Source organism: Aphis gossypii, chromosome 2, assembly GCF_020184175.1.
Source record: "Aphis gossypii isolate Hap1 chromosome 2, ASM2018417v2, whole genome shotgun sequence".
In the NCBI taxonomy this organism is placed as follows: Eukaryota; Metazoa; Arthropoda; class Insecta; order Hemiptera; family Aphididae; genus Aphis; species Aphis gossypii.
Window position 1 is genome coordinate 37,751,184 of NC_065531.1, and position 144,179 is coordinate 37,895,362.

The 144,179-nt window shown below is 25.3% G+C and overlaps 1 protein-coding gene and 1 long non-coding RNA gene across 2 annotated transcripts; one reads left to right on the forward strand and one right to left on the reverse strand.

Annotated features, from left to right (window-relative positions):
- The first annotated feature begins 16,427 nt into the window (after positions 1-16,427).
- LOC114122418 (uncharacterized) lies at positions 16,428-118,769 on the forward strand. The gene is made up of 7 exons (XM_027985074.2): positions 16,428-16,754; positions 61,002-61,109; positions 88,606-88,693; positions 96,696-96,781; positions 108,208-108,315; positions 108,490-108,549; positions 118,485-118,769. Exons 2-7 carry the CDS (start codon positions 61,002-61,004, stop codon positions 118,569-118,571), a joined length of 537 nt encoding a protein of 178 aa, XP_027840875.1. The 5' UTR covers positions 16,428-16,754; the 3' UTR covers positions 118,572-118,769.
- LOC126550195 (uncharacterized) lies at positions 93,640-94,300 on the reverse strand. Its single transcript, XR_007604234.1, has 2 exons — positions 93,946-94,300; positions 93,640-93,839 (listed from the first exon to the last, which is right to left on the reverse strand). It is a non-coding gene; the product is annotated as an uncharacterized LOC126550195 (long non-coding RNA).
- Positions 118,770-144,179: the final 25,410 nt, after the last annotated feature.

The following is a 144,179-nucleotide window of genomic DNA, read 5'->3' on the forward strand; positions in this document are numbered from 1 at the left end:
ATTTATTTTACATATTATTTCAGTAAAGAATATTAATTTATAATAACATATTAATATTATTAATTATTAATCATTGAAAAATTCTACAGATTTTTTAAATTTTAGTTTGAACCATACATAAAATATATTAACTTTCATGATATTCTTAATAATAAAGTTTAAATTATATCCAGTTAAAATAGTACTTTTTAGAATAATCAAACGTAAAGAAGATGATACAACTATTAAATAAACCATAATTAATTATTCGTTAAACTAAAACGCAGCAGAGTGTTTTAAAAATATGGAATAAACGCTATTACTTCCTTTATATTATAACTTGAGCTAAAATTTCAATTATTATTGCTATAACCACGAGTCTTTGTTACTTGAGTGATTGTATGTCATGATGTGAAATCTAGTAAATGGATACCTTTGGTCCTTATATACTATGAATTTTCTGATGTCTCAAGGGGTGAATTGTATCAGACATCAATAAATCAACCTAATTAATCTTAAAACATTATTTATTTATTTAAACGACATTGAGCAAAAAGTATTAATTCAAATAAAGCGTAATAATTGTATAATTTATAATACAATACACACATATACACACACACACACACACATATAAACAGAAGTTTTTTTTTTTAACAACTAAAATTATTTTGTTATTATAACTATTGAATTTTATTTTATTTGTCTATTAATACACATTTTATACTTATGCGTATCGTTAGCAATTTATGATCCACCACAGCATATTGATAAACCACCAATTCCTTTTCTTGAAATTCAATTGGCTGTTATGTATTGTAAATATAACTTACGAATTTGATACGCCGTTAAAATTTGATTTGCATTTTTTTATCACTCGTCCCTTTATTAAGGTTAGGATATCAGGTTATACAAAAATATAACAACGAATTGAATATTTACTAATTTAATATGGAGTAATGGTTTGTGTTTCAAATCGATGGTAAAATTCCAATAGGATTAACGGTAATGTTATGATACAGTGCATTTATTCATGTATTTATTTATCCATGCGTTATTTATTAAAAAATAACACAAACAGATATAATTATTATAATTATTTGTGTAATTAAAATTAAGTAATTTTTATTATTTTATACTAATAATAACTATAATATACATTTGTATACTTTAATATAAAAAAATCTTTGTGTATACGCAGTTTTACCAGATTCAACTTAAGAACTACTGAATAGATTTTCAACATTTTTATATTTTTTTTATTACGATTGTAGATATAACATAGGCTATTAAATAAATAATATTAACTGTATATTACCTTGCGCAATGATTTTTCTCCGTATTTACTAAATAAATGAACAAAACATGCACATGATTTATATATTTTGTTTTTTTTCAATGAAAAAATAATGTAGACAAATATGAATTACTTTCTATGGAAATCGATTTGTTTTCAAGGTTGTAGAAATTTGTGTCCAACACGTTACAAAAACTTTTGATCATTTCAATCTTGTATTTCATTTCCACGCACTTTATAATAATTGCCATCGACATTTTTATAAAATACGTTTTATGTTCTTTATCTTGTCAAAGTTTGCCGTTACATTTTAAAAATACTAGGATACAGAGTCTTGCACTGATAGTTGAAAAAATTTTGTATAATTTGTGTCACATAATTTCTCTGCAAGTATACTTTCATAGAAATACAAGACTAATAACTCAACTACCCAGCTTATCCGGCGCAACATATAGGCTATTTTGCTACATTTCTGCGTTAATTAACAAAATAATAATAATAATATATAATGCTTAATTGACTAGTGTTATAACTTAATTTCTAAATTTGGTGTAAAAGAGTATTTTCGATACTTGAGTTTTTTTTTTAAATTAAAATTATGATTTATAATATTGGTACTAATGATTTAATGGTCTAATATACTTTTTTCGATGTAAAAAAAAATTCTGAAAGCTGAGTTTGAACGTTTATCGGTCATCACTAATAAGCATTGAAGCTGGATGTGGTTGGTACTTTATCCCCTGTGCTTTTTATTAATCAAATAGAACCGGCTTTAATTGTTATTAATTATTATTATAAATATATAGGCACGTAACGTATGATAATATTAATAATATTATTACTATTAAATTCAATCGAACAAAGGTTTAATAAGTATAATTAAGTAGGTACTTAGAAAACAAATTGTGCATTGGTGTTATTTTATGAACTAGTTATATTTAAATACAAACGCATTTATTATAGTTTTTAACTTAAAATGAAATAATGTTTAAATCATTAAATAACGAGATATTTTTGGTAATAGAGTTAAAATATAAAGTGGCTAAAAAATAAAAATAAATTTTCCAAACACACATTTTAATATAAATAATACATACACCCTGTGTGTTTTCTGGTACCTATATACATTAATTATATAATTGGATTTATGTATATATAATATATATATATTCATAAAAATATTATCTGAAATAATTTTATTGCTAATATTATACAAACAAAGACAAATAACTAATTATGTAAAGTACATGGCTAGTCAAATCAAATTTAACTTTCAAGATATTCTGGATTAGAATATGTACTACGACAAAGTTAGAACCTGTTGAAAATTTTCTAGAATATAATGAAAATCTACATATGTCAATGTTTTTAATAAAAAGCTATGCCAAGCTTTCATTAATTAAAGATTGAAATACATTATCATATACTTAAATTGTTCAGTGTTTACATATTAATAAGTTTCGTAAAATATTTTTTATAAAAACAACCTATATAACAAAATATTCATCTAAAAACTAATCAAAAATAATATTATACATATTATATTATTATAATTAAAAAATTGGTTCATTACTTTATCCTAAAATAGTAAATATAAGTAGGTACCTATACGAATATAAAATAATATACTCATGCCTAAACAATGAATTTCAATCTGAAAATATTACTATGAAGGTAGTATAATATTTCGTTATTTTTTTCAACAATTTAATTATAAAGTTATCGTTACACAATTTCAAAAAAAAAGTTTTTTTTAGAGATATTTAAGTATTTTACTTGTGTAATTTAATCTATCACTCGATTGAATATTTGTTTTTAAAACTATTCCTTACTTAGTTTTTTATGACACTCGGTTTGTGATGGTCGTAAAGAGTTAGTGAAGTCTACGGAGTACAATTTCATGCTTTTGATGTTAATCATCTAGTTTTCCTAAGGGATCTATCTACCTCTTTTGATGGATATGGTTTTCATTATTATTATTAAAAGTATCTGCCATTATCACATACCAATATTAAATTATAACCTTAAACTATTCATAAAAATGACTACTGTCGTGCATTTTTAATTATTAAAATATTCTCACAATACAGTTTTCTAGTACACCGGTATGGTAGTTTATAGTAAAAATATTTTACTCAAATTTATTAAACGAGTTGTCTGTAAAATGTGAAATTATATCTTTAAAAGTTAAATTTGATATTATGCGATATGTGTAATATGTGAAATTAAATACTCATGTGTGTCATTAGTGACTAGGGGGTTTTATATATGTTGCAACGTCCTACAATTATTTTGTGTTTATATATAAAATAAATTTACCATAATATTCTTTTAGATTTCTAAGACATAAATTTCATATTTAATATTATAAATAGTATAAAAAATTGGTAACTACAACAAAAAGTATAAAACTCTCAACAAGTTTTATTTAAATATACAATCAAAACATCACTCTTAAGAAAATAGTGTATGCGAATCTGATGCTGATAGGTACACCTATACAAGTGAAATGTTAACCTTTGTTCTAGGTATCTAGGATATACTATATAGCTGTTTATACTAATAGGTACTACTAAATATTCCACTTGAATTACCTTGTATTAAAATGAGGGTTTCAAAAAATAAAAGAGAATGCTGAAATACAAATCTTTAATCATTTCGGTACACGCATACAACTTACTTTATACTTTATATTTCATACTTTATATGGCATCACACTAGTTCTATAAAATCAGATAAAGTATTTATTTTAAGAAATTTTTTGAAAAAAGTTTGTTTTACTAATTTCAAAATTGAAAAATTAAATTTGAAGTGAAAATTATTTACAAATAGTCGGTTTTTGACGAAATTTTAACTATGTTTAACTTAAACTCGAAGTGAAAAAAATAATCAATAATATAATACTGATTATATATTTTAATGCTGTTAATTATGTTGTTATAATTATTCAAGAACGGTATTTGAGAGAATTTAAAATTTAAACGTATATTATGAATTTTACAATGCGAAATTATATTTTTAAAATAATATGTTGATTAATTTTCAGATATTATAAATAAGTAGTTATATCTGTTGATCTTGTTTTACAGTTATGTCGGAAGAATGATAAAATATGGTATAAATATATGTTAACATTGTAATTATATTTTAATAATATAAAAAATTCAATGTTTTTTGCATTAAATCAATGTATCATAACACTAATTATAAAATAAATTACTATAATAGTTAAATCATAAAATAAACTTGGAAATATAAGCTGACACTTTGACAGACCGTCTCCACTGAGAATCGATTTTCGTATACAATGAAATATCATTGAAATAAGCTCAACATATCCATTACAGTGACCCACTCGACACTTACCGTACAGCAGAGTGGTACAAACTTGTATGCTTTATTTTATTACAAATTATAACATTATTCTGTCGTAATTTTACTGGTGAATTCTCATTATTTATCAATATGCTACTTGCCCGTACTTTATTAAATCGTTGTTTCTTGAAGTGGAGATTTTATTGCATTTTTATCATATCATTACTTTTATTGTAGTCCCAAGATAAAATTAAGAATGTTTTTAAATTAAAAATATATCACATATTTTTTTTCTACAAACCCATTTTTATATCACAATTTAAATCTAGAATCCTTTATATTATTATTATGTTTATAAATAAATGTTATAAAAATATGAAAAAATTCAAACAACACGCTTGTTAAACTGCTAAATAATTTTAGTATTTTTTTTCGATAATACTACAAGAAATGTAATGGTGTCACATTATGTACAATTTACATCAAGATATATATTATTATGTTTTCCGAAATGTATTGTATACATCAACAAATAATAATATAGTTTACATAACATTATATAATACGTTTTATACTTTATCCAAAAATTGGTATTAAAAACATATTATGTATTTATTTGTAAAATGTGTGTAAAAATAGTATGTAACAGGAATTGAAATAATATCTATAAATCACATCAGAAGAATATATTTTGAAAAAAAAATTATTTTACAAATACATAATATTTATAAGTATCAAATATTTACATACTGTTTTAAATATAAAGTTTTCTATCTACTATGAAAACAATGTATAATAATTATGCTGTACTACGTACAGTTGAAGTGTTTCGTAAAGCCGTAAATAGGAAATCTGCTCATAGCTTCTCTCAAGTCTTAATTGCTGTGCAAGTTAATCATCTGCTAATATTAGCTTGTTACGTATGTACATAGTAAACAATCATATCATACAACACCTGTCCTAAAGGAAAAATTACAGAGAAATCTCAGACTTTAGAATGACTGAGTTTAAAAGTTTAAAGTTCAAAACTTATGAATGAAAATTAATTAAGTTCGTTTTTTTATTAAACTTGAACTTTATTTTAGATATAAATTTTGATTCATAATTCATAATTTTCTCCTAATAGGAATTTAAAATTAGATAAACAAATATTAACTATTGAATATTAACAATTTTAATATTAGCAATGATGATAGTTTTATATTTTAATTAATTTTTGAATTATAAGTTGTTTTAAGTTATTAGTTGTTATTATTTTCCTATGTCAGCGATCATATACACAATAATTATCATAAATTCAAGTACAATTGCATTACATATTTATTATTATAGTAGGTACATGCTGAAAATAAAAAAATATCAATAAAATAATTGTTAGGGGATATTAAAGTCATTGCTTGTTTAACATACTTTTGTTTTTTTGTTTTTAGTTACATTGTTTACGTCTTGTACTTTAGTATGTATAGTATATTTGAAGTTATTAAGGCTTACTACTTTATAGATATAATAAAATAAAATAAATTCAATAAATAAATAATTTAATAAAATAAAAATAAAAATTGTTTTATACTAACAATTATTGTATTCATAATATTTCAATGATTTCATATTCTAACAAAGTTCTTATTTCCTTAATTATTTTTAAGTAATGATTATCGTTTTTACTATACATTACAGTAAGTTATTAACATACTAATAAGATATTATTTTATTATATAAAATAGTGAATTCTTGATGAAAATCTAGTTAATATAATCTATAAAAATAAACTTATTAGTTAATTATTTTAAACAAACTTTCCATGGATTTAAATTCCAATTAAGAAGGCTGCTCTAATCGTAATAATATTTATATTTTTAAGCAATTAGAATTTGAAATTAGAAGCTACAAAAAAGTGAGTAGTAATAATTATAATAATAATAAAAGATCATTTAACAAGTATAATAATATATTTTAAAAATTATTATTAATAAATATAATTGTTAATAAGTCATATTATCATTAAAATATAAATTATAATTTAATCAGTGTACTATCTCGGATTTTGCTTTCGACTCACCTTAGTATTCAAACACACTATAGAATAATGTTTTCGTTTGCCGTCGTTGAATTGAGTTTTCGGTATTATAAATTGTAATGCAATCTCACTTGAATAGTTTCTCTAATATCCACTTATCTTGTATTAGTGGTACTACACAGATATACAATATAGTACTAATGTCAGGTAGTGTTTATTATAAAAAAAGGTATTAATATTTTACCATCTTGTTTAAATAAAGATGTGAATACTTGTTTGTGCTTACCACAAAAGAGTATTGATGGAACGCCAATGGTTTGGTCCAAGTACTCATATTTTTATTAATAAAAAATAACTAGTTTGATATATAAGTATTTTCTCTAAAATAAATACGAGAAATTGTATTTAACAAATTATCAGGAAAAAATACAAAGTCTTCAGAAATTATTTGTCGAAAATTAGTAATAATAAAATCTATTATGTTAAATACAGCAATGCTCAGTGCCAAATAAATTATAACTTACTAATTTTATTTTCATTAACGCTGATGGAAATTAATGAAAATGTTGAATTTGTAAGATTGAAAAATCAACTAAATAGGTTTATTAATATTTTATTACATAATCATTAGATTTACTTACAAAAAAATACTAGTATCTAATCAAAAAAAAAAAAAATTAATGTATTTCAATTTTTCAAATTTCTTGAAAATAAAATGTAAGTATAGTATTAATCCGAAGAACTCAAGAAAAACAATAACCATTATAACGTCTTACAAAGTACTAAATACTAAATGGACCACTTAAAATGTGGCTGCAATAACTATTAACATTTCTCGTAGGAGTAATAACAAATTATACATAATTTTAAATATTTCATGACTCACGCATTCAAAGCGGTAAAATGATTGTTGATCGTAAAACACAGCTGAACAAATTACGACATCGCTAGCGACACTAAACATTGACAGCATCTGTAGGTTTAAGGTCCTATGACCACATTACAGAAGGAGATCAAATTTTATGTTTTGAATGCATTAATTGGTTATAAAGAATTTTTAATATATGTTATAGTTTCAACAATGTACAAACATAACAAATTATGTTAATTTATTATTCTTATCAGTATAGTTAAGATTTGTTTTGGGCAAAATACCAACAGCAAATACATTCATAATAATTTAGATCTACACACGTTATAATTGCTTTTGCAAAGTTTTGTTGTATTAACATTAGCCAATTAAAGAAATATAAACATAAATATAGAAGTGTTTCTCAAAGTAAATAAAAAATCTTGGCCTTATAAGAAATTTGATAAAGTTTATTAAGAATTGAACCCACAAGAGTTACCCATGGATTACTGGTGGAAAAATTAAAACTCCTTTATGTGTAATATAATATAATAATATTATGTTCAAAATGATACATATACTAACGGAATATCGACAATATTAGCAAGATCGACTTATTTCAGCATGACCAAAATATCTTAAGAATTGGACGAACTATTATCTAAAATAATACAATTTCTATTTTATTTTTTAAATTAATCCAACTAATATATTACATTTTAATAAATAATTGTCATATAATGTCTAAACTATAACAATCTAAGTTTGTCGAGTTTTTTTTAAAAACCAAAAATACTAAATATATAATATATTTCGACTACATTTATATTAGAATCTATGAATAATTTTCTGTATAGAGTCTATACAATTTTTTAAATGATTTGTCACAAAATACAAGTTAAAACTAAATGGTATAAGATAATATATTTTTTTTGGAATTTTAATATTCAATATTTAATTTTTATAATTGAAATTGTATAATAATAAAATATATTTATCAAATATTTGTACAGTTGAATTAAAAAAAAATAATAATAATAAACTAAGGTTATATATTTTCAAAAGGGATATTTTATCATTTTTAAAAGTGAATCTCTATTTACTAACTACCCTAATTACAATTATTTTAATTTCCATTGAGTAATAATACTGTAATTGTATTTGCTATATTATATCAAAGTATATTCAAATACAAAAATACATAATATATTTAAATTACGTTGTATTAAAATATTGACTTTTAGTTGAGCTCTAATCAAAATAAATAAAAATTTTATCAATTAGCATGTTTAATTACTCGTATATGTTATATCGTATAATAATAAAATTAAAACTGTAAAAGAAAATATTATATGAATACATGTTAAATAAAATAAAATAAAAACTAAATTAATTGATAAAGCTTTTAAAAACCAATTTAATATATATTTTATCCATTTCCGTTAGTCATTTAATTCATTATATTTATAATATTTTAGTATGTTATATTTGTCATTTCTTAATGATTAATTTCCTTAAATTTTTATTTCTATTTGCAACAGTTTCCTTTCATATACAAACATTGTGGCATATACAGAGTGTAACAAAAAGACCAGAAAAAAATTTTTTATTCAAATCAATATTTTTTTGTTGCTTTTTTTTAATACGAAAAATAAAAAAAAATTAAGTTTTATTACATTTTTTGAGATAAAAAATCAAAACAACCAAATTTTTTATTTCATTTTTATAAAAATGTTAATGGTTAGAACTTATTTAAGCCACGTAATTTCATTTTTACATTTTTTTTAAATGTTTATATCTTTTTGAAGTAAATTAATTTGCAACATAAACATTTTTTTCATACGTTTGACTTTTATTAATTTTTCAATTTTATTTATCAGGTCTTTCTGTTATACTCTATGTATTAAAAATTAAATTAAAAATGATAAATTAGTATTGAAAACAATTTTTTGATTAGAAACTTTTGCTTATCATTTACTATAAATACTTTCTAAAATAAGTTTTAATTTTAAGCTTATTTTGAATCAACATTTAAAAATTGCACCCTAAAAACATTCATATAAAACTAAAAAATAAACTTGTAATTTTTTTTGGATATATTATATTTATCCTTTATAAATAAACTAAATATAATAACATACTCGGTACGTATAACAATAACAGTAATTTAACTATGTGATTATATCACCGTGATTATACTTTCTATTTTATCAACAATATTTTCCAAATGTTGAGTCATAGTCTTCTTATTAGTTTAGCAAACCAATTATTACTTTAATTTTTAGTTGAAAATATTATGCTGTAACTGATGGGATCCTCTCAACCAGATTTTAATTATTTAGTTTTAGAGATTAAAGCTTCTGTGTCTAAATTGTAGTGAACGCTACTTGGAAATCAGCAGTATCCACTCAATAACATTTAAGTGTCAAAGAATCACTACGGAATTCGTATACTCCATTTTATGAATAAGCTTATCGACCCGCACTTGTGATTTGGAATCCGGCATTCATTTTTGTAATTTCTCTGTTTCCCGTATTTATATTGGAAAAGTTTGTCGCAAAGCACTAAAAATTCCGGGGTTTGTCAAAAGAGTAGCAACCAAGTTTAAACTTTCATGATCGTTAAAGTCCCTATTTATTGTTCTCTTGCGGATCATGTTTTACAGTAGGGTACCGCAATATGTGGTCTAATACTGTTGACTATTGTCAGTTGTAGTGTGCCTGAAGTAAGTTCTTTAAACTTTGTTACCAACATTTTGAAAATAAATATTCTACATCCTGATTGCGTCTCTGTACTTATACACTAGCAGGACTAGATAAGTTGGTGGAACTTGAACGTCACAAGATATTTGTATTTTTGTTAACCTAACCTATTATACTTTCATGGCATCATCATACTCTATAATTTTGTCCAAGATTTTATATGTTTTCTATTCTACGTCAACATCACCTAAAAACTATATGCGAATGCCGAATAACTCGTTAACATGGTGTGTAGGTTTGACAAAAGGGGTATTGTTTCGTTCATTCTATACGAACACTAATTAATTATAAAACTTTTAATTTAAATAATTGTACTCAAGGTTTTAAATATAAACGAGCTTCATCGTTTATTATGATTATTTCCATTATTGTTGTTATATGGAAAAATATGAAATATTTTTATATAATCATTTAAAGATGAAATTTTGACAAAATTCGTATAATATAAAACATTTTCAAATAATTTCGTATTTCATAACAAATTTTCTTTTTATATTCAAGATTTTTAAAGTGAAATACAATATTTATTTTATTATTTTTTCTACCTTTAATAAAAAGTTTATAGGGTAATCGCATTCATTTTTATGAGCGTTTGACACTCGATATTCAATAATAAAATAACTAGTCATTTCTCTTTTTACAATTTTTGATGTTATTTTATAGTAATAATTCAAAAACGAACAACTGTAGCAATTTTAGATACTTGAAATATTCAATAAATGTCTAAATAATCATTTTCATACAACTCGATAATATTTGATAATATTTTGAGTTATTATAGACAGTTGAAATTCATATTTTTATTATTATAAGGTATTTCTCTAAATTTCAATAAAATATATTAAGTTAGGTTAACGTAATACAATATTGCCACATAAGTTACTATTTTAGGTATATAAAAATATTTAAAATACATTGACACAATTTATATTTATAAACCAATTTAAACTCTTTGAAATCATAATTTTGAAAATCGGGTGACGAGGTGATACTTAGGAAGGTATTTAAAACTATTCCGTGAAAAAAATTTGAAAAAATTAAACAGCGTCGTCACAATATGGGTACATAAAAAGGACCTGTTCTTTTATACAAATATAAGAATATATAGATAAATAATAATGTATTGAATATTATAATATAATATATATATATTTTTTTTTATATTTATTCAAGTATTATGTTTATTTTTTGAAATTGTTAGTTATTTCTCGTGAAATAAATTTCACACACTATGAATCGAAACCACTAGCCACCATATTTCATCTATTCTGAATATATGACTATAAATGTACGGTTTTTTAACCATGTGGTTGTATTAAAAACTGTGTTTAATTTTTGTTTTTAGTAAGTATTAAATAATAAATTTTCCAAAAAGTAAAATGAATACCTTTATTTTATTTTAGTTTATATTTATTTTTATTTTTATATTTCATTAGTAATATAATATGTATACACTATACATGAACAAATTTGCTTTAATTGTTATCAATAATTTGATTTAATATAATATAATTTTTTTATATAAAGAATAAAATCAAGGTTTGAGTTAGGTGAAACGTTCTACTTAGATAATGTTTGGCTTTTTTTATTCACTAAACTTAATGTTAAGTTGTATTTAATACAATAACAAATTTGTATACTTTATACATAGGTTGAGTTAAGCTTTATTTCATGATTTTTGTTTACTATTGATATTTATATTTGTTAAAGTGAATGTCTATTTCTGCTTAAGTATGGACATTCAGTGGTAAATTTTGACATGCACTATCTGTTTTTGGTGAATGTTGACATTTTGTAAAAAAATAAGATGAGTAAACTTAAAACATAATTTTTATATGGTACTTATCTGATATAAACTCAAAAGATTAATTATTATAAATTTATATTTTAATATATTATTCATTAATAACTATTAATATAATATATTACTCATAATATATTATAAATTATTTGTTGCATCAACGAACAAAATATCAAAAAAACTATCATGACATTTTGGTTTACATTTAAGTCCTAATGATAAACAACTACACTTTTTCGATACATACTTTGTCTTACAATTGCATTTCAAGTACCCTTGTCTACCTGTTTTTGAAATTGTATTGAAAGCTTACCTTAAGGACACGGATTGGCAATTTCTTTAGAAGATAATAGCTGTTCTTTGCTTACAGCAAATTGAATACGGGTGTATAATTGATTTATTACACCCTCCTTTGTGCCTAGTGTATACAATTCACTATCGACTGCTACGACAACTGCCAACATGTTCTGTGGATCCATACGTCTTCGGTCAACATCTGAGACCGGATACGAACAGGTATATATCACCAGGTTTGGCCGAAGTAAGCTTTTATTTTGGTGAACGTAGCATTCTTTCAGCTTGTAACCCAAGTACCATTCGTCTACACCAACTTGCATGTGACCGCTTATAATTATTATAATACAAATTTCTAACATTCACCGGTGACTGTTGGTATATTTTTAATGACCATTCAAAATGTTGACATTCGTCAAAAACAGCAGTGAATGTCAACATTCATCATTATATTGCATACATATTATTATCATATTTAGGAATATATTTAATATAAAATATGATTTTTTAATGTATATTTAAACATATAATTCAATATAGAACTAATTATTAAGTTTGATTTCTAAACATAAATACAAACAATTTATATATTTAATATGAATAAACCAGAAAGTTGACATTTCTGTACAATATGGCAATGTAATAATCATAAAAGCTTTTTTTTCAAACAAACATATAATATAATTTTATGAAAATTGTTCATATATTTTAATTCATTTACGTAACTTAGGGTATAAAAAATAATTGAATTCCTCAAGAAATACAAAATCTTTACTAACTGTATAAATTAATAAATAAATCATTAAAGTTATTATCTTTCAAAATGTATTGCTAAAATACGTATCCGACAAAGTATATATTCATTATTATACATACCTGATATATATGTATAGTATACGTATTATATATATTCGATAATTAAATTTGTATGTAATTGTGAAAACGAAAAGTAAGATTTATTACACGATTAAAAAAATAAATAAATTGTACTAATTAGATAAATATTGGCTGAACAAAATGACTAAATAAATGTTTAGAAATTTGATTTAAATAAATATTTACATTATAATATCGTATTACATACACACACAAAAAAAAAATAAAATACTTTTTTGTGTGAAAGTAACTAACTTATAGCTATAACATTTTGATACTCAGTTTTTTATACGAATAAAAATATATTATATTTAGTTCAAGAATCGTAACACAAAGATTAAGTAATGAGAATTTTAATCAATTGACCAAAATTAGATATGGTATGAATTATGATAATACTTGGAATCGTACATTATGTGAAATATATTTTTTTAAACCTATCTTCTAACCGTAGCTATTACGGTATTTGATCAAACTAAAAAAAATGTCTTGTACTACACTACATTACAAGTTATATTCACATACTATGTTCACATGTCCACATGTTCACATTTGTATAATGGTGTTCAAAATTGTTCAAAATCAAATAAAGATTATTATTCTTAGTACACACTATTTTAAAACTAGAAAAGGTTTTATACTATGTAGAAAAGAAGTAAACAAAGTATGAAAAATTATATTTTTGTAAGAAAAAAATATAAAAATATTTATTATAATTAAATTTCGTTTATTGTATACTTTATTTTATTAAAAAAAAAAAAAATAACTCTTAAAAACACAATCGTATGTGTATCTTTATTATTTTTATTATTATTATTTTTTTTCATTTTTATTATACTTATTATTTAAATGTTAAAACAATTAATTCCAAGAAATTGTTTTCTTTTTACTCTTTAATACATTAGATATTGCTTAAAGGCGAACTGTAACTCGCACATAAAATAAATTTACAAACAACGTCCTGGTTACTAAGAATTAAAATTGTATTTAATCTACTATTATAACTGTATTCAAGTAAACGTTATCGGTTAAGAATTATCGAATAAAATAAAGTATAGATAGTTTTAAAGAGTATATTATACTTCTGCGGTAATAAAACATAATTGTATTTTAATCAATTTTGTTCTTTCGATCATTAAACTCATATAAAAACGCACCTAGGATGTATTATAGCCTAAATAAAACCATACGTTAATGAACATAACTGATTTTTACACGAAAATAAACAAATAGGTGTTAATTTTTCACTCGCGGTTTTATTGTTTTGAAATACAATAATCCGACTCGCAAATAAAATATTATGTCAATATACAATTTAAAACCATCTGCGAATGATTGGAATTTACGTTTAACACGCATCCGCTTATTGTCATCGAAAACCTGCGATCGTTTGGAAATAATTGCGATAGGGTAAGCGAATGTTTGCTGTAGTGCCGTAGTTCGACGCCAATTCAACTGCGTCATCGAAACTGTGTTTACGCAATACTCTGTGGCGCAAATATTCAGGATATTGTCACTTGTCACATATTATAGTCCTCCAATCCTCGATCTGCCACTAAGGCAATCTATCGTTAAGTCTGTGTTCAATCACTGGTAATGAATCGGTGCCGAACAACTAAGTGACGCAAACACGGCTAATAAATTCGAATTACGCTCGGAACTCTGTAGTGAACGGTATGCATTACAATAATATGCGTGTAGAATTTATACGCACACATTATTACGTGTACGATCAGTTCAAACAACCAGCGCGTACCCTTTTCGATTTAAGTGGTATTGTACACCCAACTTAATTGTATCCCTCATCAAATCAGCCTCTTGAATATGCTTCAAAGAATAAAAATTACTACGGTAAAAATAAAATAAAAAATTACCTTGTGCCTCTAAAGCCTAGTGATTTATAATATGGAAAAACATTGGGTACTTCTTTGCAAAAGTAGGTATACTTTTTACCCCATAAAAATCATAAGCTCGTATACAATTGAGTGTCATTGAGCTTAATACTTACAGATTTATTAATTTTATTAGATTATCATTATCAATTAATAAAATATAACACGTATGTCAGATGGTTGAGTATGAAACCATAATATTATTAATACGACGAGCCCTAAACTGGCAAACTATTACCAAGCCCTTGATGGTTCCAAACAAGTTAAACGTATCATATTATACCTAACCATCCGAATTACGGTGCTTTTGACGAACAAAAGACGATCTGAACAATAAGAAAGTTTTCTTTTTCACCGTTGGTATAATATTTCGTGAACATAAATTTCGTATGTTTTACTTACTCCGAGCTTAAAAGTTCCTATTCTGTTTTTTTTTTTTTTTACACAATATGGTAATAGGATGTGGTTTATAAATGGTTTGCTTCATTTACCACGTTTTTCCATATTTATCATTGCCAAAAAAAAAAAAAAAATAAAAAAGAATCGCCCTTCGTTCGACGACACTTGGCCGTTTAAATTTAATCATGAACCTTTTGACTATAATTCAACCACGATGCGCGGTATAAATTATATATATTTTTTTTAATCCCAAAACGTCTAAGTGAAAACAGCGTGAAAAAAAAACGGCTTCTGCCGTCATCTCCAGCGACCTGCAAGCTGTGTCATCGTCGTCGCAACTGGCGGACGGTGATCACAGCATAATATTATAGAACAGAAAGGGAAGCCTCGCGAATGTATAAGACATCCGCTTCAAGGCTAATTTGTCCGTCTCGATACCCAAACTGTCCCTCGTCGTTTCTACAGCGCGCCGCCCTTCAACGGGTCCTTTTCACAAATTCCTGTGTAGGACGTGTCACGTGGTTAACACAATGTGGGTGACGACGAGACTGGTAATACATCACGGGGTTTTAAAGAGGTTGTTTTAATTTGCCACGAGAGGGGCGTGGAGTAACACACTTTAAAAGACCTAAGGCATATGTATTACGTCACATAACTACCCCTAACTCGACCCATGAAATATACCCATTTGCTTACACCACCGCTGATCTAGAAATATATGCCTAGGTTCGAAATGTGTTCACTGAGGATGTGGTAGTGAGGCAAGAGGTTTTTACGTGTACTGGAGCAGGCGGTTGTAGACTAAAGGTGTTGTATAATGTATATACAGTATAACACACACACATATATATATATATCCATACCAAATATACGACGAGAATTGCCGCTGGCGCGTCCGCGAGTGCGCGTCGGTTTTTGCGCTCCCTACACTTCTAAACGCACACGCCCGAACAACCGTTCAGTTTGACTTAGACCCTACACAACCCACGACACGCCGCCCGTCTCCGATCGGTCCGCAATCACGTGCTCGTCGAAGTTTTATCGGATAGGAGCAAAACAATATAAAATAAAAAATTTTAATTCTTTTTTCTAAGCCCCTAAATTTTCGTTACACACAACAGACGTTATGAACGTGTCATTACGTCAATTATAACCGTATCGCAAGTCCTGGAACAAATAAATAAAAAACGTATGTTTTTCGATACTCGGCGATTTTATTTAATCGCTAAACGAAGGAGTGATTAAAGATTGTCATTGTGTGCTGGTTGAAAGGTATATTATATTGTATTTTATTATGCTTGTATTAAAAGAGAAACATATTGACGTAATAGTAAAACGATTTTCAAAAAAATGCATGGCATAGATTTCATATTTTCATCACTGTTGATATAACGGTGTAATTAAACTAAAACGCCCAATAGTCGTATAGGATCGAATATTGTATTTGAGATTTCTCAATAAAACATTTGTAATTTTTAAGAAATATCGTTTTAGAAGTCAAATTAGGTGCAATGACATTTGTATGTCACTTACTGTACACTACTATGGTATTCAGTCACCAAGTTTATTTAAGATTATAATAAATGTAAGACCATTTATATTTTTAATGCTTACAGGAGAAAAAAAGTTTTTTTGATAACATTACTTTCAAAGTATATATTTTATAGTATAACATGCAATTTACATTAATTTATTGTACATTAATCTCAATCCTTCAAAAACCTTTTATTTTCTTAAAAAAATTAACATTTACAATTATGTTTAAAGATTACACAATATTTAGACTTCTTCAAAATAAATAGTAGTCATTTTGTCGTCGTTATACGTACGTTGTATACGTGATTTTTCAATAGCTTTGGCAATATCACTAATAAATTAATTTAAAATTTATAAAATAAAAAGGTAATTATTAAATTTATAATTCACTGTTATTGTATAAACATAATAGTATAATATTATATTATAATGATAACTATTTAAATATCATTGAGATACAGAAATTAATGAAATAAATATTATTAACGCTCTATAAAAAAGGTAAAGTACAAAATATTTTATTTTTTTCCAGTACTTTCGAAAATATTATAAAAAACGTTGTTTTTAATTTTTTTTAAATGTTTTATGTTTTTAAAATATTACTACTTATTGAAAACAATATTACATTCACAAATAATTTAAATTTTTTTACATTATAGTACTCTATACTCCTTAAGTGATGACTTTTTTATGAATTATATTTTATTTTTTTTTAATATTTTTTGATTGTTTATTCAAAAAAAATATAATTAAGTAATTGAAAATTAATTTTTTGAATATTGAATAATAATAATTAAAACATTAATACTATAATATGATAATATCAATTTTGTGTTGTGTCCGTTTGAATGTTTCTAATATTTGACTGGATGATGTGGTAAAATTACGTCATAATATCATTGTACATACTTGTCGAAAAAACTATCATTTTTGATATTCTTCATATGCATTCTATTATAATGTTACTCAGAATCCACCTAAAAGCAATCAAGTTTTTGGATTTATAACCAAATTTTGCAGTTGAACATCCGTGTCTATTATAATATAGTCTGTTGACGTTTACAATATTGTTCTCAAACGTTGTAGGCATAGTACCCGCTAGACCACGGATTGAATAGTCTAACAATGAAATGGTTCGTATCACGATCACTGCTGTATGAACAACAAAACATCGATATTCTAGAACGCCACATCTTCTCCAATAACACAGTCTGAAAACCCACAAACCTTTGTTTGGTCGACCATAATTGCGTTTGGTTTTTGCCGACCACCCGGATCACTATTTTCTTCGTACGAATCGGAACTGTCCGAGTCGAGTAATAATAATTACTCTGCACATCTATTACCAAGTAATTTTCTCGCTATGTATTTTCTTTCGCCTCTGAACCTCATCTGTTTTTACTCAACAATTAGGTATGCCCACCAATTTATTTTTGCGCGTCAAAATAAAAAAAATAAAAAAACCAAGTAAAAATTAGATAAAATCTCTAAATACTTTATTTTTACAAATTAAAATTTTTTTACCCGAAGTAAAACAATTTTTTTATAAAAACATTTTTGACAAATAATAGTTTTTAATAGGTTAACAATTATTACAAAATTATAGTAGATATTATCGTGATATATTACAGATGCTAAATTTCATAAGCACAATAAAAAATTGTGTTCTTATTGATTCATCAAAATATATTTTCATATTTCCATTACAATGTAATACAATAGTCATTTTATCATCACAAATCCATAAATGAAATGTGGTTTTGTAAAATATATTAACTACACATACGTCTTCCAACAAAAAATATAATAGAAAATTTGAAGGTCGAACCTTTAATTTATATATTACTATATAATATCATTATTATACTGGTACAAACATATTATATGCACTCAAAATTATCACATTAACACAATTTTATTATAAACCAATACAATTAATATTACGCGTCTGGCTATCCTTTGTTCAACATAATTTACTAAAAATAAATATGCATTATATTTTAATACCTATAATATTTTGATTAAGCATTATAATTAATTACTCCATGCCGATAATAATAATTTAAATCTGTCAGTCATTCTATTCATTTGGTCAACACATCCATTTAGTTTAGTATCTAACCTTTTCTTGAATTTGATACATTTTACAATTTTTTTATACCAATTTATATAGTATAAATAATTAATAATAATTCATAATAAAACAAATAATCTTAAAAAACAACAATTTATTGGAAAACGATATAAAAAGAAAAAATATGAAATAATGACTTATAATATTACTGTATAAAAATCATCTGGGCAATGAACCTTTGATGATGAAAAATTAAATTAAACTCATCTGAAAATCGCGCTCCGAGTTTTTTACGAATTCATCATATCTAAGCACACGTATAATAATTCAATGATAATCCCAAAATGTTTCAGAATTTCGAGAATGTTCGATATCGACGCAATATGTAGAGTTATTGGTATCGGAATTTCTTCGATAACATTTCCTCGGGAGACGCTTTCGCTTTACAATATGTATACAAAACTATACATAATATATTGTTCAGTGATCAAATTAAAGTATTCAACTTTATTAATATGGTTGTTTTCTTATTCTTCCTTATCTAACGATGTTCAACTACTCAGTCTTCCTACTTTTATATTCGTTTTCTTCTTCTTTTTTCATTATCCATCCATATGTCCACGATTTATTTATAAATTCATTTTTAAAACCACCACACCACTACTTTGGTTTTTCACACGTTGGATCAAAGTACTAATTGTGTCACTTAATATTTTTCTCCCTTTTCAGTATGTAAAAATCACATAAATCTCTACTAATTCATTTTTTATTTTTATTTAGAATTGAATCTTTAATTTTTTTATTAACTTTAAGTTTAGACTTAATTCCGGTTATATTTCTAAAATATAAAATTTTTATGAAGTATTATTTTTGAATGATTATATTCAGCAGAAATTATTTAATTATTAATTATTATATTAACTTTATAATTTATTTTAAAATTTTTTTTTCAATGTGTTGTTTTAAACGTTGTAAATAATATGTACGTTTTAAAAATGCCTGTTTATTTTTCACACAGCAAACATATTACTTTTTAAATAGGTTTAAAGAATTATAATATCGATTATTATAAAATAAGAAATTTATTTATATGACTTTTTTATTTATTTAAATTTTATCAAATAATAAAACAGAGTTTACAATATTTTTAAGATATTTTATATTATTCAAATAATTAATATTTACTCTTTAATATAGGTGAATAAAAATGTTTTTAATGTTTATGCATAATATTTATATTATATAGTTACATATTATATTCATTTTCTGAATATCATAAGAGGTAAATAAAATGTATTTTACTTATGAAATGTATTGTTTTTATTAACATAAAAATAAATATAAAACCATCAAATAGCATTTAGTATACAAAACCCATTTCTATATTGAATATAAGAAATTTATAATTTCTGAAAAGTAACTCTGTTGTATAGGCACTAGGGTATTCGTATAAAATAATAATCCATAATGGTGAACGAACAAGTTTAATACACTTTCAAAAAATATAAACCGTGAGCTAAAGATGAAACATTCTCGTTTTGAAAGTGTCAATTTTTAGTACATGACAACTTTTCGATTTCTCTCCAGTAATGAAACTAAATAAAAAATGTACTTTTTTCAATACAATATTTAAACACATTGGTGTGTATAATTGATTCCGGAATTTGATACACATAAAAGAAGACATAAGCAATGTTAATCAATATTTTATTGGTAATATCATTAGTATACAAACAATTTTGAGTATGCATTGTACATATATGATTATATGATAAAATATCAGAAAATGTTATTCGTATTGTTTAAAATAAAATAAATATCAATTTTTCATAAATAACACATGTTTGGAAAAATAATAGTTATGTTCACTTGGTAAATAGAATATGAATATTGAGTGGTTATATATGTATTTATGCATACACACACACATACCTATATATCACATAGTACTTATACATACCTACTCAATACGTTCACTTCATATTGGTTCACAGTACAGTGTGTATGGAGTACTTGCGTCTTTACACGATAAATAATATTTGCAAAGCTCCATTTGAATGTTCAATCAATTTGATTTGATTAAATTACAATTTTTATTAAATCAATTTATGCATCACACGTAATATACAAAAAAAAAATCATAATAGAAAGTTCCATTTATTAGCATATTATTATACAGCACAAACAAAATATATAGTGTAATTTTAAAGTAATTTGTAGTTGTGAAATATTGATCACACGGCGTCATAGTTAGGCAATTAAGCACCATGCACGTGTATAATAACTTTATACGTTTACCCACCAGGATGTTCGATATTATAGTATAATAACAATACTTATATTATAAATAGCATTATGACAAGTTGGATTGAATAAACATTAATTAATAATTTAATGATTTTAGTATAATTAGAACTTGACGAAATCAATCAATTATTTCTAAAGATTATCTGTGAAATTATGTTAATTAATATATTTATTAATTACTAAAAAGAAAAAAATTATAGGATATACTAGTAACTTATTTGTATTTTTCTTTTATTATTATTATTATTATTATTATTATTATTATCATTAAATTTTATTTAAACTTAATTCAACTATAATTTTTTAAATTTCAATATAAATCGTATATCGTGCTATTTATTTTTCTCGGTTAGAATGATTGGTACCGTTTCTCAGCTTTTGCGTTGAAAGTAAACAACATTATAAAATATTTATATTTTCTGAAACAGCTATAACAATATTTTATTTCAAGATTATATAAGAAGCTATGTTTTTCTAAAAGCATAAATAATCATGGTTTATAATATTACATACTATTATGACATGGGACAATTATTTAATAAAAAGGTTAATAATAATACATACTAGACGTAAAAATTATTTTTTCTGCCCAGTGGCGTTATCCCAGACTATTAATTCTAAATAAATTTATTTGTTCATGATATTAATCGGATATGCATTCAAATATCAAACCAATATAATAATATCACAATGACCTATTAAGATTAATATTTTAAAATAAATACATGAAGAGTTTATTGTATACAATATTTATATATATTATATATTAAAAAAAAATATACTTCACTTCAGTGCGTTCAAAAAGTATTAATGTTAGAACTGTATCTAAAGATAAAACTACTTACTGTATACGAGATACCCAAAAGAATATGTATTTTACAGAACGATTGTTCTGTATTAAAAAAGGCCATCATAATTTGTATTTATGAACATGGACATATTAAACATTTTTTTTTTTTTTTTGCAACAATGCTGTCAACAAATTAAGCAATATCTCATTTATTTGCATATAACTGAGTGTCATTTCATTAATACAATCGAGTTACTATGTAAATAATGTATTCGAAAAATATAATATTTTAATATCGAGAAATGGGTGATAAAAATTGAGTAATACCGTCGGAATATTAAATATATCTTTCAGTGTATTAAAAAAAAAAATAATAATAACAATAATAATTAAAATCTCATTAGTAGGTTTGCAAAAAAGGGATAACTGATACAATTTTTATACAGCCAAAGAATTCATGATTTATTACTTTTTTATATAGGGGATTGCAACCTTACTCAAAGCAATCCACCAGGTATTGCATTGTTTTTTACTATTTACGGAAATCATTTTTTTTTTCGTAAAACTTATATTTTTTTAATAATATTAATTCAATTGAGAAAACTTATATTTTGTATTAAAATTAAAATATTGTATTGAATTTGTATAAAATACATAATAAACCAACGTCTTTTCCGATATTTCTATATCATATATTATAGCTAACCTGCGAATAATAATTGTGGCCCACTGTATTAATTATTCCTAAATGTATTATTTAATTATATTATCAACGATTTGTGAAATAAGTATTCAAAATAATACAAGGCTTGTATATTAGTTGTTCATAAATATATAAAACCTTTTTTCTTATACCACTAAAATTTTAATTTTAATATTAGACCAATAGATTCATTCCTAAAATTATTTTTTAACTGCATATCAATTTCATTATATTGAGTTTATATGATAAATTGTAGACGTATCTTTATTATAATATATAGTATACACTTAAGTAATGAAAATCATTTCACTATTGTACAAGTTTTAAATTTTAAAATACTGAATGTGTTTTTTTACTGTTTTTAAAAATATATATAAACAAATCATCATACTTAATAAAAAAAATAAATAAATATATAATAATTAATCTTACATTATAAGAAAATAACTTAATAAAAACGATTGAACATAACAATATTGTTAATACTTAATATAATAGTTTTTAAGTACCAAGGTGAAATACCTTTATTTCATCATATTTTTTTTAATTTGAAATTTATGTTGATTTTTATGAATGAAAATGGAACTTATGTTTCAAATAATTTTTAACCTTCCAAATAGAATATTATATCTATAAACGTATTAAAAACATTTCATTACATTCAATGTCTTAGATTTTGTACATAAAATTATTTTAAAAACATGATAAAAACATAACATGATTAAATTTCAAAAACAGGTAATGAATAATATTCAGTAAATTATTATAAAAAAAATATAATATATTTTAATCAGAAGCTCTAAAAAAAAAAAAAAATACAGTTCATTTTTTTAAAAAAAAAACCACATTCTTTGTAATATTCAACAGACTTTTTTTTTTTTTTTGGTTTAAAATAAGAGTAAATAAAAAGAACATTTTCCTCTGGATGCATGTTATTATTATATCCACCTGTAATTATAAAGGTACCTATTTCACAAGGGAAATATAGTAATATAGCATGTAGATAATGTGTTTCTATAACAGTAATTAAATATGACCAACCGTACAATGTGAAATACCAAACATGTCGGGAAATTTGAACTATAATGCACACATACACGATATGGAATATACAATTACGTGGAATGAGAGTGCATTATATCATAATGATAAGTAAAATGGGCTGTGAGTACAATAAGGTTAGGACTAATCTTTTTTAGCTAAAAATATATTTCGATAAAGTTTTATTACATATACCAAATTCTAAATTTTTATTTTAGATGTTCTGGTTTTTAAATATAAATTTATTTTTTTTTAATTATTTTAAGAAATTTTACCCAATTATCATTAATTTAAAAAGAAAAATTAATAATTTATTTTTTTTATTAATTATATCAAATTAATATTAAAATTAATTTTAGTAATTTTAAAACAATAATTGACAAATCTGTATTTTTAAAATATAAAAAATAAATATTAATACAACTTTCTTAAAAATTAAATTATACACTTCATTTTTTTAAACTTTATTGTTTAATATAAATATTTGATTTAAAAAAATGACTAGAAAAATATAATTATTCTAGGTATTTTTATGACTTTCAAATTTTTTTGAGTGCTTTTTTTAACATTATTAGGTCATATTAAATTTGCATATTTTTTTCTAAGGTCATCAACTTCCAATCTTTAATAATAATCCGACAAATACAGTTGATATACAACATATTTATTCATTAGTAAATTTAATTATATGATTAAGATATAAAAAAAAACCTTATTTAGTTTGATTTTAACTTAATAGTTTTTACAAAAATATTATAAACCAAAAATAGTCTTAAAAGGCATGTAAGTAAATACTGCTCTGCTGTACATTAATTTAAATTCAATGAAATATCATTGTATTCGAAAAACGATCCTGAGGGAAATCTGTTACCTTATATCATTGAGTACATTTAAATATTTAATGACATATATTTTTTATTAAATAGATATTAAAGTAACTTTTTTTCAGTATTATATATTAAGTTAGTGCAATTTTTTCAAATTATTCCATTTATCATATTTAATTTAAATATTATAATAATATTAAATCACATTAAACCACATTAAATCAACCTCCGTATATAGCTCAAAATTTAATAATATCTTTCTGTAATTACGTAAAAGTGGAAAAATATGTCCATAAAATAAATAAATATGAAAAAATAATCAAAATTGGCATTGCGTGTATTAAATTTCGTAATTGTATAATATAAGTAAACGTTATAACCTCTCATGAATAATATTTCTAAATTATAAAAAAAATTTAATTTTATCATTTATCATTTCATTATCTTGAAATAAGCAATTTCGTTCAAATTTGAACTTAAAATCTATAAAAAATAATTGTCTTTATATATATATATTTTTTTTTGGTCATATGACTCCAGTATAAAATTTTTATGAATAACAAGAACACTGACATAAAATTTTAAATCTTAGTTATAAAAACAAACATTTCCATGAATTTCAAAATAATTTATTGATTTTCAATATTTTAACAAATTTTGTAAAATTTCTAAATTTAAATGCTTATAAATAAATATTGTGACTATAAATCTCAATATTGTTTTATTGGAAAAAATACCACTTATTAAGAAGCAGAATTACATTTTAAAGTGTTTTTACCCATTCAACATTTTTATTTAAATCTAAGTACATTTATTTCATTTGAAACATATTTACATAATATTATTAAAGTGATTTTAATTTTACGATTCAAACTTCATTTAATTACCTTTATGTGTTACAGAATAAATTATTCACAAGTTTTATAATAACAGGTGGTTGTAAATGGTTAGAAATGGTTAGAAATGATACTTACACAGACAGTTAACATCAGAATTCGTTGGTAAAGTAAAATTTCTAGCCATCATATAGATATCTGTATCAAAGCCCCAAAGCAATTTCATTTACATGAATTTAAAGTTTCAAAACTCAAGTATAACTTTATTATAATCACACTTGGAGGGCAAATAAAAATAGGTTATTGCCTTATGTGTATATTAAGCACAGTTAATAATTTACACATTTAATTATAATTGTAAATTATATAATGTGCATAAAGCAATAATACATTGTATTCTTAAAATAAATTTAAACTGTGAAGGTAAATTAATAAAATTTAGTAACTTAGATAATACATAATATTATGATGTGAATATTGAACCCAAAAATAAAGTTCTATATTTGTATTAATGTAAATGAATGTATGTAAGCACCTAACGACCATCACTATTTTTAGTTACATAAAAGTTTAACGTATATATTAACATCAACTTAACTGTATTAACTACGATATTCAAAAAGTCTTGATTAAATAAATCAAAATTATATTAAAATATGTTTTCTATAAAATAAATTATTATTTGTAACAATGTTAATATGTATAATAAAAACAATGATGAAATTTCAACATTTTTCTTAGAAAAAACATATTATACGTCATAAAATATTATTACTTTTCATTAGTTATAATAGTATGCTTATAGTATTGTAATATATTATTTTGAATCCAGGATATAGCATTACATAGTTTTATATTAAATTTTAGTATAAAATATAAACAATAACTTTGTGATGTACATTTAATTGTACTTATGTGTAATGTTGTGCATTATGATTTTGTGTGTAAATAGATTAATTCACTTTTCTACTATTGTTTTTTTTTTCTGAAATAGTGTGAGCAATAATAATGATTTAAAAAATTGACAACTGATAAAAATAGTTGAACTCAAAATAATATATTCACATCTATTGTAAGTAGTGTAGGTTTAAGTTTCAAATCAAAGTTTTTAGGTGCCCCCTATAGCGAACAGAAAGGCTTATAAAGTTTTAAGCTCAAACTCCTAATGTATATTGGACAAAATTCACGGGAGTGAAAATCTCATTATAGTATACGTCTTCACAGATTTTAAAATATTTTATTATAAAACGTATTGTATTATATATTATATTATTGTATATTTCGTTTAGAGCAAATGAAATTTTATCTTTCAAAGCAATTTTTTATTATCGTATAAAGTCAAAAAAGAGAATAACTTTTTATTGAAATGAATAGTATAATTCGTTGGTACTTATTGTTGTAAAACAAGAAGATGCATAAAATCAATAGTTAATTATATAACTTAATTTAGTATTAATAACAAGTTTTTTCTATAAAATAAATTTAAATGTAAATAGAATATACTATCATAAAAATATTAAATATTCATAAATAAACATGCGTGTTTTCTATTATTAAATGATACATTATATTCATCGCGTACATGTTGTATATAGTTTTCAATTAAAAAAAAATAAAAAAATAAGTAAGAATCCACATTTAATTTCAATAAAATTTTTCAAAAATGTTGTTTACATTTGAGTTGGGTCAATGTGAAAGATAACATATATGTGAAATAAGCTTACCCTGACATCTCCCGCCAAAAAAAGGTTTAATACTTGTTATTGAAACACAGCTTATATGTAGTTTGTACCTGCTTCTAACCCCCAAGGTTGTTGAATTCGCATGTCTATTGCTTATCAATGTATCTTTTTACATTGTGATCTAGAGATCGATATTAGGTATGTAACATCTTTCCGTAAAAAAATATACTAACAAGAATAGATAATTGTATCATTTGATTATTATTTTTTTTTCTATTTCTAATAAATTTTTTTCAAATTTTAAGTAATATTAATAAGAATACAATTAAAAATATCTCCTTTAAGATCAGTTTGTGGTGGATCATAATGATAATATGATTAATGTATTATTATCTAAATAAATTTTATATTTTATTACAATTAGTAGTACAACGTGAATAATTTGAGTACGAGCACACATTCAAGTTTGACCAATGCGACATATTGTTCAACTATTTTACTTTCTGTACTTTTACAATCCAGTAATCATGTGATTGAAATATTTCTATTTCGATCTCATCCACTCCTTTTATCAAAATCATCTTTAATGTTTAAGCATAAACTAGTACCACTAGTACCAGTACATTTTATTTAATAAACCATTTGATTATGATTTTTTTTTCTCCCCACTCGTCTTTATTTTATTCCGCAACGAATGTAACTTCATAACTTAATACCCATGTTGTCCAGTATTCGCCAAAACCTGTACCTCATTGGTATAATACAACTTTTTTATCCATGGAACCCTTTTTTGTATCCACTTTTATTGGGGAACCCCTACGTTTTTTTTAAATTTTAGCTATTTTTATTTAGTTTTCAACTAAATATATATAAAGTTATTGCAGTTTGATAATTAGAACCCCTACAATAGTTTTAATGCGTAAAACATTTGTCTGTGCTAGTCGCTTCTTATATTTGTAGTTTGATTTTTTAAAGTAATTTTCTAGAACATTTTTAAAAAAGCGCTCATGTTTCGTGGAACCCTTAAGTGGTCTGCACAGAATTCCAAGGTTCCACGGAACAAAGTTAAAAAACGCTGATATAAAACACAATAATAATCTACCATAAAAAACAGTGAAAATACTTTACTTTTTAACTTTAAAGATGATTGCTGGAATAAAACCGGATCTAGTTAATAATTTGAGAGATCGCAAATTCTTAGTAAGTACTTTTAAAAATAATCAGGAAATACTAGAATTATATTTGAAAATTATTATTTCAAACGTTCGTATTATTAAATGCATTTTAAATATAATATAATAAACCAGCATTTCTCACACTGTGGGTTGCGTGAAGTTTTTTCAATTATACAGATTGGTCCTAAAAAGATTGAGAACCGCAGTAATAAACTATCCTAAGATATATTATTATAGTATAATAGATCGTCTCCGTTAAAAATAATTTTTGTATATAATGATTAATGGCAATCAATGAATTCAAATTTAACACATCGATGATGACTTAACAAATGACGAAGTATACTCAATAACCATAAATACATAGCAAATCAACTATCCTAACCTTTGAAATCGTTTTTTAAAGACCACTTTAGATAATTTAATTTAGATTTAATCATATGTGAAAGTAATTCAATGGACCAAATTTATAACAAACGATACTTAACCATAATATTTGATGAGTTAACAGCTGATTAATTTGATTATAAAAAAAAAAAAATAAGAGTTTCAATTTCATCTGAAAGAAGAAATAAAACGTCTATTATTTTACGTTAAAACCAAATTAAAATAAATCGAATTTCAAACGCATGACTTCCTTGGTACTTATTCTTTGCAACTCAAATGACAGAGTTTTGGCGGGATTGTTTGAGACCATTTATACTGACATTGATAAATTCTACTAAAATTAAATCACTATATTAAATTGTGTTACGGTTGGCCATAATGCTCAATTAGTTTATTTCAACTAGCTTCATATTTTAATATTATAATTTTATTACCTACCTTAGTAATCCACTAAGTGCCGAAAATTAATTTTCTCAATGCATTATTGTAATTTAAGAAATATATACTTTCTTATCCATATTTTTATTAAAACGGTCAGAATGTATAGTACATCTAAGTTATAATTATTGTTCAATTTTAATTTTTGTAAACATTTTTTCAATCAAAGAAAAAAAAAGGTAAGTTAAATATACAAGTATTTAAAATTTTGATGAATGTAAAATCGTATGGATTAATATATATTGATATTTTACTGGGACAATGATGTCCCATTCATTATTCTTTCCAAATATGAAGCGTGCTTATAAATATAGATTTTAATTAAATACTCGATAGTAATTATACATTAAAGTGGTATAAAATGTAAAAATCTAGTGTTATTTTATAAACAAGCATTAATTTATTTTGCAGTATGTAGTGTTATAAATACTTAGAAAGTTTAAAAAATGTAAAAATTAAAACCATATGTATATTTTTTTAATTTGAATTATTTTTGATAAATTTAACTGTATAATATTCTATTTATTTATCATACTTTAGGTGATATATTGTACGATTGTATCAATTTTTTTTAAGTATTGATATACTTATTTTTATTTTTATAGCCCTACGTTTGTAATTATTATTATCTTTATAATATTATTATTAATTAATTATATACCATTGACGTTGAGAACTTCTTCATCATATCAAATTACTAATATTTCCTTGCCAAATGACTATATATTTTTCAATTATCACTAATTGAAGTAGATATTTATTATTAATGAGTATTTTATATTATGTTATTACATATAGGACGTAAATAGAAAGTCTGTTTACCGTTATCAAACGCCGTCAGCATGAAAGTGTACACAAAACGTCAAATGATTAGTGTAGTATTAAAAATGGTTTTAAAACCTTAATATTCTAACTCAAAAATAAAAATACACTTAATATAAAGGTTTTTATTTTATTTATTATTATAAAACTTTAAAACTGAATCGCTGAATCACCTATAAATAGTACATAATATGTCAAGTTATGGTACGTGTAAGATTGAAAAGTTTGATTAAATTATGACTTCCTAGCACTTATTTTAGACTTAAAGATAATCGTTTAAAATAATCGAAAATAAAAGTTTACTGAATTTCCTTAAAACTTCATACAGCGAGAATGCAAATAATTAATTTGAAATGAAGACTGTAGTATCATACAGTTGGTTCGAAGGTTAAACCAAAATGTATACATAATAATATTGCAACTTCAAATGCATCACAATGAGATGTATTTTATCTTAGATAAAATAATGACGACAAGACTATAATATCATAATTTAAAACTCATAAATCATATATATTATGTTTTATGCCACGTTTGAAAGACATTTGTGACAATTCTGTACTTTTATTTCAAAGGATACTGTGTTAAAAATTTTTGTTTGAAAACTTTGAAGAAAAGAAGGTAAAGTAGGTTATCAGTCTTCTGTACAATAGGTGTCGAGTGTACCTCGTCATTGAGTAAGTCACAGTAATATGTGTGTCAAATTTGAATTCAATGATAAAGCATTACATACAAAAACGATTCTGAGAGAAAATGGTCCGTCAACTTTCAGCTTATATTACTAAGTATATTTTATGATATTGCTTTAAATGTGATTTATTTTGCTATTATAATTATAATACGTAGATTTAATTACATATTTTTCTAATAATTAATATTGCTATTCAAATATCATAATAGAATGTATTTATATAATTTTTTATTGTTATTAACTTTTGAGTCAATACTTCTAAATAATGGTATAAATTATCCCATATTAATCTAAATGTTTTGTAAATATCATTGTGTACATAATATAATAGTACAGGCCAAAGTTTCAAGTCCCGAAAATTTTTTTTTTTTGAATTTCAACAAAATATTTAAAATAGTTGTTTATTGCTTAAATTTCTAATTTCGACAACAATTCAACTTTAAAAAGCTATTACAATAAATGTTGCTTATATTTTTTGGATTTAAAATAAATTACTCAAAAAACACTGTTTTAAAAAGGATTTTTTTCAGAGCAAAAATTATTTTATACAGAATAAAAACATAAATTTCAGAAGTATAAAGTATCTATAAATACCTCGTAAAAAGTAAAAATATTTTTATTTGTTTAAATTTATTTCTCAATTATTAATAAATGTGGAATAAAAAGTACCCACTTCCCTAACAGAATTATATCTACATATTAATTAATTTATGTATTTTTTTAAATTGACAAAAAAAGTGGAACTATTAAATTGATAAAGTAACAATAAAATAAAAAACTATAACAATCTTGTGAAACCTATTTACTGAATGTATGTATGTATTATATTAAGAGTTACATAAATAATTAATAAAAAAATAAAGGTAGATAAGTGGGTAACGCGTTACTGTATATTAGGTGTCAAGTGGGTTATTATTATGGGTGTATTTAATTTGAATTCAATGATATACAATATCTATATGTATATATAGATATATATATATATATATATAATGTGTATATATAGTTGTATATGAAAAACGATTCTAACCGGAAATGGTCTATCAGTCTAGTATATCATCAAGTAATATGTTATTTTTTGTTATTATTATTTATTGAATATTTACAATCTATACAATATGTTTTACACAATAAATAAGATGAACGTTTTTTTTTTTTTCATTGAGTGACATGAAACAAGAGACTATCTAATTATAGAACTCAATTTTTTTTTTATATAGCTATCAGAGTCCTTTATTTTACTTTAAACATTACAGAATAACGTTATTATTGAAATACATATTTTAAAGTTAATTGTTACAACTTCTCTATTAAATTAAAAAATATAGAATATTATTTTGGTAACAAAAACAGCGTTTTAAAAATCTAGTTTATTAAATGTGTAGAAAATATATCAAAAAAAAAAAAAAATTATTCATTTAATTCGTCTAAACCTAATGATAACACATAAACCTTTATAATATATACCTGTTATGTTATTGGTTATATGTTGTACATTCTCTGGGGGGGGGGGGATGGTTTTTGATAATCCTTACTTTTATGTTTTTTTTCTCTAATTCAAATTGGTCATAATGAAATTTACATACACATAAATAAAATACTATTATTGTTGTTTACATTGGTGCGTTTATTAATATGTACATTATTGAATACAACTGAAAAAATAAATAAATAAAAAAAACCATTAATCTTTATAATTCGATTTCAAATTTGGTTGGATGGATAAAGTTTTATAATATAACGTTGTATTATATATTTATGTTAAAATAAATATTTCATTGAAAAAACTTCAAAGTTAAAAAAAAAATTACTGCGATGTGTTATCAAATAAAATACAAGATCAAACCACAGAATTTAAAAAAAAAAAAAACATTAATATATTATATATCATAAAATAAAAATCAATTTTTAAATAATAAGAATTACAAAGTATACGACGATTAATCGAAAATTTAGAACAAAATACAAATACAAAGAATACACCAAAAAAACATTGTTAGTAACCATATTTTATTAAATACTTAAATATATTTGAGAATATTTTGAGTGACTTTGAAGTTTTACTATCGATAAAATTTAAATATTTAATTATACAATTTTCATTTTTTTTTTTTTTTTTTTTTTAATATTATTTGAAATCATACGCTGAAAATATGTTTAAAATATTTATTTTTCTTATAGACAACCCAAATGCTGATTATTGGTTAAAAATAAAGATGAACAACTATAATATTAATAACACCTTTTTACGCGAACATGAATGGTTATGCTTAAATGTATATAATCTAGTAAAACCCTTGATATATTATGTTCTCATCAAAGAATTTTTCAACATTGATTCAAAGTTTATATAATACACATTTCTATATTATGTACACTATTTTCTTAAAATGTTTAACAAAGGAGACTGCTATTTTGTGCATCAAGGCGTGTACTGAATGTAGAATGTATGCACACATATTTACCTTTAACATTTTAGTTTTATAATTTAACAAAAGAACTAGTTAAGTGTAAAATAAATGATAACTAACTAGTTAATCATTGTGCTGTTCAGTTTTGTATTGCTTAGTTTTAAAAGTATCTATAGTCGTCGGATATAACTGAGTGAAGTTTTTTAGATTGTTTTGTATTACATTGCGTATTACAATAATATAAATTATAGAATAAAATGTAATATGATATACTATGGTAGCTATAATAGTTATATTTTCAAAGCCAAACATTTTATATTTATATTTGTGAAAATTAACCTATCTTAGGGGGAAAAACAGTAAAAAATCATAAGTTTTTATAATTTAAATATTGTTACAATGATACTAATAATATTGTATCTCACAGTTATGGATTTTATAGAAACCTACATTTTAAATAGTTTTATGATACCAAAAAATAATAATATAAATTAATCACAATTTTATTTGTAAGTTAAAATAACTAATGTTTTTAAAACACCAAATTTAGGTTTTTGTTTATAAAACTTCATGCATTAAAATTAAAGCAACTACTATTACTACTTCTAAACTTATGTCTTTATAAAATGGTTAGAAAAATATTTAAACAAATCTCATATTTTAAAATTGAAAGTTAAATAATACGGTTTAGTACTAAAATTGCATGGTATTAAAATATTTAAAATATTTAAAAATAAACAAATATTTGTACAAAAATATATTGTTTTTGACTAATATCTCCCAAAACATAAATGTGACAATTAAATTTATAAATTATAATAACATGAAAAAAATGTATTCTTCTATAAAATATTGAAAATATGCCTACTTGCTTATAAACATAATATAGAATATAGATTATGCTCAAAATAAAATATAAGTCAAAACGAAATAATTCATAATTAATAGTATACTCGTATATATCAACTGTAGGGTTTTGATTGAAATTATCATAAATTATAAATATAATTAAAATATAGTGTTTATTTAACTTCAATATTAAATTTAGATAAGTGAATAATATTATAATAAAATATATTTGATTTGAAATATAATAAGAGGAAATCATTTTTTTTTTTTTTGATTATCGATAATTTTAATATTAAATAAATATAGAGAAAATATGGAATTGTGTTCACATTATTTGATTGACTACTCACACTACTTACAGTTTTTTTTAACTCAAAATAAACATTTCAATTTTTTAATCATATCTTAAAGCTAAAACTTTGCTTTACGTATTTTATTAAAGGAGTTCATACGTCAAGTGTATTTCTAATTTCCAGAAACAGATTCTAAATTCTAAAATTTATATTATTATTTAAGGTTATTCTAAAATTGTATCTAAAATTAATATTTTATGAGTATCTATTATAAAAAGGTATTTAGATAAATATATTGTTTTTTTTTTATTTTTAATACTTTAGATATCTAACTTTTTTAAGAAATTATTAAAATATTTAAAATATTAACGATTTTCTAAAATTGTTCCAATGTCTAAATGAGAAAAGTTAACGTAGTTTTGAAACAGGAAATTTAAATCTGTTTCTCTCAAACTATTGAATAAAAATTTAGATACTTTATGAAACACTTGGTTGATAATAATAAATAAAAATAATATAACCAGTGAAATATTTTTTGTTTATTTTGAAATCTTAACATTTAAGTTTTCACAAGTTACTTTTAAATTCTCTTTGATTTCCCTTCTACATAAAACTTCTAATATGAATAAATTTAATTTAAATTCAAGAAAGTAATATATTATAAAAGCAGGTTGCTTATTAAGTTGAACCGTGTTTTTTTTTTTTTTTTTTTTGTTAAGAAGTAATAGAAAAAATACGGCTACTATAAGAAAGCTAAACTATATTATACAACATACCTACATATAAACATAAAAAATCAGTATAATTTCCAAACTGTTTTAATGCTACAACAATTTACAAAAACTTCTGATACTGAAAAACTATTCTCAATCAATCTTTATCATTATCAAATTCGCTGCTTCTGTGCAAAACCAAATTTTAAATTGTTAAAATAATATTAATATGTTAAAACAATTATATTAGCATGTTATTCAATGGCCACGGAGGGTTTAAAAATGTATATATAATATATATTATATATATATATTAAAAATTCCATAAAAATGTCTATACATTACAAGATATATGAAAAAAGTTAATATTTTAGTCTATTATTAAAATCAAAAAAAAACTTTAGATTTTAGATCAATGAATATCGAATTACTTAGTTTTGACCTAGCCTAGGTATAATAATATAAGTATTAAGTATATTACAATGGTTAATATCAAAAAATGAACTATTCCCAGCTACAAAATACACTAAAATAATATACTTAATAGAGTTCACGTTCATAACTTAATATAATCGATTTATAAATACTTTCAACTTATTTCATTTGTTGTATTGTTGAAAATAATGTTTTCATTGCATAATTTTAATTGAACTTCAATATTATTATTTTAACTATATACTTCATAAAATTCTATATCTCATCCACAAAATGTCAGACTAACATACCAATTCCCACAACAAAATATAACATTATACAAAATCTTTAGTAGGTACAAGGATTTATTTTTTTTTTTTTTGACTTATAAATAGAAACTATAATAAAACTCACCAAATCATTCCACTTGTCTTAATCCTGTACTTATTATTTTCCTCCAATTATATGTTACAAGTTTTTTTTTTTACACTAAACATATTTAATATCACGAATTTGATACGAATAACATTTGAATTAGCCTTTCACAGTTGGTATTGAATACAAAATAGAAGTGGATTAAGTGCAAAATATGTCGTGTATTTTATTTACAATGGGAATATGAATACGTATGAAACCTTAGAAAAGGTGTAAGTATTTCTTATTTTATAAAGAATATTTTTATGAAATTTAAATAAAAAAATAACATAAAAAGCTGTAAATCTAAAATATTATTGCGAGAGGAATAATATTAAGCGATAAGTTGGTCATATTAACTAACTCTATCTCCCATTAATATTATTCGTATATGACATTAGTGTTTCTTTTACGTTTATTACATTTCTTGCACTAAGATGATGAGATTATATTTTAATAATATCGAGTGTAAATGTAAGTTTAATAGCATCATAAAAAAAACCATATGATTGGAATCTTTTTGTAGGTAACAGTTAATAATCTTGATAAAAAAGGAAAGCTATAAATAAATACAACGTATCACCGGTTATGGTTTATTCACAATTTATTTATATAGTTAATATAACAAAAAATAACAAACATAACGAAATTTGTCTTCTTAAATCTTACAAATAAAATATATTATTCTTTTAATGTATCCCGGACATTCAATGTCCGTACAAATAATATTAAAATGGATTTATAATTATTATTATTTCTAATGAGAGATCCAAAAGAATAAATGTAATTTTCACCGACGCCATACACTCGTGTATTAATATGTTCAGCCATATTAGGCATATGATTCATTTTGAACCTTAGGTTATATCATAAATCCAGATCGGAAAAATTAATCAAAAAAACAACGCTCCTATTTTAATCGAAGCTCATAAGTATGATTAAGTACATTATCAAAATACTGAATACAACACAGCTTAACTTACTTTGATTCAGTGTGCCAGTATATTATTATTAGGGTCAGAATTTATATTATATAATATAACACGTATAATAATATACAATGACAGGTGCGTAAGTATACACAACTGTTGAACAAATCGCTTATCATAAAATCATGTATGGACATTTTTATATTAATTAATAGGTAATTATTGTCACTAAATATTCACTTATAGAATCAAATCTCAATTAAAAAAAAAATAACAATTATTAGTATGTTTTTGGGTAAAATTATTTGAATAAAATAGCATACAAAATAAAATCGGTATGTAATATTTTGTAGATAAGAATGACTTCATATAATATATTATAATAATTAATAAAAATATACTGTGTAAAAACTAATAATATATATGAAGAAATTGTAGATAGCATCTTAGAATTATAACACAATTGGTGTAAGATTTTAAAATATTTGAAATTATTATGCATGTTCTCAGAAATATACAAAGACATGAAAGTACACATATTAGCATTAAAAACACATTATGAAACATTATGAAACATTAAGATTTTATAGATGTCTCAAGTCAAATATTATAATATATAAAAATATTGATTTCCATTTAAACCCATGCTCTAATTATTATTACACTAGAGTCACGATAACTTGAACCTCAATAACTCGATAACTCGATTTTTTTTTATTGTTTCCTTAGGAAATTCCTATACACTTAATGCAATATTTGTAATTCGAAAAATACATAAGTCGAATTAATTTTTACCTCCCTTGAAATTTGAGTTATCAATACTCGACTGTATTTAAAATAAATTGAAAAAATCATTTATTAACAAATATATCTTAATGATACTTTATCTACTGCTTTCAAATTAAAAGTGATAATAAAAAATAAATTGTTTAACCTAATTTCAAAAATATTTTATTTATAGCTAATAAATTTCACAGCAAAAATTAATTTTTCCGAGTCCTTATATTTTAGATATATTATGATTAAATACAATAATTAAAATATGAATTTTGTCATAATTTTCTTTTTTTTAATTCTCATTAACTTTTATTTGGTAACAATTTATTCTTTTTTCTTTTGATCAGTGTCTAAAAACACAAAGTATATTTTTTTCATTTTTTATAAAAATCATAAATTTTCAGTTCAATCTTTCATTTGAAATGCATATTATCTCATTAACTGGTACAACAGTAAGATTAATAATTATAATTATAAATATACATAATCAAGGTATTTAGACAAAAACACAAAAGAATGCACATTAATTATTGTGAGCTGTAACAATGTGGTGACATGGCGAGTTATATCATATAAATTTAACCATTCATTAATAAAAACTTGCAATATAAGTTGTAATTTGGCTCTATAAATTAACACAAACAGACAATTACTAGATGTTTGCGAACTCATGAATATATTCAATATAATATAATTTGTAACAATAATAATATATGTGACATAATAGTGTTTATTCAAATTGTCTATCGTATTATAATTTCAAACGTGTAATATTTTAACTCTATCACAATTATAATTAATTTTTAGTGTATTCAAGCTATTAGAAACAAAAGTTTCTGATACGTTATGTATATATGGTGCAATATTGTGTATAGAGAAAGAGAAGTGTGGACGAAAGAAATTATTTAACTTAAAAGCTTTTCGCTGTTTAGAAAATTGCCCTAGTAACTTTCGTCCGTGTTATGTAACATCAACTTAATTATGGGGTTGGTTCGCATAAATAAGCGAGAAGAGCGAGGTTGGAAAATAAAACAAAAAATAAAATCGTCAATCTTGGGAAATAGCCTTTGCCATGTAAGTGAATTTATTAAATTATTCGTCGGCAACATATTATTGTGTGATTTTTGCGTGGAAAATACAAATACAACTCTACAAACACCGTTTGATTCATTAAATTGTAACAATTTAAAACAAAATATCATAAAAGCTAGTAACTAATGAATCGGTTAATTAAGAAGTTTCGTAGGCACTGATTTGATATTATAAGCTAATTAGGCTAGATTAGGTTAAGTTACCTATATGAAAATCAAAGAAATTAAATTTATTGTTAGGAGTATATTAAAAAAAAAAAATGAATATTTGAAACACCACAAACTATAGCCATATTATTGTAACGATTTTTCAATAAAATACAATTATACCTATACACGAATATGACTATTATAAAATGCACAATGTACAATCAATAATTAGTTTTAAATATTAATTAGACATTTTCATTGCTATAGTGACAACGATTTTATAATTTGTATCAGTATAAATAATGCTCTAACCAATAAATTACAATTGTAATTTACCTACACCAATTACTACGTATCTATATGAGTTAATATATACAATTAAATAGGTACAAATACACCGATTTAACGATTCCTGAGACATATTGTAATTTCATATTTAATGCAATTTATCAAAAAGGTGCTGACTTCCTAATTTAAATCGTTGATTGTTTATCATTATTAATATTTTGCTTATCTAGTTTTTAGTCTTTATAGTTTATAATATGTGAAATTATTGCGTAATATTATATATTATATATATAAATATTAAAAAAGCGAATAAAATAATAAAAATGAATAATATGTACATTGTATATCTGATTACTATGGTGTGTCTGTCTATGCCCTATAGAATATCAATATTTTATTTCATATGCACTCCAACATTTCACCATTATTAAATAAGATGAAATCATCAGTAGTTTAAGTATATTTCAAATGCACTCACTAACAATACCTAATCTATAAAATAATTTAATGATGTATTATGATGTATGAACATATTTTCAACCAGGAGACTACCTATCTGATCATTTTATGTATTGTAAATTTTGAGTAACAATTTGTATTTATTCTATATTGTAGTAATATTTATTAGCGAGCGCTAAATTATAACACATTACCGTGCACTTATCATTATCATTATAATTACTTTTATTTTTATACCATCATTACTATTATTTTTTTATCCTAGTTTTAGTTCTATGTGCATAGCCGACGTGACTACATTGAGTATGCCGCTTCGTTGCATTAAGTCGCATATTGTTTCTTATTAATATTGTTTTGTCAATTTTTATATAATATTAATTCATTTATTGTTTTGTTAATCGTTCATTCGTTCATTTAACATTGTTTTGTTGATTAATTAAGTAAATACTTTAATTCAGTAAATTATATAACATTGTTATTTTTATATTTAATCCTGACACCCTAATGTATTTATGAGCCCCTACGGCCTACAATATAAATACTCTAAAGAAATCGGTTTTTCAATTTTTTTTTTCGGATATTTAAACCTGTGAAGATGTTTAAGAAAAACTATTAATACAATTCTGAACATGAGAATGGAAGTTTGCCTAATCATTCGGTTATTATATTCTATTTTTCAAAAAATAAATAAAATCATAAAATTCCAAAATATATAACTTACATGGGAATTAATGCAATATTGGCATTAATAGAATTTGCATTATTTATTCAAATTTTCATTTGATTCATTTGATTCACACATACGTACTAAATTATATTTATATCTAATTTTGATCTTCTTGTTTAAATATTTATTGTTAAATATACTGATTATATGGCTATAACATAAATAGTTATGTATATTATATTATACACAGTAGCTTCAACAAAATTGTTATACTGAATCCTATTCTTCCATTACTGTGAACTTAATCAATTATCACGTACACTCGAAACCTTAATACTAAACAGCAATTTGCATACCCCGGATAATTTCAAATACTTTTTTTAATATAAATAAAACAAAGTTGCTCCAGAAAACATGAAAAAATGTATAACATTAAACGTTTCTGCGAATAATAATTCCTTTATTTTTAATTTTTCAACTACTTTTATAACATCAAATTCAACATTTTTATTTGTGAAATTATATATTTATAAATGGAAATTGTATTAATACTAATTTAGGTTGCAGCTATTATAGTATCAATAGTTCATAGTTTGTAATTTCATTTTAACTAAAAATATTAACAAAATACATAAACATTTAGTTTTTATATTATATATTTTTTTTGATTTCTACTTCTAGGAAGCTTCCTGGTTACAAATAAGATATAATTTGTACTTTGAGAGACCAAAAATAGTAATATTGTTTCAATTTTTTTCTAGCTTAACCTTGTGTATGATACAAAGTAATTAAATTGGAAAAAAATAAATTAATATAAATTGAAATTAATAAATTTTAATACTTTTTGATATTTTTATTTAAAGGAATAGTGTAATATATTATTATATACCTATATTCATATAAACACTATAAAATTATATCTTTAAAGTTAAATCAATGATAAGAATTACAAATTTTACTTATAAAATGTATTTATACATTTCAAGTTAAATAAAATTCTTTACATTTGTTATCTATAATAAAAATTATGAGAAATGCTGCTGATATGGTTATTACTTGTTACGATATGTACATACAATTTTCAAGGAAAAGATCTTTGATAACACTGAGATGTGTTAGATCCTATCGACGACTCATATATGCACTCATTTCAAATTAATAGGGAAGTAAGGTCATAAATTGTGTACGGGCATCAAATGTAAAATGAATAGTATTATCGTACAACGAAGTAGAAGAAGAATAAACGTTTTCTCACATAATTTTGGATAAGGTATGCAGATAAAAATCAATCCTCCAGGACATTTTCTTATCATTTTGGTTTTTATTTATTATGCATTTATTTTTTTTTAAGCTATCCAACAAATAAATTAGATCCAATGACATTTAGCTATGTAAATATTATATTTAGTTCTGATATGACTTAAAGTAAATAATCAGATATAAAATACAAAGTTTTCGTAAATTAAACTTAAAAAAAACTAATATTGGAATACACGATCGGCGTGAATTAAAGATTATTTTATAAATAGACAAAATATAAATAATAAATGATAAAAAATTACGTTGCACCAATCAATAGTTGATGCAATGTATTATGTATGTATTATGAATAATTTTAATATATAAAATTTAAGTAAGTACCTATTTAATAAATTGGATAAAAATTAAACATAAATTTATGATCAAGAAATAACACATTATTATAATTAAATATCAATGTCAAAAAAAGTATACATAAGTAATAAATACTTTATTGTTCATTATAGTTCGTGTAAAAAATGAGTATGTACTTTTTTACACTAATTATAACTATTTTCACCATTTTAATTTTTAAATTTTCCAACATGACACAACTTAATAGGTTATAATAAAAATAATTGATATATTATATATATAAATATATTGTTTTTTATTAAAAAAATCTCACATTTTTGATAATAGAGTTTTGAATATAATTTTTTATAATAGGGCTTCCTATTCGAATTTATAACCAAAAATGTCAGGGTAAATTCCATTAATTTTTTTTGTGTATATGTATAATTGTATAGTGTACACATATAGGTTCTGACTTTGAAAGAAAGTGAGCTATATTGGTTTGAAAATGACTTGTGTATGTATTTATTTATAAGAATTGTAGCATAGTTTTAAAATTGAATACAATAATACACCTCTAATATAGGTCATTAAATTAGAACTTTATATTATAACAAAAAATAAATAAATAAACCTGTGTTTAATAATTACACCATATTTTTGTAAATAAAATATTATTGATTACAATTGTTATTCTCTACTGTTTTCTATAACTGTTATTTTCATTCTAACCACTTATTTAAAATCAAAAATCAACACAAAATATCAATAAACATAACCAACACTTTTTTTTACAATTTTTTTTATTTCAAATTAATACATTGACGAAATTGCGAATGTATGCAAATTACTTTTAATGGATAGAACGTCACATGCATTGTCTCCATCGTATACATACATATAACATAGCAAATATTTAGTGCTGTAGTATTAAATGTTGTTAATATTTTAATTTTAAAGGAAGACATGAGTACTTAGTATTTGTTATTTGTTATATTTTACATGTACGTATCTTGTTTAAAAATTAAAATATTAATAAGATCTAATCATGCATCACTGATAATGTTCTAACTTTTAACTTTGATAATTAGTAAATTCACTTTAATATTAAAGCTAATAACATATAATGGGTTATGATAAACGCATATTTACTAAGTTGTATGTATGTAAGATAGAGTTAACACACTTGTGGGATAAACATTTACATAATACAAGGTTCCTTATAAGTATTTCTTACAAAAATCTAAACGCCAATAATATATTTTACAAAAAAATGTAATATTTGAACAAAAAATACCATTCTTTTCTTTAACATTTTTATTTTTTTTTATTATGATTAAATAAAGATTAATCGTAGGGACGTGAAACATTTTTTCATAGCATATACGTATATTATTTATTATTTTATATTATTACTATTTTTATCTTTTATTTTTCTATACGCAGTAAATAAGCTTACAAAATATTGAAACTGATTTTACACTTCTCATACAAAGAATATATTTACACGTATTATACTGTAGGTACGTCAGTATTGACTTATAAGTTAATAATAATAATACATGATAAAATATTATGTACAATGGGTACATTTTTTGAAAAAAACGATTCAATTGACTGGATTACTAATATAATAATAAATAAATTATAAAATCACCTTAGAAATAGTTGTTGGTATACCTTTTCTGTCCATAATAATTTATAATACGCAGTAATTTTTTATTGAAATAAAATTTAACACATTTATTAAAATGATCTTTACCAATGACAAGATGCGTTCTAGGTTGTCTACAAAAAAAAAAATTGCAATGTCCTTAAAATGCCTAAATATTAACATTCATATATTACAATTTACAATAATTATTTATTTAATTGATAATATAATATATGTATATATATATTATTTTTATAGTCATTTATACATACTATTTTACAGTCATAGGTTTTCTTAAATTTAACATTTGATTATAAAATAACCACATTTCGTAAATCTATGTAATTGAAGCCTTTATATTAATAATAAAAAAAAAAAAAAAATGCATAAATATTTTTGTTTAACCAGTATATCCTTTAGATCTTGATTTTTCAATTTTATTTCAAAAATTTCAAATATTTAAGTTATGCAGTATTTAATAATAAGCTGAAATTATAATTTCGGGAAATATTTATTATTTTGATGTTGTTAAAACAGTGATTTTATGAAATACAAAGGCGTTATATTATTATAGCCTCGTAACATAGTGATATCTTGTTACACAATATTATAAAAATTAAATATTATTTTAATTATTATTGATAGTTATTATTATAATAAGTTGTATAATATATTTAATTGTCTTTTACTGTATAGATTAATATTTATTTAATTAAAAAACATTGTAAAAATATGTCGATTTAGTTCCCACTAACTTACTTTTGTGATTACATACATATCATAGGTACATATAGTGCTAGGGTATAATAATGAATTACGATTAAGAAATAATACAAAAATAAATTTTATATATACAGTTCGCAACTGACAAGAGTATTATAATGTCGAGAAAAACAAACTCCTACGTCAATGGTCTAAAACAATCTACCTTACAGTTTAATAACATATGAGAGAATGATATATTGTTTACTTCGCCTATAACTTTATGAGGAAGTTTTTGAAATTCAAAACATAAACACTTACCCTTCGCTTTCTGAGCGAACGAATCAACTTTATTGGTTAACTTTTAACTACATCAAAACATAATAAAGAAAATCGATTCTAACAATATATTGATTTTATCCAATGAATATGTTCCAAGAAAAGTGAAAGCATTTGCGTGTACAAATAATAAAACTATTATATTTATGAAGACTAAAAATATGTGAATAATATTCTACAATTAACTATAATTTAGTATAGCATTACTCAACGTATTGCAAATAAATTATACTTTAAGCTCAATTAATCATTTATCATACATATAACTAAGTGTATGAGTAAAAAGTGAAATAGTTAGTGTTGCTAAATATCCAATCATAATGATTAGCATTATTTAAAGTATTCATTGTTAGATTAAAATATAAATTTACCTATGCATATTTTTTTTTTTATAAAGCTCCTAGAATTCATTAGAAATTGTATGTGTTTTTTAACACTAAATCATTTAGATAGGTAAAATAAAAATAATTTATATAATCATATAGTTGAGTGTTAAATAAAATAATGTTATATTTTTAATCACTATACAAATTGTTTAGAATATCTCCTTTGTGCTGTATTAAAATTACTTTGAACATGGAACAATTTAAAAGTAATCCATTTTTTTTTTTTTTTTGCTTGTCAAATGAACCACAAATTATTATATTTTGAGTAAACAATGGGCTCTACATAATGATTATTCAATTTCATCAAAAGATATACCAGTATAACATCAGTTCCAATGAATAATTTTTAAAAATAATGTAAATACTTTACCTTAAAATCTTAAAATTAAATAAATAATATGGTAAAAAAATTGTTATCCCACTATTATCTTAAAACTAATCGCCAGCAGATCATATCATTTATAAAAATTAATAATTACAAATTTATTCATATTTATAGTTTAAAATATGCTCATCATGTGACCTATGTTATCTAGTTAGTAAGTAAATGTAAAGCGATAAAAAAAAAAAAAATGAATAAGTATAAAAATGTAAGTGCTTGAATAATGAGATACTCTATAACTACTTGAAAGCAATAAATTACGATTGTTTTCATACATATAGTTTTGTAACTTTAATTATAATTGTTATTTGTTTGAAAATATTATTTGATTGAATAATAAAAATTGTCAAAGCATTTTAGTGACTTATAACTGTAAATATAGGATTACAATATGGTAAGTATATCAAAAAATACGAAAGCCAAGTAGTTGGCGATATATTTTTTTTTTTTTTGACAGAATATCACAATACATCCAATTAAACGTCATCATTTTTCGGAGAAAAAATAATAAAAGATAAAATGTTTAGGTACATATATATTTTATTACTTTGAAAATAATATCAAATTTAACGGTGTGTTGCTTTTTTATTCCATTACTATTATTATTTTTATGTTTACGTCTGTTCTTAAAGAAATAAAAAAAAAAATTATTATATATAATATATATATACAATTTATCTATGACATATTATGTCGCGTTTGAGGAATTAAATTGGTATACTCGTATAATATAGACGAATTACGTGGGAAGTTTTGTGAATACAGGTTAAGCGTATAGTAGTTTTTTGATTCTTGTCTAAAAATATAGTTTTAATAGTATTGTATTTTTAAATACAATTTATGTATAATGATTATTTCCAGAAAATGTAAATAATTTTTTCTAATACGTTTAATTGTATAAGTACAATTATAACAACAATCTAATTGAGTAATTGTTCAATTTTCCAGATATCCACATCCTCATATATTGTATCGGTATATACAGACTACAGATAAATCAGCAATATAAATTCGTAATAAGTTTCAAAAGAATTTTTAATTTCATGTTTTGTTATAATGGATTAATTTATTAATTAATTAAAATGGAAAAAATCTATTTCTAACCACTATGTAATCACATAATCATCTCGTATACAATATAATTTATACCATACCTATAATAATAATGTAGTATAATAATTTTATTCTGAATTATATGACATTAAATTCTTCTAAAAACCTTTAAGTATAATATACAATCTTAAGACTTGTTGAGTAGACATAAAAATCAATAATATAAAAGTTGAATTTATATTTAATATAATATATATATATATTATTTTATTATTATTTTACAGTACTGGATGCAAAAGAATTTTTTTTTTGTGAAAAGTAAATTGTAGAAAAAATATTAACCGCCGATTTAATTGGTTAAAAGTTCTATTATTAGCAGTATAAACTGTATCGTTTTTAAACTACAATAAGAGTTTAAGAAATAGCAATAATTATCGTTAGGTCCTATTAGAGATAAACTGGACATATCAAAACGATTGGAACAAATTGCATTTTTCCAACTATACATCCATTAATTGAACATCAATTACGCTTGGTCGAAGAAAACAAGATATCGTATTTTGTCTGTACATTTTTTGAGAGTTTTGTCCATGTTGTACAAGCGAATATTGGTCCCAATGGATTTTATTGTTCGACAAATAATATGATACGATACGGTCATTATCGTCTAATGATGGTTGTCGATGGTAGATGTATTTTTTGATCGGAAACTTTTTTTTTTTTTTGTCTCACTTTTCCGTTTATTGTCCCTTCAAAGAAAACGAAACGTTCGTATAACAATTATAAACAATAAACGAATTTCTTGTGATACACAACATAAAGTCCAATCAAACGATAAAAACGCATTTAAGAATATTGTAAAAAAAATGTTTCGTTAAAATCACAAATAACATTTTAACAGTTTTACTACATGTAATACATAATAAACGAAATAAACAAAATTATATTGTTAACTGAATTAATAACTTTTGACGGGTCTAACAAAAGAATTATTTGATATCGACATCATCTTATTAAATGAACATTAATTATTCTCCTATTTCCATACCATAAAATTCAATTCTAACCCAAAAAATAAACTCATTAAAATTATTATTTTATATTCAGCAACATATAATATTATTATATTTATGATTCGAAAATAATAAGTCTTAGATGTTACTAACTAAAACCCATTTTATATTATGTTCTACGTAAAACATTGCAAATTTCTGGAAGTCGATGTGAAAATTAGTAGCTTACATGGATGTACCTAATAATCGAATCGTTGTTGTTTTTGATGTTAAATATTCAAGACTCTGCTCAAAGTTTATCTACTAACTTAGCTATTTTATCATAAATCGATATTACCCCGCCAAAATAAGTTTTTGTCAACTAACTGATGAATTTTATATCTTTAAACTATGAATTCTAATAAAATAATATCCGTGCTATTAAAAAAAAAAACCATTATAATACCGATTTATATTTGTGTATTTTTTCTGTTACGATAAATTCTTTTTAGTAGGTATGTTTTATGAACAAATTAATCAGTTGATTTTATGTAATGGTTGGGTTACCTAAACTTTACCGACTTAATTGAAAATTAATTATAGTAAATGTATACATTATTTAAAAATCAATTTGTCATTATTTGCTAATTATTTAATATATTTTTTTTTTTTAATCTATTCCAGATAAAGTAGATGAGACAAAATGGCGAGTAAATATCACACTTGAAACATTTTTATCGCATAATTTAATAGTTTTAAAATCTGAGAAAAACACTTTTATAAAAAAATGTATAATGCCATCATGTGAATATTGCATTTTTAGTTTAGTTTATGAAAAATTATTATAAAAATCAATATACAGTAGTAAAATTTCAAATTACACAACATCCCACTGCTACTGTTGTGACTTGCAATGACAAGATGCATTGAAAAAAAAAAACATTTTATATTCCTCGTATATTATACTATATTTATATTTAGTTATATTATAAATGTAGATTTTGTTAAAGCATTTTTTCATCTCCACATACAATACACACTAGAAAGTAAAAAATCACTGGAATAGTCTTATGCATAGTAACGATACGAAATATGATGTTTGTTAACAGTTTAGACGGTATTTCCACCGATGAGAAATATTTTATCATTATCTTTGAAGTAAAATTAGTAAATCGCTTAGATCTTAGACTAAGTATAAGATCCATATTAGATCAGAAAATGAAAAAGGGCATCACTGATAAGATAATTATTAATTATCTAGTTGATATACTATTATCCTATCAATAAGCTCATTAAAAAGGTAATATATTGTGTGCTTGTCATCTCATCTTCTTTGTTTATGGATCGCTTATAGGGACTTCAAAATCTCATCTGCAGTTTTTTAAATATAGGTCTAAGTCCAGAATAAATAATTGTGGTTATAAGTAATTAGAAACCAATTATGTTTTTTATTAACTTATTTGAAAATTTATCATTAGATACCACCAAATGATATACCTAGTCATAACTTGTACAGCTAAAACTTAATTTTTTACTTGCATTTTAATAAATAATAATATTCAATGATTGGTAAACATTTTCTATACGTATCTACGTTACAATTATTCCATTCGTATCAATGATAGTTGTCGGCTTGTCTATATTAATAGACATGATACGAGAAATAAATACTTAGATTTTAGTTAAGGTAAACCCAGACGTTTCGTGGGAAATTTATGAACGCAAAATGATTGAGTTATAATTTTTGGACAAAACATGGATTTTCTGGTTATAAAATAACTAAAGGGACTTTAATTATATCAACTTAACGAACCAAACTTTTGCTTACCCAAGTGCCTTTATAGAAAGTGTCGTAGTTAATCCTCGTCATTCATAGTGAGTAAAGTTTCATACGTCAATTGACCAACACTCGGTCAGGTGTGTAAATAAATACGTATCCTGAAACAAAATATGGAATGTATGTATGTGTAACTTACTTACTACAGCAATAATATAAAAAATATAATATAATAATGATAAGTTACTAAAGTATCAATATCAAAAATACTAATGAATTTTGAAAAACTGAAAGAAAATATTAATTTGTATTCGCATTAAAGATAATATATAGCTATATATTTATGAATATATTGTGCATATTTAAAATAAAAAATGATAATGTATTTGGTTAAAAGGGATTGTAAAACTATTATTTTTTTTTTTTTTTAATAAAATGTATGAAAAAAAAAACCATAAATAAAAACAAAATGCGTAGAAAAGTTTTAGATTTTACTTTAAAACGATAAAATCTTATGAATACATTAAAGTGAGCTATTATACGTTTTTGCCGTCTCTTAGAGTAATAAAAACTCGTCACTCTCATAATGGTATTATAACCATCCAAAATTCTATTTATATTTCACTTCAATAAATAAATATGTTGTATCTTTCGGATATTCTATTCAAATACAAAATTAAGAATTATTAAGCGTACTTAAATATTAAACGTAATTATTTTCAATCTTTAAATTAATTCAGAGTCAACATTTATTTTTAATTATTTTAAGAAACAAAATCGTAAAACTCTATGTCATCCAAGTATTTCTGAGAATGATTAAAATAATTCTTTTAAGTAATTGTTTAGAAATAAAACATTACATGGCTTAAGAATTAAATTCCCTACTATATTGTTTTTAAACATGCTCAAAAACGAAAAAAGAAACTTAATTTTTTTTTAATTTTCATGACTAGATTCTACAACTAAAGTTCACAATTTATAATTTTTATGAAAAAAATCATATTTTACATATTAATTATTTTTATTATCATTCTTAAGAATTTTACTTTTTTAAATGATTGTATAAAATATGTATTGTTTTTAAAATCAGTGTTTATCTTCAATATAATCCTTTTTATAGTACTTATTTATATACAATGTATTCAAAACAGTTATCAAATTACATTTTCTTTAATATATTTTATAAGATTATAACACTTTAAGACAATAACAGATAAAGTTTTCCGTAAACTGTTATATCTTATAAGATAATTAAACCTTTTATTTCAAATTAAGAATAGAATACTTTAATTAATTTTATATATACAAAATTTTAATTAATTCTTGAGTTTGGATTACAATAATAATTATACACAAGACACGAGGTTAAATTATGTGTTATTAACACTTTAATCCAGAAAGTTAAGAAATATTCTTATAATGAACTCCGATTTTTTTATTATTATTCAGAAAATTTGCAATCTGTATTTGTTAACACAAAAAGTAAAAAAGATGACTAATATAAACATTTATATAATGATATAAAATAATAATATAAAATCAAATATATTATCTCACTATATATGAAATATCTACATTTATAATTAACTTAATTTAAATTTTTTTTCTTTTAGTTAGGTATCTTCTTAAAAAAATTAAAGACGACAATCTGATTTATAAATTTAAAAGTTTTTTTTTAATTTTAAACCTCATAAATATCAAAATACAATTATCTTTCTATATTATTTGTTTTGTTTATATCTGAAATTTTTATCTTTCACTATTTTTATTGAATTAAGGTTATTAAGTAGTAACTTAAGATTGTATTTTTTTTCCTTATGTTTTAAAATACTTAAGGCTGTTTATATGCAATGTAATTGTTTAAAATGGATCTTCAACACTTGATTTCTAATTTCTTTGTTAAGATACTTTAGATTGGGGAGTAAACCACTACGGTAGTCAATTTTTTGCGCACCAGACTTTCAAATATGTGTACTTCCGTGTACTTCCAAGTACTTCCCATGTACTTCCAAGAACTTCCATATATTTCCTATTATTTGTTTACCCACCACTTTAAACGTTCTAAATCCTATACGACATTCAGTAAATAATCGTGTTTCAGTGTTCGATAACAAAAAACCACTATTTGATACTTCAATAATTATTGGTTCATCCTACAAACGTTGTTATTTCAATAAAATTTATGTTTGACTTAATTAAATACAAAGTAAATGGTTATTTTATCTATGCTATGGGGGAGGATTTAATGTAGTTTTTGCCATGTACTTTTAACTTCAATCACCCAAACATTTTTATTATAAGGCAATATTCGAACTATTACTATACGATACATATTAGTATTGATTTAGTTTTATCGTCACTAATTTTATAATTTCAAGTTTGAAATTGTATGCTGTATTATCTTTGTATAAAATCTATAATTATTAAACCGCTATTATTTAACTTCTAACTGAGAAATTATCGTGATGAATATGCCAATGACGTTAGTTTTAACTATATATAAGTATATACAGACTCATATATTATATAGTATTTCAAAAATCTTATGTATTTAAATTTATTCATAATTCATATTAAACATAAGGATTCCAGCTCGTTAAATAATTATTATCAAAGTATATTACAAAGATAAAGTGTATTCTTATAACATAGAATAAATAAACAAAATTATGTTTTGTTTTTCGGTCAATTCTAAATTGAATATTCTTAAAAAAAAAAAAAGAATAAAATCGCAGAAAAAATATACATACCTACTCAAATATTTTTATTTATAAACTATAAAAACAATTTACCAAAATAATTCATTATTCAAATTAAAAACCTTTATTATTATTAACCTTTTTAAAAAGAAACATTTTTTATTACAAAATTAATTTTTTTCTTCAATTTTATAATTATAATTCAACCCTTTTTATAAATTTCATCCAATACAAATGTATAAGAAAAATAAATATTATACTATTCCGGTATCAATCAATTCAAGTGACATTGAATCGAAGCGTATTCCATATTGCTTGTTTAATCTCGTGGGACTATCTGTCAAGAAATTGGACCTATAGAACTTTTGGAAAACCATAATGCGATTTCAAATGCCTGTAGGCAGAAGTTTTAATTTAATTTATGTCATACACCTATTTATCTGCTTCTAAATTATTCAACAGTTATTATTCTCATCACGCCATTATAAAAAATTATAAAGGTTCATAAAATAAATTAAAACTTAATACCAGAACTATAACTATAAAAAATAAAATTAGGAATACATAATATATTACAATTATTTAATAATATGTAACATAACAACAATATAAGAAATAATTTAGCTTTAAATTTTTTTTCAAAATTGTTATGAAATCAAATTGTAACTAAAGACATTTACTACTGTTATTTTTATAATATCAATAAAAAATATATATAAAATATATTATTTTCCTTTTTTTATTTCTTATTTTTATAATTAAAAAATTGTTTTACTATTAGTTTTTTCATTTTTTTTTTTTTTCATAATATAATACACAATAATGAAGCACATTAAAAATTGAATTAGAGTTCATAATATAATATTTATATTATTTCACGCATTGCTTGCGTAGATTAGCGTATTTTTATATTTTTTCAATTTTTATTATGTATTATTCTAAATCCTAAGTATAATCTGTACACTGTTATCCAACTGTAACTCATAAACATCTAATCCAAAATCTATTATAAAAAAAAAAACTTCCTTCATGATTATATTTTAAGATATTTTATATCAAATATTATTTACACTCAAGTTTCTTCGATGATTATTTATACTATAATCAAAATGAAAAAAATATTTATGAATTTTAAATTTATTGTTAATAATTCTATTTTTATCTTTTATTATTAAAAATCAACTGCTTGGCCATTGGTTGATATTTCTTTTATATTTTATTAACTGCATGTAGGGTTACAAAAATTATTATTTAAATGCTACTAAAAATTGGTTTACAAGATGTTATTTGTATTAATTTCAAAGTATGTTTTTGATCATGTTACTGGATGCTTTTGTTTATCTGCATTTCACGAGTAAATGTTTCACTGTAAGCGGAACTCCATAGATTGTAATTCCTATTCTTTCTTATTCATATTCTATTTTTCTTTTTCTATGAATGAGTTGGAAGTATTTCTATTTTCTAGTGATACGTTTATTGACCGGTAGTCACTATTGTATAGTTCCAATTCTATATTTCCGATTTTAAATTGTTTGATAGTATTATTAAAGCTGTAGTTAAATCAATAGCTGATTTTTCGTGCTGAAATGTGTTGGACTGTGGTCATTATAAAAGAATATATTATCTATTAATAACAATTTTTCAGTTTTTCTATTTTTTTTTTTTTTTTTTTTTACTCTCTCGTCTATATGTTCACATCCTCATAATATATAATCGTCAACGACAATAAATGGGTATGAGAGTTGCTTGATTATATTTACTAATTGTTGTTGGTTTGGTGTATATAATATATTATATTGTAAATATTTCTTTTGAATTTATTGTTATTGAAGTTACTTCTAAAGTGGACGTAATGTTTAATATATTGGTTGAGTAAGAATTATATATACTTTTTCCTCTCCTCTGGCTCTTTCTCTTATTGTTTAGATTTTTGTGTGACCTTTGTAGTTTTTTAGGACTCCCATATGGTCAACAGCAAAATCTCTTTCTTGTAGGCATAGGAATAAGTCTTTTCAAGTCATCAATTTTTTTATAAAAGCCATTTATGTTCCATTGTATTATACTGTGTTCAGTGTTAATGGTATTTTATGTAAAATTTTTCATTTTAATTGATTTGCCGTGTAGGTTGTTGTTATATATATTATATAATATGTATATGGGTATGAGTAGGGTATTTGTGCAAGTGAGTGTGCGAGCGAATGAGTGTGTGTGATTATTTAGGTTTAATATATTGCAGTACCAGTGTTGATACTTTCGTTTACCTGCTTATTCATTAATTAGAATAATGAGTTAGATAATCGAGTTAATCGATTTTTCATGCTTTGTGATTAAATGGAAGGTCTTATCTATTCAATAACAACAGATATAACAAGAATTTCTGAGCATTGATATATCCGATGGGTCCGTATTTCCTTGTGTTATATTCCTTTTTTATTGTTATATATATATTTTAATATTGTTTTCGAAAAAGTGTTTGCATGGTTCTAAATATTCACCTATATTTTCTATGAATTTATTAATTTTTGTACAGGATTTAGATTTGAGTTAGGTTAAACGGCACACGCGATCTTAATAACTAAATTCTACGTGTAATTATATAATTTTATTTATTGATTATTTGTTTTTAATAAACTTCATTTTGAAATAATTTTATGAAATAAATTTTTAACTGTATGTCTGTATTTGGTGCATTGTATACCCATTAAATAATAGAAACCTATTTTATATGTGTTTTTGCAATAAATAATTAATTGTAATCATTCGTATTGTTCGTCTGTATGTTTCTAATTTATTTGATGATATTTATCTTCTCTGTAATACAAAGCTATGTAATACAGATTAATAGCGATATGAGATATTATAGGTATTTTAATTTTAACATGAACTAATATATTGCATGCTAATACGTAATTAGTGTATAGTTATTATTTTTTGAAAATATAAGGTCATGTAAAGTACGAAGGTCGTTCAAAATAATTTACATAATATTTTATTGTAAATTGCAATATAAGTAAAATGAAGGTGTAGTATGCTGTCCAAGAGTTATATAAATTGTATAACTTACAAAAACTTTCTGATACTAAATTAAAATATAAATAACAGAAATAAAAAATGTTCATTTTATTGATTTTGTATAGTTAAAATTGTAAAATTCATAAAATACGGTAGCAAAAATGTATTCTAAAATAAATATAAACATCAATAATTCATATTTTTGTTTATATTATGGAAAATTTTATTAATACTAATGTAATTAAACTTATTTTTATAGGTATTGAAATTTCTAAAAAATAAATAATTGCTTATAAACTGTTCTACGGACTAAATATTTCTAGGAAATTAATATGAGAATTGCAATAAAATATAATTAATAAAAATAAACTATAAGTGTACATTAATTTTTTACAGAAAATCAATCATTGTTATTAAAATAAATATAATGTTCCTTTCACAATAATATAAACATCGATATTTTCATATAAATAATTTGTTATTTTTGTTGAGAAAGATAAATTTTATTTTAATAATTGATTATAAAACCAATTTTAATATTATTTAGATGCAAATTCACTTTAACAATAGTTTAATAAACTATGTCGGTTTTAATAACCGCACTTTGATGGCTTCATTGCTTTTTCTGGATGTTTATTAAACTAAATTTTTTATATTATACAAAATATAGTATTATCTTTATATTTTTTTTTTCTTAATAGTTTTCGAAGGATTAGAATCAACATTTTTTTGATAATTATTTAACAACCATCGTGTAATATTATTCTAACACTGTTAACAGACTAATAATATTATTATACTACTGTGTATACACTTTTAATCACAATCCCGTTATAAACAAGTTAATGAGTACACATACATGTCTTTAAATGTTCATCGAAGTTAATCATAAAAAAAATTTAAATCGCACATATCACGTTTTTCAGAAAGTAATAATTTAATGTTTATATTAAATTTGTTGGTACTAATATGGACCAACACTCCGATGTACCGAAATTGCATACACAATGCTCCGCTTAATGGGAATACAATTTAATAGTATTATTGATGTATTATAATATTATACATTACACATAAGGCACAATAATTATTGTTATTGTGAAATTAAAAAGTAATTCGTTTTCATGTCTACATTCAATATCTAATGGTTAGTGTATATTAGATATTTTTATGACTAAAATCTTAATCAAAACGAATGCGATTTATGTTTGTTTTAACAGACCCCCATGATATATTAATATCGTGTTAGGTATTGAATAAAGTTTTTAATATTTAATAATATTTACGAGTTAAAATATGCTTACATAAAATAGAAATAAATTAAATTAAATTATATCATCACTTATTTATTTCCTTTACATATAATTGTATTACATTTAAATTTAGCGAGTATCAACATTTGTTGGTTTTTATTTTTTAATAAAATACTTAATATTAACTGTTATTTTAACGCACGCTTCTCGTATGATAATATAACACATTTATGAAAATAATGTTTTTTCATTCATTAAAAAAAAAAATAATACTAATACATTTTACACAAACATTTTTTTTCACATAGTAGACCAAACATATAAACCAAAATACACTGCACATTCTGAAAATAAATCATCATAATATTACAATATGAAAAAAAAATAATTTTAAAATTAGTTAAAACAATATAATTGGTAGTTTTTTTTTATTTTACAATGATATTTGCTTTTTTTCAAATTATGAATTAAGAAATTTAAGAAAAAAGACTTTATATATAAAATATTGAGCACGTGCTATTCGTTTATAACACTGAGCAAGTAGCTTAATATTTTCTAGTTTCAATAAATTAAAACATTAAGTAGATAGACTTTTAAAATGTATTATTTAAATGAATGGAGAAAAAATATATTGTTTTATATTATCAAAATTTAAAAATAAATGTATGACTGAGATAAAGACGAAAATGTGCATATTCAAAAATTTGAATTATTTATTCATAATAGTTAAAAAAAAAAAATGAAATCTCCTTATTTTGGTAGCAAATTGTTTTAATAAGATATTATGTTTGTATCTCTCTCTTTCTATCTAAACATTCTAAACACATATAAACAACTACAAGTGTAACCTTTTAACTTGATATAAAATCTAAACTAACTATGGAAAAAAGGTAAATTATAGTTAAAACAATTTAGTAATTACTAATTATCAATAACAATCAAATATTTAAATGTGGTTTTCAATTTATATGAAATTTTGCCTTTGAATGAATTAGTTTTAAAATTATCATTTGTGACCATGGATGTATGAATTAAGGACAACTTAACATATTCATTATGACTTTTCGATTGTTTGCAAATGTTTATAAAGTTATTAAAACTAATAAAATTTTTTTTTCAAATGTTAGTATCTATACTTCTTAACTTTTTGAAAATATTTTTTTTACATAATTTTTTATTATTTAAAAACAATGTTTTTCAATATTATAATTTTTTTAATTCTTTACGTTTTTGATTACAAGTGTTTTTTTTATTTTTTATTCCGAAGCAAAATACTTTTTGGAATATTTCCATGAATAATAATTTAATTTCAAAGAGTAATTAATTAATTATAAGTATTCAAAGTTTTTATAAGTGTTGTAGTTGGACAGGAGTATTATGCAAGATATTCGTCCATTACCCCGTTCATTTAAACTTTAAACTCTTATTACTTAATAATCAATTAACTACTCTTTGAAATTTAATTTTTATTCGAAGAAATATTCCAAAAACAATTTTTTTCTTTTCAATATAAAATTAAAATGTATGGTGTCATTCCAAAAAAGGTAAAATATAAAAAATAATAATGATAAAAAATATTATGAAATATAAATTTATGTAAACAAAATATTATAAAATAAACTAAATATTTTCAAAATAATAAATTTAGACACTTAAATGAATACTTATTTGCTTATCAAATTTGTAATGTGTATAATTTAGCTATTCAGACGTTCAACTTAAAATGTATTGAGCTTTTTTATTTACTACAACTCGTAAAATATGATTATCTGAACAAAAAACTATACACACGTCAATGGTAAAATAATTGAAAATACATTTATGGGTGGGGGGGGCATAAATTTTAACTCTATTTAATTTTTTTAATCAATCAATTTTGTCCATTTTTATAATTCAAAAACAATTAAACTAGAAATATAATATCATAGTAGTATTATATCACTATAGTACTTAATACTTATACTATAACAAAGTACAATATTTCGTTATTTTAAGCATAATAAATTGATTAAAGAAAATAAAATCTTATATTATTTTTGGGTTTTAATAAAATTTTAAGTAATGCATGTATTATCATACAAAATAAATTATTATTACTGCTGGTTGAAAATAAAGGACAAAATTAATTGATAATTAAAACAAAATTTCATAACACATATTATATTTATATATACATGTCATATTATGAATTCATTGGACGCATGCAGATTATCAGATTATGTAGATTTTACGATTTACATGTTAATTGCCATATTCTTGAACTCATTTTCGCTACATAAATAAAATCGAACACAATTAAGCTTTTTATTAATTTCTCCATTTCTTCGATTTATCTGTAAATTTATTTATCAGTACAAATTTCATAAAAATTCCGCGTAACAAAACTCAAGTTATAAAAAATGGTATACACTAAAAACCTCATAGTATATCTTAATTTAAATTTAAACATGCAAACGAACGTAATTTGAAATTATATTATTATTTATTATTCTGTATTTTTATGATATAGTACCTATTTTTATTAAATGATATTTGATTAAGTTTAATTATAATTTAGTTATGTAAAATCGTCCAATATGATCAAAAAAATGAAATACATTTGATCATATTATGTATTGTATATTTTTAAGATTCTAAAAACATTACCTTGAAATATATTTCAATCCATGGTAGAAAATAAAAATTTTAAATATCTAATTTTTATTATAAATGAATACGATACTAAACAAGTATTGGATTAATTATTAACAAAAACAAACAGTGATTTATCTAAACTAAAATACTCCCTTTGTAACATTTTTTTTATTTAAAATATCTTCAATTAAGACATCGTTTTAACTTAAATATTACAATATATTATTGCAAAAGTACAATAATAATATTTTATTTTTTAACAGATAATAAGAGTATAAAAAAATTTTAAATCTTAAAAGTCAAGAATAAATAATATGTATAAATAATTGGAAACATTATGACCACTAACAAATAAATCAACCAATCACATCATAATACATTCCTAAGTAATTAAAATATTTTTGTAGTTATTAAAATTATAAGACACAATATTTAATGATTATTATCTAATCAAATCCACAATATGCATATAATATTATGTTTATAATAATTTAATTTAAAAAATTATTTAACATTTAACTCTATAAAAACTATATATTACATACAATATACATTATACAAATAGATATTCAAATAACTTTAACCTCTAATTTATACAATTATTAACACAAAAACATAAAATCCTGAATTCATACTGAATTATTCTTAATGTGAAACACATTTTAATGAAGTTAAATGTGAAAATATAATTAAATATCAGTAAATTATATTAATATAAAATAATCAATAATATATAAATAAGCAAGTACCTACTGATTATTTATCTAATGAATACTCTAGTAAGGTCAAGAGAACCAATTGTTTTGGTATTCTAGGTTCTCAATTCTATAAATTCAACGGTGATTACCGTTTACGTCAGTAAATTTGTTTTACTTCGGCAGCAAGATATTGAGCATTATTCTTGACTTTTGTAATTTTATTTTTTAATTCATTATATCTAATACATTGATTAAACAAATTCAAATTCAAATGAAACATTACAAACATTATAATTGTTATAAATCTTGAACATGAAATTTAATTATAAAGGTTCAGTACTATTATTTAAGAAAAACATAATATACCTGCTTGATAATACGTATAAAATATTCACTATCAACAATGTTATTCGAGTAGTATATTATTTATAACTACAAACTCATCCTTCATTCCACAAGTTCGACAAAAGTTAACAATATACATATATACATAATGTATACATTATATACTATATAGAGTAATTTATCAAGCACGTTTAGTCCTTTTTTAAGTTGTAATAATGAATTTATTCGAATCCTGATTTTTTGGAGTTTTCAAGTATACATAAATATTAAAATTATTCATACCAATTCAGAACTTTTCTTTGGTGACTGGTAACACAAACTTCAAAGCAATTTTTACTTATTAAAATTTGTATGGTGTAAACAAATGTATATAATATAGTTTTTACATAGCTAAATGCAAAATCATTATTTTAATTCTGCAATTATAAATATACAATTTTAATTAAGAATGGTTAATATTAAATCCTGTAAAAATCATTTCATATTGTGTCTTATATTATGTAATAATCAAAAAAAATATTTAGACATTTCTTAAGTGATGTGTCAATTTATATGTTATACTATAGAAGAGACTCGTGAGCCACCAAATATTATAAATATAATAATGATGATATAATTATAAATATGGAAGAGCCAAAATAAATGTAAAAAAAAAAAAAATCATATTATTATATAATACATATATTCATATTAAAAAAAAATTGTTTATAAAAATGTTAGGTATGATAAGATGCGAGCCGCAAAAGTATATGTGGCAAGCCGCATGCGGCTCGCGAGACGCGGTTTGGCCACCCCTGTTTTATAGTGTCCATATTTAATACTAATGGATAATAATTAGTAAAATAAAAAGTATATGTAATATTTAATCTAATATTTATTATATCAAGTCAATTTTTACGAATTGTACATCGAATTCAAATAATTATAGCCTCCTTAAATTGATAAATTTGAATTAATATTTCTTTAAAAAAATACTATTTTACTTTTATGTCATATGTTTTTCAGTAAATTTAATTATATGGTCAAATTATAATATATTCTATGTCTTACATATCATTATGCATCATTACTTCAAATTATCTTTTTCCACCATGCTCAATTGCTCATGCAACTGGGTTTTAAAATATGTTTTTATTCAAATATTAATGCACACAAATATTTTCCTTGTGCCATAAAAACTATTTGAGAATATTATTATATCCTTTCTTATTTTTGTTTGTTTTTTTTTTTTTACAGATGAAATCGACAACCGTGCTCTACAGATACAATGATATCAGTCGTAAAAACGGTTTTTACAGTCTCAACATAAGACATGCGGCGATTACAGGAGCTATTTACACGTTGGTGAGTATGAATATACACTTAGTTATGGGGTTTTATAGGAAGAAAGATCTATATCAAAATGTGTTGTAGGTACCTTTTTTATGGCAAAGGTTAGGTGTACACCGATTTAAGAAAAAAATTCACCACAATATCTTTTTTTCACTACATAACTCACGTTTTTAGATATAACCAATAACTTGCTTGTATTTTATAAATCCACATCGAGACACTATCACATAATTTACTTTAAGCTTTGATAATCAAAGAAATTATTTAATAGAAAAATACTCTAGTTTTAACGTATTGTCACTTGTTAGTAATTATGTATGTTTATTTTAATGAGTTATATACCCTTAAACCAATCAGTTTAAGGTTAAGTGCAGCTGAATTAAATGATATAATACAAAAAGATAAATAAGCAGTTTATCTATATAAGTATTATGTATCCCACGATGCCATTTATATTATAATATTATGATATATTATAAAACACATTCACGTTTCACCAAACATTTTATCTTAGGTCAACCTTAATACCTTAAGTACCTACAATCAAAATTATATATAAAACTCTGAACTGATGTGTAACGTAATCTCCAGGCGGTTTTCTTTGGATATAAATCTACATAATATTATGTAAACATAGAAACACGTAGTCCTGCAATATACATTTCTTTATAATAATAAATCATATATGTACTATGTAAAACGCAACTGCTTATAATATTTTTTTAATACTCTGGCATTTTACCAACATAGAAGAAAATCTAATGTCATTATGTACTATGAGCAATGTAAAACATTTTAATCCAATTACGTTCTTTCAGAAAAACCATAATAATATTCGCAATAATAAAATTGTCTATACTGTGGTTTTAGGCAGACCACTGATAAATGGTTGTAACATATTATGACATTTTTGTATAGGTACTACAATTAAAATCAATAATATATTAATTGCACAAACTACTTTTTTATTTGTTATCAAATTTTTAACGTTAATTTTTTTTTTGCCATTAATATAACCTATTAAACAATGATCTTTTAAATATACTAAATAGACTCAAGTTTCAATAAGTTCCAAATGAAAAATCTTGTTTGATTCTGAAACTCTAGCGCTAAAATTTGTATAAGTGCCTATAAGAAAATATATTTATTATTTCTTTAAATCGTCGTTATAATACTAGCGAATTGCATATATTACAGATTACTCCGGAATACACAGTATTACATCATAAAATAATAATATTGAAACGGTAACATTAAAACAATATAATTATAACATGAATAAGTAATACAAAATAATTTAACAAAATTATAATTTTGAATTTAAATCGAAATTTATCATACAAAATAATATGAGCATTACTTAAAATGGGATTTTTGTAATGTATAGAGTGAATTAGTATATGTATTGTCACCATACTACATCATATCATTGAGCAATAAAAAATTAAATTAAGTTGTGGGTTGATAACAACTAGATTTAAATTTTAATACGTACCACTGTGGATGTATATTTTTATTAATGTGTTTTGATATACTTCTCTGTTTATAATAAGTAGATGGCAACTGTCTTTTGTTCTTAGTTGATTTTTAACATAAACAATATCTTCATATATTTGACATTATTTATAATTATGGTCGCGATTGTTATTATCTAATATAGTACATATTAATTGAGTGATTCCTTCTGGATTCTGCACCTGCAAAGACAGATTACCCATACTCTATTTTATACAGTCGAGTAAATATCCACATTTTTGGGTATAATATATTATAAACTATGTCAAACATGTATACACGTGTATTTATTATTATCTAAATTGTTAATGTCAAAAACAAAAAAGAGCAACTTTGAGCAACATTTTTAGAGTTCAGTGGGGACTATTTACGATTTTTTATGTATTAAAACCAATTTCCCAATTTCTTCAACTTACTTTAATCAAGTGATATAATGCTCTTCCATCTCCCTTAAGACTATTATCACCGATATGCTTACTTGAAGTTAAACGGTATGATACTTAATATTAATCTATAATTTTAAAAACGTTGTAACTGAATAATATACATGGAGAATTTTTGTTTTAAACTATTTTGAAAGAATCTCTAGAAAAAAATATCCAGCCCAATTACTCATTTAAGCTTATAATGACTGTTACACATCGTAAATACAAAATAAGACGAGTAATTGTTTTGTTTTTGTTTTATTCAGTTGATTATCGACATTTTTAGAAGGTTGAAATTTTATATTTTAATAGGATAAATGGTGAGTTTTCACTTTAATTTCATTCCAGTAATTATACGCGTAGCTTGTAGGATTGGTGGTATTATACTGTCTTAGAAATATACCTTTATGCATATAACTATTACCAGAATGTAATGAACATAATGATGAAAACACTGTTGACCGAATGATTTATGATTCAAATGTAATTATCTTCATTAATAAACTTAAAATCAACTAAAATATTTAATCCTTTGAACGGCAAATAGCCAAATGACCATTTATATTGCTTCCCCATAAAATATGAGTATCTATATTTATACCCATGTTACGTATGGTCTATCCTACCCATTATTGAAAAAATATAACAATCAATTCAAATATACAGTCGATACAAGATTACAGTAAGATGTTCACAGTATAAATTCTACTCTCCTGATATACCATATGTTGGAATCTTTTTTTGCTATACATATCTCAACTCAAAATAATGTTGTATTATTAACATATATATATATTAAAATTTTGAACATAAAAGCAGTTACGTAAATAACATTATTTGAACAACAATATATTCTGAGTGGAATTCACTATACTTCACACTACTTAAGTGTTTGTATAGTAGGTATTTACAATTTTAAATACTTACAAAAATGAAATGTACTTGCTGAATATTCAGATGTTTGAAATTCTATGGATGTGTTAGAATGTAAAAATCTTTAAAACTGAAGTTATAAAAATGGTAAAATCAATTATAGCTATAACGTTATTGAGACTTTGTATGTTATTTATGATATTGGTCTTTAATTGTCACTTCTTAATAATACAAATGTTGTGTTAAAATGTCAGTTAATTAATAATTAAAATAAAAGACTCCATAAGCTTATAAAATTCCAATTGTAATTCCTTATAGATTTTTTTGATCAAAAAAAATAAAATTATTTCTCCATACTTTTCGACGTATTTAGATCATAGACTTTTATACCTAACAGTTTATTTTTCTTCAATTTGATTTAAAAATAATTTCACGTTAAAAAAAATACTGTACATAATAATAATATGATATGAAAAAACAATACTCCATAATTGTATTTATAAATATATTTATAACATCATATTATCTGTAGTTGAGAAATGTATTTTCATTTCATTCAGTTGAAGTGATCACAAAATGATATATATATATATATATGACGTATCTATAAGAAAAGAGTAGACAAAATTCGTAAGGCTATACATATAACGAAAAAACCATTTGCCAAAGTGTAATAGGTTTCCGTTGAGATTGGGAATCAAATAAATTCTATGAACGCTTATCATCAATACAGGCAGACCCTCTTTTATACATATTTCCTGTGGATCTGACCACGCAATACAAAGACTTTATAATTGGATCCCCTCTACACCCCACATTATTTTATACATCAACCACCTCATCATAATTTTCCATCATCGATTTATAAAACATAAAAAGGTATTTACTATTAAAAAAAAAAAAAAAAATTAAAAATACACAATATTCACATAACTATTTATAACATAGGTACTTCACATTCATTATGTTGTACAATATACAAATAAATGTAAGCATATAATATTTTAAACATTGAATAATAATTATACATATGTGTTATAGTTATACATTAAACAGTGTGATTTTTTTAACTGTCAATAATCATCATTATCTCAAAAACTATTAACGTTTTTGAAAAAAAACATTCTTACATAATATTAAAACCAGAGAATTTAAATTGAGACATAAAAGTTGTTTTTTATAACTTTTTAGAACTTAGGGAAACATAATTAAAATAATGGAAAGCCAATCTCAAGTATACTTTACAACAAATTCAAATCTATTTTCAGAATTATTAACCCTTCACTAGATCAATCGATATATTATCAATTTATTGCATATACCACATCTAAACGCATACATGTTGCTAATGTTTTAGATAATTAACAGAATACCATCACTTACAATTCCCTGAACCATTTGCCAAATTTTAATAATACCCGATTTACTTAATTTATTTATTTATTTAAATTATAAAATCGTTAGAAACAGACATAGGTTGTACCATTTCATCTCAAATATAAAATATATAAAATTAATAGTGAGTAATAATATAGGAAAATTATATCCAAAAAGTTATTCTTAAACATATAATTTATTAAATTATTATATTGTTATGGATATTATTTTCTAAAATATTAAAAATTTAATTAGTTTTAAAATATGTCAACCAAAGAAAGATTTCTTTTCAATAATAATCTATTGTTCCTTTGTTTCATTAAAGTCATTGAGAATTCCTTTATAAGCAAGTCACAAAATAGAATATATTAAAAATAAGTAAAATAAAATAGTATTATCAAAGTAAAAAAAAAAAAAATAAAAATAAATGCTAATTGTATAATCAAGAAAATATCAAAATGAACAAAGGTTGTCTATTAGTTATTGATTCAAGTATAAGTAAATTTACAGTTTGAATTCAGAAAAACAGAGTTCTTCTAATATTTTTTGTTAAATTTAAAAGCATTGTCAATTATTAAAGTTTTCATTAAACTCATAATCATATATACATTATTTTTATAATAATTATTTTGAAGAAGTCTGTTGAGTAATATATTTAGTACCTACCATTAATATGATACTATTTAGCATTTTTTGAATATAACTTTTTAATTTTAATTTAAAAAAATATCTAAATGCATATACATAAAAAAAAAACGTTATTGAGTAAATAAATGACAATTGATCAAAAATATTGTTTTAATCATTTATAAATAATTTTAAAAGGAAAACTTAATTTCCAAAAAATAATAACTACCAAATAATTACAATTTTAAAACAGATTATGGATCGTATTAAAGTAGTACTTTGAATTGTTATCTATAAACTTTATACCAAGCAGCTACACACTTTCCGATCGGTCTTTCAGTTATGCCGGAACAGACCACCGAAGTCTTACCAGCAGAACTGTATCAGCCTCAACGGGTTAATATTTCAGTCTTTTTTCATTGTCTTAGCCAATTTAACCTTACAACATATTTTATTTATATTTTATATTCCATCGTTGCCATCGGATTGATAGGTTGGTGAATATAATATTAAATGTAGATTAAATTTTATCGCATTTTTGTTGAAGGGCGCATAGCCAATATTACATATTATAATATACGCTGAATATACATGAGAGAGCATGTCTCGGCATAATATTCATAATTTCATTTAAACCAAGGCTAATTTAAAATTTGTAATAATTAACCATCGGAACAAAATATATGAATTATCTATAAGTAAATTTACAATTTACTATTTTTACTATATATTATGCAAATGTAAACTAAATAAAAATATTATAGTACACAGCATAGGGCGCGTTACTTCGTTCTTTTAAAAAATCATAACGCAAAAAAGAATCGGCAGTATCGAATTAATTTTTTTTTCTGTATAAAAAAGTAAATTTAAAGTTTTATTTCATTGGGTGTTAAAAACAATATCCTTAAGTAGTAAGTAGCCATCGCAACCGTCCTCGTCAATTCACTTAGATAGGCGAATTTTTTAATTTCTGTCCACTTTTTCAGCAATATCTTTGAATGTGTTGAGAAAAGTACCACGAAAATTGCCCTTTAGCTGATAATGGGCCTTTGAATGATTCGAGTAACCCAAAATTTTAAGGTTAGAAATAGTTGCAGGGGGCTAAACTGGCGATCGTACTCACCATAGGGAAATGAGTCGTTCTAGAAAATTTTCTTGCTAGAGATTCATGGAAATTCGTACCGTGTAAGCCGTCATACCATTCAGTTGGAACTACACATCAATTTCTTCGAGTTTGAGTAGAAAAAACTCTTCAATCATACTTATACAACGTTCATAATTCACTGTGTAACTGTCATTTCATCCTCTTCAAAAATATTAGTACCAATAATGCCGATTCTGTACTACAGTATTGATTTTTATTAATATCAATGTCTACAAACAATATGCATTATAAATGAATATATATACATATATTATTTTTATTTTTGAATAAAATAAGTTTGTTGACTAAAATATTATAATAGTGTGTAATAATCATGAGAATCGATATCGGTGAAAATACATTGGTTATTTATAGTGTCATGTCGAATAGTGATCGTGATCTAATGGAAAATTCAATTAAAAAAAATAAATGTATTTTTTAAAACCGTTTATTTCTAATTTCATTTCATTCGTATTATTACAAAAATCTTAATACGCAATATTCTAATAAACTAATAGAGAAAGTGCGTATTTATTTCTTACTTGAAAGATGAATTTTCATTTTTAAGAGATACTAACATAATCAAAAATTATTTTAGTCAAGAGAAAATATATTTATAGAATACAATAAAAAAATTGAATGCTTTGATAAACTATAAAAATTCATAAATCATGTATTATAACACATAATATATTAAGTATACATAATAGATGTAAAGTATATTTAATATATTTCTACAAGAATTTGTTTGTATCTACATTACCTTAGAATTATAATTAATCTTAAATAAACTTAGTGATCCAATACTTTTAACTTTAAATTTTCTATTTTAAATGTTTGGATTCGCATAAAAATCCAAGTATTATTACATCTCATTGAAGATACCATAGCATTAGCAAACCAAATAACAAGAAAAAATTATTTGTGTATGTCTATTTTATACAACATCGGTTTTAAATGATATATTATAAAATTGATTATCGGTCATTCGCTTATTATTGAATTAAAATAATATGTATTACAATGCCATATTTCAGCTTCTTTATTTTTCAAAAACTGTAAACTTATAACTGACAACTGTTATAACAGAATATAAGCATTTAAACTGGGCATTAATTATTGACCAGTTTAAATCGAATGGTGCCGATGTTTACATACCTATTTCTTAAACTAATATCCTTGTGTGTTTTAAAATTATTCTATCGAACCATTGAGTGTAAACAATAAATCCACTAATCTAATATACATGATTGGCTCGTAATCCTCGGTAAACAGGCATATCGTCGAACCGGAAGTAATACTGGTCACAAACATACATGTATACTATTGCGAAAAACCCATTTCGTCGTTATAGAACTCGTCAACTGTGACGCGGAAACCATTCACCATACAAGTATGAAGTGAATAAAACGGTCGGCTTCCACTGTTTTTCCATCAAGATTAAACAACGGAATATATTGCGTAAACTATATTATGGACGGTGATCGTGGTATAACGTCAGGTAACTACCTCGACCACGGTTTTAATTCAGTAACCGAGATCCGCATTGTACACGGTATACTCGGGAGTGCTGGTGATAACTACGATATTTTCCATCATCGGCCATTATTAATAGAAGAAGGTTCTGTTCTACCGATCGTTCTCTTTCCGACACGCCGTCCAATTTTAAACGATTCTTGATTAAACCATGCCCGTGAGTGTTTATTATTAATGGTGATATTGTACATTACTTGGAGTAACCAAATCCCGATGGAACAAGTCTTGTATCATACTTACTAAGGTATTTATAATCAACGGTATATTATTTGCAATATCAGTGGTGCGCCCGCAATGGAGGACTTTGGAGATAAAGCATTTTTAGTGTATTGGTTTATTAGAAATATATATTATATTACATTGATTTTTTTATTTAGTTAATTATTATGATTTGTATTAGATAGCAATCAATACAATAATACCTAATAATTAAATAAGAGGATACAAGTTAGCAGATCAAGGTAAAGACATACATAATTCCACTTATATTATTCGCGTGTTTTTTGTAGTGATAACAGTTATTTATACGCTTTTAAAACCGTTATTGGTATATTAATAACAATGTATTATTAGATACATTTGAAGATTCCAAGTCAAAACTTGGTAAAATAACCATGTAACGTGCTAAATCACGATTTTAAGAACCATACCATATTTCATATGGTATATTATATAAATACAAAATATAATTGTGGATTATCGTCGTTTTGCTTATTGTATTGACGTATTTATTATAATAATGTAACGTTATATCCATACTTTATATACTACATAATATAAGTTTAAAAACCTAAGTTAAACTAAAGATGGATAGTCCCGTTATATTATGTCCATTGGTGTTCAATAGATATATAATCTTATATTATAATGTACAATTGAATAAAATATATATGGTTTAAAAATTGAAAAGAAAAAATTTTAAAAAAGTTTGATCATGAAATCTTGTAAATATGTACCTTTTTTATACCTTGTATAAAAAATATCTGCAGTAACTACAGTTATATATATTATAAAAAATACTTTTATAAATATTATATTATTAATAGGTACTATAAACAAGTTTAATAACGAAAATAAAACAGTGACTTACTTATTTTAGATAATTAATTAACACCTAATAGTTAATACATAAGAATTAAGCTAAGATCATAATTAAGGTTAAACAATGATTATATTATGTTTGTATTTAAAAATAAAATGAAAAATATTTTCATATAAAATAGTACCACTTGGTTACTTTTGGGACCTAAATTAATGTATGTTCTTGAAAAACAGTCAATAATCGTTATCAAATAATATTATTTCTAAACATCAGAATATAATACAAACTATGATGTTTTAAATTTCAGTATGAACTTTTAAAGTTAGTGAATAACTATACTTAATAATAAATTAACTATGGTAAAATGTAACTTTATCTTATTCTAAGATATGATTAAATTTAACTCGATTTAAATAAAAATAAGAAAAATAGTTAAACATTTTTTAATCCATAATAATTTAACATTTCAATTGATTATTCTGTTTATAGGAAATCGAGAATGGGGTAAGTACAGGTTTTCCCTTATAGTGTATAATCTACATCATCGTAGTTGTTAAGTCGATACACGAAATACAGACCGGACATAATCCGGAGTATGGTCATTATCTCCAATTCGAAAATAACCCATGGCCAGTAATAGCAGTTACTACCTTCCTAGTCATATCCTTTTAATCGCCTTTTGCAATAATCAGGAGTTGCGAGTATATCGGCTGTGGGCTAGTACGCCAGTTTATTTGGCACACAAGGTGAAGTTGTTAGTTTTTATAGGTATCAAAATTAATTTGTAACAACAAATGTATGGAATTGAAATGACAATTAAATAAAATACTTAGAATATTTTTTATTATGCAACATTTAGAAGATTAAGCCATTAAAAATATTATTGAATAATAAGTATAACATAGGGTAAGACTTTTCTACCATTTAATATAATAATAAAACTTGAAATATCTCAAAATAGTATAGGTATTATATAAGTACAGAACATAATATTATATTAGAATTTAATTTGATTTGGTTTAAAATGTTTAAATAACTACCCCCTGCAATAGTGTACAATTAATAATAATTAATATTCAATATAAATATCAGAATAAAGAAACGGAATATTTTATCATAGTGACTACCATGATTCCCATAATACACTTTGGCTAATACGTATCTGTATCATTTGTTGTATTGTATAAAACAATATACATTAAATATATACTATATATTACACATCATATAATGATTGCTACACCATAAATACATTTTTATCATTCAAATGTATATTCATTCCACACTTTATTAACCACAAGAAAAACACTCTGTGCTTTGAGTGTATATGCATTCGATCAACAGTTGTCGTATTTAAATCTCAATATTGTATTCCTTTGTGAAATAAACTACTATATGATGACAATTAAATTTCAATGATAAACATAAATCATAGTTAACAAAATTAGTTCAACTAGTTGACTCGGTTAAATTAGATCTAAATGTGACTACTCTTGTGTCCAAAACTTAATGTATTGTATGCATCTCATAACTCTCTCTAAAAGTTAATTTAAACAGTCAACATAAGACTTAATTTTCTAAATAAAACATATTCCCGAACCATCGCATACGAGTATATCAAAATATATAATCATCTTGATTATTGAACTTCACTCTTTATAATAGACGTATCCTGATTCAAGAATAATTTATTTTTTTTTAAAAAAAGGAAACTATCTATATTAACATTAAATTAGTAAAAACAATTATGTACACGTACACCTTCTTACATAAATGTGCACAATATTACATATACCATTAATCTACACGTGTAATAAAATATACAACAAACAGTAGAAAATTAGTAAGAACGTATTAACCAGACAAATAATACCACCATAAAAGTGGACCATATAAGAGACCATCACACTACGGATCATTTAATACGAACATGGCGTCAGACACGACCATCGACATTTCCGTATTGCACATCATAAAAACCAAAAAGTATATTATTCTGTCGTTCATGCTCAAATATAATAAACATATTGTATAATATATTTTAACTGCTCACACATTTTTTTAAAATTACGATTAATACCCCGGGACCAATATTATATTTTGTTCAAATACAATGCTTATATTGTTTTATCAAGGTTAGGTTACCATTAACAAGTGTATAATTTATGTGTCGTTATTTATCCGAGTAGATATTTCAATTCTACCTAATAGCGTACATGAGAAATTATAATATGGCCGTGTAATTTAGTAATCCAATAATAAAATCCAAAGTAAAAATATTTATCGCTAATATCATTGAATCCCTATCTATTCTGTGTAGCTTTTGATGAAATCATACTGCACTATAATTATACACAAAACGATTGTCCATGGCTAAGCCTAGTTAGTTGAACTATTGAATGTTAATGTATTATAATATATAACGCGCATTATACGATAATATAGTATTATGTTGTCATATTATACATGTTTACATGAGTAGTTCAAGAGTCTAATCGTTGTCCATCGAATAATCTTCAAAGCTTAAATAATACCAAAATAGCTTATTATTATAGTATCCCATATAAACTCATCATTTGAATTTCGAGGCTACTGAATTTCCGCAGAGCTTACATGTATTTAGGTACTTGATTTGGTTTATTTTTTTTTGATAAAATAAAATAAATTATAAATAGTAAAACTAAAAAATATATTTATTTAAAGTAACATGATTTTTATATTATGTTTTATGTTTAATTATTAATTTTGAATGTATACTGATTATGGACAATGTCCAAAACTGTAAGTTAATCATTTTTATTTTTACTTTATAATATTCAAGGCTGTAATCCTGAATAAAAAATGTGTAATTTTACTGTCTACAAATACATATACCAAATACAAGTATTAATAACTTTAATATATTTATTACTAAAATGAAATTAATTTTAATTTTATAATCTTATCTCAGATAGAGTACTAAAAACATATTATACTTATGTATCATATATATATTATTAATCAATCTAAATCGTTACTATTATTTATGAAACTCATAACAAAGTAACAATATTACTGTTCAGTGTTCACTAACAATTTTGTGATATAAATAAATAATAATTTGAACGATAGTAATATTTTATATTTTTACTGGTTACATAATATATTTTAGGAACTGATATTAAGTATAATTTATAATAGAACTTTTTTTCTTAATTTAAACTTTCTTTTGCTAATCTTATCTATAATAGATCATTTTCTAAACATAGTTGTATTACGTGTTTACAATTTGTATATTTATACCCATAAATTCAACTTAATAAAACAAGTTTGATTAAAATATTTTCTGATTTTCCAAGTTATAAGTAACATTAGCTTATTAATAAATCTTCTAGATATATATTGATACATAAAGAAGATATGGAATTAACGAACAATTTGGCAATAATTTGTCACATATTAAATAATTATCACTCATTGGGTATTATTACTTAAGCATGTAAAACGCCATTCACGGTTTTTAAATTTACATTTATGTAGGTACTATTAATTATTAAAATTAATGTATTATAAATTATAATATATACATATATTTATACATTATTTATACGGAAACATTATACATTGAATTTTAATTTTAAAAGTTATAAAAGTAATTCAATTATAATCAGTTTTATAAGTAGAAAAATAAATCACAATTTTAATTTATATCATTATAAATAAAGTAGGTAATAATAATATGTTTATCAATTATGTAAACATTTATAATATTTTTAATCAATAAAATCTTAATAATTTATAATAATTTATTAATTACTCATTCACTCAAAGTTTATAACAGCCCATAAAGATATAATATAATGTGCTATGTAATTATTTTAATTTGATGACTAATTAAACTTATCCTTTTTTGGTACACTCTCATCACATCCTATATTTAATTTGTGTTCCCATTTCTATAGCGTAATACACTAATACGTATACCGTACGTTGTGTAATTATAATAACTGTTTTAATTGATAGTATTATAATTTTTTATAATCATAAATTAACTTAAAATGTTAAAATATATCAAAAAACTTATAATTAAAATATGTTATAAATACAAAGATCCAAATAAAATTGTGTGAATTTATAATAAAAAAATAATGATTCGAAATAAATTTAATAAATAATTGGTGGATAGTCTTCATATAATTTTTATTGCTCTGTTTAAATTCACTTTTTTTAGTTGAATATAGTATTTATAATAAAATAGAGAAATATTCAGCTAACTCTCGACTATTCGAATATTTCGTCCAAAATCGAATAGACGCTCTAAATTCATCAGTTCATCACTAAAACTTCAATATTTATTCAAAAAATAAAACACAAAATAATATACAAAGTGATTTATATGACTTAGTTTTTGGTGTCGTTGACCTTGATGTCTCAATACAACAAGCCACGAAAAACAACTATAAACGTAGGTAATCTTACGTCTTTCAACTTTCAATTAATATGGTCTAAACTTTTATTTACGTAATCCAATTTATTCTTTACAAAATATAACAAAAATCCATCAAATTATAATGAACAAAATCATAACACTTATAAATCCATTTCTGAAGAAACCATACAAACTTAAGATTGTCAAATATATAGAGAACCTAAATAGATCCATGACTACATTTATTAAAAGTGTTTTAAATTTCGCTTAAGTAAGAACACCAATTTTCAATTCGTAAAATTCTAAATTTCAAATTGATTGTTCTTTAACCAATTTAAAAATCCAAGAGAATCCCCTGGTGTTTGCAGAAAAGTTACCTACTTCTTAAATGAATAAAAAGCTAAATATCATTTATAATAATATTTTTAAATACATTTCAAACTCTATAACTGAAAACACGAACAAAAATATTAAATCAAAATCAACATTTTAGTATTTGAAACAAATTGAGTTTTGCTAGTTAATATTGTGTGAATATATCCCCGTAAGTTTTTAGATGTAATATAAACTAACATAAAATATCATATTTTAAAATGTTATTGATAGTTATGTTACAAGCCCCGTTACTTATATTTTAAAACAAAAAAATTGGATACTTTTTTGAATTAGGATAGTCAACTATAATTTAAATAATAAATTAATATTCAGACATCTTTTTTATAAATATTTTTAAATTTTGATTTTCAAACATTGCTTGTAGATTTAATTTATTCGCATTAATGCGCTTATATAAATTTAAAAGGTAAAAGATTCCTGACTATGTCATTTCATTATGGAACTTCAAAGTACTTTAACATTAAGTTCAACGAAGATTAGCTCAGTGGGAGTCCATGTTAAATCATGCAATATCACATCGAGTGAAAAAAGTTAAATAGCTATTAAGAAAAAAGTAGAACCAAGAAAAAAATAAAATATAAAAATTATCAACAAAATCTCTAAGATTCCTTTAATATATAGTCTTTTTCAATAAAAATAAAGGCTTTTTTTAAATAGCAACAATGATAAAAAAAAAAGTTGTTTCAAAATAATAAAATAAGACTGATAAACCAACACCAAACAGTAGTACGTAATATTATAAAATTGTTTTAAATTTAAATATAACTTTTATCACATTAAAAAAACTACTCCGAGTGGTGTCCACTGTCCAACGTCCGTTATAATCAAAAATAGTCAATATCTTATAAAAATTTATGATTTGTTTCCATTTCATCAGTACTATGTTCCCGATCTGAAAAACCCACAAATAAATTTAAACTAAATATTCATAAAATATAATATATATTCTGTATAATATCTTTAAAAGTTTAGCACTAACTTAACTTTTAGAGATTTTCCTTACCTAAATCTATAAGTTACAATGGGAACGAAATGGTAATATAAATGTTCGATGAGAATTTTAAGTATCTACAGTTAATAGTTATTGAATTGCAAAACAAATTAAGAAAATCGTTTTTAGGAGTAAATATAAAAATTTCGTAAAAATTTAAACTTCAAATGCACATAAAAAGTATTTATGTAAGTACGGTCAACATTTTTAAAATCATAAAAAAATTACTAAAAAGAAAAAATACCAATTATCTATATTTAGCTCAATATCTGATATAATATAACGAAAACGTTATAATAAATATTTTGTAAAAATCTACAAAGTATTTTTAAGTATAAATTTTTATATTTCATGTACTTTTTTTCCTAAGTAATTTTGAAATATATTAGGAAATTTTACTTTTGAAGAAAAAATTTTGAAATATAAATTTGATGATTTATTATTGCTCTTATTAAAAATACATAGTATAATATTTAAATGACTAACACAACTGATAATAAGTCCTGAAGTGTATGTATTTCAGTCTCTTCAGCTTGCTGAATTATTTAATTCTTTAACAAACAATTTAATTTTTTTTAAATAAGTAATGTTTTAGTTTTACATTTTATTTATGTTTAATAACATTATCTAAACTTACTTTAATATTATAATTTAATTCTTGAATAAAATTATATCATTTTTTTTTCAAATATTACATAACTACAATAATACATCAAATTTGTATGTGCTGTGTACATAAAACATATTTCTATTAACATTTCTATTAGCATATTTAATAATCGGCTAACATTACCAGAAAATAAATGTGTACTTTTTATTTAATTAATTAACGTATATTATAATATATTAAACCATTTGGATGAATATATTTGACGTTTTAATAAAACGTTTAACAATGAAATTTATAATAATGTGTTACGTGTAGAATATTGGCCATTCAAAGACATATAATGTGTCCATTAAAAACAGACATTTAAATGACATTTCATTTGGTTATTGATTTTGGTCGTTTTTTCTTCATGTTATTAAAATGTATATTTTCCACTCTGTCATAACCATAGTTCGGTATGAATGGGTGGCGTATTATATGAAAAATAAAATAATGCGCTATAAAAAAAATTATAATGCCAAGGTGAAAAAAATCCAATACATTCGTCACTTCGTTTAGAATCTAAAAAAATCGTGATGTATGAATATTGCATTACATTTGTTAACTTATATAATATTATGCTCAATTTTACATTAAATTATTCACCAACTGTAAATATGTGACTTATTTATACAAATGTTTATATTTCTAGTTGTTATGATACTTAATGAGTATCTTAATGTATTAAAACTATACAAAAAAATTTTAAAAAATACTTAGATTTAACTAGAAGATATTTTTTAATTTTACATCTAATTCAAATGCAAATAAAAATACAATTTTTCTCACAGTTAAAACTGTACTTGTTAGCTAAGAAGAAGAAATTCAATAAGTGCTCATAAATCAAAATCTCTTAGTTGACATATATTGAAGGTGTTAGACGTAACATAGTGTCGTGTAAGATATATACAGTGACATTGAGATCGATTCAAGTAATATATTTAATGTTATCAATCACCTTCGACAAGATTCAATACTATGAAATCTTTAGAATTTACTCAGAACCGATTTCAAATCTCTCATGAGTAAACCTGTCAATTTTATTAGATAGTCTTGATTTTTATTATATAGTAGTTGTAACAAAAAAATTCATATTATTACACTATGACTTAGTTATAGAAAAAAACAAATTGACATAATGAAATATTTTTTTTTTTTTTTTTTGAAATGTCATAAAATCTATCAAAATTATTTTATTTCATATAGTATTAATGGTATATTTATACATATTGTGTAACAGAAAAACTATTATCATATCATTCATATTATCGTACTATAAAAGTGATTAATACAATATTATATTAACCTATTAAAAAAATATATTTTAGTTTGTTACCAAGGGTTTTATGACAATTGCTTATTGTTATTTGAAAAACATTTTTAAAGACAGACAACATTATTCAAATATCAGTAAGTTCTTTTTTTTTTCCAATGAAATTTAGAGTTCAAGTTGTATATATTAGAGTAGTATTTTCAATTGTGAGGCTTAACACATTAAAATCAAAAAACCGCTATTTGACCAAATAATATTCGAATTTTATTTTATTTTATGAAAATTACAAATAAATAATAATTTATATTTTGAAAATATAATTATCATGATCGAGTTTAATAAAAAGTATGTATTCAATATTTTTATTTTTTTATTGGTTGAGCTTTAACATTTTTATAACTTACTAACTAGCTGTGTGCAGAATAAAAAAAAAATTATAAGAAAACACCATGTTGGATACATTGTTTTTATAATTAGATACTTCGTGGTTTTTAAAAAATGTTTAAAAGATAAAACAAAGATAAAAAAACATGAAAAAACATGAAAAAAAGATGAACTTGTTAGTTGTTTTAATTAATGCTTTACAATACTCAGAATTAGTTCACAAATACAATGACTTAACATTGATTTCAAATTATAAGCATCGACAAATGTGACTCACCCTATTTCTGTAATCACTTATTGTTGATAAAATACAATTTAATCAGATTAAAAGCGTCCATCTCTGTTTAACTATATTAAATGCAATTCAAATCGCATGTTTCAAAATAAGAGATTGTAAAATATATTCTATAATTTGAATTAATTCAAAAACCATATTACATATTTAAATAAATAGTATATTAAAATTCAAATAAGATATTTTCTTGTTACTTATACGTATCGCTTATAATTTTATAAGACTTTGATAACACACATACCAAAAAGAGTGTATAAAAATGTATTTTCATTTTTATTCACGCCGAGAAGAACGTTATTTTGGCAAAAATATCGTATAATAATATTTTAATGCTATTTAAACAATTTTGCTTTTGCGAGCTTATGAAAATCTCATGAGCCCGATGTCTTTCGTGTAACTCATTTAAATGCGTGAGTCATGTACATGCAAATTTCCTTGAGCTGGATTTTCTTAAATCACTAAATTATTCACGTAGTGAGAAAATAAAACGTAGTAGTCCTATTGATATGGCAGTACATACCTACCATATAATAATACGTGGACGAGGCCAGAAATGCATACGTACGCATTCAAGCACTTAGTAAGTACTTCACCACTTCATCGACCAATATTCTTTAATCCGCGATTATGCATAATTAAAAGCACCCTGCAAAGTACGTCAGTGTACACAAATAATTGACTACCCAACGCGCTATCTGTATTACCATCATTGGTACGTTCGCCGAGTAATTATTGTCACCATTATAATAATAATATCATGTCCCGCACAATTTATCACGTGTTGTATACCAATCGCACTCGTGAACACAATATCCTACATATTATAATATAATAAACATTGAACTATGATAGTTTGACATAAGTATCCTGGTCATATTTTTGACTGCATATTTCATCGATTGCATATTGATCGGATAAAACTGCATATAGTTAACAGGGTATATGCAATGTACACCGTTTAAATAATTTCATTCGTATTTACCATAAATATTTGTTTTTGAAGCACATTAAAGTCTACCATGGATTAGGGTATTCATATATTTCTGGTTTTACTTAAGAATTTAAAATATAATGCGTTACTGGCATTGAATTTGCCAATAATTGTTCGCATAACTACTGTAATTTAGTTAATTTTATTCTCAATGTGTCTTAAAATATTGGTATAAAATACAATTATCTTGTTTATGCACAGATACTTACATTATGTCATATACTCATATCAATGTGTGCATAATCCGATAACATTTTTTTTATTATTATTATTCTACTTATAAGTAAATACTTAATGACAACTTAAATATTGTCAGAAGGTACTTTTTAACTAAAATCAATTAATAATATTTCTGAATATGACTTTCATGGTAACGTTAATAATCATTAACCATAATGGCTACATAAATATAGAGGTATTTATCAAAATTGTGCTCTTATTCAATGCAGTAAATTCCAAATTATTAAAAATTCAAACATAATAAAACGAAAATAAAGGTATAATAATGAATTATGATTTATAAAATTATTCAAAACTAGTATCAAAAATTATTAATCTATTTCTGTTATTTTCACAAATATTATAGAAAAAATAATAATATGAGACTATAAAACAAATAAGCTCCCCTCATATTTTAAAGTAAAAGTAATTTATTAAATTATTTTTAAATTATCCATACATTCTTATTTCTATTCCATAATAAAAAATGAATTTCATCAAAACATAACCAATTTTATAAATTTATAAATAACAACAAAAGTAAAATAAAAACTATTTGAAAACTGAATTTTTTTTATACAATAACAAGACAGTAAGTATAGTATATAACAATAAAAAACAAATAATTTTTAAGCTACGATCAGAATCTAACATTAAAGTTACCAAGAAAATAAGTTATTTCATTTCAAAATATTGATATTAATAATACATTAAATGAAATAAGAGTTTCGAAGAGAGTAAATATTTTTTTGAATTGTTGAAAATTTGAAGTTATTGGAAATATTGATAATGTATTTCGTATAATATTATATATAAGAATACCACATAGTTTATATACCTAGAACGGTATAAAAACGAAATACAACTATCAGATGTCATAATACTTCAAATAAAATTAATAAATATTGAAACCCTAAAAATAATAATAATTGAAAACATTTTTCTTTAAAATTCTATATAAAAATACTTAATTATATAAAATCATAAAATGTGTATAATAATATTATACTGATGTGATACATGTATTTAATATTAAATATTCATTGCAAAACTATTTTATTTTTTTTATTAGATGATAAATGGTAATAAAACCAGAAATTCTAGTACTGTTTTAGAAGGATTGTTAAAATTAATTTAACACATCATTTATAAAATGACAATGAATAATAATAATAATTATAAAAATAGATACACATATTTAAACAATTTTTAAATAAAACAATGGGAATCTTATTTCATTAACTATTACATAATATAAACAAAAATAGAGTATTATAACTAAACTGATTATTTTTACTATAGATAGGTAGTTAAAAATCAAATTTTAATCAAACTTGAAATGATTTTTAATTAAATTATGATACTTCAATGTAGATTAATTTTTTCATGACGCCGAATACTAATTTTTGTATAATGCGATAATATGTCTTTGTAAATTATTGTCTAATTAAGCCACACAATGAACACTATTCCACTATTTGGTATAAATGTAAATCCATGTAAAATTAAAAAAATCATATACTAACATTCAATTATTATAAATCCTGTGAAAAAAAATATACAATAACCGAGAATCCTAAAAATATATTTATACTCGAATTAATAAAATAAAGTATAGCAAAATTAAATTTCCAACTTGTGAGAAAAATTCATTACACTCAATCACTCAATAGTACTTATGCAATGTTGTGATGTAAGACAAATAGACAAATGAAAAAGTTATACTTCTAACGTTCAAACATTTTTTAAAATTATATTTTCAAATAATCATCGTGTTGAAACAAAATAATCTCCAAAAATATCACCTATCGGCTAACTATACTTGTATAGTTAATGAAAAATAAGAAATGAAACTTCTTATGTTACCTACAAAAAATTGTTCATAAAATACCTATGCGATAAAACATATTTTATAATATGACACCAACTATCATTAAAAAAAAAACCTCCTGTAATATTATTTACCTCATAATAATATGTAAGATTTGATATATAGTTTTAAAATTTATTTCAGTAATTTTCTTTTCGTGTTATTTGTGTGATCTAATTTGGATTTTAGCATACGAAAGGTGTTTTTGTTTCAACCACGTAATATTAAATTATAGATATTTTAACTAACAAACCACTACTATGACATATTTAAAACAAACAAACCAATATTATGCTATATATTTATAATCTATAAGGTCCGTGTCGACAAACTTTACAATTAGGTCACAACGATGTAATCTAAAATTATCTAAAATAAGTAAGACTGTAGTTTATCATTCTTGTGTTCAAATAGATGTATTATACATCAAAGTTAAAATTATGACATGTTTCACAGTATGTTTGTGACAATGAATATAATATAATAGGTACGATTTTTATCATTATAATGTCCTATATTCTAGTAACTTAGTTTAAGCATTAAAAATACAAAGAACTAGGTATGTATGTTGCAATAGTTAAATTTAGACTATATAATTAATAATAATTATATAGTCTTTTAAAACACATATTATACTTACCATAAATTCCTCTAGTTATTCCACAGCTAATAAATTATAATACTAATAATTAATAATTATATTTATTGACAAAAAAAAAAAAATAAATAAGAACAATATCAAATCTATTTAGTCTATTTTTTGACTGATAAATAATAATAATGATCCTTCTTATATTACTATATTATACAATATATAAATCTGTAAATGATAGAAGATTAATAAGTCAATTGTATTTTTACCTTGCAAATTGCATTAGTCCGTAGTGTACCGGAGGGGGTCCGCGAACGTAAATTAAAATTACTAAATACTATAATATAGTACCTATATATAAAACCGCGAAAATTGTATTTTTATTAAGAGGGTCCGGCAGAGAAATAGCTTATGATACACTGGTCTATAATATCATTAAGTGTACCTAATGATATCATGTTTTTTGATAAAAATAGCTAAATAATTTTACCGCCATCGATGCAGTGTGTGGTTAAGTATGAATGCATATTATTGCAGTAGATTTATATACCTTTTATCGAAAATATTACCTACATTTATTATAATATTTGTATTGAATTATTATAATAACATATATTTATACCATATTATATCAACTTATTTCACTCAAACTCTATGTTTATTTATTTTTTATAAGTAATTTCATAATTGACTACTAGTATAATTATTTTTAGATTTTTTGGTTCCAGTATAATGAATAAATTTTTCAAAGTTAGATGTTAAAAGAACAGTTTTATAGATTTCTATTTATAAAAAAGTTTATCTTTTTTTTTATTGCAATTTCGATTTAATTTCATCAAAATTCTAATTAACAATGTATAAAATTGTGCTTTTGTATTTTTAATTTTTTTTCATACAGATATAAGAACAATTTATATGGGATCTTGGATGAAAATTTTAGCATTTTAAATTTTCATTAATATCAAAAAAAAAAAAAATCAAAAATGCCTATAATAGTAGCTTCAAAATGATCGAAACATTTTGAAAACTATACAATGATGATCATTTTGTGAAAATTTCAAGTATCTTTAGTTTTTCTTTTTTAAATATTATAACATAAAATATTAACAGTTTGAGAAGTAATAGTTATTATACGGGTGAATGTATAATTACAATTTAGTATTTTATAACACTAAATAGTAGGTAAATTACAAATGTTTTTCCAATAAAATATGATTAAATTATAAAAACTGTAGTATTTTATTTAAGAGTTTAAATACATATATTGGCTGTTCAGTGTTCATAGTATCGTATTTTGATATGTCATTTTTAATTGTTGTCAGGGCGATATTCTAAGAAGTGTATCGTAGAGACAATTTTTAATTCACTTACTGTTCATACTCGCTAGGAATCAGATCAATTTTTTGCAAAAAAGTTTTCTTGTACCTGCATTCGATAATTTTCTATAGAAATAGAAATTTATATTTATATTTCTAGTAGAAATATAAATATCTAGTTATGGATCCAACCAGAAGTTTAAATGATATTGAATGCGATGTACATCGTCCAGATGTGGAGCCAATATTGACGGAGGTCGAAACATCAACTTGTGATACTGAAACTTCCGGTCCTGGTATTAAAAACGTCGAGATGGCGGTTCCGGTGGCGTGCCCAGATGAGGAGCCAATATTGACGCCGGCGCATTCCACGGAGCTGATGACGACGGAAGCCATCAGTTTCGTGGAAATGGACACCAATGCGCCGGTCGAAACATTAACATACGACATTGAAACTCCAGGTCCCGAGATGGAAAATATTGAGGTGATACCCCCGGTGGTGAGCCCCGCGGAGGAGCAGACGTTGTCGCCGGGCGAGGAAAGTGACAAACAAACGACTACCTATTATTAACACGGACGAGACGGTTCCATTACGAAAGAAAAAAAGTCAATTCTTGTCGGCCCTCCGGAGAGGTCTCCGCAGGGTTTTCAGAACCATCTGCGGTTGTGGTTGTGTGACATCATCGATCCACCGAGATGAGGACTGTGTGACGTCATCGAACCACAGAGATGAGAATTGTGTGACGTCATCGAACCACAGAGATGAGAATTGTGTGACGTCATCGAACCACAGAGATGAGGAAGACTACTGGGACGAATTCGTCCACGAGATCGAAAAATTTAATGACAGATGGTCAGTATAAGCGGAAGAAGCCCCTTATTCATCGAGACCGTTAGACCAGTCAAGTTAGATTATGTGACGCAGATTCAGCTAAGTATGGCGGTGGAACGGATGTCCGTTACACCGTGCAGCGCGGTCTACGCTGCGACCGGTTGCGAGACGTGCTTGCAACCGGCCGCAGCGTTTCCGGGCTAATCGGTGTGCGACATCGGCGGCCGGCAGTTCGAACTCGACCGGCTGGGCACTTGGGCGAAAACGACATCGGACCCGAACCACCGCACTGGTTCCCCGAGTTTTCGCCTCGGAATCCCGTCGGCCGAGCACGGGCGGCCGGCCGCCACCGTCCCTGCCATTCCACACTTTTGCAACCGCACTTGCAATTGTATAGTTTTTTCATATAAGTTTTTCAAATAGTTTGATTAATTTATTAAAAACTAAAAATTATCTTTGATGTACCGTGTAATAGTATAAATAAAAATGTTTGTGTACACAAAATAAGCTTTGTTTTTTTGTATTTTAATCGTTTATTATTATTCTAAGACTCACAAATATATAATTTATATTTAGAACCCACATTGTTAGTCAATTCATCACTCTGAGAAAAAGTTGTACAATGCATCTGTGCAAAAAATACTGACAAAAACATTTTTTTTTTTTTTGAAAATTAATTACTAAATGTTGGTATGTTAATTGAAAAATAACTGACATCACTGTAATATTGTTAAAAATTAATTTTTTTTTTCTCTGTAAATTACTTAAGTTTTCTGCAAATACCATACCTACAGTTAAATTAGATTTATTTTTTTTTCTACTAAATTATAATACATTAATAAGTCATTTCTTAGTTTGAAATTGTGTAATATTGTTTTTGATATTTTTTGAAATTGTTCAAAAACGTTTCCGGTTTCATCTGTAATATTTTATGTTTAGGTACCAACGAAGTTTTGATGAGCGAAGTCACGGCGTAATAATAATAATAGAGAACAGATATCTTTCATTTTACCTACGTAAAAACCTATAACTTATACAGTATAATACATTAAAGTCTAATTTAGGTTTTTTAGTGGGCTATTGCTATTCCACTATATGGTTATAATTGGTATTAATGAAAAAAATCCAATTATTACGATAATAAAATGAAACAAAAATATATCCTGAATTACAAAATAAACTCTAAATTTACTAAATTTTTTAATAGCAATAGTATATACTATATACTATTCGATATCAATGATTTATTTTTATTATTATTTACTTATTTAACTTAACAATTGACTATTGACTTGTAATATACTTATAATACTTAAACTAATATTTGAAATTTAAAGTAAAATGCACTTGTCATTTTTTTTTTAGAATCATTATTATTTATTAATATACATAAATATTTAAAAGTTAACTTCAAACATATATTTTATAAATGTTTAGAGCTAAAATAGTCTTCTCTCCTATATTATAACATTTTCATAAATAATACAAGTATACATGTAATAATTATAATATTTAAATACATATTACCTATACCTGGTTTTAGGCTAAAAAAGTAATTTACATATTTATGTTAATTAAAGTTATTATGATAACTAATATCTATGATATAAAACATAAAATCTCCAAATAATATTATTTTCCCTGATAAGTACACAATAATAATTATAAAATAATGCACAATGTATCCAAATAAACTATGGTACTTGATTCAGTAATATATGTATAAAATACATCATTAACAGTAGCATGCAATTTTGATTACTGAAAGAGTTATCTTTTGACAGTACAGTTATATAAAAAAAAAATGTCTTTTGAAATTCGTATTTATTTTACTCACACTACAAAGATTAATCGAGAACAATAATGTGCCACACAAAATAAATTATGAAATATTATATATATTAAAATTCATAATGAAACATAATTATCGTTCGTATAATATTTCTGTTTGTAGAGATATAAAATATGTGCGTAGTTAGATGGACATAAATAACACCACAGTATGCGGAAACCGTGACTTGAGGAAAATTTAATCGGTGGAATATATCACCCTAATGATAAACCGTCAAATTAAAAACATAACTTAATTTAGGTTCACATTTCAATTATTTTAAAACCAGGAGATAAATTATATTTTACTTATTTTTTTTTGTAATTATCAACATAAATTTTCTTTCGATTAACAAAGACAACAATCGGTTGTACGATCAAGGGACTTGCAAACTATATTACGTGTGGGTGTAAGTTAAACGAACCTCTGTTCCGTGCGGACAGATCCGCAAACAGACCACACCGCAGTTTACCCGGTCGTGACAAAAAAAAAAAATTAGATAATAATAATAATGTTATGTCAATGTTAGACAAAAGTTTGTGTACAACAAATAACTTCCAAGACTTTGGAAACTCCATTTCCTAACAGTAATATTTGGAAAATGTTCCCTCTAGAACTCCGAGTATCGTGCATATGTGGTTACGCTCACTACATCTTAACATCATCTACACAAATTGTAAACCGTCAAAACGCGTACTCGTATCTCCTAAATTTGTGTATAGTATTATATTTAAATACCTGTCTGGTTATTAATGTATTATCCATAAGAGAAAAAGTTAATTGCACATTGTGACAAAATCGAGTAACGTAGAGTATCGCACCATGAAATACTGCACAACATAAATATTATTATATGAGAAATGTAGTGCCTCCCAAACCTATAAAACCCAACAATGACTTAAACTAACTCTAATAACGACAAAAAAAAATTAAGTTAAAAATACAAAACGTATTATTTGATTTGATAAAGTTGGTATATATATTATCATTTATATTCTTTTTTAAATAGTTAGAATTGTATAAATCCATACTTCAAATACTTCAATGAATAAAATCATATAAATATCAAATTAATTTGTGATTACCTATGCCATATAATATGCTATGTCATTTTATTGTTATGTTGTACTAGACATTAAAAACAATACATAAACATGTACTTAGGTAATCGTAAAATTGTTTTGTAAATTTAAAAATACCATGTCAAAACAGACTAAGATGAACATATTTATGAAATTATTATCATTTTAATATTAGGCAGAGGTTTGTATTATTTACAACTTATTATCTTACTTCTTATGTGATCTAAATACAATATTCTGTAATATTTTTAATATTTATTTGCAACATTTATCCACAATATAATTCACAATTATTTTATAAATATTTCCTAAATCCTAAAATTAATTTTTATGTTTATAGAAAATAATAACTAATGGCTGCATATAAAACACATTATTATGTATTTGAAAACTGATTTTTTTTATGGGTCTGAACATAAAAAAATATCTTTTTTTAATTTTAACAAGAAAAATATCTTAAGGGTACTTGAATTTTCCAACTATCGATAAAAGTAAAGTGACTGTAACTGCGAAATAACCAAATTAATGCTTTCGTTAGAACAGAGATTTATGCATTCTTTTTTTTTTACTTTATAAGTTAAAAAACGTATCGAATAAATACATCCCTTTTTTTTTATTTAATATAAGTTATATTGACTTCAAATACCATGAGTTTTAAACAGATTTTTTTTAAAATATCTAGATAGAGTTTAAGTAATTGTTGAACTGTTGTTATAATTATACATTTTAACATAGTTATACTTTATTGTTTAAATCTGCTTTTTTTAAAATTATAATTAGATTATAATGAGAATGAGTTTGGTCATAGTGTTGCGTTCATGTTTCCCGGTATATTTAAAATGGTGAGAGGCCATTAACGACATTCTGTTATTATGTATTTGACTAAAGTATCATCCAACAAGTTGATTCAGTAATAATTGGTCTGTATTCATTAGGTATCCATGAGATAATATTGTATATATTTTATATGGTTAATAAGAAGTCTGCTAATTATTATTTGTTCTTGATAGTTACATAGTTATATTCTAGATGTTTGATACTTATTGAGTTTTAATAAACTCCACAAAAATAAAATAAATTTTATTTAGTAATGTACTTTTCTAATATTTTATTTTATATATTGTAGTCATAATACCTATGTAGCTAATACATATAGTTAAAATTTAAATACCTTTTCTCATAGTTGGAATAAAAGTAATTTTATGTTATTTGGATCAAAATATAAGAAGATATATTTAATACTAAGATTATTGATGATTGTAATGATTTCCTTTACAAAGGAACTTATAATGCGATTACTCCTTTTTCCCAAATTCAAAACTCTGCTTATAAATGTTAATGTTATATAGGCTTATAAAGGTTTCCACTTCTGAAAAGACGATCAAAACATAGTAACTCTTTCAAAAATACTATTAGAAATTATTGGAAAACTAATTAATTTATTTTAGATATAACTATATATTACGTTTCAACAAATCCAATGAAACTTTATAAGTTATATTTATAACATCAATCATAATTTTTTTCCGTACATATTAGGTAGGTATAAATAAAAATATATAAAAACAATAATACATTATTTATATAATCTAAATACCTATCTAATAATATAATAGTAATGCATACTACAATCATACAATTTTTAAATATTATTTAAATTAGAATTCAAAACTAATGATAAAAAAATTATAAATTCTAAACGTATATTTTTATGTATAACTCAAGTGACTATTAAGAAGGACATAATACATTATCGAATAATATTAATATATTATCTTTATGTGTGCAATTATATTTATATAAACATTTATTTTATGCTTATATAATTGGTATGTTTCAGAATATTTCTGTATTAGTTGTACTAATATACAGTTGGATGATAAGTTCAAACATGAAAAATGCACTTCTTCTTCAAGACGTATTTTATGGTGAGTAAACGTAGTAACATAGTAAATAATATATACAGTATACACATATATATTATACATACCTACATTTTAAATATGACTTACAACAAAATTAATATATCTTCATTCATAACATGTTATATCATATATATAGTTCATAGTAAAGTCTGATGCTAAGATTATGAATTTGCAAAAATTAGTCACTAATTATAATTCTTTTATTTATAAAATAATACCTACTTTTTATCATATAATTATTTTATAAAATAAAACTATAAATTAGGCATCATCAATTACTAAAAGCAAACAGCATAATATAATGTAATGAAGTTATATCATACTTTAATTTTAAATTTATTTGTTTATAATTTAGCTTAAGCCTTTATCAGACATCGTTATTTATTTCCAACGGTTTATTTTTCGTCTCGTAACTAAACTCAATCAAATAATAATTTTTAAAAAATGTGTGTTGGCGTTACATTACTATACATTTTCTGGATCATTTATATTTTATAAACATTATTTATAACGAAAACAGAGAGCATCTTTTTCCTCTAATTTTCAATCAACTAAAATACCTCGTCGTCTGCTATATCAGTATCATAAAAACGACTCGGTGGTACCTACTGTATTTAATACTGTATCAGGCAGAAATGAATTAAATTATTCAGATTGTAATATAGTGAAGCCGCGTGATAAACTGAGGGTGAACTCTTAATGCGAAGTGAATTAAATGGCATGATAAAATATTTAAAACCTAAAATTGCTTGAGAACTTTTAGCACCGGAGCGAAAACTTGTTAGTCGCGGAAGCATTGCTCCGCCTTTGCCGGGAAATCTAGAAAAAGATTAAACTCAATGTAGTTTCATTGGAAACTGTTTATTAGCTTGTTGTAGTTCTTAATGATATTACAAATTATACATATACATAGGTATATAATATTCAGTATGTATCTACTTTACTCCACGAACTCCCAGTTTATTAACCGACTTCTAAATAGTAAACGCTACGCAAATATACAACAATTAAACGAATAAAACCACGTCAATTTCTCATAAACAGATTTTACTACTGATAATAATAATAATTTTATCATAAAAGACGTCATTCAGCTGTGCGCTTTAGCGATCATAATCGTAAAACCGTCGATCCCAAAACACGGAAATACGTATCTTTAGTAATTTTTGTCTAATCTTCTTTGGTTCGTGATACACGAATATTAAAGTAGATCATTATGAAGCTTTTTTTTTTTATTATAATTTATATATATCAACTATAGCTTTCTTAAAATATATTGTGTCAAGTGTAAAATATAGTGTAATCAAATAACGATTAGGTCATTCAAATTAAGATATTACCTAGAAAAAATACACACTAAATTATCCCACATATATTTGTTATTTCATGATTATGAACAACGTGTGAAGTATCCACTAATATTTGAGGTCAAAGGTGAAAAAAATATTATGATGAATATCTCGTTTTCTAATGGTCTTACGATAAAAACAAAAAACGTAACAAAAAAAAAATATCTACAAAAAAAATCTATGTTTTCATCTATTATTTTTAATAATCAATTCAACAACCAGCTATTCGAAAAATTGGTTTTTTTACTAAAAATAAATTACTGTAAAAAACTTAGTTTACCTTAATTTATACTACAATAAAAAAAGTTTAAGAAAATACTCTACAAAATTAACGCATTTTGTAGTATGTACCAGTAACTCCTATTACAGTATAACATAAATTATAATGTAAGCCCATGAAAAATACTGAAAAATACGAGAATATCAAAATAATACGAATGCATTAATTTTATGTGAAATGCATGTTTTATATTACCATACAGTTTCTTCGTCGCTAAATCTAAATAATACACGTATTCACAGGATTTTTTAACTAAACCTTGGCAAAAGAAAAGTTGAATTGAAAATATATTCATCCGCAAGTCTGGAACATTAAAATTATTATAGTAAAGAAAAAAATTTGTTTTTTCACGCTGTTATTACACGTGATACAACTTCTACATTTTTCAATGCAAGGTTTTAAAGTTATTTGAAAAAATGTCCTATATTTTCAAAATTTAACGACGACACAAAAAAAAAACAGAAAATTGCACCGCAAAAGAAATGGTTACTCATGAAGTCGTAGAAAATGAATAAAATTTATTTTGGCGGTGTATGCTAAACTAAAACAAAAGATCTTTGTCGTTGATTACATGTATCTATCCCAAGATATTATTATTTTCATTAACAGCTAGTGCTACACAACAGCGTCTACTATTACAACTTAGTACAAACTTGGTTAGGCAATAAATTTAATTCATAACATTAGAAACGATGATTAATAATAGTATTTAGAAGCTTATAATGAAATTTTAGATTATCCAAAAGGATTTCGATAATCTAGATTAGTAATTTATACTGGTAGTTTCTAGACGTTATATAATGTTTTAAGTAAAGCAGAATTTTCTATTTTACAATTTTTGTGCAATAAATTTTATTATGTGTTCAACCGATACAACAAAAATATTTATGATTATATCATATCATAAATTTCAAATAGTTGACACTTTATCATGAAAAAATAACTGATGCATAAAAAACATTGGTGCAACCTTTTTTGAAAGTTATTTTTTCTTATACAATTTTTAAAGTGATTTATTAAAAAAAAACCAAAAGAAATCAAAATTTTTTGAAAATGATATTTTTGTCACTTTTGCGTGATCTTTAAACTCAAATTATTTTTAAAGCTCACATAATATATTATATAATAATATACATAATATAATAGGAACATTTCTTGTATATTTTTTAATGGTGTAGTAAAGGTTTTATGTAAAAATTTGGATTTCAAATATCTTTTTCTAGCTGAAGTATTCACTTCAGCTAAAAAAGTACACGAAATATTAATTTTGTCTAATTTTACTGTATACATTTCAGTATTACAGAAGTAATCGATAAAACTAAGTTACTAGATCAGTACAAATTTAGAATTACAACTCTCGTACAACTATTATTTTAAGTACACTATTGTGTACTCATCTGTAAATCTTTCAATAATTGTCCGAATTCTTTCGAACGTGGATTAAATTACTCGTAGATACATATACTTATAAATAATATACTTATACATATGAAAAAATAATTACGAGACATGAAATAGCGGGGTCTGAGAGGGTTAAACATTTTATCACATCATAGTTTATTATTCGGTCAAACAATATATACCTTACGTCTTTTATTATATTAAGTTGAAAAATGTGCTGTATAGGTATATACTAGGTAAGTGCATTATACAACGGTTCGGTACGGAGTAGCTGAGCAGGGACCTCATTCATCCGTACCCCGTGACCACAAGCTTGATAATACAGTGTTTAATACTTACTTATCATGGATGAAACGGGCAATGCTCGCCATTAGTGCGACGTATATCAATTACGGGATATGTAAGGCGCGCGAAATATTTGCCGGTTTGTCTTTAATGAATGAATTGCTCAGACCGTGTAATGTACGGTGCAGTTTATCCTGCTGACGTATCGGCGGAAGCAACGAAACTAATTGATTAAATTCACCGGACTCGTATAATATTATATATGTACAGTGTATATACTGTATACACATAATATATGTATTATACTCGTGACGCGTTTAGTACACACTATACAATCACTTCCAGTGTCCCACTACCACCCACCCCAGCCAGCCAGTCGCTTCCATGTATGTTATAAGATCGTACCGCAGTCTCCTCGTTCTTTCTTCCCCTTCCCCCACCACGAACGCCACGACATTTCTGTCTATATCGTACACCAAATATATACATACACCACATATACTTCTACGACACCATCACATCCACCTCTATATGGTTCTCTCTCACTATTTTTTTTTTTTTTTTTTTGGGACACGATCAACATCGCAGTTGCTGTAAGTTGTTCGATAAACTTTTTTACGCTCCAGTGATAAGTAGTCACCGCAGGCGCGGCTAAATGCGTATTTTCGTTTCATTTTTTTTCTTGTCATGTACGTGTTCTTTTGCACAGCAATTAAATCGAATACTATTAGAAGTTATCCGTCACCACTTTTCAAGTCATCGCCCGAAACCTTGGTCCAGAGAATAACTTTCTAGAAAATTCACAATAAGGCATAAAAGTTCAAGCTTTCGACACAATTTAATATAACCGTCGAGACAAACTATATAAACTTATAAAAATGTGTTAAGTATTTTTTTTTATTACTTGTACTTCATAAAAAAAAATCACTTAGGATAAAATGTTTAAAAAATCTAACATTGATTTATATTATTTCTCGGTTGGTTCTTTATTTTCAAATCAATCAAATGATTGCCAACTGTCAGCACTATAATTTTATTTTTAAAATGTACAAAAGTTTCAAATACCTTATGGCTATTAAATATTTTTTTATTATTGTAAAATGTTCATTTGTTGATCATTAAAAAAATAATACAATTTTATTTAAAATTGATCACCATTTATTAATCTTACCCATCCATACATAGTCTATACCTAATTTAATATATATTTAACTTAATCGAATTAGATGAATTGCTATATATTACATAATTATGTTAAGACACTTATCCATAATGTATGCTGATTATAATTAATATCTTGTTTCCATTTTATCTGCTAAGTAATCTGCATAATTATTAATGAATTTCTGTAACCAATACCCAGCAGATTTGAATAATTTACCATTCAACCGCTGTTTAGGACTTGAATCTCCGATTGTTATTTAAGTGATACCCACTGCGTAATTTTTTATTATTATTTTATCGCTTAAACTTCAATTTAAAAATAATATGATTCAAATTCACTGAGCGATTTATTAAAATAAGCTCAACAATATTTTATTATTTTGAATTTTGTAATATTTTAAAATCCGGACTGTTTTAAAAGAATAGAACTTTCATTATTAAATATTTTGTAACTTAGAAATGCTTAGGCAGTATTGGAACGACTTTTATTTGAAAATAAATAAATAAATATTGTATAATGTAATTTTAACTTAGTATTGATCTCTTGTCACCATAGTATTTCCGTTGGAGTATACTATTATAGTTAATGGAACTGAATCTTTGCATTACATCATGATCAACTTCTACCGTCTGACCCTTTAGATAACTAACCCGTCTTATGTGCTGAAACCTACAGTAAAATTATTTAGATTGTTATTTGATAAGCGCTTACTCTGATGTATATGGAAAGTTCACATTCGTATGACTGTTGATTATCCTTGCAGACTATTACTTACTATTACTTTTACTTACTATCCTTTTAAACCACCAACTTAAAATTTACAATAATATATTTAGAATTTTGCAATGATAATTTCTTGACATTTTATTATAAAAATTAAAAATCTTTTAGAATATACATAATACATATTCTATCTATCGAAACCACGGCATTCAATCATTTAAAAATAAACAAATATTCGTTTAAATTCCCTTGTCATTAGCACTGCTCAAATAATAACAACGCACCAACACTACAGTTTCGTTCATTCAAACAGATGGGACAATGGCATTTTTCAAGAAAGTACAATCGTTGCCAGATAGCTTGAGACGGTGGTGGTGCTTTTCAGTAGGTGTAGCCCTAACTAAGTGTGTTTTTACCACGCGGCGCGACTCGTCGCTTCACCAATTTGTTTATAATAAATGTATAAAAATAAATAACTCGATTTACAATGACAATATTAATAGATTAATGTGATATGAAAATTATGGAATACATTAATGCAGATGGATATTTACTTATTCACGCCAGTATTGTGTTCGTATACTTTTGTACTAAATACGGAGAACCTCTGGTTTTTCGTTACCACGCCGCTACCACCGCTGTCTCAATTTATCTGGCAACGACTGTACAACTTTTTTTATTAATCTTACTTTAAAGATATTAAATACAAAATGATCTGAAAAAATATTTATAATCGAATTTAATAGCAAGAACGTACAAAATAAATAGAAACTGTGTAATTAAAATAGTGAATACTAAATAATCAACTAATTTAATTGCATTGATAAAAAATTGTGTCATAAATTATGATATATTATATTTTTAATTAATGGACTTAAAAAGAAAAGTCGACTTTAACAGTAATTTATCATTGTTTGTTTTCTTTCGATTAAACATCAGAAGATAATAAAAAGAAATAAAAACATATATCCCATATAGGTATTAATGTTATAATAACTTAATTCGCATCAAGTTAAATAAGTTTAAAAAAAATGATAATACAATAGTATGACCTCCTTTATGCAGTAAATAGATGACGCGATCAAAACATTACTTATCAATGGACCCTTTTCTATTGTTTCGAACTAATATTTCTTATTTTTTCAACCGTAACACGTACGTCTTACGATTTACAACATGCCTTTTTTACCATGAAATGTTTTAGAAAAATGTAATAGTAATACTAGTAAAACACACTAAAATAACCAACAAAAATTCAATTTAATTTAAAGGAAAACAGTTTTTTTAATCTTTCCAAATTTGACTAATTCTGCGTCATTAATTTCGTAAAATTTTTTATTAAAAATATAATAATAACAGTTTAATTTATGTTAGACATTTTATGTAATAGCATAAACAATTAAATAAAATAACACATTAATTTCAAAATGTCCTTTTAATTAATCGTAAATCATCTCCATATTACGAGTAAACACTTTATGTCCTATATATAATACTATAACATTCACTATTATTATTATTTTACATCATATAATAATAATTTATATATAAAAACATATAAGAATATCATGAATTATAATAATTATAAGATTTCCTGTATTCAATTCAATAATTAGCAACTATGATACACAAATGTTCAATTGTGTAAGTAAAACCTTACTATTTTATAGTTTAAATTTGTAATATATTATGTATTTTGTCTAGTTTTTTTCATTAGATAATTTTAATCAATCCATAATATATTAAATAATAAACTGTTTTTGTTATGATTAAATTATTCCATATTATTGCATATTCTGGTTTTCAATTAAATTAAATTTCATATTAAGACTTCATCACAGAAAAAAAAAATTCCAAATATTAATATTATTAGGTATTTATAGGCTTAATTTGTATACATTTTATTTTTATATATAATCATTAATCATAGTATGGACAACAATATTGTACGTTACCATGAACAAGTAAAAATATATAATTTATAAAGCTTATGGTATCGCTGAAGCTAAAGATCAATTTAAAAAAAAAAAATAATAATAAATATTATACTTCATTACAATATTATGATAATTACATAATATCTAAAACTTAGATAGTAAAACTATTTTAATAAGCCTCCGGATGAAAATATAATAATTTAATTTACAATATTTCTACATAAAAAAAACTTAATTTGATAAAAATAATTATAAAAGCTATATCAATTCGGACTCCATTTGAAATTAATTTCTTTTATTCATAAGTTTTTATCTGTTTATACATTAATATTCTATTATATGTTTCATTCGGGAATATCTTAATCTGATATTTATTGTTCATAAATTACAAACAAACTTAAATAAAGAAGATTTATGTATTTCTTCTGAAAAAAATATATTAAAATTAGATTTACATATTGAGAACTTAAATAATTGAAATTTTAATGAACATAATTTTTATTTACAAAAACAAATACGTGTCATACTTCAATATAATATTTAAACTATAATAATAAATAGTTGCACAAATGTCTTTAAAAGTGAAAGCTCTAATATATTTTATTACATTCGAAAACGATTTCCATGTGTGGGGAAGATTAGTTACACACTCGGTGTTTATTTATCTTTCTTTAAAGTCGTTCGCTGTATCTACAATTTTCTTAATTTTGAAGCTTGATTAATCTTGAAAAGTCATAAATATTACTTATTTCAAATACCAGCTAATGATAAATTTATATTTTTTTTTTTTTCATTTATTTTTATTTGTCTTACTATAGCAATAATTTTTAAATTAAGCTAATGTATATTTTGTAATTAATTACAGGTGTTCAAATCGCATACTCTGCCGTAATTGGTACAAATTTGTTCATCTTCGCTGCCAGTGTCATATTACTCCTTGGGATCGTCAAAGTAAATATTACTCATTTATACTAAGAACGTTTTATTTCGAAGGCAAACAATCTATATAACTTACAGACGCCATTATCAACAATTCAACATGACTTTTACAATGCCGAACTTTTCTTTTCCCTTCGGTATCTTTTTCTTATTTTCATTTTGGTTTTTTTTTATTTATTATTTTCTTTTCCATTACAAATAAAATCAAGACCGAATACTAAAGGCAACATCCATTTTATTTACTTTTATTTCGAAAGAAGTAGTAAGCTACACTGTATGTGTGAAGACGTATTGAATTAAAAACGTATTCCGATTCGTTTTTATTGAGCGGATGGTTGAATAAAACATTTATTACTTATTATTTAATACACAAGTATATAAATACTCATAAAATATTTAACAACTCAAACAAAAATGTTACACATATAAATTATATTTATCTTTAATTTAAATTTGAGTATTGCGTTTAAATTAACCATAATTTAAACTTAATATTTAAATATCTAATAAAATTATTAAAATACAAAAATACAAAAACAACGAATAATTTTTGTTATTCTAAAGCTGAAATATTAACCACATTGTGCTTATTTTTTTTATTAAATGAGTAGTTGCATACCTATACAATTTATATATCATATTATTACCAACCCTCCTTTAAATATTTCATGACCGTATCGAAAACATATCATACTATGCACTAAACATTTACAAAACGTATTTTCAACTGTTTCAGCACAAGGTATATCTCATTAACTAAAATTCAAATATTTGAAATTGTTCCTCAAATAATTGTCCTAAATGATGTATGGCTTATTAATAAGACATTTAATGGTTATATTTGTCTCAACCCAAGTAAATAATAATTTAAATGAAAATTATCCAATGACATTTACTTACTTATGTCAATAATGATAAAAACCATGTTTATTCAATGACTGAATTTTGTATTAAGTGGGCCAAAATATTAAATTTTACATGCACAACATAATTGACGTAGAATTATACCTATGCATGTTAACAGTTCATCCCAATTTTTATTTTTTTACATGTAACAATTAATATTATTTAAACACATCATCATCATATCATATCATTTAACCGTTATTTAGTTTAAAAAAATCCAATTAAATTTTAACCTGAAAATGCATACGTTTATGACCGAATTGAATGAAATTTAAGAATTAAAACTTCGAAAGTCAGTAATCTTAACTTTTAGATATGAAATAAAATTATGATTCTAACGATTACAATATTAGTACTCTCAGAAATTCCAGGAAATTCTCAGAGTCAAAGGAATAAGACCGTTTCTAGAAGTATAAAAAAATTAATACATAGTTGTGTATACTATAATAAGTAATTGTTTTTCAATAAAAATACTTTATAGTTTTAAGTTAAACATTTGATTCGATGTTTAATTTTTTCAATGGTTATCTGCAAACTAACAATTCATTTCAATATTTTTATAATTGTTGAAAAGTTTTTGTAAAATAATTTGAAAATCGCATGCATGTATAGTTACTTAATATTCGTACCAGGATAAGGTGATATTATTCTATTTATTTTTCTGTGTCATGATGTATTTGTCGTTTTGACATATTTTCTTGAAGGTAGAGTTGTGAATTTTAATTTTCTCGTCCAAGTTTTTCTTTCAATCACATTCCATTTTTTTCTTATGGCATATGTTTCTTAGAAATATATTTTGTATAATATATTTTTTATGGAGACCCCCATCTATATCATATACATATTGCAATTATACAATACAAATGTTAATATTCGAATATTCAATCTTCGTCCTTAAAACTTGTCTTACATATGACCATACTGGCTAGTTTACATTCATACACATGGCCTTTGCATAGACCGTAACTGGTAACCCGCACCACCCAAATAATATAAATCAAAAATCAAGTAAATGCGAATCATTACTATAAGTGTATAATGGCTTTTTAAATACAACTGTTTTGAATGCATTTTTTAGAATTATTTCGATTATTATTATTACATTTAAAATTAAACTATTAAAAAAAAATTACAACTTTTTATGTTTTACACGAATGAGTTAACTATAAGTTTATATTTTAATGAAAATTTGAAATACGTTGTTAGATAATATGTATGATTTTTTTTATATTCTTGGCTAACACAAAATTCTTGAATATTTACGCCAAATTACATTGCCAGGAATTACTTAACTCTTCTAACGACAAATTAATGAACAAAAAAGTAATAATAAAATATTCAATTGTCTCTGTAATACCCGTTTATAGATGTAGACGTATTAATTGTGCTACCAACTGTTAATCGTATTATTGCTTTCTAAACTCAATTCTGCATTAGCTATAACCTTGTCAATACTCCAATAGTCTAATAATAGAAATTTAAATTCTACATAATATTATTCATTATTACTTCTCCATATCATATATTTTTCGATCGTTAGGTAGAATTTTCAATATAACTATCTTAAAAAATATAATATAGAGTATCATTTTGTAATTAAGTAAGGTATTAATGGTCATAATTTATATAATATTATGTATTTCATCTAAAACTTTTTAATTCGATTTTTTATTGAAATTTTAACTTGATCTACAAGATATTAATGGGTCAAATAACTACTTTTTTACCAAATAAATTAGGTATTAACCTAATAAATATTTTAAACACACATTTTCAAAAATTATTTTTAAATTCAAACAACTAAATGTAGAAAACATGTTTATGTATTATTTTTATTTTTTCAATTCAACATTTATGCATTTGTTTAAGTATTTAAATATTTATTAAAATATGGCTTATTTGTATTATTAATGTAAATATCTGTATATAGAATGTAGATTTAAGCTTAACGTGGTTTAAAATATTTTTAAAGCATTTTTAAAAATACATAATCTAGAATACTACTTTAAAATCATCCAACATAGTGAATTACAAGAAATTTTACGGAAACAAAATGTCAAGAATAACGTTATCTTTAGTAACTAAAATCACTATACTGATTATATTTGTCGTCAAAGCTGATGTTTAATTAATACTCAATATTATTGTATTAGGTACGGTCAAATAATTATCATAGCCTCAAGTACCTACTTATTATAATTAAAACCATTAAAGATTACACATCACTACATTTGTCGCTACGCCGTTACTACTTCGACATGGTTTAACCTTAATGCTAACCCCAACATAACTGCCTAGTCTTCGTCCACTTCTAACGCTAAGACCCCAGTGATACATCAGCTTGTAGCCTACCTGGATCAGTGGTATGTTCGCTTTTTATTTTATTTTCGTAAATGAGTTCCTTCATACATCAGTCTACGTCACAGTGATACATTCCAACTCTTACACCGTATCAATGTACTACCCACGTATATAATAAACTGCATTATTTTAACTCAAAATTCCCCATAAAGATACAATCAATCTGTGTCATGCTTTCCACACTTATGTAAAACATTATTCGTCCTTCTTTCATTTACAAGGCGATAATCAATCATAAACCAACTGTAAAACTTAACGCTTGTTTTCAATTTTATGTTAATTTTCTAAATCAGGGTTTTCATCACATCAATAGGATTTGATACGATTTAATCCAAACTATGTCTAGATATACTTTCACTTGAAAACAACTATAAGATTATAATCCTGTCTAAACTTCTAAAAAATATATTATTTATTTAACTATAATAAGCACACAAATTATTATAGATAAATGCATAATAATAAAATAAAAAAAGAAACAGTGCTAAGATATTAAATTAACAAGGTAAACTAGGCACAAAAACAAAGTTGTTAATAATTCGTCATAATATACTGTTTACTTCACCCAGATTCATTCCTAATCAAAATCTAAAAACAATTTTGATAAGATCCTAAGCCAATAAAACCCATAAATATAACAAGTATTTAAAACTTAAATTAATAATATGTTATTATATTAATCATAGTTAAAAATGTATTGATAACTAAACAGATAACAAATATTTACATATTGTGTAATACTAATTTGATATTAAATTTTATTTGACCACGTTTCTACAAAGCTGTATATTTTGAGGTTTAAAATAGATACTTGATATATTTGTAGTTTATTGCATTAGATACTAACAAATTTAATTCAAATTATTCTCTGATGTATTCAGTTATTTCCAATAAACTATGTATATTTAACTTCACAATGTATAAGTCATATAAAGTGAAGTAATCTGTTAAATTTACTTTCAAATTTATTCGTTTGAATAGTTATCGTAAAAAATCTTTCACTTTATTTATTACAGTATTACACGATGTAATATTAAAAATGTTTGTAATAATGTAAAAACTATTTTTACTTACTTTCAGTAAAATGCTAAAAATTCTTAATTGCATTTTTATAATAACGTTTAAAATTTAAATAATATTTCGTCAAAATGATGCTTATGAGCTCTTGTTTTTTCCAGCACTGTGCTTATAAATCCACTTATAGACATAACTTAATACTGTTATTATGGAAAAATATGATTTTGAAAATGACATTTCTTATTTTTTTTTTATTCGAATGTTATATACTTATATCCGATATTATTTCATTTTTAAAAAATGTAAGAAAGTTAAAAGTAACTGTAATTAGCAGGGTCAAAACAGAATATCCGATCGATAGTAAACAAATGCTTTAAGTATAATTTGTTACAAAAGTTTTGCTATATTTTCAATTTTTTTTTTTTTAATGGTTTCCACTGGTCGTTAATTATATTTTGATAAGTTAATGTCACATCAGAGGTTTCAACGTGCTATAATAGGTTTGTGACAAAATCTTGACATTAATTATTTTCATGTCATCAAGACACCTCCTTCCTCACCCAACAACAAACAAAAAACCCATATTCTCATCCGGGTAAAAGTCGGCAGTAGTAACAATTACGTTTATATTATTAAACTTGTATTGAATTTTAAAAATAATTTTAAATATTAGTATTTTACATTAATACGAATGTTCGTATGTACGGTTCGAACAAATATATAAAATATATCGTGTGCCATTATCAATTTTATTAGATTATTTAAGCATAAAACATATTTTGAACTATCCGTCCAACAGACAAATTGTGTTTCGATTTATCCCTGAATAGTATTATTCAGTTTCTACGAGTAAATAAAATGTTCCACGTGAATTTTAAAATCAGAGGTTTTATAATCTTAGGGTTCTTTTACTATTTTCTCATTTTATTACTTAATTTATGAAAAAAACATTTATTTTGTTTTCAACAGCTAGAGTCTATCAATATGTATTATATAAATATAAGTGTAATGTATTATAAATTGTACACTAATTTTTCCTCATATTTGTTTTCAAATTAAATACATTTTGTATTTTTTTTTATGCAACAATAATAACATGAATTCCAATCATAATATAAGGATATTAATTACCTATTAAATTAAAAAATATAGGTATATTACTCACTGTTTCTAAAAATATATAGAAACTATTTTTAAAAAACAAAATAGCTGTTCGCATATTATAATAAGCACCTATATAATAATGTAACATTAAGTCACTGAATAGTGGTATAAATTAAGGAAAAGAAGTATATAAATATAATATATGTTAAATGATTCACTTATATTTGTATGGTTTATATAAAAACTTAATTTCACTCTTTTTTCTGTTTTCTTTCATTTTATTTCAATATTATGAATTAACCTGTTTATCCACTCTTTCAACTAAACACATCAAAAAAAATCTAATAATATTATTTTCTTAACTTAAAATAATATGTATGACGATAAATTCAATATTTTAAATGCTTATAATTTAATATCCACGTAGTGTTTTGAAATATAAAAAAAATAAGTACAAGATATTCCATTTTTAAGTTATATTCATAAAATTAAATCAATAATTTAGCTGTCGAAAAATAAATCATTATTTTGGAATAAAAAGTTTAACATGAAGCACAAAACCAAGGTCATTGTTATGATTCTTTTTTTTTACAAAAAACGGAATATGTACTAAGGAACGTACAAATATATTTTATTTACTTATGTGATTATGATAAACTAATAATATACATCTACATATACTTCAAATAAAATATTATTCATTTAATGAATGACAAAGAGCTATAAATATTATAAACATTCCTCTACACTCATTCAAATAAAGTCACTTTGGAAATATAATATTTAACAATATATTCATCCTGCAAACAAAAGGATTTACAAATAAGTAAAACAAATAAATACTTACATAAAATTAAATGACGTATTAACAAAATATTATGTAAACATTTTATTTTGCATTTTTTAAATTAAGATTCTTTAATGGTTCAAAATCTAAACCATATTATTTATTATTCGGGTAAGATGATGATCATATCTAATAAAAAATAAATTTAAAACAAAATTATATTACGATTATTAGATTTGGAAGTATGAAACATATTACATACTTTTCATGTATAAATATTAATTATTATTCACATTAGGTACTTTACTAGTTAATTATGTAGTGTACATTTAAAATAAATAAAAATATCTATTGATTCTCATAAATCATCTGTAATATCTAAATCATTACTACAATATCATAATAATTCAAAAGTATCACATTAGAACCGTGTTATCTTAAATTCTAATTTACCGTGATACATAATAATTATTTTTTTTATTTTTTATCTAAAAGTTTCATGAAAAAATCTTAATCCAATAAGTAAAATACAATTATTTTAAAACCATTGAAATAATTACACTTATAATTTTTAGTGAAAATCGGGTAAAAACTTGTCAGTTATTTTCTAATTTTTATCTTTCGATGTCATTGGCTTATTTAATGTTCAATAATATCATTACCAAAAATACCACCATAAAATGATACCTCATACTTAATTATATTCTTATAAAATAATACATATAATAATATAATAAAATATATAAAATAGGTACACTATTGTAATGGTGAATAAAATAAATGATTACTAAAAATCATCAATTATCGTTATATGATTAAATTTCTATTGATAATCAATTTTATAATATTCTTTTATTTTTAGTTTATATTGTCAAAGATAGTTTATACATTTTTATATACGTATATGACATTTATTTTATCCTCTCAAATTCACATAAAACCCAAAAAATACTCAATTATCAATAACAATAAAATAAATACATATATTAATATATATTTAATAATTATTGGTTACTCATTAAACTTGTTTGAATAATTATAATAAAGTTAGAACAATTCTAAGAATAAAATAATTACTAATGACTATCCAGATTATAGTATCAAATACATAAAATGTCATGTTCTGTTAAGCTATATAAAACTAAACTAGAACAAGTTATAACTTAAAAGTTCACAAAATCATGTTAACCACAAACCATGATAGGTTTTTAAACCTTTGTACATGTTTTTTATAACATTGGGACTACAGAAAATTGAAAAGCTATTAATACTATAACAATGACTAAGAAAATTTATGAATAAACAAATACAATTACATTTTTAATTAGGATTATAAATTGGAATATAATAAATAAAGGTATTAAAAATCACTAGTCTCAATAGTCAATATACTATCCCAGTAGATAACAAACAAAAAGCATTATTTAATCGTTAAATAAAAAAAAAATATTTTAAAACAGTATAAAAATTAAGAAATGTAATCTAAGAAATAATAATATGTATATTGTATGTACTATAAAATAGGCCAAAAATAAATTAAGCTTACAATAAGCTCTTTTGACGTTTTCATGTTATTATTTTTTTTTTTACTATCATTTTTTTTTATAATTGACAATATTCACAACAGAAATTTGTTTCATTGTAGAAGGTATTCTATTTTGTTCGATTGTTTTAATTCTATAATTTTCTTAAATTTTCAATTGTTACTAGATGTACTTGGCAATAGTTACAAATTTGATTCTTCTTATTTATTCAAATCTTCTTAAAATCTAGTATTTTATTTTTAAATACATATTTAAATTAATACTGTATATTTTGAAGTTGGTAATAAATATAATAGTAAAACCTTAAAAATACTTTGTAAGTTATTATTAGTTGGTAGATTGAAATAAAACATGAAATTAAAATACAATCAATTTGTATGAATAATGTAAAAACCATCTTAATAACTACGTAAACTTTTAAGTTCAAGAAAACATGTATTTTATAGAAAAAAAATTCACAAAGCTTTTAGTCTGGCTTTTAATCATACCAAAATAATGAAACGTAATGTATACAAACTACAAAGTGATTCTTTTAATAATCGAACTTCATTTTCTCAAAATGCATAATCAGTTATTTTAAAAATATTTTTTTTTACAAAATTTGAATTTATTACAAAACTTTAAAATTTTTAAAGTGACAATTTACATTTTGAATATCATATACCAAAACAGAATACTTTTCTAATAATTATTTTTAAATATAAAAATTAAATGTTTAGTAAGTATTTAATTAGTTATGGGTATTAACCGTTTTGACAATCGACATAGAGTGTCGTGGGAGTTCTCTTCAAAATGTTGACTAACTGAATATTAATAATATTGTATCAAAAACTAATATATTAGGATCAACTAACATAAGCAGACCATGAAATTAAAAATGTAAATTTTCAAACTAAAAAGCTAAAAATTCGAAAATGTATAACGATATAAGTTGGTGAACAGCAGTAAAAGATTTAAAATAGGTAATGTAAGAAAAATATTTGTTAATACTTTTCGACATGCTTAATGAGTAATGACTATTCACTGTTTGACAAATCGCCCGGTATGTGTATATATTTTGTATAGTATATCGTTTATAATTATTATGTCCTGCGTAAATATTTAACGTATTTCCATTTAAGAAATTTGATGTAAAAAACAAAATAAATGAGCCATCTCTCTCGTTTATTTACTATGTATTGACCCGTAACATAGTTGGTAAATTAGATTTACACATAACGTCGAGCATAAATAACAAGACAGAACAAAGCAGTAATTAGTACACGAGAAAAGTAAAGAAGACAATAAATAAATTTACAATTACGCGTGCCAATATAATATTATCCGAACTCGTAGCGACTAAATCAATATTATGCGCGTCGATTACATACTCAAATATTGGCCACAGTAGGTAATTAAAAGGGTACACGGTGTTTTAATGACTACTAACGTGTCAACATAATAAATGGATACAATCACAATGAAACGTATTCGTAGTGGTTCGGTTCAAAACTGACGATGACAATTTATTAATATAGCGTATATTATTACATATTGACATTATTTCGGACGAAACTTCCAGCACTCGCGAGTTTATCTTGCGCAGTATTATATTAGTAAAATATTATTCTTCGTATTATGTAATGTTTTAATATTAACACAAAACAAATTTTGTAGTTTTTTTTTTTTTAATAATACTCCAAATTGCCAAATTAAGATACTAACATAATCATTAGCAATAAAGGAAAATAATAAAAATAAAATAATATTCTTAGACCGCGTAAATATTACAATACATAAAATATTATTTCTACAGTTATTTACATTTTCAGTTGTCATAATTTAAAATTATTAATGCTCTTGTTCCTTGCTTTCGTCCTGTACTAAAATATTAACATAATAATATAATATCACTATTTTAAGTATTGTTATACACTGACCCAGTAAGAACCCACGGAAGAGAATTTAGAGTAAGCTATGTGGTATCACATATCATAATACTATTCATATTAATTAAAATTATAGTAAATAAAATATATTTTGCAATCGTAACATATTAAAAATTGTAAATATTAAAAAAAAGATTCAAAAAAGAGGGTGGTGCGGAAGATAAGTTAATGGTAAATGATCTAATTTTATAGGCGACCTTTTTGACTTTAATTATTAATAAGATTATCCTATAACGAGAATATTCTAATTAATTCAGCTAAGGTTATTACTAGGGATAATACCTGATAATCAATAATAATAGGTTTACGTATAACACGGGGACTTAAATAATTATAAATTTGTTTGAAAAAATATAAAATAAATATTAAACATATTTTAAATTTTATGTAAAACCATAACTAAAATCTATAATAAATTTAGACGCATCAACGTTTTCAAAAAATCAGCGGATTGAAAATTTACAGTGAACAGGATGATTATATATTAATTATTATGCGCTCCTTAAAAGGTAAAAATTACCAGTATTTAAAAATATGGTCAATAAATGTACTTAACAATTCCGAAAATCATAATTTAACTAATGAATGATTAAATTATAAAAGGGTAGTGTGCATTCCAAGCGAATCACGCTACATTTATATTTATAGAACTGGCTCCGTATTCTCCTGACTCCTGTTGTAAAGCTAATATAGGAAAACAAAGTGTATACTATGCAATATTTGCTATATGTTTAATACACCTGTATGTACAATTTATACAATATTCTGAAACTTTTAAACTTTCTATACTAATCCTATTAATTATTATGTTTGAAAATGTTTGTGCATGTCCTTTTAAATTTATATTTCACAATATTATCGTTTTGCTTGTATACTTCACAGTTATAGTATATTTTATTAAGCAGTTCATAAATTAAATTAAATTAATTTTTAAAACTAATCACACATACGATCATAAATTCATTTTTATAAAAATTATATTTAAAAAAAAACTCGACGAAAATGTGAATTATTTATTGAATACACCGTTTAAATCGATTTAGTGAATCGAACCTTTTTATTTGCAAACCAAAAAATTCTAACCCATTTATCATACTACAACATATATATAGGTAGTGTTCGTATATTAAAGTGAAAACCGTTTCGTAGAGATGAAATTATATTTCGTTAAAAACCAAATAGCGATAATTACGTTTTTCTACGGGTGTACATTATACAATATACATATTAGTTAATTATCCTCTCCCCAAAAGCAAAAAAAACGTTGATTTTGAACGTGTGGACCGCCCAGCACGTCTTCCGTGAGCACGTGACATAACTTTTAAACCAATCATAAATACATGAAACTGAAACGTGAGCTCCTACAACACCTTACTTCCGTGGAATTTTGAATAAAAGTAAATTTAATTTTTTTTTTTTTTTTTTGTAAAATAAAAACAAAATTCAAATTAAGGATAAGATACTGAAGTATAGTGATGACTGGATGTTAGAACTTTCGTATCACCGCGGTAATGTCAGTACAATGTAATTTTATTTTATTATTTTACTTTTAAATATGAAAGCTAAAACGTTAGGAAAGACAATATTATTCGGTTTAAAGTATAGTTTTTCAAATTTAAAATAATAATAAAAATGTTATAATTACTAGGTATATATGACCTACAACGGGATGTATAGAATTTTCGGAACAGTGCAACTAACCATAAAGATTTTTATGTACAATTTTTTTTAAATACATATTATTGTTAAACCAAGAATACCTATTTAAATAAATTTATATTCTTGTTTCAGGAACGGGTATCCCTAATCGTACCATGGATTGTCGGTCTCATAACTTTTATGGCACTCGAAGCGGTTGCCATTGTTTACTCGAACGTACTCAGAGACCATGTAAATAAGGTGAGTTGTGAACATATACATGTTTATTGTTTATATATATATATATATATATATATAGTATATACAATAAAATAATATCATAGTATGAGAAGCAATATCTTAGGAATTGTTCGAATTCTGCAAACAGAATATATAAATGTATTAATCAAATATTAAATCATTTATTGTTTCTAGAAATTTGACTCGTTCTGCAAAATTGAAGTGACGTTTTACTTAATACGGGCAATACTAAATGTAAGTAAGCGCATTTAATATTTGTGAAAACTTAATTTACATAGTATTAATTATTTCATTCTCTCATAAAATAAATATTTATGACCATTTACATAACCACTTTCCATTTTCATACACCCATTATAGAATAACGTAAAAAAAGCGTATATTTCATTTTACAAACATAATATGAAAATTTTTTTTTATAATTGTTTATTTAAAAATAAATACAATCTGTTCTCTAAGAAACAATAATAATATGTGATAACATTATTAATATGTTTACATGAGTAGCATAATAGAAAGAGTCACCTAGTATAATACAACTACCCTAACTTGTTGATTTTATTTTTTTGTTAATTTAAATGTTTGGTCATTAAACATTAAGTAACTCTCGACACCAGCTGTTTTTGAGCCTTTTTGGGGGATATCCAAAAATTTTAAGAGTGGTAAGGTTAAATATGAGGGAGAAATATGATAAATAAGAAATATTTCTGAACTATGAAACTAACTATAATATTATGCACGGTGAGGGCTCGCAGTAATTTTACTAACTTTACTATTATTGTAGTATTAAAATAACAAAAACAAAATATTAATTTTCTGGATTAATAATCATAAAACAACATTAGTTGTAGTTTGAAATCCTAAAACGGTTGGTTTGATAAAGAAATACGTATTTATTTATATTATTTCTGTACCAAAAATAAATACAAAAGTAAATTGTTGCAAAAACGAAATTTCTTAATGTTGAGAAAGACAAATATAGAGTTATGTTTATATTATTTCAAAATAATGCATACACTAAATATTCTATAGTAGTATTTCATTGTAATATTCTTGGAAAACTATTTACAAATAAAAAAAAATACTTAAACTCATGAATTTTATTAATATACTTTTCCCCCGACATTCACCACCGTTACAATAATTGTCATTTCACATTTGGCTTTATCTCAAATACAATAGTACTTTGCAATAAATGTATTTTTTATTACTTTAAACAATAATGTTCACACATAACGCAAAATAATGACTCTCGCAAAGTAGTAATTTACAGAAACCCGGACACTGTTTATGATACGTTCATACATGAATATAACAGCATTTTTTTTTCTCGAAAACCACCAAATTACCTTCATAACCTAACAATGGTAATAAATTTCTGTTCAACATTTCGACCCACCATATCTATCACTATACAATAAACCTACTCATAAATTAATAATAAGAAAAATAATTTATATTTGAGTATTTGATTATTATTGATTAAACTCAATAAGTTTTCTATTAATTTTTAAATGGTTGTGGAGAGTAAAAGAGGATAGTTGAACGAAATTTCATTAGACTTTGAGAGTTTTTTTTTCATTAAAATCGTAAATCTATTCTAGTATAGTAATTTCTATAACTACTTTATTTATATTTTATATAAAGAAACTGCAAACAATACTTTCAAATATATTTTCGAAATGTTTAAAAATGTAGGTATTCATCCTACTCCTATAATGCATTCGTAAAAGTTATTTTTCTTCAATCACATTATAATATATGCTATTAATATTTATTTTATATTTTTATGTACTTTAATCTGCTTGTCTTTTGAAACTAATTTTTATTGAAGCTATAAAACTGAACTTTATGTGGGCTATTATGCGTCATATAGTGAAGTATTACGATGAGAAATATGTGGCCCAATCACCTAGGGTGATGCTTTTGTAAGGGTAACTCATTTTGTATGCACGTAGTTATTAATTAACTCTTGTTATATGATTCTAAGTTTATTTTCTAGGTAGTAATATTAGAAATTCATTTTTATAACTTTAAATATTGATTTATTAGTATTAAATTATTTGCTGCTTTTTATAAGTTATATATTGATTGTTATTACTTTATATTCTTTTTCATCCTTTTTTAATTAATATATAATATATTAAATTTTCTATAACAAGTTGTTATTTATAAGCAATAATATTGGCAAAATGCTTAAAAAATCAAGTATTGCAATACTAAATAAATGCTTTGGAGTATCATGATACTAGATACTAGAATTTTCAGGAGCTGTATGTGTGTGTTGTGTAGATATGTAAAATATACGAACTGAGTAATACGTATACATTTTTAAAATAAATATAAAATTACGAATGACTCTATGAGTTAAAATAACATTATACTTAATACCTGCTGCTATACCTTGTATAGTGGTAATACTCGTAAAGTAAAATAATTATTAATATTTGACGATTATACAATTCATAAAGGACCGACTGAAAATATCAACACTAATCACTCAAACAATAATGAAGATAAAATATGTTTAAACCGTTGACGTAAATAGGGGGGGGCTTAGAAGATCTTAGCACTCCCTGAGCCATCTTAAGCCTCCCCTAAGTCCCTAAAATATTTTAATATAAAGCCATATAATGTAATCTTTATTATAACAAATTATATAATTTATAATCGATACCTATAATATTTATATTAAATTGTAATAACTTTTTTTATTATTGTTATTGAAACAAAATTGTAATAACAATCTGTATTTACAGTTTTATACAATAAATAAATTAGATGAGTTTAGAATGACAGGAAGGGGAAAATGCCCATCAATAGCACCCCATAGGAAAGTTTTTATGGAATAGCTATAAACATAATAATAGTAATAATATTTAAATAGGTATTTATTGAAATCACATAGTGAACAACCAAAGTCTCCTTGCATATGATACGTATCCAAATATATATAAGTTAATGCATGTTGCATTAGCTATACCTATAAACTCGGAAACATTCAAAAAATCTTTCTACACTATGAGAAGAATAAATACTTATTCAAGGTCCAACATGGAACAAGATAGATTTACAAATTTAAATATTACAAACATAGAAAAGAGTTATCTAATAAAATATATAATAAACAAGTTTTCTGAGAAGGAAAGAAGGATGCAAATATAATTTATAGTATAATTATTAATTAATTATGTGTAATATTATATTACATATAATATATATGTAGACAATAATTAAATAAACAAATTAACATTTATTTTTTAATAGTTTCCAATTGTATTATAAATAAAAATGTATATATTTATAGTGGATAGAAGACAAAGCTACCACTCTTTTTTATTCTTGAAACCGTTTTGGCTCAATGCTTAAAAGCTCTATGCATTTAAAGATCATATTTAGGTCTATGGTCTAAAATAAATACTATTATTCTCAGTAATAAAAATTGTAAGTGTTTAAAAAACAAATATAAGTTTCAAAAAACCTTTTTAATGTATCAAATATCTTTTGATAAAAAAATGTTATAAACACACAATACTTAACTAGTTGCATACTTCTCAGTTTCTATACCTTACTAAATGGGGATATAAGTTACTAGATCGGTACGTCTCAGTCTTGTTTTTAATAAGTATAATTTTGTCGAAAAATATAGCTCTGGATTAGAAAATTACGTGTTTGAAAAAGTAAAAGATGGAGAGTATAAGAGCGGTGAGTAAAAGCAACATAGAATGTATTGTCATATTGCTTTTACAGTTCTCCATGAACTAATTACTTGATGAAGACAAATGTAAACATAGAAAAATAATATTAATGCAATGCAATCACCACTGCCTTCATCATCGCCAACCCAGTAAAAAATAATAACAATTTGTGAACATGCCCGCATAATTTTCGAATACGTACATACGCTGAATGGTTCCTAAAGAAAAATATATGAGATAAAGATAAATGTTGGGTTTTCTGTTTTCATGACAGTTAAGAAATAGGGATAATTTCGAAAAGAAAATTTTGTATTCTTCATGAGAACGATAAATAACTTTGGTCCAAATCTCTTGGGCAACGAAGAAAAGTATCCATTTTTCAAAACAATAGATTCGTCCCCGTGTAGTTATGCGCGTAATCATACAGTCATACATTACCAACAGCATTAATTTAAGTGTTGTGTTGTTCGTTGTTATTCGCACCACTGCCATCAACTTATTCGCGTACTCAATCCTCCACTGTTCCGAAACAATAGGTAACACGAAAAATGAATATATTTTCATTCAATTAATCGGTTTTTCGTCGCTTAAAAACATCTATGTACCTATTGTATTAAACTGACAATATTTAAAGTCATTAAGACAGCGTGGTACCAAACAAAGTGTATATCTGTATACTAATATTATACATACGAACTATGTTATAATAATGCTTTAATATTATTTTTTTATTGATAGTTTAAAGCTTATAGATCCGAATATAATATAATTCCTCTTGAGGGAATCTGTAGAGCCATCAATGACCATAGTGACAGGGGTGAACTCGATTTCGGATAGGAATTCATATTCTATCTGCACACAACTCCTTGAATTCCCCAATGGTTAATTTCTTTAGTATTACTTCTACAAATTATACTGTGTATTATTATTCAATACAAGTAATTATAATAATTAATAACTACAGTACCATATTTTTTAATTAAAAAAACTTAATATTCTTTTTATTGTACAATCTACATAATATATATATGTATATAATATGTCATTGGCAGTCGTTGTTATTTAAGGCCTATTTTTATGATTCAATGTTTTTCCGTTTATCACGTTACACGAAATTGGTATGCAAAATACTATTTATTTATTTGTTAATATTTGGTTGCTATTGCAGCTGTAACGCGAAATATTTAGGAATATAATCGATATAATCGAATTACGGATATAACTAATCAGTATATCAACTTTGTTATTATTAGTTTCCTATAGTAACATAGTCACAAAAAAATGTATGCTATCTATAAAAAATGACTAATTTATTAATATAATTTATTCTAGTTATCAATAAATAATAATACATACCTGCATAATAGTTAATATTAATAACTTACCTGTTCAACTCTCTTAGTGAAGTTATAATTAAAATCTTAAGTCTAATCTCTGTTCGATGATATTCACTAATGAAACACTCAGATATACAAATGTCAGGATAACGTCAGTACACGAAATTACTTAGGTACGCATAATCACAAAATTTCGGCACGGCAAAGACAATTGTTGAAAAATAATTTTAGTGATAGAAGCACTCTACTAAGACCACATAATAATATGAAAGATAATATTCCGAAAGAAAGAACATTTATATTAAATAGTACCTATTTTTTATAGGATTTTAAATTTATCATCCTGAGCAGCAAGCTTAAGTGTTTGAGCTGTCGAAAGTATGTGTAAGAGCTCACGCGTTTATATTATAATATTGTATTGTTGTGTCTCCGTTAATTTATTGCACGTCGACGGCGCACATTGTAATTACTAATTATAAATAATCTGGGCGCTTACGCCAAAAGCATTCTGTAAAAAATACTCTTGAGATGAAATCATTAGTAGAAACAATGTGGCGACGGAATGAACAGCTGAGATGCTGCGTGTTCCGTGCGTGTACGACGTACGCTACTAATGAACGGCTGAGCTTGCCGGAAGAAATATTCAGAGTGCACTAATCGACGGTGAATCGCGCGAGAATTGCGGCACATAATATTGTTAAATGTTCGCGGAAAACGCTATAGAAGAACAATAAAGACGCAAATATTATAATATTGTAGTCGATGAAAATGCGTCAGATTCAACTTGCAGAATTAAACGCCGGCGCCAACACAAACATCATGTCTATACCAGACAGTGCTATTAATCAAATCGGCTAAATTTCTAATCGACGTAGGTAGGTACTCGCGCCGCGAATGCGCTGCAGCAATGTCGTGTGCTAAAAGGGTGTTTGGAGTATAATATTATTAATCCTCCTCCCCTTCCCCTTTACACGTTTTGTGTATAAAATATTTTGTAACTAAGTATACATAAAAATATATTACAATTGTCAATAATATTTTTTCTTCATACACATTATAATATATTAAATATAAATTTCTCAATTGACTGATCATTTTTATAGATTACTTATATATATTTATAACATTTACTATATTTTAATTTGTATATACTCGTAGTAGTATAATTTATATTTTGGTGATACTCCCCGTAATAAAATGATGGATACACCACTGATTTATATCACGCACGTAAACCGTACACATACTATTGTTATTGCGATATAGTATCTATATAACAAGTTCATCGTCGGATTTTAAGCTATTTTAATATATTTTATTAGTATTTATTGCCCACACACATACACACATGTGAAGTGTTACAGTACATGCGTGTAATTAAAAAAAAAAAGTTTTTTCAACCTATAAATAAGCCAAACGACAATTAAGCTCACTGCAACATGTAGGCCATCATTGCTATCAGTATGGTCTTTTTTTCTTTATTATCCTAATTTTTTCTCGACTTTGGTCTATCTTTATTTTATTATTCTATACCTACTTTATACGTATGTATAGTAATATAGTAATATATTATAGTATGCAATAATCCCAGACTGTCTCCATCACATAAGCATTGTATTGGCTCATTAGTTTATAATAATATGACTTTCCGTTGACTCATGTGAACAATTACAGTGGTTTTTACCCACAATTTAGTTGTTACGATTCCAAGAATTGTTTTTCTTAACGAACTTGTACGTGCAAGGAAAATTTCGTTGGCATCTCTTGGCCTACATTGAATAACGTAAACAGCGCGCATTAATCCCATTTAGTAAAACAATAACAAACTTTTACTATAGAAGGAGAAAAAAGTATATGTACGTCGTTAATTAAATACTTCTTGTCGTAAGACATACTACGCTGCTTTTCAAAATCGCAAGTGGGGTTGGAAAGTATAAAGGATTTCGTGGATTATTTCAAGTTCTACAAAATCGTTTGTTGTGTTTTTTTCATTATTACTCCCCTTATAATTAGACAAGTTTTTATTGTAAATTAAAGTGCATTTTTTCGTATATTTTATTCTTCGTGTAATACCTATACAAAACGAGGATGCTAAAAGTTATTGATAATATCTCGTTGTTTTGTTTTTTTTTTTTTCAAATAAATTCTGTTCGATTATTCAGACATAAACAAATGAAAGCTGTTTTTCAGTTACGCAACAACATTGTGAAACTGTAGACTTTATAGTTTATTGTTCATAAATTATGACAAAAAGTGAACTAAGTAAAATATTGAACAAAAAATACGAAAGCTGCACACTCGGCTTTCATGTCAACAAAAATTTTCCTACTTAAATTTGATAAATATACTTTACAGAAGAACATTATTTTTGTTGAATACCAAAGAATGATTTACGAAATAATTCAAACGTCACTAAAATAGTTTTAACCGTAAGCATAAATACATATCATCAATATTTAGCGTCAAATATAAAGAACATTTGAAAAATATATTTTTTATTTTTATAACTTAAAATTGCAAAAAATAATACTTAGATTAATAACAAGAACAGAATATAATTATGTGTACATAATAATAAATACAATAATTCCATCAATAAACCAACTAATTTATTGTCTGTTATGGAAACAGTTGTAAAATAATTTAATATTATTTAAAGCGTTTTATGGTATAATAATTTTACATTATAAATATCAAATAAATGTACACATAAATATTAATATATTATATGCATAAAAAAAATATATTTAAGTTCCCCATAAAATCGAGTGAAATCTTTTTGTATTACATAAATTCAAAATTGTAGAGTACAAGCATACTTAAGCTGAGTTCTCTTCTTGGCACTACATAAATATACTACCTACAAATATATGCTTATCGCCAACATAATGATATACATTGAAACTCGAAACATTATATATATTTACTTGGAGCGAATTCATTATTAAAAAATCAAACCATATAACTTTTTCCATTACCTGTGTAGATATTATATATACACGGTTCTTCGTCATTGGATCTACGATGTTTATGCAATCTGCACGCCATAGTTATTTTACATATTTAATTAAATACTGAGATAAGATATTCACCATAATATTGGCAGTTACAAAATTCAAAGTCTGCACATTATTATACGATGTATCCAACTCACTCAAAGCTCGATATAATAATGGTTGGCCTACGTACATCGAGTGTTGTTTATGTGTATATATGTGTGCGTGTGCGGATATACTAGAACTATATACGTATACCAGCTCCAATAAATTACGAGCTTTATAAATCAGGCTGGATAAAAGAGTAATACTGAAATTCTATTTTATACGTTGCTCTATGGCCTATATTGATACGGCCAACTGTGTAAGCATTTCCATTCATGGTAGAAGCATTAAAGATACCATACACCTTATACGTGTATATATAGTATCCTAAAAGGCCAAAATTGGACTGACACAAGTGTGCAGAATAGGGTAGCAATAGATTTTACTCGATTTTGTGAGTAAAATGTATGTTCTTAATGTTTTTTATCCTTATCATGCATTAATATTTGTATTCAAATTTATTTGAGGTTTATAATGTGTAATTAAACCATAAAGCACTTTAAATAACAATTAAATTATTTTACAATCATTTCATAATAGATAATAAATTATTCGGATTGTTGATAGTCCAAGTGTCTACATTATATTATGTCTTTCGTACTTTAATTTTAGTGTTTTTAAGTTTTAGTAATAATCAGAAATTCGCTGAAAACATAAAAGAATTAAAAACTAATTACATTTTCTTAAACCTTCATTACTCCACCTCGCCTATCAACAATTTTGAATTTTTTTTTTTTTTACAAAATTGTTGGTCGACGCAATAAATCAACTTGACTTCTTCGGCTTAATTTGTATGTCAACAAAAAGTTCCACGGTATGGATGACTCGTTTTAATAAACACGTAGTAAAATCCTTTACTTTGCAAAGCCTTTGCTATGATGGGTAGATTTATGTAGATAGATTTTACTCACTAGTACACATACAAACTATCATACTATATGTATACATACAATCACGCCCTTTCACCTCCAATGTTCGATTTAATATGCCAGGTCATGAACAACGCAGAATAAAATATTATCAACGGTTCAACAAAAATATGCATAATACAATATTGACAGCTAGAGATAAAATATTATTCGTTTAAGGGATACATTTTCATGGCTTTGAAATTACACACAAAACGACAATGTTTAAATAAAACAATTTCAAAAATAAAAAGAATCCACTGATCAAAATGATCGACAAATAATGATTTATTATAAAAAAGTTCAAAGAGAATTCAAAGTTAATTTAATATTCACCAAAACATTGGAAACACATTTAAGGGAAATTTACCCTAAAACCATAAATAAATAGGCAAAGTCAAAACCAGCAAAAAACCTCGCTAACACCTAGTGTTCGATTTAAAATCTTTTTTTTAAATAATTAACGTACGTTTATTGTTCTTGGTGGTGTCACTAACAACTGACGAACCTATAAAATAAATTTATGTAATATGGTCTTCAACAATTTTCATACAAATTTATTGTCTATAAATATCAGTAGATAGGTATTAGCTGATAAAATTTTCACAGACTGTACATTTTCATCAAGTTAACGATAAAAATTCAATGTTTGTAATTGAAAATTAGTAAACTATTTACAAAAAATTTAAACCACTAAAAATTGGTTTATATTTAGTTTATCTATCGATTGACCAAATTGCACCATAGGTATATGATTTTCCGAAAAAATTGTCTGAAAAATAATGCAAAGCCATAATTTAATGTTTATTATAAACTAAATGATGTCAATAACCTACTATAATATTGAACATTGCATAATATAACTGAATAATTTAATCAAATATAACTTATAGCGTTATAATGCTATAAATTATGCTCCGAATAATACATACAAATATTGTTGGTTGATACCTATGTTATTTTATTCAACACGTAAAAACAAAGTGCAAAATTGTATATTTTAACTATAAAATCTAGTTCAACGATAAATCGTTTTTGTTCAAATTTTAGTTTTCAGTTAAAATGTACCAATATTATTTACATAAATATTTATTTTTAATTTAATTTTTTTTTTTTTTTGACCAGGTGTTGAGTCTATTAAGCGTGATTAAGTTCTACAATATGGTACGATTGGGAGTAACGTGGAAAGGTCCAGAGACCATTGAACTGTGATGTAAAATTTCGGGACCAGGACGTTATCCCGGTTCCATATCTTCGGCAGAAGACACTGACACGACTCTATCTTCAAGCATGGATGATTTCTTATAATGAACACTAATAACTACTATAATGTAAATGTTGTTGTATATTTGTTTTGGTTAAAAATAATTTTTGAAAAAACCCGTAATGATAAATAAAATTTTATTTTTACGTTGTGTTCAATGTTTTATTTTATACTTAACAATTATAATTTATATTATAAAATATGTTCAGTACGTAATTGAAGAGACTAAGGTAAAATTGTCTCTCAAACATACTTTATTAAACAATGTTTTAAAAATGCGTTGTAATTATGTGAATATTATCATATCAATTTTTTTATTTAAATTTCATACCAATTAAATTAATAAGTAGAAGTGTAGAACACAATGCCATACTATTCTTATCAGAAAACGGAATTATGCACATTTAAGGCACACAATTCCATAAGTTTTTACCTAAATTTTAGTGCAGTGCTGACAGATTTCCACAAGGTTACGAAGGTATTTACTATTTGACTATTTTATTTAATTATAGCGTATTACGTACTTTTTTACACGAAAATAAGAACAGCATCTAAAGTACATAATCAAATGGACTCAGCCGAATAACAATGTTTAGATCATACAATCAACGAATATAACAAATATTTGATTCATCAAAATATAATAAAATATTTTTCAAGAATTTGTAACAAATTAACAAATTCCAAGGTATCAAATTATAATTATTTATTAATTTTATAGTGATTTGTAGTTAAAAATTGTTTTCATAATTTGTACCATTCAATTCAACTGACAAATTTTTAAGATCGTCAACTTTTTTAACCCGTTAACATAAAATAAAACATAATAAATGCCAACATTGCCCCGAAAATTGTACGTAATTGTGTTGCTTTTGGGGTCATTTTGGTAATCCATTGTTTGATCAAAATCGAAAAAAAATCGTAATTCCAAAAACGTTAAGCTTGGGAATCGTGTTTTACCAAAATTAATTCGTTCATACTTACCAGCATTATAGTTTGATTGAATTATCTAATAATAATTTATTAATAGAACAGATAAAATATTAAATAATAAATTCACAAAAATATTACAAAAAAAAAAAATTTTAAAATAAATAAATACATTTAATTAAAAAAGAAATATATACTTATAATAGGTACTTGATACCATATATTATAATGTAGACAATGAAGTGTACCATTACGATAAATAATGACCCCATGGGGAGAAAAATGTTTGGATTGCTCACAAATATTTTTCTACATTTATCCTTTGGTATTTTTTCCCTTTTCTGGCATTTCCTCAACTTCTTTTATCCTCTACCTACATCCAACCTATCACTACACCTCTCGGTTTTCTTACGTTTATTTTTTTATACTCAAACATTTCAACCCTGAGTAAATATCTTAGATTAGATATTTTTTTGGCCGATCTAATCCTATTTATCTTGAAGATTTAGACGCGGTCTCTTAACACAATATTTTTATAGTTGAAAGATAAGTCATTATAATCCATTGTTGTACTATTTCTCCTATATCCTGTATTATATATATTTTTTTTTAATTCTATAACCGACTGAACTTTAAGTTCAAAACTTTTCACTAATCTGAGTACGTACGAGCAAAACATAATAATATAGAGTTTAAAACGTACAGTTATTGTATTCCTTTATTTATCGATAATCGGTTGTATAAAACAAACGACTTCAAAAAAATATGTTTACATGAGCCGCGTAAATAGACCGCAACGTACAATAATCAATTTATCATCATCGTTCACTGTCACGAAAATAATCCTTAAAGAGAAAGGAAAACCCCATTAAATTGGCAATTTTCATCAATAAAATTCCCATTTCGATCGGGTGGTGAACGGGAACAAAAGAAGAAATTGGTTAAGTGTGAAGAACGATAACAAGTCCCCCGAAAGATCTATTACGGCGCGTTGATGATTAATGGCGTTTTTATTTTCTAAATAATTATAATGATTACACACGTCCGCGTCGCCTGCCCTTGCAGCTCGGGTTCTTTATTGCGATTATTGAGTCCTTGGATATGACGGAGCCCGTGACGTATCGCACGAGACTATGTGTACCAGCAAAAAGACGACGACTCAATATTATCGTCTATCGACGGTTCGAAATCCTCTTTGTGTTCCAGCCATCATCAGAGACGACACAATGTATTACAATTAAACTTTAAACTAAATACACACTTCATCGATTAGAGTATTAAAAACCGTATAGCACACCGACTACATCGCTATAGCAAGTCACCAGTTTATTGTATGCGTCAGTATAACCGTAAATACTTATACGAAAAAGTTTTAATTATTTATTAATGAAAGGAAAGTGCGTTTTTACTTTTTGAAAATCAGATATTGAAAATTATAATTATTATTATAAACATAAAGTACCACGTTTAATCAAAGTAATCACAAACAATATACTTATAATAATTGTTTTCTTATAATATAGGTAGGTACAATAAAAAATAAAAACATGACCAGAATTAAATCTTTAGTGATTAACTCTTGTAATGATTAATGATAATAATAAAAATAAAAAAAATTGGAAGGTAATCGTTTGGTCGATAATTTTGACCAAAAAATTAATAGTTCGTTTGAATCTGCTATCAGTTATACCGTTTAGGCGAATGAAATTATTTTTACCTATGTGAACAATACCTATGAAATTTGATGAGTAGGTGATTCTGTTTTATTATTTTTAATTATAAATTAAAAAATTACTGTGCAAATAACATTTTAAAAGTGAAGAGTCCCACTATTAATTACATTGTGGTTTAATTTTATTATATTTACTTTTTTTCGAATACCTAATACTGTACATGACTATATACACTGTACAGCAGGGGCGACCAAATGGTCGATCGCGGACAATTTCAAAGTCCATCATGATAGAATTAATTTTAAGTATATAGGTATTATACGCTTTATGCAAGTATGTTTCTTAATAATTATAGTTATTCAATAATAAAATAAAATTTTCTGTGGAAGTCGATCCTCAAAGGTGAAGTATATTTTTAGTATACCGTGACCAAAAAAAGTTTGGCCACCCCTGCTGTGTAATATATCCTATAAACTTTTCACACGTACCTATTCGTCCAAACACATCATACACACATTTTGGGCCAATCCTCCCGATAACGATATATATTATATACGTTCAAAAATGTCAAAACGTTTCGAAAACACCCTCCTGCGCATAATATGTGCCTTAAACAGGTGCAGGTAAAACCACGGCCAGTCGTACGTAATAATAACGCTATCATACTGTACATCATACTGTTATCGTGCCCGATAATAGGTATAGAAAACACCGCACAAAAACGCAAAGGCTTACCGTTCGCGTACGATCGCTCTCGACTTGCGGCCGATCTCGCGTTAAAGGATTTAACCTTCGGTCATTTTTTAATTAGGGTTATCGTATATGGTGAGAGTGCGCGGGTGGAATCTTGGGTATATACCTCACAATGCACGCCATTGTGTCGAATGATTTTACTCGAGGGTTTCGGCAACAATAGACGCGACGATATTGCGTTACCTAGGTTCCTATATAAGTACGTATATGCGCGTGTGTTATTACGCGAACCGACGATGTCCCGTTATCGTAAAGAGATAATTTCTTCTCGACCGTTTTGTTACACTCTGTGCGGGCTATCTGCGACGAATGGCGAAATAATAATTCTGAGCCGCATTTCCCGGTCGGACCGTCGACACGATACCTATAACCGCCCGAACAGTCGCTAGAAAAATCGAAAACCCACCACCTGTATTATTATTATTATTATTATTATTATTATTATACCATACAGGTGTACGCCGATATAATAATATAATAATAATTGTTTCAATATATCACGTCGACGCTCACAACCGACACGCCCGCGCCCCGCAACCTACGTCAATCCAATCGATCGTCATATTGTTATATTTTTTTACCCACGCGCGTAACGTAATATATTACGAGTTACACAAAATATATTATATTCCACGTACGCCGTGTATTATATAATACATTATTCGATAATGCGTAAAAACAATTCGCCTCCACTCGATATTATATTGTTTAGTGATTTTAAAAAACAAACGACACGGGCAACATAAAACACCGGACATTTAGTATGCCCGGCAATTTAATAGAAACGATGACGCAGCCAGCCAAACAATTATTCCTGGTCCCGGTTTATATAATACTTCACTGGATTTTTTTTTTATTTTATTTTACTTGTCCTTCGCACTCGATGTCTATAGGCAAATATCCGTTTTCCGAGCGAGTTTACGTGTGGGTGATTTTTATACGCTAACATAATATTATATAAAATTATAATATTTTTTTTAAAAATTCGTTTTCAAACAGGAACAACTGACGTCGGCGAATAATTCGATTTTTCTGCTTCTACGATATTATATTCTAATAATGAATAAGGAAAAGACACTATTCGTCTTTCTAGAAAATAGAACTCGTTGTTTAATCAGTTAACACGGGTGGAAAATCGGTACTTTTGCGCCTCCGGCTGACGACTTGAAAAGCTACTGCATCTCGTTCTTCACACTCTCTATACGTACGAAAAAAATATAATCTATATGACGAGTGTAACGAATCAAATTATAAAAGCTTATACTAATTCAGAGTTTGTAGTTTATACTGATGACTTTCGTATTGATTATATTTCTCTAACGTTTCTTAAATTGAACAGTGTTGAGATAGCACGTATATAATATTAATATATAGACGACAGTTTTTTTATCGCGCTTCACGACCGTAATCATAAAAAAAAAACTTATGTTTCGACAAACGGAACAAAATGCAATATAATCGTTCATTATTGCGGTCGGGCATACAAAACGATACACATTTATCACACGTTGACTTTTTCGGTGATTGTTTAAGAAAATTAAACGCCAGGGTGATTTATGTTTATTCACAATACATTTTCAATTAACTTTTACATTCACATTGCACCGTATATGTAACCATACGATCGCTTAATGCCGTTTTGGTATTTTCGTGTGGTAATCGCTACAATACCATCAGTTCAATTTATTATTGCTCGTGTATTATTCTAAGAGCTTTTATTGTGTATAACTAAATAGGCATTAAAAATCATCTCGCTGATAGAATCCTTAGTGCGGTAGTAAGTACAACATCACTTAAGACGAAACATAATTGTTAAAACAGTTAATTAATAAAAGTTCGCATATAATGCAATGCAAATTAGCAAGAAACGTTAAATTGCATCCGTGTATCCATCATAAACAAAAATCAAACGGTAGGGGAGAGCTTAAAGGAGCTAATTCCCCAAAAGTTTTGAATATATATCTTAACCCACTTTCTAATAATAATCGATATATTATTATACTGAAATAAACTTATAATTTTACGTTTATTAATTTATTATGTTATTTACTTGGCTTTTCTTGTTTGAAAAAATATTAATAAAATTCTAATTTAATTACTTTAATGACATATCAATTCATGCATGGGATATTCTTGAACCAGAGCCAGATTTTGGGGAGGGCTAAGTGGACTGCAGCCCAAGGGCCACCACAAATTCAGGGTCCGTACAATTTTATGATATTTAAATTAGGATACAAAAAAAAAAAAATGTTTTATTCATATTTAAACATATTTAATTAGATAATACTGAACTTGATTTAGACGTTTAGAGTTTAATTTTTATCTAACTAATAATAGATATATTTAAGTTTAATGACAATTAATGGTGTCTAAGAATCTGGATAATATATGTTTTGTGTCGTTTGTAACCGATGTGCACCATCGATACTAATAATATAACGTCAAAACGTCATAGGTAAACACGATGGTCGACAACAATTATTCATCGTCAGAGTTATGAGATTAGTCTTCGGTATTCGATGACGCCAACGAACGCTTTGAAAACAAACTTATTCCGTTTAAAGAACTTTATAAACCTTTTAAAGATGAAAATAGTAAATTTTACAATATTATTCAAAAACATTTAATGTATAAAACATTAATTAACAAAGAAGTAAAAAATTGTTTTCTTAATATTAAAATAGTTCTTTGAATTTATTCTATTCTTATTATTACAAATAGCAGTAGACAGTAATGATAAGTGAAAGATTTTTATCTAATTTAAAACACGTAAAAAATAGATTGCATACTTCTATAGATGTAAACAAAGCAGACAGACTCAACCAACCACCAATAATAAGCTCCAAGTTTGATATTTTAAGAAAACTTGATTTTCAAAATTGAATTGATAATTTTGTGTAAATAAAATCAAGAATAGTCTAGGTATAGACTATATAGATAAAGTCAGAGATATTCCAAATTATTATTGTTCTATATGATACTGCAACGTTTTTTTAATGAGTATAGTGTGATTTTAAAATGATGGCATGAATTTTACACTGTGAAAAATACTATACACTATTTTTTTTTTTTTTAACTGTCAGCAAGTAGCTGTAAACTGAATAAGAAATATAAATTTGACAACTTTTACGTTGTTATGCATGTACATTAATAAGGCAACACATTAAATCATATATATTGAATTTTGAATCTGAAAACTTACTCCTTCACCAAGTATTGTACATATGTGATTTTTTCAAAAAAACGGTATTAGTATTTTTTGACATTAAATTTGGAGATATTCCTTATAATTGTTGTTCTATGATCGTGTAAAGATTAGGCACCTAATTCTTTTGCACATTTTCATGATTAAATTGTTTAGTCTGTAAGACTTTGTAAGTTGTCTAATTTAAATTAATAATTGCAAAGGAAGCACATGGCTTCAGTACTTTTATAGGTACAATGTGCGTCTAAGCTCAACCCCCCCCCCCTGCCACCAGTAATTACACCAATTACATATGCGTTTATGTTTGAATAGAAACATAGAAAGTTTTATGTTTTGCTTTTGAGTCTTACACAAGTTTGTGATTATAACTCTTCTCCGGTAGATTATTCGTATTTTATTCTATTGATGACACTAGAAACACATATGATCAATCTAATCTGTCTTCCGATACGTTGTACTTCTGACCCAAGTTTTTACATGCCTTATTATATTGTATTGTATACTAAACTACCTCAACGCACTATACGTTGCCAGGTTACCGAGGGAATTGTTTTATAAATAAAGTATAAATATATATACTATATATGAAATATATTATCAAAAATATATTTCCAAAAAAAATTCTAGTTGTTTCGGATAAATATTAAATATTGGCTTTTTCTTTGCGTAAACTATGTGTTTAATTTAAAATTGCTTAAAGTTATTAATTATTGTTCCTTGTTGTTATACTTCGTTGTAGTATACGTCATACAGTTAACTCGATAGGTAAATTAAAAAGAGAACAAAAATTAGCTTTCAGTTTTCAAAACACTACTTGCTAATAATATTCATGAAAACGCGTTGTATTTACTTCTATCGTAGATTATCAGTATTCAAAATTAATTATACTTTTATCTTCTTTGATTTGGTAATCATAATATGCACGATTATATAAAACACATAATTTTTAAAATTAACAAATTTATGGTCAGTATTAATTTGCGTATTATTCTGTTAATAGAAATATTCCTTGACTATCTTTAAAATAATAAATAAATTTGAAAATAATTTTCGTTAATATTTTAAACTTTCAAAAAAGGTTAAAAACTTTCAACCCTTGCCTTAAATATACATTAAACATGAATTTATAGTATAATTACGTTGAATATTAAATCGTTGTAGCATATTTTGTTCCAAATGAACACCTGCAGGCGTGTACTTCGTTATTTTTAACTAATTACGGTTAATGGGCTAAAAGTGCCTATTTTTAAATTTAATTAAAAATGACAAATTATTTTAAAAAAAGTTAAAGTTTATCCTTTTTGTTCTATTGTTAGTAATTTAATATTAAAAATTAAGTTTTGTAAGTCTTATAATTTAAGTTTAAAATATATTTATAACTATTAACTTTATTTAGATTTAAAATATAAAATGTAATATCTATATTTCTAAAATATTTCTAAATCACGGGTATAGAATTTCGGTTCAGCTATGAAAAAGAACACAAACCTATTGATTTGCAACGATAGTAGGTAATGGTTACAATCTTTATGGTATAACATAAAATGCTTAAAAGCACTATGACAACTGTCAAGGTAAAAACTTAATGTTTTTCATAACAAATTGTTATTTATTTCCTTTAAAACAAAAATGCAGGTATTAAATATTATTACTTCACTGTAAGTTATACTTATTTGTTTTATGTTGATTGTTTAAAGAAATATATAACATAATACAAAATTCAAAAGATTCAAGTATAATGTTTTAAAAGAAAACTTATTAAAAATAACAAGATTAAAAAATATATTTTTAATTTTTAATCACATAAAATAGTAAAAATTATAAAAACTAATATTCCAAAATAAAACAATTGTTTAAATTTAATATCTAAATGGTTATTGAATAAAATTATTAAATTTTAAACTTAAAATTATTCAAATTAATTTTCAAAAAAAGTTTAAATAAAAAAAAAAATTAAATTATTAAAATACGTAGCGACATTATTTATTTCATTTATACCTACCTCCGAGAGTTAATGAATACCATTAATAACTATACTGATTTTTAACTTATTAGGTACATGTTTTTTTACATATTAATGTATTAAATTGTAAATAAATATAATAATAACATCATGCTTGTATAATTTGTAAATTCATATAGTTAAATTAAAAACGATTTTATCAAAACAATGTATAAAATTGACTATAGAGTCAATAATTTACAACGGTTACCAATTTTTCGTTGAGTTTTTTAATAAATACGAAAAAAAAAATATTTTTTTCATAGAGCCGAGTCGAGTTACTCATTTTGAATTTGAATACTTAGATACAAAAAATATTATAATTATTTAAGATATATTATATATATTCATTATATGTGCTTACAAAAGGTTATTACTTATACTTATTAAGGGTGCGCATCCACGGATGACTGGAATAAAATTATAATAGTGGAATATGTTAATTTGCGTAAATATTCTATTTATGGCACTTTAATTCGTTTCAACCTTCACTCAAACTCACAAAAACAAACAAACAAATCGAGATTAAAACGCAAAATCGTTATTACCAGCGCCGTTCCAACATTTTCGTAGTATTGTTCTATGCCCGGGTCGAGGGTGAATCTATACAGTACAGTCATGACAATAACCCCATCGTGCAATTCGGGAATGACAGGTTTTGCAGCCGGCCCAAAGCCAACCCAATCTCAGGATCGAGGGGGGAAAAATGAATATCTATTACAAAAATCATATTACGTAAAGAAAATTTCAACAAAAAACAGCATTCGGACGAGGGTTCAGAAAAGTGAAAAAATGCATTGAATCGTATTAGCAATCCGTCGAGTACAATAAATTATTAAACTATGTATTAACACGCACCTATTACCTATACTCGTGTATTATTTCAATAAACATTATTAAATCGAACAAATAACGCGGTAGAGGCTATTATTGCTGTCAAGACGACACTCGAAGCATACTGATGATTTCAATTGATAAATATATAGCGAATACGTACCTAACTATACAGACCGTCTACGTCAAAAGTAAATATTAGATAACCACGTACTAAGAATAAAATATTAAAATACCATAACTACGTACCAACTCATGACATGTGGTCGTAATTTCCAGCAGTAGACATAAGACATTTTTCCATCATGCGAACGAAAAGTAAAACATTACAGTGTGTGTATAATACAATACTTGCTATCTATGAATTTTATACGAACGAAAGTCGAACTTTCACAACAAGTAAGAACGTATTTTTTAAAAAAAATATAAGAACATTTTTTGTAATGCTAATGATTATTATAATAATATATATTATAGTATGACGTGTGTTATAAATCAATAAGCTTGTCGAAATCTGTGGCCCCTCGAAGTCTGCTGTCACGTACAACGGGCTCGGGTTAAGCGTAATGCGGACTAGTGCTTACGTCCACACGTGACCCCACTCAAATATACATATATATTAAAAATTTAAAACGGCTGCAAAAATATCGCACTATCAAAACGTATTATGTGATTCGAGCCGAGAAAGGGAAAAAAACATTTTTCTACAAAATAATAATAATATAATGCAATTCGTAAAACCTATAACTATAATAATATATAAGAGCAGCGAGAGTATATGGTTTTATTTTATTTTTATGGTTAGTACTTTTATCTAGCAGAATCCAATCAAAAGACCACCGAATTTCAAACGCACGAGTCGTATTCGCTTTCGGTCGTTTTATTTCTCCGAGTTATTTCGTGCTGATGGACTTGATGTACCGCAACGGACCGCTGTATAGTAGTTGTACCGATCGACGCCGTCAAATCGTGAGGCCGCCGGTGTTGTCAATCAATTACGTTGCCGGCAATCTCGGGTGGTTGGTAAATGTCGAAAAAAAAATTCGAAAAACGTATCGACACAGCTATTGTCGATATCGATTAAACTACACCGACGTTCTACCGCAGAATTAGAATTCTATACCGGCGCCCGACGGTAGACCATCATTAATAACTGACGCAGTAAAACAACTGTTTCACGAGTTTATCGTTCAATAATACAATATTATACGTACACACATCGTATCAAATGACATTCTAAGGAGATGATTTTTTTCAACATAAGACGAGTACGATTCCTCCGTCAATTATTGTGGTTTCAATAAAACGGTTTTATGCTCACAAGCTTTTAAATCTATTTTCAAAATTGTTTCACTATTTTTTTTTTGCTTACATACAGTGATTCTTTGGATTTTATACCTTTTTTATAAATATATTTTATTCCGTGGTCTGAAGCAGAACATTTTTCTGAACATTTTACGATTCATAAATATTGAATATATTGGACAGCTTTATTTTATTATTTATAGCCTTATATAGGCATTTAAAGTACGGATGAACCCAGTAGTGGCACTGAAATTCGTGTGGTATTATAATACCCCGCACTTGCTCTATACTTATTTTGAGAAAAAAAAACTTTAAAAGCTTATAAATAATATAAGTACTATAAAATACGAATGTTCCACGTTAATAAAAAAAACCAACCCATGCAGTAAACTCAATAATCTTATTTTTCATTCCTCCTTATATACTGTGTACACGACCGATCGAAACGATTGCGATCTTATCGGACTTTTTTTCTCGGTGACTATGAGAGTTCAAAATAATAATATTTACTGTGATAATAACACGCATATACCTAACGATATTATTCTATAGTTAAAATATTTTTACATTATTTTTTTTTTTTACATTCTAACACACCGGGGAATATGATGTGACCGCCAACGCTCGCTGGGCGGCATTTTTAGGGATTAAAATAATATAACGTCGTTTAACCGTATTAGTATTATGTTTATTATTAATCGTAACGAGACGAAATCCCGGAGGAGCATTCCGTTGCTGCGTTGTACAAGGGTAAGCTCGAAAATGTACGGAAAAATGAACGGCTTATAAAAAACAAACATGTTCGCGAGTCTCGCTACATCATTACGTATTCGGCCAATCGCGCTTGAATGTATACTATTATTTCTACTTTTATTATAATATAAAATATATATAAATGTTATTAAATCATTCCCAGCCCGCCTATTTTGACGCCACTGTATCAACAGAGAAACATAAAACATAAAAACCGTTCGCGTTTAGAGGAGGCTGTTATTATTATTTTTCGCTCGCTCGCAAAAAAAATAAAATAATATGATATATACGCTATATTATTATATTATACGAATGTCGTTTAAATACCCATGTGAATACGAATATAATTTAACCTCTAATAATAAAAGTAATAACAATAAAATAAAATTATAAATTATTATCAACAACTGATATCAATAATACTATATAAGCACGTTCGCTAAAAACTTTAATACGGAGTTCGAATATATAAGATAATCGTGCAATATCAGAGTTCTAATATTTTAATGATTTTTTTGTGGTATATTTTAAAGTTTGAACTACTTATTAATATCTATATATAATATATATATATATTCTTTACGCGTATTTTCTATCGCCCGTACATACCTGTGCTGATGACATCCCAAAAATTCGATGGAATCTTTTTAAAATCGAGTACTGCGGTGATATTCACCAAAATTTAATAACTAAGAGAAGGATATTATATTAATAACCGTTTTAATATAGTCTATAGTCCTATTCTTAAGTAATAACATTAATACATACATAACTACTTTTATAATAATAAATTATGGTAAGTTGTTAATTAAGCACTCTGGATATAAAGACCTCTGAACGGAAATCACCAGTATCTTATACCTATTATATACCTATAATCTATATATGTAATATGTAATATATTTATGAGTCACAATATCAAATATGATATTATCGAATAGAGTTAATTGTTGTTAAAAAAATATATAACGATGATACTTAATATCAGACTAGTTAAACATGTTTTGTTTCGTTGTTTGATAGATCGCACTTAAACATAATTCAAAAAAAGTACATTCACAATTATTATTATATTTTACATTCCCGGTTTACAGGCGAAGAAATGTAAAAACAGATTTCAACTGTAAATAACCCATTTGTTCAACAATTCGCTCGCAAGAGTGGACGCCGCTTTTGAATTCAATGTCGAAATAATGTTTAAATCGGAAACGGATGCAGAGCCGTTGTTTGGGTATAAAAGAGTCAACGATGCCTTTGATCAACCGACAGACGTGCGGAATAACTGCTGCTACTGCTACTGCTGCTGTTGCTGCTTCTGCTATTGCGGCATAGTGAATAAAAGGCAAAACGAACGGATTCGGCAATCTCCCATTAATTTCTGGGGAAAATTGGAAATCCACGCTCAACGGCGTTACGCGGCCTTTCGCTATACATTTATTTTATACCCTTATTCGTTTCGAGTAATTATTGTATCATTATGGTACGGTCGTTAAATCGTTTTTAAGCAACGAGTACGGTCCGTACCTATATATATCAGAGAGAGTGCCCATACATACATATTATTATGTGCGTTGTATTTATGCCAGTGCGACAATCTGCAGGTGGATCGCATACTATTGTTTATGTGTTCACATATTATGTAGATTCTATTTATTCAGGACGACGGCGGTGGTACGACAGAAATGTTAGCCCAGATGGTGTCAGTCTGATAATTTATTATAGAGAGCAGCCGGTCATATTTTCATCGTCTGTAATGCAGCTATCCACAAGAATATATTAATATCAGACATTGGCAGTGAATACAAATTTATTACATAATAATTTACGCTAGAATAAAATGATTAAATCTACCGCCAGCAGCTACGCACTAAAACGTACCCATCTATAACGGTAAGTTGTATATTATTAATTGTGGCTGTATGCAATGGAAATAATATTTCGTTACGGCCGCGTGCACCGCCTGCAAGGTACGACCGTGAAATTAACGTTTATTTCGCCGGTTTTCTAATTGTTATTTATTATCTACTTTGTAGAGCAAGCGATCTATTATTTTTAAGGTATTTCTATGTCGTCGTACGACTGTACGCTGCTCTCCGGCCTGTTAGACAGCCCGAAACCATCGCATCGGCGGGATCAATCTCCCGGACACCGCAGATGACATCGTGGCGCCGACTGCATTCCGGTAGACCTCTCTGCACGAGTGCTCGATAAAAATATTTGGCACGACGGAGAGTTTTTTGCCACCGGTATACGTATAGGTATAATGCGATATGGTATTATACCGCACCCATACCACATTATATTATATGCGTAACAGAAAAGAGACAACCTTTTGTTTTTTTTTCTCCGACAGAACTACGCGAACGCCCGCAGCTTCTCGCGCGTTACGCATACAATATTATGTACACGCCGATTCACTCGTTCGAAACCGACTTGACAGCCAACACACTACCTATATGGTTATATATGTATGTATATAAATGACGTATATCGCACACGTAACGAGAAGAATGCAGTATAGTGTTATATATAGTCTATATATATATAGATAAACACACACAAAAACGGAAACGGATTCCGCGGATGTTATTGTATACAGAGTGATATCGGGTTAAGTTTCCTGTTGACCGTTTTTTTACGTGCACTCGTATACGCGGGGATAGATATCGAGAGGGAAGGCTGTTCGGGTTAAATTCGTTCTGACGCATTGACTCGAGCCCTTTAAAAAAATATATCAACCCTCGTCAACGTTTTATTTATGCTTCTATTATTATATATTTACCTAATCCGTATGAATAAAATATATGATTTCGTACACAGTGTTATGTATCACTTTGATACGAAAATTATGTAATTATTCAGTCTGTAACATTATGAACGCCTTAAATCAGTAGACGATATCCTCATCGCCTATAAGCATTAACACAGAAAATACGTGCTACTTTGTAAAAATCAAATATTTTGTCGATACGTTTACAACTATATGACTATAGTAAATCACTTTGATGTCTACTACAACTGATAGACGATGTTGTTAATTTGTTGATAGTATTGTTTAATAAAATATTTGAATTACTTTAAACATTTAATAAAACGCTGCACAAAAAAATCGGTCGACTTAATAGTCAGTAATTTATACTATACAATATGCTATGTTACGCGCGTGCGTGTATAGAAATACAAATTATTACAAAAAATAAGTTTTCTTAGTGCCATTAAATATAAATACTTTATTGTATATATTTTATAATCAATATTAATGTCTTAATTACTGATGGAATAGATTGATTTAGAACGCAGGCTCGTTTTTAATTCAACCAATCAAATTCAATAAATATTTTTATCAATTATGACCGAAAAATACCGGAATTATCGTCATTATCGCCTGTGAAACATTGCTAATAATTCACCATGGCTCGAAAGCAATATAAGCATTAAGATTATTTCCTAGTCAATATCTTCTTTACGATCTGATTTTAACGGAAATTTCGTTATTGAGTACTTGATCGATAACGTTAATTTTCATTGCATATTCGTGTATTACGAAAAGATATAGGTATATATAAATAACTCGGACTGTAAACGTTTCTCTTTTTCTAAGACATTTTCGATCTAGCGGTGAGGTCATTTGCTACGCCTTCTAAACTTGAGTCAATACTACGAGTAAACTGCACCACCACTTGCCCTGTACATAATACCACACGTAGACGTTTCGTGCGCGGTGTATATAATACAGGTGGATACTCGCGGGAACATATAATATGGGTAAGCGAACGTTTTTCTTATATTTTTTTTCCACGCTTCGGTGCCGTTAGCGTGTTTCTATAATATATATTATTGTTAAATACACGATAAAAAGTATTTTGTTTTCGACGCACGTCGCTATTTTACGTACCTGCCAGAACCTCGAGAAAAGTCCCGGTGAGATCTTCCTACCCCCAGCCGCCAATCACCCGATGACGTTTTAAGTGGCGTGTATAGGCTATGTGCAAAGACCTGGGTGTATTTTTATTTTTATTGTTCTCGAGCACAAGCGACGTCGTTGCTGCAGTAATTGGTGATGTAGCATAATATCCTACACAGATGTCCAACGACAATACGCGTATTCGCTCATTACGATTATTATTGTTATTGTAATTATTATCGTCGTCTTAATGTCTACAGTGTACACGTAATAATGGACTCGGATATAGATTTTTTTATATGAAGAGAGGGGCAGATACCACACAAAAGAAATTCGAGCAAAATATTCATCGGACATACTATTTTGGATTCGGTGTTTCTAAATACTTCCCATAGGGTGTTTCATTCTATTATGCGTACCCTCCTCCCTAGAATCACCACTTCCATCTCTATTACCATTACAATATCTTTATTTTGTTTTATGTTTATAACGTGAATAATTTTTAAGTTTCTAGTTTCTGTAAGTAGTATAATATCATTCAGTATTATAATTATTAGTGTACATATTTCTCGAATAAAACTATAAACAATTACAACTTTTAATTTTAAAAACGTTTTATTTTCCAAGGAACCGAAACAATCAACGATTTATCATTTTAAAATCATAAACGAAAAACAATACTACTGTGGTATAAAAACTAAAATTTATTCTTTCGCAACAAACTATAAAACTTTAGTAGAGATAACTTTAAATCGAGTAAAAAATACAATAAAAGTGGAAACGATTTTAGCGAAGAGCAACAACAATTGTGTTCGGAACCTTCGATAGGGGCGAGGAGACCGCGGCGAATACCCTCTTTGGCGTCCTCCCCACTGCCAAATCCAACACCGCGTAAAATAACTGTTGGACCGCTGCAGTTGTTGTGAGTGTGCAGGATCGGCGATGACGGAGGGAAATTCCCACGGCAAACCGATATATTAATATTACCGAACGGCCTCTGCTACAGCTGATGGCGTTTTACGAAGTATCCGCGTTAAACAAAAACCCGTTTTCACCAATAATAATGGATAGTATGATATATTAATTCAATACGGAGGGATGAGAGGTGATATATGATTTCGTATTATCGGGGCCGACTCATATGCATTTGGACTGTGTACAGCGACAGTACTGAAATACTATGTAATATTATCATGATCTAGCGAACTGATCGATTTGTAGGTCTGCGTGGGACTCTCGTCGAGGAGTGAAACGTGAGGCTGTTTAGTGGCAATGGCTGTCGTTTATAAAAAAAATAATTCCATTTTTACTAGTCCCCTGGACATTGTTATACAGACAATATTTGTATTACCCGTATATTATTTTACACAATATCGCTGACATTTATATTTTCACCGTCAGCGGAAATTTTATGGACATTTTGTATCGTGTATCGTGTATACAAGCACTCTGAAATGTCTTGTTGATTTTCCGCAAATTCATTCATTCGTAATCTACACCGGAAATAAAAAATAAATAAAATGTAATTATAAATGTACTAATTATTCTCAGTCCCGGATAATGAAAACAGCCTAATATTTGTAGTCTGAGATAATTATCAGTTATCATAAACATTTTATAATGTTTAAATAGGAAACTTAATAATTTCATTTTGTTCGATTACTTTTAAAATTGTATACTTCTACTGATAAGTAATAATACAATATTAATATAACAAATTATTTATTAGTATGACGTAATTCAATGATACAAATACTAGTATGATTACACATTAGATGATGGTTACTTCTGTGTGAAATTTTTACTCGGTAATTATCCTTAAAAGTGTGATCATAAGTATAAATAGTATAATAGTATAAGTGTGTCATAATATGTTAAAATAATAATGTAAGTATTAAGAAAATTAATTTAAATATTAAAATAATCGTGAACACGCGGCGTTCTAGATAGACAATTTAGTTACACATCTGCTGTTACTCTATTTTTCCCGTTTTTTATGGTAATTATTATAGTTTGTTAAAATACATTAAATGTGTTACAAGTTAGATACAATTAGACACAATATACAATATACATTATACTTGTAGAAACAGCATAATATTATATTATATTATGTCTATAATAATTGTATAAGTCTATAATAAAAGTTTAACATTCTACTTTTACATGTTTTCAAGTGTTAGCGTGTTAGTGAGAGGTAATAGTTATTAAATGACTATTGTTTTATAAATTACTCACTTACTTACTGAAAAAATAATCCTAGCATAATAAATGTAAGTATACCTATTACGTGAAACCATCATGAGAATAAGAGTTATTTTTAAATGAATATTATATTGACAAGTCCAAAAATAAACAATAAAATATATTTGAAATCTTTATACTAAAAATAGTTGAAAATCTTTGTATTAAAGTTCAAGCTCATTTTTAGGGATTGAACTATATAAATATGATCCGGGTCGAGCCTCCGGTATATTGACATAACCCAAACAAAATTAATATTTCCTTGGAGAAAACCCATTGATGCGTATAAGCGTTATACCTAGTGCAATACGTTTTAATGCCGAACACAAACATTTCCGTAGCATTCTTTCAAATCCTTTCCACCGCATCATCCAAATTATAACAATGAGGTATAAGGAAGATATCTTAAAATTGTATTCATCACCTGGAGAGAAATGCTTTACTACGTCTAAATAAACAATACAACTGATGCATTATTGGTATGATAAAGTATGTATAATATTAAATAATTCCATATTATAAATGCCGGCTTAGTTCACAATTTATTATCGGTAAGCGTCTTTCAAATATAATGTAGCGAAAAATGGAGAGTCTTGTAGCGTTTACACGCTATTTAATATTTCATTGCCGTTAAACAAAACATAAATATCACTGTCGTATGGTTTATTAACCGTATTATTATTTAATAATTTAATCTTCAAACACTACTATATGTGAAAAAAGAACTGAAACTTAAGCGTATGGTTTGGTGCCTTTGTTTTTTTAAATGAAACATCCATCTCATTTTTTATTGTAAATTATTTAATTAATTTTTTTGAACATTTTAATCTGCCCAATTCAAAATTCAAATGAGTAGTTTTTTAGATACTAAAATGTTTATATATTTATACTAAAGATAGTATAATTCTAAAAAAAAATAATATGTAATATTTGATCTAGTTACGGAACATTTTTACATGTTATAGATATTGCTAGATTAATATTAAATAGGAACAAAATTTTAAAACCACCATAGCCCCTAAAATCTTTCAAACCCACTATCGTAGACCTATTATCTTTAATATACAAAGTTAAATAACTCAACAACTATTAATTTGAATTTTTATTTTTATATATCAACATTCTCACTAGAAAAGAGAGGTTCTAGTTTTAAAAATGTACCCCTACAAAACATTCCTTAAAAGTAGAACAAAAGATCGCAGGAATTATAATAATATAATAGGATCTTTCAGTAGGTATATGCCTAAAATTGTATTTTTAATAGCTGAAGGAAAAAATCCTGGTGATCATGTTAAGTCGGTCGCCCTGTACATTACATATTTTATTCATTAAAACGTCACATTATCTTTCTGCGTCATTAATGATTTGTGGGTCACCCGTAAAATATTGTTAAGTATAGACACGGAGGAGCCGTGCAGAGATGAACAATTTAGAATACCTCTGGTACAAACGTTTACGGTTGTGAGTATATATGCTGTGTATATGGTTAGGTGCTACACGGCGGATGACGCTGTGCATAATAATATAATACATTTATCATAATATACTCGTCTAGTCGTCTATATCGTGTACAATCTGTAAAAGTCGAACGTCGTACGTTTTTCGCAATTTTTTCCGCCCATTTTGTATTTGACAGCCAGACGTCTGTGTGCGCGTGTACCGCGTGCTTTGTCGAGCGCAATGAAACGTTACGATAATACGACAACGGAACGCTGCCCTATATTATGTGTTTACGCGCGTGTATACCCTTTATAATACACCGCGGGTGGCTCGTTACGCGGCGGCAGACGCGTCTCGACGATTGGACGTGACGGCGTGCGCGCACCAAAAACTATCGATACGTTATACTGTTAACTATATATATATATATATATATATATATATGGTGTACTTATATACAGTGTGTAATGCGAGTACACAGGAGTCTCACACACGCTCTCTCCCCAAAGTGCACGAGCGTGTACAATACGGGTGAAAAATTTTTTCGCTGTTTGCATAAGACGACGAAGAAAATAAACAAGCCGTAGACTTCCGTCGTGTGATATATATCATATATATATATGATAAGCCTACCTCATATCGAACTTACGTACGTCTACCTGTAACTTTTTACGTTACTATATCTGTGCAGTGATATTGACACATAGACAGTATATATACCTATTTCACGATACCGCTCTGGTCGCGTGGGTCTTCCGAGAGCGTCTACAAAAAAAAGAGTAGCAACTATACCGGATTTACAGACCGTATAAGTTTTTGATCGATGTTTTTCAACGACAAAATCTTCACGAAATCAATTCTTAGTGCTTCATTTTTCTTTTTTATATATTTTCCTCGGTTAATATGTTTATGTTTTTTTTTTTGGAATGCCGAGTGGAGGTTAGGGTTAGCTTAAAAATGACGAGATAAAGTTATAATTTATTATATGGACGCAGTCGGGCTCCAACAAAAATAAAAGCGATAAAACTGAAGACTTGCGTGAACAATTAAAAAGGTACAGTTTTAAAATCAAGCGCACTCGAGGGACACCCTTTGTCACATGACCGTATTATCGTCCGACGTGGTGACGCATAAAACATGTATAATTTGGGACGTATTCTAACCCGTAGTTACGGGCCCCATTCGAAAATTTAAATATCCATGATCGGTAGTACCCACAGAGTAATAATAGTACCTGTCAAAAGACGAAATTAGTATTAACTATTAAGTGTAATATTATTATTACATAGCATTATAGCCCAGTGATGATTACAGGGATACGGAACACCTACAAATGAGTATAGTAGTTTGGGCCTGGTATATTGTAACACCACTTGGACTCCGAGTCCGCCTTTGATAGAGTGTCTAAATGTTTTGGATAAATAACATCCCCCTCTGTCCCTTTGTCTATAAGTACTATAGTACTGATTCTAAATAAACCAATTGTTTTTCATTTTTTTTATGCAAGTGCTTTTTTGCTTTTTTTAAAATTATTCCAGCTGTGGATTTTTTATATGTTTATTATGCTATTGTAATATAATCAAATTAACTAATAAGAAATATAAAAATCCAGAATGCGGACTAAATGGATGTATTGGATTATTATTGTTTTCGTTATCGGTTATTTTATTAAATATATTAAACGTATAGATTATCGATTTATATAATATAGCCTGCAATACCTATACGATCAGTACGCCTATAACATCGATATCGATCGTTTCAAAATTTAAGATTATGTGCTGTAATTTGAAACTTCTGGTATGAAGACGTGTGCACCGATCACTTCAGTGGATGTAGATAATTCGTTTTCTATGTATACAAATTTTCTGTTGGACAATAAAGTCAGTTTCACTACTACAAATCTAGGGAAATACATTGTAAATAATTCTTTTATTAATTTAAATTAATTTTTCAAATTTTTTTATTAATTTTTATAATTAGTTCATGTTTATTTTTAGTCATGATTCTTTTAAAAATAAATATGCTCTTTTTTGCATTTTTAAAACAATCGTGTGCTTTTTTTGTTGCTTATTATACTTTAAAATCTGAGCCCTATGCCCTTATATATAATACATATTACGTATGAAGTTAAAATAAATTGGTAGTATCTTCATGTATTTCGAGTTGAGGAAAAAAAACTATCTACCCCTTCAAATAAATCCTAAATATGTTACTGAATTGGGTTTAAATAATGATACATAAATAACTGTTAATAACTATAAATATAAATATTACGCTTAAATTGTCGTTTGAACTATAAACATTATTTTCCATACAGTACATACTACTAGTGATACATACATAACAACCTCTTGTTAAAAATGTATAAGTATACGCTGATTTATATTTCTAGTATATATTAACTAAATTCAACAATTTATGTTAGTATAGCCATTGATTATAGAATAGAATAGTATATTTTAAAATCAATGGTATTGCTTAATATAGCTAGTATAGTGTACAGCAGTAGTTGTTGATTTAAAAAACTATGAGTATATTATATATTAGAATTTAAACATATGTGTGACTCCGATAGTCGTAAAAGACTAAAAGCTTTTCAATCTATCTGGTTATAATAAATGTATAGATGAATTTCGGTGAATCTTTTTGACCTATTATCTATGTATAAAGCATTTGATAATTTCATTTTTTGTTTTTTTTTTTTTTGCTATGAATAACGATAAAAAACCATATGATAATATTACAATATCGTTGAAATTTCAACACATCCATATAACAGTGACCCACTCGATACCTAATACACATCAACATCAGAGAGATACCCACTCTCCTATACATTTTTCATATTGTTTATGAGTTAGCTATATTTTAAAACATCATTGAATTTATACACATCCAAAAAAAATTTGTTACAATTTTTGCATTGCCACATTCCAAAACCACTGGTTTAATTAATTTTTATACTGCGGATTTTTCTTCCTGGTAAAGGTATTTTTTTTAGCGAGATCATTTTTTCCACTACCAAGAATATTATTGTGTTTGTGTGTATGTGAATAACGTGTAGCATACGTAGGTATATACATTATTATGTGTGTGGTATTTTTACAACGCGGTTGGAATTGTCTCGTCTAATCTGCGAGTCACGCGATCAAAGCGAATCGCTTTGCCTTATACTATAATATGCGTACTTGCAGCATTTATTTTACCGTGTATATAATACAATATTATATTCCACGTATATGTGTGTGTGTGTGTGTGTGTGTGTGTGCATTGTTCTGATGACGAGGTTTTTTCCGATCGTTGACTGTAGGTACGCATTATTACAAAACGAGCTCTGGAAACCAGTTATTCCGATTCCGGCCCCTTTTAGAGTCCTTTTGAGACGTCGATGTACGCAGAAGTGCATTATATATATTATCATCTACTGTAATCACGAGGATATAGGATTTATACACCGGATCCGGATTTAGGTACATAATATAATATTGTTTAATGTCATTGTGTATTATACCCACGTAAGACTGCTGGAATTTAAAATAATGAGTAATGACCATTCTTTGCTGACCGGACGAAATTTTTTCAACGGTTATTCGGTTGGGAATAAATCCAATGAAAATCGCCCTTGCACCCTGTGTTATGTTTGTGTATGTGCGAGATCAAAGCTCTTTGTACTTTATTCCAAACCCTTCCCCCTTCCCCACCCCGCCCACAGATTATAAATCAGGCAGGATAATCAAAGTCAATTAAACTGAAACAGTAAAATATTATAATTATTATACGGATAAGTACATACGTCATACATATACTCATTTTAATTATTGACGGTTCTGTGTCAATAAAATGTCGACGTTATTGTACAGCTCTCGTCGGAAAATATTTTGAACCGATTTTCTCTTCCCTTTGCAACTACTGTTGTGATTGCACCACGCTGTTGATTATGGTTTTGAAAACGTCATATTCGTGGAAATTTCGATAAGAACTAATTTTATACATATATCATGTGTAATTATTTGCATTTGAAGTATGACTCCGACCATGCATAGTACAAAATTGCCTCAGTTTTCCTTAGAAATTCATGTGCGCTTTGACGTTGTTGAAACATTCCATACGGTTCCTTTGAAACCACCGATAATCAATGCAAAAAATAAAAACATAACTATTTACCTACAACAACGTAAGGCACATTATCAGCAATCGATTTTTAATCCGTATTATTACATTATAATATGTTATGACTTACATTATATGGAACGTGATTCTTTTTATTATCCCTACATTTTTAACACAAACGAGTGTTTGCGGCTTAGAAAATTCGATAGTCATTATAATGTTGATATTATAACATTATCAATACTCGTGTATATATATATGTGTGTGTGTGTGTGTGTGTAGTTTCGCCGTGAGAGAAGACTCATCGTCGGAAGATAAATACAGAGAGAGAGAACGTCCAATGAATTTCGACCGACTCTTCGTATAATTTTGCATATATTAATACGTAATAGGACGGTCGCAACCGTTCGAATTCCGGGCCATTACAATAGCGGCACTATTACAGCCGCAAATAGTCGTCGAGGTGTTTTATTTCGACACTGGGTAAACCGTAAAGTAGAGGTATCTTATTAAGTACGATTCAAACTCGTCCGACTACGTTTTAAATTGTATTTTACACACACACACACACAAGGGCACACGTCAAAATTATAATGTATTTTAACGCATCGTCTTTGGGGTGAAAACGGCTACAACTGAAATTCGTATTGAGTGAACGACCGGGCAATATTGACGCGTATGGCCGGCGATATTACCTATATATTTTTATGACGTTATATTGTATTCGAAATTCGTTCAATTTAAAAAAAAAAAAAATCTGATCCGAAACCCCGTTGTCGAGACACTATGATATATATAACAGACACACATAGTACGTATAGTATACCACAAACATCGTGTGTGCCGACAAGTATAACTCTATATATACGTGACCAATCTTCGGCGGTAGATATCGTATAATATCGCCGCCGTATACCGCACAAATAACGTAGGTATATCTCTACACACATAGCAATTAATTTATAATCGCATCACGCATCACGTCTTACACAATATATACGGCTGGCATTATTTTAGCGCCCGAACACGATTTACAGAACGCGTACTCATCGTCGCGTCTCACACTCGCGGACGGACGGCGAGCAGACGACCGTGCGAGCTGCAGAGGGACACGAAATCTTGGTGTGGGGTGTGTTCCCGTACACCCATATTATTATTATGTTCGCTATATATTCCAGATATATCACGAAACGGGGCGACGGGGCAGGTAGAAAACGGTATCGTCGCGTGTACAATAACATTATAATATCGAGAATATATAGTGTACACAGGCGCACAATCGTACGCACACGCTGACACACGAAATAGGGGGTGCCTCACCTGCAGCCGTCACCACCACCCTCCTATATATATATATAGGTACCATTACTGCGGTATCTGCGAGGGGGTATGGTCGAATTGCACTCATCTTAGTCGAATTACACTTGGGTTTAAAAAAGGTAATGGTCGAACTGCACTCGGGTAAAAAGCAGGTAGTAGTCGAATTGCACTTGGGCTCAAAAAAAGTATTTCAACCAAATTATCATACATTTGAAGGAGTTAAACATTTAGTAAACATTCATTTTCCTTCCCACTTACAGGCTTAGAACTGACAATGATTTTAATCATTGGCGTGGTTAAAAATGATTGTTTTATACATCACATTATGTTAATTTATATTTATACATTATAATTATTCTTATATATTATATTATTATACATTATATTATATTATATTATACATTTTTACTGTAGCATTCGTAAACATAAGATTCACAATATTTTTAACGGGTTTCCACGGTTTTTCCATTTTAACTCTTTTTTTGAATGAGTGCAATTCGATTACTACCTAATTTTTAACCGAGTGCAGTTCAACTATTACCTTTTTTCAACCTAAGTGCAATTCGACCATTTCTTTTTAGGTAATAAGTGCAATTCGACTATCCCGCTGCGAGGAAACAGTCTCACGGGCTGGCTTCGTATATATGGGTAGTTTCGTATATGATATATACGTACACAATACGTATATAATACCTACACCGATGGTCGCGAAGTTTCCCACAGTGTGTTCATACCGACACACACACACACGTATATTATTATACGATATATACGCGTGTGTGTGTGATTCACACAGGTGTTGTACTTGCGTATATTGTTTCACGTACAGTCGCACACACCCTATATATGCCGTCGGGTCTCGCGGGCGCGTGGGACTCGGCAGATATTTTCAAAGGGGCAGCGACGGCGTTTTCAGTCGCATATTATATTATATTATATAATATGTAGGTACCTAATTATTGTATAGACGTCGTCCGTATATTAGTCGCACTGTACGCCAAGTCTCCCTGGCCAAAAAAAAAAAAAAAATAATAATAATACAAATAATATTCCCGACTCTTGTGTGAATTCGCGCGCGCG

Bases quoted from the DNA above. Each gene is read 5' to 3' on its own strand.
- LOC114122418 (XM_027985074.2), top strand. From the start codon at position 61,002: ATGAAATCGACAACCGTGCTCTACAGATACAATGATATCAGTCGTAAA. The intron at 61,110-88,605 runs GTGAGTATGAAT...GGTATGTTTCAG, and splicing joins CAGGAGCTATTTACACGTTG to AATATTTCTGTATTAGTTGT. The intron at 108,550-118,484 runs GTAAGTAAGCGC...TTTTTTGACCAG, and splicing joins TAATACGGGCAATACTAAAT to GTGTTGAGTCTATTAAGCGT.